General features: G+C 50.1%; 1 protein-coding gene across 2 annotated transcripts; it reads right to left on the bottom strand.

The window, feature by feature from the left end:
* Positions 1-30,611: 30,611 nt before the first annotated feature.
* On the bottom strand, positions 30,612-109,148 carry LOC136562586 (gamma-aminobutyric acid receptor subunit beta-4). 2 transcript variants are annotated; one of them, XM_066559510.1, is made up of 9 exons: positions 108,185-109,148; positions 103,493-103,581; positions 81,637-81,704; positions 56,154-56,374; positions 42,445-42,527; positions 38,163-38,300; positions 36,595-36,747; positions 33,748-33,992; positions 30,612-31,133 (listed from the first exon to the last, which is right to left on the bottom strand). In XM_066559510.1, exons 1-9 carry the CDS (start codon positions 108,262-108,264, stop codon positions 30,756-30,758), a joined length of 1,455 nt encoding a protein of 484 aa, XP_066415607.1. In that variant the 5' UTR covers positions 108,265-109,148; the 3' UTR covers positions 30,612-30,755. The 2 variants fall into 2 exon arrangements, with proteins under 2 accessions (XP_066415607.1, XP_066415606.1); XM_066559509.1 differs by having other exon boundaries at positions 33,736-33,992; positions 108,185-109,146.
* Positions 109,149-132,380: the final 23,232 nt, after the last annotated feature.

The raw sequence follows: 132,380 nt of genomic DNA on the forward strand, positions 1-132,380 counted from the left end.
AGCCCATGGAGCCAGCCCGGCCAGATCCCTCTGCAGAGCCTTCCTGCCCTGCAGCCAACAGAGCCTTATCAGAAAGGGGCTCCTTGGGGCATCCCACTGTGAGCTCAGGCCTTGGTGGGAGCAGCAGCTGCATTTTGGAGGGCTGGGAATGCAGAAATGAGCTGCTGGCAGTTCCAAAGGGACTGAGCAAAGAGCTGGGGGGTGGCTGGCAGCCTGGGAAAGGAGCCATTCAGAAGCACAGGGAAATATTTCTCCAGTTCAGGTGTGGTTTCCATCTTTCATATGCGTTTCTTTCTAGCCCAAAAGAGGAAGAAAATGTCAACTGGGAAAATAAGTCCTGAAATGGACCAAAGAAGAACATTTGAGCTGCTGAAAACTTGCCTTGCTAAATTTTGTGTTTCATCTCACTGCTGATTATTTAAATACCACCTATTTTGAACTACAAGTTGACATAAATTTATGGAAAGAAGATTGATCAAGATTGACTGACTGCTGCCAGTGTCTCCCTTGTCCCCTCCTCCCCTTCCTTCCCCATCCCTGAGGGACAGGACTGGGCAGAATGGGGAGGAAACTCCTTGAAAGGCAGCCAGCCCATGGCTCTGCTGCAGGCAGGCAGGCAGCACACCCAGCTGGGCCATCTCCCTCCAACCTTGCTGCACTTTTCATTTCTGGCTGGGAATGGGGGCTGGGGGGGAGCCTAATTTTGCTGCTTTGAACACATGCAGGCTGTGCTGCTCTGGGAACATTGCTGTGGTCATTAAAAGCAAGCACAGCACTGGCTCCCAGCTTTTTGATATTGTGATATTGTCCTCCTCAAGTGGGGACAATTGGCCTGTTTGGATCCAGGTGAATACTCCAGACCAGATCCAGGTAAGGAGTGCAGCATACTGTGGACACAAGGGAAAGATCAAAACATCAGTCCCTGAAAGAGAAATAATCAGTGCAAGACCCTCAGCTGGAGGAAAAGCACATTCTTGCTCTCTAGAACTCCCTGGAGGAGGTTGCAGTGAGGGGGTGTCAGTCTCTTCTCGCAGGTAGTAAATGACAGGACAAGAGAAAACGGCCTCAGGTTGTGCCAGGGCAGGTTTAGATTGGATTTTAGGGAAAATTCTTGAACTGAAAGGGTTATAAAGCCCTGGAACAGGCTGCCCAGGGCAATGGTGGAGTCACCACCCTTGGAAGCCTTTAAAAATTACGTGGATGTGGCACCTGAGGACATGGTGAATATGGTGGTGGTGCTGGGTTGACAGCTGACAGCAAGAAAGGTCAAATCTGTTACATCTACTTCTATTTTGGCTGAAAAAGTATTTGCTTTCAGCATTGAAAAAAAAAAGGAGCTTCTCCTGGGGTTACTATTTTTGTGGCATTTATGGTTCAAGCAGACCCCTGCTGTCTTGCTTTTCAGGAATATTTTTGGATTTGTTGGTGCTCCTGCGGTGTCCAAGGCTAAAAATATTATTTGAGTTTTTGTTGCTCCTGCTTCCAGAAATAAACCAAACCCAAAGCCCCAAACAGAATCTCCTTAGGGGTTATTTAAAGGTCAGTTTAAAGAGGTTTTTTTACAAGGTGGATTGTTGTGTTAAGGACACCTGGCCTGGAGCTTGGCATGGGTTTGGAGAGGCACAAGTGCCCAGCAGAAACAAAGGGAAACAAAGCTGGTGAAGGATCTGGAGCACAGGTGCTGTGAGGAACAGCTGAGGGAGCTGGGGTTGCTCAGCCTGCAGAAGAGGAGGTTCAGGGGGCACCTTCTCATTCTCTGCAACTCCCTGACAGGAGAGGGGAGCCAGCTGGGGCCTGGCCTCTTCTCCCAGGCAGCCAGGGACAGGACAAGGGGAAATTGCCTCAAGCTGCACCAGGATAGCTGAGGTTGGACATTTGGAGGAATTTCTTCACAGAAAGGGTGATTAAATATGGGAGTGGGCTGCCCAGGGAGGTGGTGCAGTCACTGTCCCTGGAGGTGTTGAAGGAAAGACTGGCACTTGGTGCCATGGTCTATGGGACACGGTGCTGTTTGGTCATAGGTTGGACTCGATGATCTCAGAGGTCTTTTCCAACCGAATTGATTCTGTGATTCAGAGCAGAGAGCAGCAGCAAGAGAAAAAAATAGAAACATTTAAAACCCTCCGTGCCCCCAGAGCTGCTGGTGTCCCTCTGGGGTGCTGTCAGCCCTGGCATTTGGGATCAGGATGAGCACAGGGAGAGGCAGCTGGGGGCAGGGAGGGAGGGGAGGAAAAGCTGCAGCAGGAGCCCTGGTGGGGCATGGAGAGCTCCCCCAACAATCTGTGCACAGAAACTCCCTGGGATGAATTCCCAGCTCCAGATTCACAGCCTTGAAACCAGTAAGGGAAAAGGTTGGGCTATTTTTTGTTTGTTTGTTCATTTTCTGAAGTGGCAGCTCGGATTAGAGCTGACACCAGGAGGATAAGCACTGAATCCTGGGCTAAATATTTCATTTCCACAGATGCTGACATCAATTTGGTTACAAAGACACTCTTTTGCTTTTTTTGCTTTTGTTTTGTTTTGTGTTGCTTGCAGGCTTTCCTTAAGGGCTATTTGTTTATTCTTTTATACAACCTCCTGCTAAATTTTGGGGTGTAAAAGAGAAAATATAATTGAGCTCAAAAAAATCAACTTGGAAGCAGAAGAAGAGGTACATTACAAGGAAAAAAAAGCTGAAGAAGAAAAACCCCATTACCTCCTCTTTCTTACAATTTTCATGGGCCTCATGCAAAGATCAAGGAGAGCTTTGCCCTAATTCATGGCAAAGAAGAGATTTTGCTCCAGTTGATGCAGAGATGGGGTTCAGATTTGGGCAGAAGGGAATGGGTCAGCGTAGGTCTCTCAGCTTGCTGTTCGCTGCTCCATGACAGGAATTCCTGCTGTCTGAGAGCTCACTTGGGACATGCTGGGCTCCAGCAATGTGTGCTCCTGTGCCCCTCAGACACACAGGTGATGCTGCTGCTGGGCCAACAAGCAAAGGGCAGCTGAAGAATGCAGTGATGCTGAGCAGCCACAGCTCCCTTTTGCTATATTCCAGAGGATGGCTGGAAAACTTCACAAGGGAAATTATGTCTATGCTTCAATGCAGCGAGCAAAAAGCATCTCATTTCCCTGCTCTGCCATTCAGGCTAAATCCGGCTCTCCCTGACACGGGTCCATTTGGAATTCATCCACTGAACTTATTCTGGATTTCCACAGCAGCATCTGGGAGCGGAGCATGGAACCCTCTTGATTTATTTATCAAAGCTTCTGTGGGTTTGGGATTTGTTCCTGCAGGAGGAGCCTTCCTGCCCGTGGTTTCTGCTGGGCTGGGGAGGCCTCGATGCCTATCCAGGGGGACAGAGAGGTGACAGGGCTGTTCTGTCCCATGGCACTGCCATCCTCCTGTGGCACTGCCATCTGAGGAGCGTTGGAAGGAGCTGGGGCTGTTTAGCCTGGAGAAGAGGAGGCTTAGAGGTGACTTTATTGCTGTCTACACCTTCCTGAAGGGAGGCTGCAGACAGCTGGGGTTGGTCTCTGACAGAACCAGAGGACGCAGTCTCAAGCTACAGCAGGGAAGGTACAGGTTGGATATCTTGAAGAAATTTTTCACCAAACGAATAATAAAGTACTGGAATGCTCTTCCCAGGGAGGTGGTAGAATCACCATCTCTGGATGGGTTTTAAAAAATGTAGGAGCATTGGGGGGTAGGACGGTCAGGATGGGTGGAGATGAGAGATCTCTGCAGCCAGGTCTGGAACTTGGAGTTCATTGCAAAGGGCCTGGGTGCAGGGCCCTGCTGGGAGCTGCCAGGCACAGCTCAGAGCAGGCCTGAGGGGAGAGAGGGGGAGAGAGGATGAGAGGGTGAGAGAGTAAGGGAGTAAAAAAGGAGTAAGAGAGTAAAAAGGGTAAGAGAGAAAAAGGGTAAGAGCGTGAGGTTCCTGTTACAATAAATCTTCTGTGCTGAATATTCTAATTATCACTAACCAATCTAGTACAAGATACAAATCCTATAGCATTTACATACAGCCTATAAGAATCATTACATTACCATCCTGTGTTACATTTTAAACCCTACAAACTCCTCTTTGGGCCCCTTCTGCCAAGCTGGCAGGGTCTGCTCTGACCCTTGGGCCTGTCTGCAAGCAGAGGGTGTTGTTCCATCAAAAGGGGATCACCTTCAGCTGGCCACACCATTGTTTTCCAGTTGTTCAGTAACTGAGGGATCTCAAAGCTTGCTTCATTTCAATCTCACTTCTAGTTTCCATATTCTCAAAATCTTTTGCCAGACAATCACATTTATAAGGCTTTCCTGTTTCATCTTCCCCAACAAAAAAAGACTGGACATGGCACTTGGTGATAAAGTCTAGATGAGGTGTTAGGGAATAGGTTGGATTCGGTGATCTTAGAGGTCTCTTCCACCTTCATTATTCTGTGATTCTGTGATTCCTCCCATGGCACTGCCATCCTCCCATGGCATTGCCATCCTCCCGTGGCACTGCCATCCTCCCGTGGCACTGCCACTTCCAGAGCCCTTCCCAGGGTCTTTCCTGCCTCTGACGCTGGCGCTGCTGCGAGGCGAGGGAGACACGGAGGGATGAAAATAGCTCAGCTGTTATCAGCTCTGCTCTGAGTTCTGCTGCCATTTAAACGCCTTTGTCAGGAGAACAAGAGCCAAACCTTTGCTCTGAGCAGCTCTTTTACCTCCTGGCTGCAGAGACATCCAGTGCCAGCAACAACAGAGGCCAAGACTCACAACAGAGGCACTTTGTGGCTCCTGGGGATGCTCCCAAGTTCTTTCCAAGCACAACAACCCAGTGCTGCTGGCTCAGTTTGAAGGTTTCACTGGACAGCAGTGAGATCAAAGAGGCCCACCCCACCCTTCTGCCCCAATTATTTTGGGGTAAGGACCAGCCTACACAAGGCTGTGTTCAGAAAACACTCTCTGCATCTGAGTTTCTGAGTTCCAGTTTCAGCTTCTTTTCTGGGACCAGTGGCTCCCTCTCTTTTCTCCTTCCCTCACTCCTCTTTTCTCCTTCCCTCACTTAGGAAAACAGCCATAAATGGTCCTTCCTACTTGGCAAAAAGTGTCATCTCTGAATGCAACTTTCTCTGCTTTTGTGCAAGCTGGGATCTTTGTTAGACTGGCACAGCAGGTTTTCCCTCACGAGCACATTTAGGTGCTTGGTGCTGCAGAGCTTGGGCACATTCAGGCACATTCTGTACATTGCTCTAGAGCATGAGAGTGCCCCCAGTGTCTCCTCCTCATCCCAGCTCTATCCTCCTGCCTTCCCACATTAAACACACAGAACTCCCACAGAACCTGGGGTGATCCTATACTGGGTTTGGTCCCTACTCTCCCTGTGATTTCTGAAAAGTCCCTTTGCCACCCTGTTTTCAAGCAGGTGAGCTGATAATGCTCTGTGCTTGCATTTGGGGGCTTGAAGTGGGGAAAAATAAAAAGCCAGGGCTTTTAGGCAAGCACAGTTTGCTTCCCCCTGCCTCTGAGTTTTCCTTCAGGAAGACAGGTTGGAAAACCTCACGCCCTTTAGTCTGGAGCTTGCCTCAGCAACACCTCGTTTTACAGCACTTTGAATTGAGGTGCTGCCAAAAATTCCTTTCCTGACAGTCCAAGCACATTTCCATTAAATATCTCCCCCCTGCCCTGGAGAATATAGGAAAGTGAGAGCTGTGTGTACCTCAATCTCTCCCCCACACCACACTGAATGTGGTTTCTTGCTTGCTCCAGTTCTTCCCACAGCTTTTTTGGCAGCAACATCTTGAACACATCTGCACCCCCAAAGAGAGCCAGGCCGGGGAAGCTCCAGCTGAGTCACCCACCCCAGTGGAAATTGCTGCTCACAATTTGGGCTCACACGCCTGTGGGATGGAGCAGCTGTCCTCAGAGCACCTGGGGACCAAGCCTGCAGCTCAGGGCACACCTGCACAGCACAGGAGGGGCTTTTGGGCCTCTCAGGGAGGGAAATGTGCTTCAAGGACTCACATATCAAACTCTGACTCTTGTTTCAAGCCAAATTCCAGCTGTTTGGGAAGCTTGTGTAGCAACAGAACCATCAGGCCTGGCCCAGCCTGTCCCCAGGCCTGCATTGGGGTCTGCTGAGGCTCACTATGAGTACATGAATGGTGCCTTTATGGGGCTACCTAAAAACAGAGGCCAGACAAAATTAGGAGAATAAAGAGCAGTTCTATTTATTGAAGGGCTTTCAGGTACATTCAGGACAGACAAAGCCCCCAGGAGCTGCACACAGGAAATGGATGACAGGTCACAGGTTTTCACACTTTTATAAGTTGGGTCCATTGGCATATTGGAGGGAAATCCTAATTACATATTCCAATTACAGCCATTACTTCATTTCAATTACATATTCCAATTACTTCCATTACTTCAGGTAATGAAGTCGTTTACCCCAAGTTTGCTCCCCACAATTCACTTTTGTTTCCATCTCTGGGGCCTGTGACAGTGAGGTGTCCTTGATTGCCAGGCCTGGAGAGGAATTGTTGTGTCTGCCCAAAAGGGGAAAGCAGCAGCTCACACTGTGTGTGGAGTTTGGAGTTATCCACTAAAGAACTGCAGGTTACAAATATATGAAAATACAAAAGCCAAAATCCTGAGGTGTCATGGACAGCCATGGGGACTCCTGTGCCCATCTCACATGGGCTGTACTGACAGACAGAGCCCAGCCAAGGAGGGGGAATGGGGAGAGACACACCTGGACCTGCCTCTGGAAATGGTCCTGGTGCTCTCCCAGGGCAGCCTCACCCACAGAGCCACCCCCTGCCACATCTCCCTCTGAGCTCAGGATTTGGGGGATGTATGGCCCTGATTTTTTAAGATTTTCTAAGCCTTCTGATGTTTACATTCTTGTAATGAACCTCCTCACACACTTTCTGTAAATAACTCATTGTTTTGCATTCTTTTCTGGAGGAGGAGAAATGTGATGGACTGTTGGTTTGTCCAGTGTCATTGGAGAGGTGGCACTGTCACCCTCCAATCCACTGTCACTTTTGGAAATCTATAAATGTTGGAGTCAGAAAATAAACTTCCCTTTTTTCACCTTGAGAGCAGCAGTGTGTGAGCTCATGTGGTTTCATGTCCTATAGCGACAGGGATGAGCTCCTGTGTCCCACTGTGAGGGAAGCTCTGCCTGTGGGGCAGCTGGAGAAGCACAGGCAATGGGAGGATAAACCATGCCAACAACAGGCTGGGCATTCCCAGTACCTCTGCTGCAACACCTGCAGGCTCCCTCACTGCCCCCTGTCCCCTCTCCCCCCTCAACTCCCCACTAGGATCAGAAGCTATTTTCCTGTCTCCTTCCCCTCTTCCTGGTGGTAAATCTCACTGAATTCATGAAAAAACCCACAAAAGTTGAGCACATTTCACACCCAGCTGCCCATCTCTGGAGAGCACTGGAGCGAGAGCAGGAGCTGCATCACGAGGTCTCTGTGGCAGAGCCCCTGGGACCCCTCCTGCCCTTCCCTGGGGATGGGGCTGCTCTGCTGACGTGCTTGGCTGGGCATGGAAGGTTCATTAGAGGCCTCCTGCAGGCCTGGCCATGGTGGAGGCAGCTCACCCTTCACTCCCTCCCCTCTGTGTGTCTGGGCAGGGCTTCACCTCCTCTCAACCCTTCCAGAGCCATCCCTGCTCCCCAGGTGGAGGTGGACACCTCCCTGTCACCCACCCCAGCCTGGCAGTCTGTCCTGGAAGGGGCATTCAGGATGGGTTTTTGTGGAATTGAGGTGAGGAGCTGTGCAATGCCTGCCCTCCTCTGGCTCCTGCCGTGGAGTTTGCAGGAATTGCTGCTCCCCTTCCCTCTGAGGGGCTGCCCAGGTCCTCCTGTGGCTCTCTGCACCCCTGGCTCCCACTCCTCCTGTGCTCTGCAAGCCCCTCTGACAGGATTATCCAGGTTTCTGCCAGCTCTGCTCCCTGCTGGCAGCAGCTGGATGGATTTCAGCTCTGGGCCTGAGCTCTCCATCAGAAAGGAAGGGGTAACACATCACCTTGTCAACAGCCTGGGCTGGGCACCAGCACAAGGAGCATTCAGCTGCTTAAAAGATGATTTCAGCAGATGGAAGTGATTGTGCCCAGCTGCCCATCACTGCTGACCACAGCTCTCTGGGAAGCAGAGCCGACAGTGTAAATTTGGGGTGGGAACAGCAACATTTGCTCATCGTGGCAGTCGATGCTTCTCTTTTTGTGGTGCTGTTGCCTCGTTGCCCCTGAATCCTGACCCCACCACTGAGCTGCTCCCTGCTGGGTGCTGACAAAGTAGAGCTGGCACCAGGAGCAGGAATCCTCAGGCTGGAACTGCAGCCTGGCCCCACCACCATGTTCAAGACTCTTCTCCAAACATTATTTGTGCCTGAACCAATCTCCATTCTGATGTTTTGCATGTTGGAGGCCTCAGATTGTTCCCTTTCAGTGTTCACTCAAGAAATCCAAGTGGGATTTTCCCTTTCCAGGCACAAGAAGCAGCCTGCTGATGGGGGCAGCCTCGTGGGTGTGATAATTGCTGCCCACATCTGCCTCAGGACTGCAAACCATGCAGTGGCTGGGATGGGGGTGTGGAGGAGGCTGCTGTGATATTCCTTCAGCTGCCCTCTCCAAAAACCTGGCCTCTCCCTGGAAAAGCACCCATGGTGAAGAAAAGGGCTGCTCTGAGTCACAATTCTTTCACCACACAAAAACAAGCTGCAAAAACAAGCAAACTCCTGAGCAACCACCTCATTCAATTAATCCCCACAGCTCTTGGACCAAAAGTAACCAGGGGAGAGGAAGGCAGGATGATCACATCCCTTTGCAAAGGTTTGCTCCCCATGCAGGAAAGACCCCTGCTCCCCTCCCTCTCCAGCTTTGGAGAAATTGCCCACACAGGTTTTATTTGGTGTTTTCCACCTCTCTCCTTCATTTCAAATCCCTGGGATTGCCACACCTTCTGTGCTGGAAACAAAGCCATAAAAGAAATTGGAAGAGAAAAGGAAAAGACAGCCCACTGATCCCCCAATTAGCACAGAGTGCTTAAACAGTCAGAACTTTGCATTTTAATTGTAATCAGTCCAAACACAAAAAGCTGAAGTGACAAACCCCACAGCTAATTCCAGCTGATTAAATAACTCCCCATCCCAATGCTTGTGTGTGTTTCTGGTTTAATTCCTGGCCTCTGGACACAGCCCCACTGATAAAGGCAGTGCTTTATTTTTACTCTCCTCCACCCAAATCAGTTTGCTTCACTGAATCCTTTAACAGAGCCACATCTGAGCTCTTTCCTCTGCTCTGGACCACGGCCTTGGGTGCCAGGGGCATCCCCAGCACTGAAGCTCTGACCATCTTTGAAGTTAACTTGGGTCTTCAGGTCCATTTTGTCAAATAATGAGTAACTCCAATTAGAGAGATCCCACTACTGACCTGGGCCTGTGATTTGCTGGCTGACTGCCTTTGCTATGGAAATTTTTCCTTTTCTCTAATAAAACTTTTTCTGTTGCAATTCTGCCTCCCATCCCCTTACTGTGACAATTAATTAGGAACAAATTAAATGAGAAAGAAACTCCATGGACCCAAGAAGAGCTCTCAGTCCTTTGTGAGAAGCAGGACACACTGCAGAGCTTCAGCTTGGAGCACAACAGACCCAAACCAAGCCAAAAAACCAAACTTCCTGGGAACTGAGCTGCAGGTCCAGATGTGGGGAGAGAGAACACCAAGAGAGAAGATTCTCAAGGAGCAGCTGGCCCCAAAAGAGCAGAAAGCTTCTCTTTCCAGTGTTCAGTGTGGATACTTCAGTGTTGGATTTCCTGAGATGCTCAGTCCACTCTTCCCATCCCCTGCACAATATAATGCCTTTAAACCTTCTGTAAAAAACCCTTTAAACCCCTGTGAAAACAGGGACTCTTTCACCAGATCAGGTTGCTCAGAGCCTCATCCAACCTGGCTGTGAGCAATTCCAGGCATCCACAACTTCCCTGGCCAACAGGCTGCCAGGGGACATCACATCTAAGAGCAGGATCAAGGTGTGAACCTCTGATTGTGAGGCTGGCACTTCCTTTTGGAGGCCCTGAAGGAGAAAGCTGGGACAGGCACTGGGAGGAAAAAGAGCTGTGAAAACTGTGTGAGGCCAGCAGAGAGCCCTGGAACATATTTATTAAATGAAACAGCAGAGAAGCAGGCAGGAGGTGTCAGTCTGATGTGACATTACACAGGAAACTCCTCTTGAAGTGGGATCTGAGGGGCACAATGCCTGGGACCCCAAAATGGTGCTTTGGCATAATCATGAGCCTGCAGAGGAGGAGCTGGCTGCTGAAGGAAGCAGAGACTGAGGGTTTGATGACCTCTCTGGTGCCCATTGTCCCTGCTGCTTCCTCACAGGAGCTGGAATGAAATGTCAAGTTGGTCTTTAGAGCTTAGAAGCAGCAAGGTGCTGTGGCTGCTGTAGAGAGTTCACACAAGGGTTTTCTTTGCTTATTGTTGCTTTGTAAATTAGGTCCTTTAATCAAAGTGCTCCTTACCAAAGAACAATTCTTGGAAGCAAAAGTACAAGTGGGTGTGAGGGCTGTGCTATCCCCTAGCACACATCCCTGTCTGGTGCTGCAGCTGAGGGAGGAGCAGATTCCTGCTCTGTGCTCCTCAGGAGGACAAGAGATGCCCAATGTCACCTCAAGGCTGCCACTTCCCATCCTGCAGGTGCTCAACACCCTCAGCAATAGGCCTGGCACACACTTCAAACACGTCCCATTTCTGGATGTGGGATACCTGGAACTCTTTTGGTTTAGGACAATGTGTTTGAGGATATCAAAGCCCCAAACTGTGGGCAGTGCTGAACTTTCATTTCCTCCTGTAAGTAGGGCTGTGCTCACGCAAACACTCTATTTTTTGTTAGTCAAAGTGAAGAAGCAATTCTCACAGAAGGGTGGGAGATGAGGAGTGTATGGATTTACACTGAATCAGATATTTCATACAGAAGGCTTAATTCTTTTTTTAGCCCCACAGGAAGAAAAGAAATTAAGAAACTAAGTAGTCTCAGAGAACTGGGGTGGAAGGAAAAATCCTGATCCCACCACAGGCTCTGCAGTTAGGCACACTCAGCTCCTCCTCTGCCCCAAGGGGTTGGGAGCAGCAGGTCCCACATCTCTGGGGTGGGCAGGGGCTCCATCCCTCCCATTTCCATGGCTCTCCAGTTTCCATGAGTCACAGGATGCAGGGCTGCATCCCCAGAGCAAGTTCTCCAGCAGCTGGTGGGGAGTGGCTTTGACCCTGTGCCTAGGAAGGGACTGGGAAATGGTGGGAGGCAGACAGGCTCCATGCCCCCTCTGCTGTCCCACTGGCTGCCTTTAGGGCCTTTTTGGCCATGCTCAGGGCAATTCCTGACCTGTGGGAACATCATGAGGCAACACCAGGCACCTCATGGAAAAGGTGCTGGCCAAGGGATCCCGCTGATCGAGGGGGAAAGGAGAGCACCTGCACAGCTCTCCTCTCACAGGCTGCTCAGGAAAGGCCCCAGTCTGCTCAGATTTCTCCCTCCCCAGAGCAGCACAGCTCCTGCAGTCATGCACACTTTCACTGGGTGCACTACAAGGTCACAACACCCGGGACAGCTCCTCAAGCCTCTCTGCCAGGGTCCCCACAAGGAACCGTTATCTACAAAGAGCTGGCACCCAGACTGGGCAGTATTGCTCTGCAGCTGCTGATCAGGCAGGAGGACAGGAGTGCCCTGGGCACAGCTGGGGTGAGGAAATCAGGCATCCTCTGGCCACTGAAGGGAACCCACTGCGCTTGTTTCCCTCCCCTTCCTTGTCTCTTGCTCTGTATTGACAGCAATAAATCATTTCATTAATCAGCCTGAAAAGGGAAATAGAAACCCCAGTGCAGGCAATGGATTTCTAGGGACAGAAACCCAAATCCATTCATTCATCTCCATTAGCAAATGCCTTTGCCTGCCATTCCAGGCCCTGCCCCCAGCTGCAGTGCCTGCAGGAGTTCTTTGGGGCTTTTAACAAAGTCCCATTTTCCACCAGCTCCTGAGCAAGAAGGCAGCAGAGCTCTCCCATTTCCCCATTCCCCTCTGCAAACCTGAGCCCTGAAGTCCTGGGTACCACAGGGCATGTGTAGCTCACCTGAGCAGCCCTGCAACGAGCTCATGGCTCAGGCCCTGCAGCTCAAATGGGCAGAGCTGAGGCTGAGCTCACAAGAAGTTTCACACCTCAGGGACACAAAAGAGCAAAGACAAATCTCCATGGGCAAGTCTGGGGGTGAGCAGAACTTGATATTGAAAAAATTGACAGAACAAAACAAAGGTGTTCAACCCAGCAAGGACTCAGGCTCCTGTGACCTGGCTGGCTGCCACTGGTACCAAGTCCTTCTAGCTCCAGTCTTACTCCTATTTATTTATTTTCTAACTACTCTGCATGTCCTTCATTCCACCCACACTCTCAGGAGCCTTTTTCCCTTTTCATTTTTATTTCTGCTCTGTACTTTGCCTTTGTACTATGCATCCATCCTGTCTTCTCTGTTTGCCTTCTGGCTGAAACACTTATCCAGCTGAGGTTTCCCCCTCCTAAGACTTTCCCATCCTCCTGGAAATCTTACAGAAGTGCTGAGGCTGCAAGCTCTGTGCCTCTCAGGAAGATGCATGAAGCAGGTGGGGTTGCTGTCCTGGGACTGTGGGCTGCTCTCAGGTTAATTTGTGAAATTACCTTCAGACTCAGCAGCTGCTGGGGCTGTTAGTACTTCAAGAGAGAAGAAAAATGCTGATGGGAACAGCTGCCTCTATGATTTATAAACAGTACAAGAACATCTAAGCTCTGGAGGGAGCTGCATATGGAAGGGGATTTTCTTGTGAATGACCTTCTTTAAGAAAAGGTACCAGGCACAGGTTTGAGGGGAAATTGGAAAATACTCCCTCAGGGGTGGGAATTTCATCTTCCTTTTGCCTGTCTACACATCAGTCCCCTCCCTGACATGAGGAATGATGATGAAATGCTGATCTCATTTCCTAATCCTCTTCTTTGAGACACACTCCACTCACCTCTAAGCTCTGCCAAGAAGCTTTTCACTATCCCAGCACCTCAACATGAACTGGGAACTTTGTGTAGTGGCAGGTAGAACAATGTGTGTGCAAATGTAGGGAGGTGAGGTGATGGTGAAACACCCTCTTCTGTTTGATCATCAAATCCCAGGATGGTTTATGTTGGAAGGGACCATCTTGTTCCACTATCCCAGGGTGCTCCAAGCCCTGTCCAGCCTGGCCTTGGACACTTCCAGGGATCCAGGGGCAGCCCCAGCTTTTGTGGGCACCCTGTGCCAGGGCCTTCCCACCACCACAGAGAAGAATTTCCTGAAGTTTAAGCTTTAAATCCATTATCCTTCTTGACACCCTCCTGTGCACATCCTTTTCATACAATTAGGGTGACCTAAGGTGCACAACAGCTTCTGCCAGTGCAGCACTCACGTTGTCACTATGGGTTATGGGAGTTCCTCCCTAACATGCCCAGCAGAGACCTTCTCCTGCCTCCAAGGAATCCAAGGAGCTCCATGTGGACAGTAAATAATGTTGTCCCATTGGGATGACAATCCTATCTCCTCTTTTTGCACCATTACCAGAGCAGAAACAAACTCTTCCTTCCAGCAGGAATCTGGGTGCCTTCCCCACCAAGACCACAACGCTCTGACTCTGCCATGCTCCAGTGGAATGGGATCTGCACCAGGGGCTCTGCAGGCCTGAGCTCTACAATTCTTTTTTCTGTTTATACCATCCTTGTGTGGTCACTCTTGCTCTGTCCTGAGGCAGCCACGTGCTCCAGGAATGTGAATCATCTTCGCTGTTTCGTAAGGTGAAGCCAGGTGGAAATTCCATCCAACAAAAATGTAAACATGAGCAGCCCTGTGCTCCTGTGCCACCCTGGCTTGTACTGCATTAATTACACTTCTTCCTTTGTCCAGCAAATCTGGTCACAAATGCTGTGCTGGGAGAGTCCAGGAGGAGACAGTCATATTCTCCTGGGGGGATTTGGGGGTGGACACTTTCATTTATGTTGCAGAGAAACCTCCTCCAAACCAGAAGGTTTTGGACTGGGTACAGAAAGCTGTTAGACACAAATATTCAGTAATCATGAGTTATTTGCCTTTCTGCTTCTCCAAAATCTTGTTTTTGACTTGAAACCTATTACCTCAGTAATAATCTTTTAATGACAGATTCTTTTAATTTATCTTCTGGTAGAAGGCTCCAGCAGTCACATTTATGAGAGTTTGTCTCCATGACAGAAACTTATTTTTTGTTTTTAAATGCAAACACAGCTCTGGATTTATTCCCATGAATCTAAGAACATGTTGTTGTGATTTTTTTTTTAAGAAGGACTTAGAACTAGGCTCATGATTAATTCACCAAATTAAATTAAACCAGTTGGCAACTCTGATTTAAAGTTGGCTCATTTTCACCCATCTGACTTCAAAATGGCAGAATGGATTTTGCTCAAAGTTTAGAAAAAAAAAGAAGACAAGAATTTGCCTTGGGAAAAGGAATAAAAATATGAACTAATAATAGTGTGTGTCCTCCAGTGTTAAGCAGAAGCAGCACCTTGCCAGCAGGTGCACAGCACGTGAGGGATGTCTTTGCCAGCCCACGGTGGTGTCCAGGTGCAGAGCTGAGATGCCCCAGCAGCTCCTGCCCCAGCAGGAGTGTGGTCAGTGCTGCTGAGCACAGTGCTGACCTCCTGCCCTGCCCTGCTGTGCAAACCCAGGGCTCTGGGAATATTTCTGTGTCTGCTCTGGGGTGCCCTGACCCCCAGGGCAGCACTGACTCTGACCCTCATTCATGGAGAAAGTTTCCCAGACTTCAAGATAGACTGGAATCCACAAAAGTGTGCAATAGATTATAGAGAGCAGTGCAGGTGTATCACTTGGTGAGAAATTGAGGTTTTGGGATTTTTAGTGTGTTGTGGATGGAAGCAAGATGGAGGACACAGGGTGCTGTCCTGGGTTTCTTCTTCATGCTTCTTCCTCCTTCTTCTCCATGGGTTTGGGTGGCATTTTGTAATTGGGCAGAAAAGTCTGCACTGAGGGCTCTTTGGGATCATTTATTGAGTTAAAAGGAAAATAATCCAGGTGTCAGTTCTTAATTGGAGAGTTTAGTCTTAAAAAACCTTGTAACAAGAGATTGTTGGCCATTTTGTGCCTTGCTGCAGAACTCACAGTAGTGAGACTGTTTTACTGATAAGAAAAATAAACACCTGAGTCTCAACATGAACTACCTGTCCTAGGGTGATGTTATGATGCTTGTAGCCCCAGTCATTGTTCTGTTTATGCTGGATATTATGTTCTGTGCCTTCAAGACTGGCTCTGAAAAGCGTTTTGTTTTGTTTTGTTATCAGCCTGCTCACTCCCCCACAGTTGGAGGGACACAGACAGGGCAGTACATAGCATTGCTTTTGGGTTTTGCTTTGCTTTTTGCTTTTGCTTGTTAGTTAGTTTAGCTAAGCAGTCTGAATTTTCCCTGGACTGTTTTTTTTATCCTTTTAAACCACTCTAGCTTGCTCTGGACAGGACCTGGGAAACACCAAGAGGTTGCACTTTGTGGCCTACTGGGGCCTGCTCTGGGCCAGCAGCCATCCCCAGCACTGGAGGGACTGATAACAGACCGACCACCCCCAAGAGAGACTTTCTGAATTTGTCATCTTTGTCAGAGCAGTGACAGAGCAGTGTCACCCAGTATTGTTCATTTTGTGTGCTGGGGGTGCCATGCCTGTTAAATAAACAGGTTCTTTCCACTCCTCTCTGAGGAATCCTTCCCGAACCAGCTGGGGGGAACTGTGCGGATTTGCTTTCTGCAGGGGCCCCCTTTGGAGGTTTTCTCCCAAATGTGCCCTAAACCAGGACACTGCTGTCCCAAGTGCCTTCAATCCGGACCCAGAGGAACCGATACCCTGCAAACAAACTGCACCTGCAGCACAGCCTGCAGACCAGCACCTGGCCAAGGCCAGCGGCAGCAGCAGCTCTCTCTGTACCGCTGCAGCCCCAGGGAGGGTTCCTCTGTCTCCCCATGGCAACGGGGAGAGGATTCCAGCTGAAATCCTCTCACTGTGTGCTTATCCTTCCCCAGAAAGCACAGAGTGAGAGCGTGCACAGCGGGAGCCTGTGGGCGGGTGAGGATCTGCCCCGTGGCACCAGGGATGGGTGCCTGGGCCCTTTCCAAGCTCTGCATCTCAGCTCTGAAATGCTGGGCTTGCTGCACGCACTGAGCACTTCCCTCAGTGCTGGTGCTGCACAGGTTTTGGACATGGTGGATGAAGAATAACCTTGTGTTATCAAAAAACAGGGTGCTCCCGAGCAGGGAATATTGGTATCTGACTGAAAGGCTTTGGAATGCTGAACACTTGCTTTATTATTCTATATTATATTGCATTACAACTATGAGAGGAATAGTGGATTTGTCTTTAAACAAGCCGTGGGTCTGCTGGTGGATAAAACCAGCACTGGGAGATAAAAGAAACAATGGGAAGGATTCCACGGATTGATGAATGGAAAAAGATATTTGCTTTTACAAATAAACTTTAGGGTTGCTGATAAATGAAATGAGACATTGAAATATGAAAGAAACAATGGGGAAGAAAAACCCCTAAATTCTGTAAGAATTAAAAATGAAAAGGGAGGGTTGTACATTAGAGGGGAATCTCTGGTATCAGGCATTCTTGGAAGTCTGAACCTCTCAAGTACCTCAGAAATGGGGAAAGAGAGAGGGAAATTGGGATAAAAAGGAGGCTGCATCCTCCAAAAATTGGAGAGATCCCAGGGGAATGTCCCATGGCCTCTCCCTGTATTTGAATAAAGTAAAAGGACTCCTCTGTCTCCTTTTTGGACATAACCCTCTGGTGTTTGTGGATTAATTTTCCTAACAACTATATTAAAGAGAGATACTATGCTATGCTATGCTATGCTAGGCTATATCATACTTACTACTAACTGAAAAACTGGTGACTGACTGCAGACTGACAGTCCACACAGCTTGGACTTGATAGGTTAATTAACAGAAACAATCTCTTCTAGAATCCAATTACTAAATTCTTTCAGGTAAACAGTCTTCTTAACACATTCCACATGTGCAAAACACCAGAAGCAGCAAGTAGAGATAAAAATTGTTTTTCCTCTGTGCTTCTCCAGAAAAAAACCTGAGAGAGAGAATTATGTCTCTCTGTGTTCAGAGAATGTGAATGCCACATCGTGTCTGCCTTGTCTGCTGGTATTTATTGCAGTGGCTTGCACTTTCTAGTTGTTCTTGCATGTTTACCTGACACCTCTCACCCCAGAGACTGCTGCAGATGAGCTCTTCTGTTGTCCCACAAGTGCAAGGACAGGGGAGAGGGATGAGTGGATCTTTTTTCCACAGAGTATAGCATCCTGGCTGAAGTCAGACCCTTCCTTGACAAGGTATAATGAGCTTTAGGGAGTTCTTCTAAATCATGGTCTAGGACCTGCCCTGTAAATGCACAACACACAAATGAGGGTAATATTTCACATATAGGCCACAGAGGTGAAGTTTTGATCCTAGAGCTGAGATGACCATACAAAACCACTGACATGAATCACATTTTTAACCAGGAACTTCTCTGGAGACTCTTTCTCCAGCTACAGACTTTGCTTTTATAATTTGTGCCTTCATTGTAGCAAGGCCAGACTCCTTCACTGTGCTCACTGTGGTGTCAAGACTTAAGCAATCCCATTTTCCAGGGCTGGTGCAGACCCTGGCAGGATGCATGTCAGCAATGTCTGTTGCAGGGTTGTTTGTCCCTGAGCACATCAGCTTTGTTTGAAGCAGGGTTTTGGGAGGATTTTGGCCACATTTTGGAGGTATTAGTTCTTCAGTTTGATGGAGAAGGAGCCTTCCTCCCTTCAGCAGACACAGCCTGGGATGCTGAGCGTGTGTGGAGCCGCCTGCCCAAGTGCCCCTGGAGCTGTGCAAAAGCCCTGTCTTCCCACACAGCCTTTTGGTGTGAGAATTGGAATATCAGAGCTGGCTTTTGGACAGCAGTGTGAGCTCTGTTCAGGCTGTTTCTGACTGCACAGCTCTGTCTGGGGGGAAAAATCCACGAGTGGGATTGGAGTTGAAATCCTGTGGCTGGTCCTGCAATTCCCCCAGGTGGCAGGAGCACATGGAACTGTTGATATTTAAATTGTTGTGGTGCCTGGTGGAGGCAGCAGCTTCAGCACCACCATCCTTTGGAGAAACCTCTTGTCTGGGGCAAAGCTGCAGGATCCAAACCAAACTGTCAGCACAGAATGCCCAGGTTGCCCCAAAGCAGCCACTGGGGCTGCAGCTGGGTTGAGTTGGTGATTTCTGTTCTCCAAGCTGAGGGTGGCTTGCAAGGACTTTGCAGCACAGAATCTGTCAGATGACATTTTACAAGACAACTGGCTGGATAATGTTTGCTGTTGTTTTTTTTTTCCTTCAAAAATCTGCATTTTGTCAAAAAACTGTAAAAAAATGTCAAGTTGCAGTGATTCAAATGAAATGCTCTTCAGCTGCATTGAAATAACAGACTTTATTTCATTTAAGTTTCGGTATCAACTCTGCTCTCAATTTGTCTCTCTCTGAATTTCCACTCTTCTGCCTTTGCCTGCCTGAAATTAGACAATGAAAATGGTGCTGATACAGATAAAAAGATAATTTATTCTTGAAGACAAAATGCTCCAAAGACATACCAATAAAAAAATGAAATCTTCTTGACATCAAAGATTTCACATGCATTAAAGATATCACTTCTAAATTTCCAAATAAGTCTTCCTTTTTTTTTAGAATGTCTAGTCACTCCCATATTGGAGAGACTTTAAATTTGCTTTAATGCATGGTAGCTGGCAGAGCAATGCACTAAACTCTGCCTTGTTGCTCCCTTCCAAACCCCTGGAGGTTGATCTGCAGAGGCATTTCCTGCAAATGGAGTTAGGAGAGCTTGGACTGACGTTCTTCCATGCTGGTATACAAAGTGATCTTGAGGATTTCTTCTTTCCAGCCTCAAGAGAATTTCCAGGATAAACCAGTCTGAATATGCTTTAATGTCTTTACAAACTCTGCATGTTCCTTTGGATATTATTATTGTGCAACTTAAATGCCCAAACCAGAGTAACCTGGATTATTTAATCACTTCAGAACCTGTAAAAATCACTGTTTGGACAGTCAATAAGTTTCCTAGCACCATTAATGATCATTAATAATTGCCTTTTGTTGGGGAACACAGTCTCCTTAACTTCTGTCCATGCTTTTGGGGAGAATGAGACCCTCAAGGGTTTGGACACACAAGCCTGAGGAGCAGATGTCCAACTCCAATGTCAGGTTTCAAATAACTTCACCTTTCAGCAAGCATGGAGTCAGTGCTTCCTGCTGATCTCATATCTGCTTAAAGCTGAGGTTTTACAGGGAAGAAAGAGGCAAAGAAGAGAGGGCAGTGATGCTCGCAGGGCTTCCCCACTGCTGGGGCTGCAGCTGCAGCCTCTGAGCCCAGCAGGGCTTTGGGGCTTTTAGAGACAAGAACTGTCCTAATGGCTGATGAGGAGAGAGGAAAGTTGAATTGGCAGATTTGAAGAAGAGAAGAAAATGGTTTTGTGTTATATATAGACTTCAGTGAAAGAAAATAAAGTCCAAAGACAAAAAAAAAAAAAAAGAAAGAAACCTTCATCCCCATTAGCTGTGAAATATCAGAGTTTTTTGCTGAGCAGGTGGTGACTTCAGCCAGTGCTGGGGAGGGAAACCAGGGCTGGATTTCACATGCTGGGTGCTGAATGCAGTTCCTAGCATGACTTTTATCCCTGACTTTCCATCCAGCAGCCACACTGATCCCACTGGCAGTGGTCCAGGCTGGGAAGAGCTCTGGACATGGGGATGCCCATCTAGAGCATTTCAGGCACTACAAATATTCCTGTTTTCCTGCCTGAGCAGGGGGAGCAGCACTCTCTGCTTCAGGGGTGCAAGGATGGTCCTGTCAGGGGCTGCACACTCCCAGCAGCATCCCTGCCATTGCTGGTTTTGTAGTTCTGGCCTTACATTTCTGCTCACACCACAGAGGTGTGGAGCAGGCCAAGCTGGAGAGCAGAGCCTGGGTGGGGACTGGATTTTGGGCTGGCAACATCCCTTTGCAGCCCAGGGAAGTGGGGATTCAAGGCCAGCTCCCTCCTTTTCCTGCCACCATCACTCACCACAATCCCAGCCCTTTGTCCCCACAGTCCCTCCCTGGGTGACAACAGAGTCCCCCACCCCCCTGGCTGGACAGGCAGCCTGACTTGAACATCCAAACACCTCTGGATGGCCTTTTGAACTTTCAAATATACATTTGGGAGCTGAAGTCTGGTCATTAAATACCTCCATATCTTGCTGGAAGTGCATCAGTCATTTCTGGAAAAGGTCCTGACTGGTTCCCTTTTGTTCAGCGTGGTAAAGCCTGCAAGAGCTTGAATATTTCACTTGCTTTTGGAAATAGGAGTGAAGAGCCCTCAAAAATGAAGAATTCCTGAACTTTGTTCCTCTGAGTTAGGGTAAGTCACTCACCTTGTGGTGGAAAAACAAGAGTGGGAATTTATTCTGATTTTCCCCTCTGCTCCAGGCGGTTTCATGGAGTTTGAGCACATTCCAGCTCTTGGTTCAGGCCAGCAGAACACTTGGAAATGCAGAAAACTTTGCTTAGGTCTTAGCAAAGTCCTTGGGACACCTTTCAGGTGGCATTAACACAGCTGTGTTTAAAGCTCAGGACAAGCTGGAGTCCTCTCTATGGCAAGGCCTAAAGACAGTGCCTTGAAAATGGAAACAGGAGAACACTCAGACCAGCAGAGAGGAGTTGATTGTTTCACCTTCAAAGGCTGTATTTTATAGGTGTTACTTTTGTTCTGGGTAGGAAAAAAAAGCACAAACCCAAAAGGCCAAGAAAGTTTCCTAACCAGTTAATAACCAACAGTGTTCAAGTACATTTATGTTCACATACAGCATTTGTTAAAAAAGAAAATTTTTTTGTGTGTTTTAACACCTTTTTTCAAAAAAAAAAAAACGAAAAAAAGAGAGAGAGAATAAATTAATGTAATAAATTAATGTACACATTACATTATTTTGGCACTGGTATGGACCATTTTTAAAAACATTTGCTGTTAGTATTTATCATGTTTGTACAAAATTGTAAACTCTTTTCAAGTTTGTTGGGTTTTTTTCACTTTTGTTCATCGTCACCTTTCAAAAACTGTCACTACAGGAACGGAAACGCCCCAAACAAAACCCCAAAAGAAAATCAAGGCAGCTCTCCCTGCCCCTCCCCGCCCTGCCCTCCTGCCCACTGTCCCTGGGAAAAGCTGAAGGGACAGTTTTTGAAAGCACCTGGCAGCAATTGGTGACCACGTCCTTCCCAGAGCCCTCCTGCTGCCCTGGGCTCCCACAGACCCAGCAGAAAGTGCCACCCACCAGTCACACCTTCCCACCTCTAGAGTAGACAAAGATGGCTCTTTAGGTCATTTTATTTTATTTCTTTGTTGGTTTTTTCCCTTTTTTTTTTGTTGTTTTCTTTTTTTTTTTTACAAAAATTTCTACATCTAAATCACTTTGCTAGAAACATTATTTTTCTTTCCTTTTTTCCCCCCCCTTTTTTTTTTTTACATTAGTTAAAGCAGAATCTGCTTTTGTGAAAAAAGACAAGGATCAAGGTCTTATTTCATGCAGAAAATGCAAATTAAAGATCATAAAAATGGGTGGTTTGTTCTGGGTTGGTTTTTTTTTTTTTCTTTTTTTTTTTGGTATTTTTTTGGTTTTTTTTGTTTTTTAATAACGCTGTACAGGATGCAATGCAGCCACTCAGAGTATGTTAAGATGGTTCACAGCAGTCCCTTTGATAGCACACTGTGACACTGACATTGATCCTCCTGCCCTCTTGCTGTTCAGCTGTTTGGATTTCAGGCCCCAGCAATTGTCCCCAGCCAGAGAAGACACTGCAGCTTCTTCGTCTTTGGGAGGGAGATGGGTGGGTTCAGCTGGAGAGGATGAGCCAGAAATGGAACAGATTTTCCTGGGAAGATGCCCCAGCCTTGTTTTCGTGTCTTTTTTGGTGCACCATCCCTGTGGCAAGGGTGTTTGCCCTCCAGGAGCTGGGTTCTCTTTTGGCAGGGGATGTGATTTCACACAAAGACACAATATTATGATGTGCCAGGCAGTAGAAAAAGGAAATAAAAGTAAAACAACTCATCCCACAGACCCCACCACAGCCCTGCCACCAGGGTCATGTGTATATGCCAGAGGATGGGACATTTCTGGGTGACTCCTGAGGCTTTCCTTCATCCTCAGTTTTTCCATTTTCTCCTCCAGCACCTAGCTGCTCATCCTCCCAGGTGACAGAAACGCTTCTCTGTGACAAGTGCTGAGCCTTTCTAGGGGTTTGCTCCCTCAGAACCTTCCCTTTTGGCCTGCCAAGCACGCTGGCCCCAGCCCAGAGAAGCTGTCAGATCCAGGCAGGGTTTCAAGGAGATGTGCAGTTGTCAGGTCTGCTCCTGTGCTCACACTTGAGCAAGACTTGGGGCTTTGCTGGGCTGGGACTGTGTGGGTTTAATCTCTGCTTTGCCCATCCCTTTCTTGCTTCAGTGCAAGTGAAATGGGAGAGGGAAGGGTTGCCAGCTCCCTTGCTAACCTTGCTAGCCTTGGCAGGGGCTGAAACTCAGGGATTTGTGCCCAGTCTCTGCTTGTGGGAGGCTCTGGGACACATCTTCCTTCTGTCTGCCTCAAAACTCAAGGGCCACAAGGGTGACAAGATCTCTAACAAAGGCCTGAAAGCTGCACTGCCAGAAGAGCTATTCCTGTCCAAAGCAGCCCCTGTGGGTCCCCAGCTGTCCCTGAGGCAGGTAGCACAGTGGTCCCCAGGTTCTGTAGGACTCTGTTTCTGGGGAAAAGAGCTTAAAGCATCACCAGCTGTGGCAGCACCAGCTCTCTCACAAGGTGCACCTTGGGCTCCCACCTGACATGTTCCAATACTGTGCACCAGGAGTTCCTGCTTGCCCCAGCACTGAGACCCTCTGGCCTCACTGGGAGAGGCCATTGCAGGGCTCCAGCCCAGCCAGGGGATGGTGGTGAGGGAGAAAAGCCCAGCCAGAGGCACCATCCCCTACAGGAGAAATGAGAGGACTCCTTTAGGGACAGAGCCAAGACAAGCAAGTTCATCCCAGCGTGGAGCAGAGCATCTGTCAGGGCAGGGGCAGCGCCAGCTCCCTTCTCTGCAGGCAGGAGACCAGCCCCAGAGAGAAAAGCCTCTGCTAATCTGCACAGGCTGTTCCTGCTGCTGGAAACCCAGCCACTGGCCTGGCCTGAGGCCCCAAGGGCCATCAGCATCACAACAAAGGTAAGCACAGTTTCCTTCCTTGCTGGCCTGGCTTCTCCCAGCCCATGGATCCTCAAACCCTCTCTGCAGGCTCATCAGCACCAGGGCTGGGCACCATGAGCCATGTGATGGCACATCCAGCAAAGCACACACTGGGCAAGGCATGTCCAGAGGTCTGGGAGAGCCAAGGAAAAGATTTTTGGTCTTTGTGCCTGGACTCTGCCCATCAGACACCCAGCAAAGCTCCCAAACCATGGACCCAGCATCTAATTAAGTGAAACAATTACCTCTGGTGCTTCCCTACATCAGAGCACTGAGAGCTGGGAGGCATTAGGCTTCACAGAAGGCAAAGCAACACTGTTTAAAACACATACTGGAAGAGAAATTGTCATCCCTTCACAAAAATAACGTTACTCACCACTACACTGTTTCATCCTTGCTGGGGGAAAAGTCTGCCAGCATAAATGCCAAGCTCAGCCTGTGCAAATGATAAAATGTGCATCCCTGGATCATAAATGGGTCTATCACATCTCCTCTCCTCACTTTGTCACACACATTCTCAGTATTATTCACTGAGTGCTTTCTGCCCCTGGCACTGGTGAGTTGTGGCTATCTTAGTTGGGAGCAGACAGCCCATGGCATGGGGCTGGGAAGGGGAGCTTTGGGATGCTGTGGATCCTTTGGGGAGCTTTGGGATGCTGTGGGCCCATTGGGGAGCTTTGGGATGCTGTGGGTTCATTGTCTCTGTGGTGACACTCCCAGATTCTGGGAGCAAGGGGCTGCCCTTTGTGTCAGAGCACAGTGCAGTGCAGGAGCTCACACAAGTCCCCATTGTTTTGTCTCAGCAAAGCACCTGCCCTTAGCTCCCCACCAGTGCTGGTGGCCTGGTCAGCAGCAGAAAGAGCTGATGGGGGCTCTGGGGCTGTCCCATGCTGATGTACTCCAGCATTTCTGCTGAAGAATGGCCTTTCCTAAGAGGATTGAGACTCCTCTTAGGTCTGCCTTCCACATCAAGTGTTGGTTTGCTTTGTTTTTTTTTTTCCTTTTGGTCTTGCTGCAATAACACAAACAACAGGACATTTATTGGCCCCACTGCAGAGAAGCCACACTTTCTGCCCCATGGAGGCAAGACTGTCCTCTGCTTTTCCAAAGCACTAAACACAAGACAGGCAAGTCCAGTTCAGGCTCCCACTGCCTTTGCTCCATCTGCATTACCCCATTTATCCAAGGGACAGCTGACCCCATCCTCCCCTCCTCACTACATCTCCAACCACAGTAAGGCATGAGGCAGGCTGGCTCTGGGAAGAGACCCTGTGCACAAGGGACTGGCATTGAGCACACAGCCTCCTCCTGCTGGCCTCAGGGGTGGTGGGGTCAAACACTGAAAAGTTACTTACATACCATCACTTCCACCTCTACTGCCCACCTCTTCTGTGCTGCACTCACAGGTGGATCAGGGAGCCAGCCCCAAGGTCACCATCCCAGCACCTCTGTGCAGGCACAGGCACAGGCACAGGTCTGCCCTCCAATCCTGTGGGAAAAGTCTGGGGAAATGGTTATAGTAGCCTGAAGGTCAGTGCTTCTTTATTGTACTTGTCACCTTTCAGCTGTTCTTTACTTCTGAATGTACAGAACCATTTTTATTTGGTTTACATCAAGACATTAGAAATCAAACAAGTTTTTTCTTTTCTTTAAAAAAAAAAAAGGAACAAAAGGAAATGAAAAATAAAACCCAACACTATATACATCTTCTCTTCCCCAGTCTCTGCTCCCTTCCCTCCCACCTTTCCACCCTCCCTCCCTCCCTCCCAGCATCTGCGTTAGGTCCTGCTTCCAACACATTGGTTTCACATCTCTCACCCAAACCATGCCCCATCCCAACTTTCACATCTACTGTAAAGACATCCTGCCCTGCTTGGTAAGGCCAGTTTCCTCTCCCAAAAAGCATTTGGTAACCAGCAGGACGTTTCTTGCCTCGTTGTCTCTGGTGTGACCCCAGGGCAGGGCTCAGCCGTGCCCCAGCCTGGCACAGCGGTCACTCCCCTGCACATCTCAGCCCAGCTCCTGCAACTTTGTCTGGATGCATCTGATTGTCCCTGCCCTCAGGGACTGAGCTCTGCTGATGGCCACGCACCCTGAGTCTCCCTCTTTCCCTGTTCCTGCCCTCCCTGTCCCCCAGAGAGGCCAGGCTGTGCCCACCAGGGACTGCTGCCATGGCTGGGCTTCCTGGAGTGCTGCCTGCAGCTGGACCCAGCCTGTTTGACTCAGGGCTGTCCCCAGTGCTCCAGTCCCTGCAAACCTGTTGTATTGCACATATATTTTCAAAAGCTCTCTCCTATTTGCTCTGCTTCTGAAGTTACAGCTCTCTCCCACCAAGCACCTTTTCCTCAAGCCATCCTCTCCATCAGGATTCCAGTAACCATCTTCCCTAAAGCCACTGTCCTTTGGTCTGCAGCTCCAGAGGCTTCTCTTCTGTCTGAAAACAGCTCAGAGATTTAAACCTCTTCCTCCTCCCCACAACAAAGAGAACAAAACCAGCTCCCTTCCTCACCCCATATCTCCTCCTGCCAGACCCTCTGGAGCAGATCTGGTCAAACAGACTGACCAGATCAGTTCACTTCCTGGCTCTGCTTCTGGGAAGTGGATGTGCTGTCCATTGGACAGAGGAAGTGCCAAGCCTTGGCAGGTTCCCTACTTATTTGCAAGACATAAGCTGCTGGCATGGTGTCAGATGTGCATGCAAGAAAGTTGGATGCCATTTAAAACCTACAGTCCTGTTTGTTTCATGCACTGTCAACTTATCCTATATACACTAGTGGCTGGTTTATGCTCAAAGCCATGAATATAAAGGTTTACATCTTTCTTCTACCTCAATAACCAAAGCTTTTCTGTCACCCTGGAATAGCAGGGGTTTGCTAGCAGGGCTCGTTTCCCTCTTCTGCACTTCCTCTCATTGTCTTTTCATCTCTCAACACTCAAGGCAAAGGGGGGATAGGAAGGGGACAGGCAGAATTACAGTCCCAAGGTCCCAGTCACGAAAGGTCCCTGAGTGACAGCACTATACAGTATCAGAAAATGAAGCAATAGAGTTGTGTTGGCCATGTATGTCCTGAGAGAGATTTCATTTCTATTTCTGCTCCTCCTTCTCCTCTTCCACGTGCCTTCCCTAGGCTGTTACACATGGAAAAGGTGCAAAACATTCTCCCCCAGCCCGGCCCCCTCAGGCAGCCCAGAATGCCCCTCATGTTCAAATGCTAAAAAGCACAACCCAGCAAGCAGCAGTCCTGCAACAAACCAGGCCCTGAGCATTGCCTCCTGCACCACTGCAGCAAAAGCCAGAAGCAGCTCCACTCTGGAAAAGCACTCACAAACCCTTTTGTCCCCCTTCCCCCTCTGTGACGAAAAGGAGGGCAGCAATGGGCACACCAGATGCAGCAAGGAAATCCTCTCCACCTTTCTGGTAACACTCATGCTAGTGATGGCTTGAAACCTCTGAGCCTTGAGCATCAGTAAAATGCCTTGTTTTTCTTTCTCTATGTCCTTTCTGGGTTGCTGGACCTCAAAACAAGACAGGGGTTTGTTGCCTTCCTTAGGGGTGGAGCAGGCAGCTGTGGAGGGGGGACACAGAGGTGCCACCTCATTTTGTGAGCAGAGCATTCCTAAAGGCCTTCAGCATCCTTCCCTCCCAGTTCCTATTCCTCATCCCACTCCCAGGACTCTCTGTTGCTCTCCAGCACACTGCCCCATCACCAGCAAGTGTAAGGCAGCTCCTGAACTGTCACCAGTCCTGACCACACACTCTTTGGCAAAGATCATTGTGTTGGACCCCAAAGTCCAGGAGTCTGCATGTACTGACTCTGTGAGTAACACTGACCTGGTAATACCAAGTTAGAAACATTCAAAGAGAGAAACTAGGATGACTCCTGATAAGAGAGAGAGCCCAGCCAACAGAGAACAGAGGCCACAGCACAGGAGTCTGGCTCCCAGTCCCAGCAGGAGAAGAAATCTGCTAAGCAGAGCTTTTTTCCCTGGAAAGCTTTTGGATTGTCACTGGGCTCAACCCTGGATTGAAGCCTCAAATATTAAACACAGCCTCCCTGTGCCTGATCTCCAGTTTCTGGAGGCTGTATCTGCAGGGCACTGGTCCCTCAGGACCCCACCCCGTGTGGGGCTCAGCTCTGAGAAGCACAGAGCATCCCTGGGGTTTGCATCATCTGTGTGCTGCTGGCCCTGCCAGCCTTTGGGGCCAGCTCAGACAGCTCTCAGGTGCCTAACTCATACCACACATTTGTCAGGCTTTTACTACAACTGTCAGATTCCTGGAGTTCCTGAGTCATTTTCCTCAGCTTCAGAATTTCTTACCCCACAGTCATTTGTTTTCCATCCAATCTTAATAGGCTTTTTATAACTGCCTCTTTTTCTCTCCACTTTTATCCTTCTGACCACCCTTTACATTGCAATCACATGTAAAAAGGGTAAATTTTTAGATATTTTATTGAATCATCAATCACCTGGTTAGGCTCCCCTTGCAAACTGGACCTGCTGATAAGCAGTCTCCTGGTGGGAGCTGCAGCCATGCCATGCTGATATCCACTGACATTCTACTGCTGCTGTCATAAAGCACAACTTTATGACTTCCATTAAAGCATTTAAAAGATATTTCTGAATAGAATCAATAGGAAGTGTAACTTTCACTGGCCAAGCTTTAAATTCCTGCATATCAGGTAGACAGAACTACCTGATCCTCCAGACTCTTACTCCTGTACAGACCCATACAGACCATGAACTGCAGCAATTTGGGGAAAGCCCATCCCCAGCAGCACTGTTCATGGATGGGGAAACCAGCAGGAGACTGTTCTGCAGGGCAGAGGGGAATCTAAGTCTGATTTAACAATTGTGCTAAAACCTTGGTGAGTCCAGGCAGGCCTGGCCCAAACATGTGCATGCATGAACATGAGAGGGGGACAGACATGTGGGCAAGGGAGGATGCTCTACTCTTATGCTTCAGATTCTGCATAAGACACATTACTGATATAAAAATAACAATAATTACTCTGATGAGGCCTGATCCTGCTTCAGCCAAGTCCAGGCAAAACTTTCCCTGACTTCAGAGTTACTGGGTCAGGCCTGGAGAGATTCACATTTTCATAGCATTGTACAGACATAAATTAGTGAATGAAAGATGTGCATCAGAGTCATCTGAAAAACAGGAGTTTCCCTGGTCTCAGAGGATCACTCTGCTCTCCCAAGCAATGGGAATCAAGGAAAAGGGAGGAGAATGCTAGCAGGAAAATAAAAGGATGGTTGACTAAAGGGCAATGTGGGTGTCCATGGGTCTGACACGGAAAAACTCTATCAGATAAGAACAAGATTCTCATCATTACTCCAGGAATGGCAGAATGACCCTAGGGTTAAAGTTTTGCACTTGTGAATTTAACATTTTCATGGCTTTTATTAATATTATCAGGGAGATTATCAATCATCAGTGATTGCCAAAGTGGCCAATAATTCAGTGAATTTCCTGAAAGTCACTGGCTCCTTTGGGAAAGTCAGACCTTGCTGTCCAAGGCCAAGGTCTCCTCCTGTACCTTCCTCAGGAACGCCTGTGGATGGAAGCTCCTGGAGACTCAGGGGCTTCCACAAGCACCAAGCTCAGCATTTTCACTGCAACCTTCCCCCTGCCCAGCCTTTGGAGACCATCATCTCCCAGTAGGATGATGCTCCATGGAACTCCACCTCATCCTCAGCTTCATCCTCTGCAAGGAAGGGCACAGGGTGCTTTTTTCTATACTCTGTACATCTTAACAGACATAAAGGGAGGCCTGGTAGAAGCAGCACACATCAGAGGCTGCCAGCCCACCATTCACTCCTGAACTTCTTAGGAAAGGGGATCATTATCATTTCCCTATTTTTTTCATCATAACTTAACAAAGTTAAATGATATGCAGCCTTTCCTGTGCCTTGATGCAGGCTATGGTCACTCAGAGGGCTGGAGTGTGGATGCACTATCTGGCATAAGGAACAGGGAGAGGGGGAAAGGGTTGAATTTTTAGAATCCTGCAACTGCTTTTCTCTCCAGGCTCAGTAAGGAAGATGCAGGGTGGGGATAACTAGGAACAACCCCTCTTCTGAGGACTGAATCAGCTTAGTCTCCTAGAGATCAGATGCCAGCAGTGAACAGCAGCACTGTCCTATTGCTGATCCCCAAATCCCTCTCTTCCCTCAGCAAGTGCCAATTTGCACACTCTGCCTGCCCAGCTCTGCCTCTGGAGCTGGGACCCCCACCTCCAACCTGGTGAAGCTGCAATGAGCAAACAAACCCCTGCTATTCCCTCTCTCCCTCCCCCAAACACACTGCCAGTTAAATGTCATCTGTGTTCTCTTTCTACAAAAGATATTACAAAACCCCCCTCCCCAGCCCCCCTCCCCAGAAAACATGCTTGCACACACACATCCATGGACACACGTGCCCACACACACACACACACACACACACACACAGATGCTCCACACACGCACATTCACACAGGAAAAACAGCTTGCAAACTCCTGAAGGTGGAAAAAGGCATCTTGCAAATGTGCCTTGGTTTTGATAAGTTCCCTCCTCCCCCCCCTCCCATAAACCCCACATTGCCCCTTCCCTCCCAAATAATTGCCTCGTCTTCCCCTCCCTTCCCAGCTCTTCCAAAATAAATATTCTTTTTATTTGTTGGTTTAAAAGACTCTTTTAGGCTTGTAAGCAAGAGAGAGGGAGAGAGAGAAAAAGAAAAGAAAAATCTCATGGCGTGAGAATGAAACCCCATGATCTCATGAATCCATGAAAGAATTAACATGAAGGGGTTAAGAACAGTGATAGAAGAAAGATTAAAAAATATATAATAAGACTGAAAAGTGAAAGATGAAATTCAGTAGTGAAATGGAAGTGAGGATAGAGCATTAGTGAGCACAGCCAAAGATAACCTATCGCCCCCACCAGTTTTTGACTCAATTTCTTTAAATCTCCCCCCTCTTTTTTTTTTTTCATTTTCTTGGTTTTGGGGTTTTTTTGTGTGTTTTTTTTCTTTTTTTTTCTGTCTTTTTTTCTTTTTTTTCTTTCTTTCCTTTTTTTTTTTTTTTTGGTTTTTTGTTGTTTTTGTTGGTTTGGATTTTTTTTTTTTTTGTACAATGGTGTAAGTCCTTCAGCAGGAAACCAAAATCAAGACAAACACATCCCTCCCTGAAACCAAACCCCCTCCCGTACCTTTCTCTCCCTTTACCCCACCCCACACTCCGTGGTTCTACATGTGCTGAAAAGAGAAGAGTAAGCTTAGAATAAATCTAATGAACCATAGGAATAAATGACAATGATAGTAAAGAGTAAAACCCAAACCCAAAAGACCACAACACTCCTGTGTTGTCATTGTCTGAGTGTCTGTCCCTATTATCTCTCTCGGAGGCCGCAGGCATCAATTTACATAGTACAACCAGTAAACAAGGTTGAAGAATCCAAAAGTGATTGGAAAAATGATCCTTGACCACTTGTCAATGGTGCTGACATCTGTCAGGTCTGGGATTTTGAGCTTCAGCTTGGACGACCGCCGGCGCAGGCGGCAGTTGGCGCGGTTGCGGGCGGCGGCGTGGTGGCTCAGTGGGACGTGGCGGTCCAGGGTGGGGTGGTGGCCAAAGCCATCCCGAGAGGCCAGCGGCTTGCGGAACTGGATTCCTGAGCCTTCGAAGGACATGACAGAGTTTCGAGAGTCGCCCACGCTGCTCATCATGTCCGTGGCCAGCAGCTCGTTGTTCATCTCCAGCGTGCTGAGAAGGATGTTACCGTAAGGGTCAACCTGGGACGGGGAACAGAGATACAGAGGTACTGGGTTGTGGTGTTCACATTCCCTGAAAAAATCCCTTTGGCCAGGATTTTTCTGCTGGGAAGCTGAGAAGCCTCAGAGAAAAGGAAAACAGCTTTTATCTCATTTGCTTCTCCTGTGTTTTGCTCCTTTGGAATGTGTTTGGCGGTTGGTTACCCACAGGTGATTGTTTCATCGTGAGAGGAATAGTGGATTTGTCTTTCCAAACAAGCTGTGGGTCTGCTGGTAGATAAAACCAGCACTGGGAGGTAAAAGAAACAATGGGAAAGATTCCACTGATTGATGAATGGAAAAAGGTATTTGCTTTTACAAATAAACTTAAGGGTTGCTGATAAATGAAATGAGACATTGAAAGATGAAAGAAACAATGAGGAAGAAAAACCCCTAAATTCCATATCAATTAAAAATTAAAAGTTATATATTAGAGGGAAATCTTCGGTATCAGGTGTATCAGGAAGTCTGAACCTCTCAAGTGCCTCAGCCAATGGGGAAAGAGAGAAGGGAAACGCAGCCAGGAAATTGGGATAAAAAGGAGGCTGCATCCTCCAAAAATTGGAGAGATCCCAGGGGAATGCCCCATGGCCTCTTCCTTTATTCGAATAAAGCCAAAAAAAGACTCCTCTGTCTCCTTTTTGGACATAAAGCTCTGGTGTTTGTGGATTAATTTTCCTAACAATTGGATTCTGGTGTGAGTTGTTTTGACTCATTGGCCAGTCAAGACCAAGCTCTGGAAAGAGTCACGAGTTTTCATTATTATCTTTTTAGCATTCTGTAAGTATCCTTTCTGTATTCTTTAGTACAGTTTAGTATAGGATAGTATTCTTTAATGTTTAATGTAATATAGTATTATAAAGTAATAAATTGCCTTCTGAGTACATGGAATCAGATCCATCATTCCTGCCTTCATCAGGATATTTCCCAGCAAATACAATACTGGGTGCCCTGTGTGCCATTAGGGGTGATTCTGAACAGATTTCTGGGGAGCAATACTGTTGGAAATTATATAACTTATAAAAAATTAACTTTAGTCATGGGTTGGTTCACCTTTGCCAAAGGGGGGTGGAAATTGAGGTTTCTCTTCAAAAAATTCTGTTCACTGAGAGTTTGAGTCTCACCGGATGAGGCCTCAATCAACAAAAAGAAGATTCCTAGATTCTGAGAGCTTAATATCTACAGGGTGGAAGTAGCCAGAAGACACACAGGAGATAGAGAGACATTAACAGATATTAAACCCCTGGCAGGTTCCCAGTCTGGGAAAAGATTGATAAGAGAGCCAAAGAATGAGGACCAAAAATAGCATTGAAGGAATCAATAGCCAATAGGAGATCAAATACTAAGAATTGTGTAATGCAGAACCAAACAATGAGAATTTCTTTGGGGTATTTTTTTTAAGATATAAATAGGTGAAAATTCTGGTAAAGAATCACATGTGGTTGGAATGATTTCCACTGTACATCCTGGCCAGAATAAAGTAATGCCTTTAATACTTAAAAGATGGTGTTGGGGAGTTCCTTTTCTTCCCCAGAGTTTGGTGACTATACCCCTGATGGGGTCATTTGTGAGCTCTGAACATGCTGCATTTGAGGGTTGTCCTCTGCTGCTGGGGTAGAAGGAGCAGCCACCTGTGCTTGCAGCAAATTTTTTAGTGGGGAAGTATGATTCTGCCAATACAGGAGGACCAAAAGCCACAGAGGGACTTTTGGCTACGCCTGCCCCACGCAAGAGGAGGGCTCTGATGCGACTGGATGAGGATGATCAAGGCAGAAAAATTCCCAGTAATCACCAGAGAAGGGAAACTGGGGTTCACCTCTCATGATGAGCACAAAGACTGCTCTGCAGCTGTTCCAGATTGCAAGGCAAGATGTTTTCCATTACCATCTGTATGGCAGATTATCTTTGTCAAGTGGGCAGTTTGCCTTATCTCTCTCTCTGAGTGACCACAATCATTCCTCCCTCAGGGGGGACATCTGCTGATAACAGCTATGGAATGTCCCTGCATGGCTGATAAGAGCTACAGCATCCCATTGGGAGATGTGAGCCCAGGGGGAGGAGCCAAGCATTCCTACCTGGATATAATCTGGAGATTCTGGAACACCAGCACAGCTTCTGCACTGGATTCCCCAGAGGAACAGCAGCTGCCTCTCCTTCCCCTCGATCTTCAGAGGCAGAATCCATCCTTCTCTACAGGATCCCTGCTCCAGCAGAGCCACCCCTGACACTGCAGGAGGGCTGAGCCACAATTCCAATGGCACTGCTGCCAGCACCCTGACCCACAGGGTGTCAGGCTGGGTTCTGACTCTGACAGTGTTGTTCTAGTGTCCTGCATTGTTTATTTTATCCTTTTATTTTTTTCCTTCCCTATTAAAGAACTGTTATTTCCTGCCCCCATATTATTGCCTGAGAGCCCCTTAATTTAAAATTTACAGCAATTCAGAGGGGTGGGGAGGGTTTACATTCTCCATTTCAGGGGAGGCTCCTGCCTTCCTTAGCAGACTCCTGTCTTTCCAAACCAAGACAGCAGCTCACCCAGTGGAGAGCCTGAATTCTCCTGCCACAATGAAAGGAGAGGACAAACCTGCTCTCTCACCCTCTTCTCCTCGTAGCGGTGGCGCTCGTTGTTGGCCTTGTTGACGCGCTCGCTCTGCTTCTTCTGCTGCCGCGGCCCTCGCCCGAAGAAGATGTAATTGACAAAAGCATACTCCAGGAGGGCCAGGAACACGAAGACGAAGCAGCCCATGAGATAAACATCAATAGCCTTGACGTAGGGGATCTTGGGGAGAGTCTCCCGCAGGTGGGTGTTGATGGTTGTCATGGTAAGCACCGTGGTGACCCCTGTGAGGAGAGGGCAGGTGCTCTGTTAGCCACGTGGGATGGTTTCCTGGAATGCCATCCTCAGCTCCCACATCCCTCCTTCCAGCTGGACAGCCTCAGGAGGGATGGGAGCAGTGCAACTGTCGTTATTCTAAGCCCACCACAAATTGCTGCAGAAAACAATCCAGCAGCAAACAGTTGGAGAAAGTGTCAAATGTGAGCATCATCAGCCTGATGGGGATCAGCATCCCTGTTTCTTCCCTCTTTCTCTCAGTGTGGTAGGAAACATTCAGTTTTGCTCTTTTTTTACCCTCTTCTCCTCCTTTTTTTATCCTTCATGAACTCATCAGGCTTCACTGTGTGCTACTGCATGCCTCAGCATCCTTGACATCATGAGTTTATAAACTGCTGTGTCTTTCCAATGCCATGAATTGGAGAAAGAGTGAAGAGATTTCCTCTTCATGGCATTCTCTTTTTATTGCCTGCCTCGTAGGCTTCTGTCCTTGACCCCATCAGTTCCCACCTTCCTCTCACCAGCTTTACCATTCATTACATCAATTATCACTTGGACACATTCCTCCCATGGTTCTCACACTCTCCTTTTTAGGCCTCCTCACATTTCTTGCATCTTAAATAAGCATTTTGTGAACACTTTTGTCCCCATCCACTCAGTTCCAAAAGCCTGATTCACTATGATTACTCTCACAGCTTCAATCCTCTTCTTCAGCTTCTTCTCAGGCTCTTCCCTTCTCTGGACTGGCAGAGTGGCCTCAGACCTGCCTCTTTGACAGTCTTCTGCCAGCTCCAAAACCATGGCAATGAGCCTTCACACTTCTTTTGGGGGTGATAACTCTTCCCCTTCAACCTAGTCTTCTCTAGCTGTTCTTACTACCCTGCTGATCTTCTTTTCTCCTTTTTTCCTCCTCATCTCTCTGTTGGCAGCTCTAATAATCTCCATGACCTTAATTTGCTCCTGTGGTTTCAGCCCCACCTCTACAGTGATGGCTCTCTGTGCACCCTGGACCTCTGCTTGTCCTATTTCCCCTTCACCCTCACTCTGCTTTGGTGTCATTCCTGATAAAAGACTGAAAGAACTATTAGCCTTCAGTTGGGTAAACAGAAGGGAGATATATTTATATACACACACAATATGGTCTATATTTAGGCCATAGTCTAAATATACAGAAATCTGAGGCAAGAAAAGGGAGAATAGAATGTTCTCCATGTCTCCATAAAGAAGTGGACAAATTGCAATGGAGACTTAGGGCAAAGAGGAGCTCTTTGTGCAAGCAGGTAAATCTGGAGATAAAGTGACCAGAGGAGGCTGTGGAGTTTCTTTTTTTGGAGCTTTTTATGGATAAGTTAGGTCGAGAACTGTCAGGAATAGTTTAGGGAGAGCTGTTGCAGTTCTGATCTACAATGTTCTTTTTCTGTCTTCTCCTTTGAGTCCAGATGTCAGCAGAAACTCAACAGCTGTGCATCTCACCTCCACCCTCTTGCCTGTGCTTCCACAATATCTGCCATGGTCTCTTTTTCTTCTCTCTCTGATTACACTCCTGTCAATGCAACTTACCCTTTTAATTTACCAAGTTCTTCTTTTTCCCTCCCTGTCTCCCTGCTCCAGCCTCTCCAAGCAGGCAAAGCCAAATCACCTCCTTTATACCTTTGTACGACCCACCCCTCCTCTGAGTCTTCTCAAACTCATTCTCCTAGAGCTGCTTGAAGCCCCCAAGCTTTGCTGTAAGACCCAGCCTGTCCCTGAGCTGCCCCTCTGAGCCTTGTCCCACTCACAGATCCAGCCCTGCTCCTCCTTACCTCTCCTATTGCCCTGGAACTTCCCCTCGTGTTGCACAGCCCCATTCTCATATGCCAGCCATCCCCCCTTTCTTCTGTTCCTCCTTCCAAACCCTCATCTGCCATCCACCCCCACTTCCCTTCTGTTGCTTAAAAGACCTCATTTTTCCCCCCTCTTATAGGAAAACATTCCTATTTAGGGGAGCATGTGCCAAGGAAGAGCTTGGACTTTAACTGCTGTCCCACATTTGCCTTGGCCTTGAAGGTCTTTTTCTGCAGTGTCTGTATGGGGTCTGAGCTATCAGAAACATCTGTAATGCCATTTCCTTTATTTCTTTCATCTTTTAACCATTCCCATACAACTTTTTGGCCACCCAGCCTCAGCATTAATCATGCAACTGGCCACTCCTGGCACACCTGTTGACAAAGAGAGGCCCAATTTTCTCTTCTTAAGAAAACCAGTGCAAACCAGAGTGAAGGAACTCAGGGCATGTCAGGGTCCCACATTCCTGAGAATCAGTGACCATCTGCATTTTTGTTCAGGGAGTTTAAATTCACACCCAGGAAATTTTTGTTAGGACTTTTACTGATTCAAATAAAACAGACTCCAGTTGGGGAAGTACTAATAAACAAAAACAAAACAAAACAAAAAAGTAACTCTTCTGACTGAAAATTTGAAGTTTTTCTCAGAAAAAAAAAATTATGTCCATTTGGGATGACAACTTTGACAGACTTGCTTAATTGCTACCTCATAAAGAAAAGGAATTTTCTTTGTTACAGTTGATCTCCCTCAAGAAAACATCTCAAAATACAACAAAAAGCTCCATACCCAGTGCCACTCGTGCAGCAGAAGCATCATAGTTGATCCAGAAGGAGACCCAGGACAGGATGGTGATGAGGATGGAAGGCATGTAGGTCTGCAGGATGAAGTAACCAATGTTCCTCTTAATCCTGAAACTCAGGGATAAGCGCAGATACGAACCTGCCAGTGAGACATCAAAGGAGGATGTGGTGTGAGAGGAGGGCAAGGCTGGATTTGTGCTAAGAGCTTAGGTTAGGAATTGAAATTTTATTTGGAAAAAGTTCTCAAGAGGCAGGAATAATGAGAAATCTCCTGGTTTCTGCAGCTGGTTTTGCAGACTGGTCAGCTTTTGCAAGGGGTCCCTTCAGAATCTGCTCAGTTGCCCCAGAGTATTAAGAAGAAAGGAAATTCTACATAAGTGACATTATTATATTATATCAGCCATCATGGGAGAATGGCTGTTCAGAGCTGGAATTGCTGTTATGGTGCCAGCCAATATGATGGAGGCTTACACAGGAGACTTTAACCCTATATTTGGGTGCCACAAGATGATTTTCCAATGTTTCATGTGCCAGCTCTGCCTCCAAACAGCAATGAAGATCTGAATCATATTTTTCCCATGCTGTTCTAAAAATGGGTTATGGTCAGACTGGGCAAATTCATATGCAAATAGAGTACTGTTAGTTAATCTGAAGGTCTCTTTTTTATTATTTTCAAGTTGTTGCAACTTCCTCCTAATCTTTTAGCAAACCTAATGAGGATAGTGAGGACAATAAGCACTTTTTACAGTCCTTCCACTGGAGCAGGCTAATTCTGACAGGGACAAAGCAGTGCCTCTTTCATTGCTGTGAGACAAAGTCCAAGTAATTTCTCCTGCCCACCTCTGTCCCTCAGGCAACACAGGAGCCTGAAATATGGGTGTAATCCTGGTTGGCAGCTAAAGTAACAAGAAAACAGCAGTTTTAAACCATCAAGGATGTAGACTGGGAAAAAGGAGGTATTGTTCTCTCACCACCATGTGCCACTTGTATGGCTTGAACACAATATTTCACCAGTCTTTTCTTGACAGGTGTGTGCTGTGCTGTTTTGGCAGTGAACTCCACCTCAGACCAGCAACCAAAAATCCAACCCCCTCCAACTTTCCAGCTGGCAGCATCTGAATCGTCCCAGGTATTCTCTCCAAACCTTTTTATTGCCATGTACAGATGGGTTTGCATCATTTCATAGCCCACTTGCTCCTCAATGGATATATTTCCTCCTTACTTTGCACCTACATTAGCTTTGAGACCCAGATGTAAACCACATAAAAAATCAGATGAAGGCTGAGAACCTTCTGAAGAGGTTCTGAGCTCACTCGTTATTTTGACTAAGAAATGGGAAAAATTGCAGCAGGGAAAATGATCCTGAAAGTCTTTGAAGAGAAGCAGGCAAAAAAAAAAAAAGAGAAAAGGAAAGTTGGTGGGTGCAGAAGACAGTTTTTTTTTAGAGGAACCCCAAGGTGAAGATCCTAAGTTAGTGCCCCAGCAATCAGAGGGATTCAACCCAACTGATCAGGAGCAGCTTTGCCCATTCCATGCACTTCCCCAGACACTCACCAGTGGTGAAGACCACTTCCCTGCTGACCAGCCTCTGCTCAATGATGGTGAACTGGGGCAGCTCCAGCACCTCCATCCCTGTGACAGCAGAGTCATTCCCTTGCCAGAAGAAGACAATGTCATCCACGGTGTAACCATCTGCAGGGAGGAAGGAGCACACAGGGAGAGCTGAGCTGACAGGCTGGACCAGAGGACACCTCCATTTGCACTAAGGTGATCTGGAAAAGGATTCAAAAGAAAGCCCACACCAAGCCTAGCCTGTCCCTGCTGATGTACTTTCCTTCTTCAGCTGAGCTTGGCAATACAGTCCCCAGGGGAAGGGGAAAAATTGGCCAGGACTCCGACTTCTGGCTAGAATTCAGAGCAAAGGTGAGGCATGGTCCATCCAGCCTCGACTTGCACAATGTGATCTCCATGGCTGACATGACAGGGACTTGTGCACCAGGAACCTCTGTCAAATGCACCAAACACAGCATTTTGCTTTTTAAAAACTGCCTCCTTTTACCAGGAGGGGGAGACCACACAGTACAGACTGGTAGGACTGGGGAAACAGGGCAGCTCAGTATTAAAAATTCCCAGAGAGGACAAGATCTACAGCAGCAGTTGAAAAGAAGTTTGAAGATCAGAGCACTTCCCTTTTCTAAGTCCTCTCAGTCAAAATTCAGATCCAAGAAGTGAACAGAGTCTCTGAGGCTGGGGGCTGTTTTACCAAGTGCTGGCTGAGAAGAGCAGTAATGAGAGAAGAGAGGAAAGGGGAGCCAGCCTCAAATACTCATCAACATTTCAGGGCCATAGGTTTGCTAACTCAGCCAAGCTTCTTGCTTTAACCCCAAAATATACATGGCAGACAGGGCTGCATGGGCTGGAAATGTGACCCCCAGGGGCTCTGGACTCATGGGGAATGAGGCCCAGGGGATGAAACCATGAAACCCCTCACCCAGCAGTGCCATGTCCACAGCCCTGCCCTGTCCTTGGGGCAAGGATTCATCACACCTTGAAAATCCCTTGTGTGTTTTGAAGCCCTTTGGCTGTAGCTGCACAAGGGTGGCCTCAGATCCTCAGTAAAGCTTCCTGGGAGCAGTAGGAAATGGCCAGGCTTTGGTGCAGCTCAGGGCAAGGCTGCCTGCAGAGTGTGCCCCCCACCTGTGCCCACAGACAGCTCGTGTTCACAGCTGCACTGCAGCACAGCAGCCTGCCCTGGCCAGCCAGCCTGGCACACAGGCCATGCCAGGCTCACAGCCACTCAGCACAGTGCCACCACACCCAGCACTGGCACCAGGGCAATGGGGACGTGTCGGATGCAGCACCAAGGAGAAATTCTTCTTTGGGGCTAAGGGTTACCCCAGATCAGAGGTGATTCTTTGAGGACAGTGTCATCCTGAAGCTGCTGAGTGGACAAAGAGCTCAGCAGTCTGCTCTGATCTCACAGCTGACCCTGCTTGGAGCTGCAGGCTGGGCTAGAGACACCCCGAGGTGTCCTCCCAAATGGAATTATTTGATGACTGTGCAGTCTCCAAGCTCACATCCTGCCCTCTCACTCATTGCTGCACTTATTCACGGGTGCCAAAATACAAACCCAATCTTCCAAATGTCATGCCACATCTGCTTCTGATGGAAATCAGCTAAGCCAGGGCTCCTCCTCCTCCTCCCTCAGCTGGCATGTTCCTGCTCCCAGAGGGTTAAACCCTCACACCTCCGTGCCCACAGGCTTTCAGGACCCTGGGTTATCCTCCTCACACACCAGCTCTGTGCACAGCACCTGTGTTTGCATCACTCAGCCCCAGGCTGGAACCAGCAGGAAACACCCAGGTCCCCCCCAGTCCTGCTGATTCCAGCAGCTCCAAGCCCCTCCCAGCTCAGGAACACTGGGTGTGATTTCCCAGGGGAATTCATCTGCCTCAGACCCTCAGGCTCCTGTGCTTGTTCCCAGTTTCTCCAGGAGGTTCCCAGGCCCTTTCCCCCAGCATTCCCCCTCTGCAGAGGTGAGCCCAGCCTGGGAACAATTCACCTCTGCACCTCCTTGGCAGTAAACAAACCACACTGAGCTATTGAGGTTTCTCACTCACTGCACAACATCTGCTCCAGCCCTTGAACCCCTTCTCAGCATCTTCCCTCAACCTCTTTGGATTTCTCAGCTTCCTCCCTAAATTTTGGCACCCAAACACAGGCAGAGCCCGTTTGCCCATCTCAGTGACATGTTCAGAGGCCAATCAATGCCGAGCTCTGACTCACGGCTCCCCTGGTTTATATAACAGGGCTCGCTCCAGCCACAGAGCCTCCCTCAGCTCCCCATGTGGCTGCAGCCCCTGGGCATGGCCCTGCAGCCCTGCACACAGCCCAGGGCTCACAGAACTGGGCTCTGCTCAAAGCCCTTCCGGATGGATTCCCACTGGGGAGGATTCAAATGCGCAGCCAGCGAAGCCCTGCACGCTGCTATCTTCATCAGCCACAAATTTAACAGCAGTGACTTCAAATTTACTTCCTGATCAGCAATGAAAATGTCAAATTGCAGTAACTAATTTTAGGAGATCTCACAGTTAACTAGCTCTATTCCATTTATTCTATGACCTGCTGGTGTTGGGTACCAATTTTTGTATTTTAAATGTATTTTATTATGTCATTATGCAATATGAAATCGAGCTTGTTTTTCATGAAGCCATTTTTAAAAAGTGTTTCTAAAGGGAAAGGTTGCTTGGTCTAAAAATAAATGCTTCACTTTGATTTCTAGCTTTAAAGAGAAAACCAAATTTCCATTTTACTTCTAAAAAGTAAACGAACTTTCACAAAGACAAGTCATTTCCATCTGAAATATCGAAAAGTATTGATGTGACGTCTTAAAATGTCAGATTAGCAGTCTGTTTGCAGCCTGCTCATCAGGTTTTTGTTGGATCCTGGCACACAGATAGGCAGGGTATACGTGGTTAGGGTTATTTTTGGGGTGGAGGGATGGGATCAACAGGCAGTGCTGATCTCCTACAGGTAAGAGCCCCCAGCTGCTTCCCAAACCCAGCACCCCTGCATCAAAAAAGGGCTTTTTCTCTGGTTTTGTTTTTTAAAATACATTGGTTTTATAATCTAGCCCTGAAAGGATTGATGTTCCAGAGTCAACTGGAAGCAAAGAATATGGAGCCCTGCAGAGTGTGAATGTGCAAGTGTGTAAAACACAAAAGCTCTGAGGGAGGAAACAATTGGATCTCTTCATCTCGGCCTGGGTCTCAGGGATACTGTGAGGAAATGTAACTTTGATGAACAAATTGGCTTGCCATGACCCATTAAGAACAAAATCACAACACAGGGAACTGTGGGTAATTCCCTGCCTTCTGTTTGCTTGGTTCTACTGTAAACTGTTCCCAAAATGCTGAGGAGTGGCAGAAATGACATTCTGGCACTGGTGCATGGAGCAGGACCTCATTTCCATCCCCTGACCCTGCATGGGTGGGATGGGGAGGGCAGCTCCCAGCCAAGGTGCTCTGGGAGCTTCCTGATGGAAGGAGCAGCTCCCAGATCCTGTCCTGATGGAAGGAGCAGCTCCCAGATCCCTCCCTGATGGAAGGAGCAGCTCCCAGATCCCTCCCAGGTGGAAGGAGCAGCTCCCAGAACCTGCCCTGATGCAAGGAGCAGCTCCCAGATCATCCCTGATGGAAGGAGCAGCTCCCAGATCCCTCCCTGATGGAAGGAGCAGCTCCCAGATCCCTCCCAGGTGGAAGGAGCAGCTCCCAGATCCTGCCCTGATGCAAGGAGCAGCTCCCAGATCCTGCCCTGATGGAAGGAGCAGCTCCCAGATCCGTCCCTGAGGAAGGAGCAGCTCCCAGATCCCTCCCTGCTGGAAGGAGCAGCTCCCAGATCATTCCCTGCTGGAAGGAGCAGTTCCCAGATCAATCCCTCCGAGGCTGCACAGGGAGCTCTGCTGCCCTGGCCAGCCCTGGGGGGAGCCTGCTGTGCATTTTTATCAGGGAGAGCTGGAGCTGCTCTGCCAGCACAGCTGGAGGAGGATTTCCATGGTCATCCAGGGAACATCCAGGCAGGGATGACGGCTTGGGTGCCACCTCCCACACGGAATGGAGCCAGCCATGAGCAAGGACAGCGTCCTTAAGGCTAAGGGAGGCTTCCCCACCCTCCTGGGACTGGTTTTAATGCCCAGCCTGCTGCTAGAGCTCCATTTTCCTGGGAATTCTCCCCATGGTTGAGGAGCCCGGTGCTGTGGCAGCCCTGGGGGGCATCCCAGGAGCGGGTGGCATCAGGTGGCCCCGTGTGGCAGGGGATGTGCCCGAGGCATACGCACAGCTCTCGATCTCCAGCGTGCAGTTCTGCTGGTCCAGCGGGTACCTCCGCAGGTCCATCATGCAGGCGGCCGTGGTGGTGATCCTGAAAGGGAAAGAGGGAGAAAAAGAAAATAAAATTAAAAAAAAAAATCTGTTATGTCTGCTTTTTTTCTTAACAAAAAGAAAAAGGAATAAAAGGAGAAATGAAAGGCAGAAGTGAAAGTCAGGCAGCATTTGGGGCCGCTGTTTCCCTGGAAACCAGGGAGATCCAGGGTGGGAGGTGTGCAGGGCAGGGGGCTGGTGCTGCTCACCCCCAATGGCACGGCACAAACCCTCCGTGACTCACGTCAGCACGGCAGCATCTCTATTAACGGGGTGGGCAGGGACCCGCGTGCCCGCTCTGCCTCTCCCCGGAGAGAGACAAAGAACCCGGGAGGAGGCGCAGCTCGGGCTCGGGGGGAGAGGAGAGGCTGCCAGTGTGGAACAGGGAGACAGCAGGCACCCGTGTGTGGGGCTGCGGATGGACTGGCTCCATCACCCGGCAGTGACCTATTGCTGACCACATCATCACCCCCCTTCCCTCACGAGCTGCCCCAAACCCCCTAATCACAGCCCCCCATCCCCATCGTGCCACTTTGGCACTGCCAAACCCAAAACCCAAAACCCCCGAGGGCTCTGGCAGAGCCCTCCTGCTCCACAGCCCCCCTAAGGGAGGCACCTGTGCACAAATCATGGTGTGATCATCAAAGGGATGTGTGTGGGTTGGTGTGCATCCCCCCTAAAAATAAATATGGGGAGAGGATGAAGATGGGTGCTGCTTTGGGGTGTTGGAGCTCGGGGAGGACACAGGGCAGGGAGGTTCAGCTGAGGATGCCAGGAGGGTGTGTGTGTGTTGTACAGGAAGGAATATTGTACATCTCTGGGGTGGGGGCTTTTGGGCTGGCATAGATGAGGGCATGAGAGGCAGGGACAGAGTTAACTCCCCAGCATGGCAACAGCGCCCTGGAGTTTACAGGCTGCCCCTGTTTTTCAGATCTATTGCTCCCCTCACCCTTTGATGCAGTCTTCTTCCCGTGCAATGGATGTGTGCAGAGTGCTGGAGAGGGGGGAGAAATTGCTGCATTCTCCCCCTATTTTTTCAATTAACCATCTGGAAGGCATTAATCAAGCTACACATTTTTTACTATGTAGGCATAACCAGTGAACTGTTAACTAGAAAGCTTTATCTTCTGAGCCCTGTGGCCTGGGAGAGAGAAAAGAGAGGGAAAAAAAGAAAAAAAACAAGAAAGCAGGGAGGATGAGATGGCGAACCAGTGAAAGAGAAGGAAAAAAAAAAGAAAAAGCAAAAAACATCAATGGTAGAAAAAGAGACCAGAAAGGGGGAGAATATGGGAGAAGCTGGGCATAAAATTGGAAATGGGGAGGAGGGGGGAAGAATGTGGGAGGCCAGAAAGGGGAAGGGGGCTGCCCCAGTGGGGGTATCGGGGCAGGGGCTGTGGCAGGGCAGGCTGGCAGCCCTGCAGAGCTGCTGGCTCTTTAAGAAATCTCGTGTGCTAAATTTATCTTCTCTGCTGTCTGTGAAGTCTGTTTGTAGGAGATGAAGCCTTGAGGAGAGCCTTTGCCACTGCCTGCCGTGCTAAAAATAGATCCGAAGAGACGAAGGGAATTTATATATATCCTCACTGGGTCTAGATACAACACTGCAACTGCCCTCTCTCCGAGCAGGGGGCCCAGGCGAGCTCTTAACCCTTTCATCTGTAATGCATTTGGGGTGGAGGAGAAAGCTCTGAGGGGGGAGAAGGACAACAGGACAGGAACCACTTAAAAAATCACCACCGCAGCCTTGCCCTTGCGTGGTTTGCTTTCACAGCCTCCCAGCTGGGCAGCTCCAGGAGGGCAGCTGGGAACACAATGCCCGTCCCACCCTAATGCTGCTGCTGTGCTGGGGTAACTGGGCACTGGGGTGCAGGGGGGAAGCAAAAAGGGGAGCTGCAACCTTGGCAGGAAAGCCCAAGGTGGGAGGCGCAGAGTCCACGGTGGCCGGCGCAGGGACCAAGGAGTGGGATGAGTCATCCCCCTGTGCTGCACACAGCATCCCCTCCCTGGATTATGCTGCACCCCTGGGAAATCGTGGCCACAAACGCGCTTCCCTGTTTTCCCTAAAGTGTGAGATGCAAAAAATGCATTAAATGAAAATTTTCCACCCCATTTGTGGAGCCCCGCGGGCTAAAAAACCTTTGCACAGTGTCCATCCCAAAATCTCATCCTGGCTGGCTGGCTTGGCTGCAGAAAGGACATGCAGCCTGCTCTGCTCACACAGGGACCCTCTCGCCAGGATTTGCTTATCACCTGCAGTGCTGGTTGGAAATGCAGAGCGTGACACAGTGAGATATGGCTGCCACACTCCATGCACCAAGCCCTGCTCACGCTGGCAGCTGGCATAAATCCACAGCCACGCCAATGATTTCTGCAAGATCACACCAATTTGTATCAGCAGAGATTTACATCAGGGCAGAATTTAGCCCTGTTGATTCAAAAGGAAGGGACAGGTAGGACAGAAAGGAGAAAAACAAGATTAAGAGGACATTTGTCCTCAAAAAGCCAGGTAATTTCTTTCTTTGCAATTAAAGGGCAGGTATATCCACACTGTGTAGCTCAGCATCCTCCAGAGATACCCCAGTTAGATGCAGATCCCAAACTCCAGGTGATCTGCCCATGTAAAGCTGCTTGAGCAGGTAAAATTGGAACCATGTCAGGCTTTGCTGTGGGTTTTGAGCAGAGGTGGCACAGCCATCCCCAGCTGTGCCAGGCTGTAGCCACCTGCTTATCCAGAGGGTTTCACCTGCAGTGCCTGCCCAGCCTGGGGACACCAGCACTGCAGGACCACCAGGTGTGGGGGCTTGGGTGGAACAAGATCCAAGAGGCAGCTGGTCTGGGGCACCAGGTCCAGCTCAGGTCCTGCCTCTGGGCTTCCTAAACCCCGATAAACCAACCCAGCTTGGGGTAAAGCAAGTGGTGTATCCCAGAGAGGATGGAGGTGTTTGATTCCTTAGACTTCAGAGCTTATGAAGTATCCTGGACACCAACTTCCCTTTGATAGACCCTGCTTGAAGAGTCAGCTTTCACCTGCTCCTAGAGGGGCCAAGGAGAATTTCTCCAGCTCCCTTGGTGGCTGTGTACCAAGGGCAGGTGGGACTCATGGAGGGATGAGAGGCTTCATGCACATCTCACAGTCGAAGGGAAGCATGAGCAAATCTCAGTCACCCCAGTGACCTTTTGGGGTCACAGCACGTGCCACCTCTGGTCTAGAAGGCCACAGGACCAACCTTTGCCTCATTTTTTCATGGGTATAAATGTATAGACTCTGAGCTGTTGTGTGAAGAGATGGGTTTGCTTGGCACATGGGAGATTGCATGGGGAGGACAGGATAGGGGATGGATGGGGGGTGACACTCAGGACTCCTCTCTCAACAGGCTTAAGAGAGAATCAAGGTGGAAGGAAAGTAAGAGGTGGAAAAATGGGGAGAGATGATGGCATGAGCACAGCTAGGGAAGGCAGGAGTGGAGATGCCAGAGAGGAGAGCAGAGAGCACAGGACAGAGCAGCAGGGTAAGGGAAGAGAGGAGGAGGATCAGGGGATGCACGGGGTAAAGCAGCCTGGAGAGGAAGAGCCAGAGGAGAACGAGAGGTTAAAAGAGGGAAAGCAGAGGAGAGGATACTCATTCAGTGAACAGGGAGATGAGGAGACAGGGAACAAACCATCATCCTGTAAACAGCTCTAGACAGAGCACGCTGCCTCCAGAAGACGTGAGCACAGTGAAAGGGAGCAGGGAGCGCGGGGAGCAGAGGGAACGCCAGGGAAGGATGCCACCTTCCCCGTGGCGCTAGCATGAGGCGCTGGCACCCGGCCAGCCCGCATCTTCTCCCTCCCCCTCCTCCTCTCCTGCTTCTCTACCCACCTCCCTCCCCTTTTAAATTCAGAAATTTGTGTGGTGTGAAATTTCATCTGCTTTGACGGCGATTCACGGAGACACTGCCCGTGGAGGGAGCGGCTCTCCCGTGCCGCACGCTCAGCGAAGCGTCCAGCGCCTTCCACAGCGAGCCCAGCCACCACCACAGCACCCTGCAGCTGCTCTGGCCTGCCCCAGCCCCTGCCCACCCCACAGGCCTCGGGGTCAGCCCCTCACAACATTTACAGCTCCTTCCCCACAAAAAAAAAAAAAAATCCATGCCCTTGGTTCTAATTGTTTCTCCTGAGGTCTGTAGGCGGTTGTGCCATCCAAGTAGCCAAAGCCTGAGTGCCCTGCTACTCCAGGGCACAGCTGGCAGGCAAACACGGGTCATCTGGGGGAAGACTGCTGTGGAGAAAGCACCGTGCAGCTCACAGAAAAATAAAAAGAAGGAAAAGGAGAAAAGGGACATGGATGAGATGTTGAGCAGCTCGGGCAGGCTGATGGAGATCCCCTTCTCTGCCTGCACTGAGTGGATCGAGCAGAAGGCAAAGCAGCATGGATACCTCACTCTGGAGAGTGCCTTTGTCCCCAGGAGAGGTAGAGACCACCTCTAGAAAAACATCCATGGAGCTCTAAGTCACACAGTGCCAGTTCTGAGTGTCTGAGAGGAATGATGGAATGAGGAAAGCTCTGCCCTCATGAAGCTGGTATGGCCAGAGCAGATGCTGGCGTGGGGAGGGTGGTGCAGCCTCGCCTGCTGCTCTGCACCAAGCCTGGCAGCAGCAGAGCATGGCCCCAGCACAGCTGCAGCTCAAAAGGGAGCGCTCAGGTTGCTGCAAACCATCAGTTCTCCACAAATATTTCAGTTCTCTGACATGAACACCACCAGCCATTTCATTCCCCCTCTGATCCTCCTCATCACTGTTTACTTATTAATGGCTTCTTCTGTCTTATTTAGAATGATTATATAAGTGCACAGGCATAGAGCAGCATAGAGCTCCAAGCTGCCATTAAACCCTGCTGCAGCCCAGGGTGTCCTTTCCATCTCCTCCCTACCCTGGTGCTGGGCACCTTCAGGGCAGCTGCACATTCAGCTCCTGTCCCAGCCACATCTCCCTCTGCTGCAGGCCCTGAAAGCCCTTAGCCACCCATTCACCCTCTGCATCATCTCCAGTGTGTTGGGAGAACTGAGCTCACCAGCCACAAGTGTGAGGGGTAAAGGATTACTTCCCAAAAATGTGGCCTGATTGCAAAAGCAGCAAGTCCAGGCTTTCTAAGGAGGACTGAGTGGAAGACAGGAGAAGACCATCACCTGTGAGGCATTGCTAAAGTGAGTGGGGGGCTCTCCCCTTAAAGCTCATCCTCACAAAATAAACTTCTGCATCGTGACTGTGTCTATCCCAGCAAATTAAAAATGCCTGGCACTGGTTTCTGAGGGCAGTGTCAACTGGCATGGAACAGTCTTGGTCTGCACTTCAATTTCCACCCCACAGAAAAGGGTCTGGCTGCAGAAAGCCTATTGGGAATGGTCACCAGCCTCTGCTGGGCTCCAACTGAGGATGCCCAAGGGACTGTTTTGGACACGGAGCAAAGCCAGGAGACAAGCTGACTGTGGAGGACACTGATGTTCAGTGTCCAGGAATATTTCCTGACACCTTTGGCTTGGAAAGGGCACTGACTAAAACTCAGTATGGCTGAGAACAGGGAGGGAGCAGCACAAATCCCCCCACCACTGCCTTTCTAATTCCAGGGGAGACACAGCCAGCAAACACCTCACCCTATTTCCCTGTTACAGATGAAGTGCCACGATGCAGGGACTAACACAAACACTCTCACAGCCAAAGACAAACATTTAAGTTGCTGGTTACAACTTTCTGGATTCCAGATCTCCTGAGAAGCTAAAGATGCTCCCATCCCCTCGGGATGCAGACTCCCAAAGCTCCCAGCAGTTTGCAGCAATAGGAGAAGGGATGGAAGCTCAGGTTCTGCAGGACTTATTCAGGCTCGCCCCATGGGGCAAGTTAGACTCCTACGGGAATTCTGGTGACTAAGAGTAGAAAGAGAGGCAAAATTACTGTTTTGCTAAACATGGGAATAAAACCAAAACCGAGTTCTTATTCTGTACGTTCTCAAAGTCAGGCATAAAAAACATGCTGGCAAATGTCACCTTCTGCCTGGCAGTAAGCACAAACTTCCAAGGGCCTGGAGGGATTTATAAACCCGTGGTGAATTTTGCCATTCTTTTCACACAGCCTGATCTTTGCAAACTCCTGGAGGTCATGATTGAACCTAGAGCAAGGCAAGGAGATGGAATATTTTCCCCTCGTGTCTGTTTGCCTAAAACTGACTCCACAAGCCTTGGCACAATCCTGCTAAGGTCACTCTGTTTCCAAAAGCATCTGTGCTTGCATAGGCATCCTTTGATAAATAACAGTGTGCACTGCACTCAGATAGGAGAGGAAAAGGAAGCTTTTCTAAACCAGTGCTCAGGGTACCACTCCTCTTAACCAACCATTTTTCCACCCTGGCAGAGCGCAAAACTGCAAGGTTTTGTTTTTCTGCCCCTTTATTCCATCCCAAATGCACCATGCATTTGGCCAGCTGCCAGCTGAACTGGGGGACAAGAGACTGGTGGAACACCTTAGAAAAGGTTCTTTTCCTACATTTGACTCCCAGATATCAGTGACTTGCACTTAACAGAGGTATCTCCCTTCAAGAGCATCAGGCTGGCACAAGTTGCATTAATAAAACAGCAAAACTTAAACCTATGGGAGGTGGCAAAGAACAGGTAAAGCCCAGGGACAGGCTTAAGAGTGATGGCTGGGACAGGATATGCAGGAAGATGAAGAGGTGCTGCCAGGGTGAGCTGGGGGCTCAGGGCACACCTGCTGCCTCAGGAGACAGTGGAAGCTGCCTGACCTCTGTTTCTGCTAATAAACAACTCAGACTCATAGGAGATGTAGCACAGGCAGCAACTCCAGCCAGGATGGTGCTTGCCTTTGTTCTTGCAAAGATGCAAGGATGTCAAGGATGGAGGAGCAGCTTTGGCTTTGCTGCTTTGTCCTGTTTTAGAAAGCTCCAATTCCTTCCACAGCTTCTGAGATTATTGAGAAATTTCATATTATTAAACTTTCTTTAAGTGTTTCCTGTTAAATCCATCATCCCAACCCTAGGAGACAAAAATGCAGGAGAGAATCCATCCTTAACCTCAGCTGGGGAGCTGAGCTCTTAATTAAACCCTGATTTCCCCTCACCCACTAAGGATCTCCACTCCAACCTCCACATCTTTGTGCTAAGGAGCTGACCCAAGGCAGGGTTTGGGGGTGGGAGCAGGACAAGGCTCCAGGACCAGCACCAAGGGGATGGATGGATGGATGGATGGATGGATGGATGGATGGATGGATGGATGGATGGATGGATGGATGGATATGAGTCCAGCTTTTTGCACCCCAGCTGCCACGGGGGAGATTTCTGCTGCCTTTGCCCAACCTGCAGAGGGAGCAGGCAGAGCTCCCAGAGGCAGGCTGGAGCCTGAATCATCTCTCTCATATTTCCAGAGAAAACTCTCTCAGGGAGGGAAAGGGAAGCAAAGATAGTAGATTTTTTCCTGCTGGCCTGTGAGATGGGAGAAGAAAATTGCTCAGTGATCTCAGCACAGAAAAAACTCCTCTGTGTTAAAAACTCCTGTCTTAACCCATCAGGCCAGATTCTTGCAGAAAGTCAACAAATACCCATGGAGAAAACAAGGACATGGCTGCAGACAGCAGCTCCAAGTGAGACAGGAGCAGAATAAACCTTTCTACTGTCTGGAGAGCTAAATAACCCCAGGTTGGGCCCTGGGGAATGCAACACTGCCAGGGCTGGATCCTGATGAAGGGCAGGTTGGGGATGGGGGCTCTGGAGAAGCCCCCAGGAGGAGCCCCAGCCATGGGGAGCAGGCAGGGCAGGCTCTGGGGTGGCACAGGGGGGCTGTGACAGCGTGCCAGTGTCCCCAAGGCGGGATGGGCCAGCAGGGGGAGGTTTGACATCCCCCTGTGCTGCTCCACAATGCCAGGTGAGGCAGAGGGATGTCCTGGCTGCTGCCTGGCCCAGCAGGGAGGTCTGGTCCCCATCAAGGGTCAGCACTGGGAGGGCTGGTGGCCCCAGGAGCAGCTGGCTGGTGAGAAGGCACCACGGAGAGCAGGAATGAGGTGCTGCCAAAGCAGATACACCCAGCACCTCTCAGCTTCAAACATTTTGAGGTGTTTGAAGCATGGCAATTCTCTCCCTCTTGCTTTAGGGGATTTTCTACACCGATGAGAGGGTTCTGCCTCCCCAGGAGAGCATTCCTTGGGCTCGGAGCCCCACGGTGCTGCCTTGGCACCTCTGCGTGCTCCTGAGCTGACTCATTCCTCAAGCACACCTCGTTACATCACCAGGACCAGGAATAAAAACCCCCACCTCACACATGCACACGTTCCCCAGCACCACCCCCAGCTTCGCAGGAGGAGATCCCTCCTTTCCTCCACACAGGATTGAGCCTCCACCACCACCAAATCCCTCTGCACTTCTCCAGTTGCTCAGTTTACACTGCCTGGGCTCCTCGCCAGCCAGGCACGGTCCACGCTGCTCCCTGCCTGCTTCCCAGCATCCCAGATTCCAGGGAGGAATTCCTGCTTCCCAACATCCCAGATTCCAGGGAGGAATTCCTGCTTCCCAACATTCCAGATTCCAGGAGGAATTCCTGCTTCCCGACATCCCAGATTCCAGGGAGGAATTCCTGCTTCCCAACATCTCAGATTCCAGGGAGGAATTCCTGCTTCCCAGCATCCCAGATTCCAGGGAGGAATTCCTGCTTCCCAACATCTCAGATTCCAGGGAGGAATTCCTGCTTCCCGACATCCCAGATTCCAGGGAGGAATTCCTGCTTCCCAACATCTCAGATTCCAGGAGGAATTCCTGCTTCCCAGCATCCCAGATTCCAGGGAGGAATTCCTGCTTCCCGACATCCCAGATTCCCCACCAGCCCAGGGAGGCAGCCTGGCCTCCTCAAATCACCTGTTTAGCCAAAAATCCTCTAATTAGAACGACCAACCAAATGGCTTCAAGATTTCCCTGAAGGATGCTTTAAAGCTGGTTTCAAATATGATTCCCCAATTACCACACGAGAATTTCAGCATTGTTACAGTGGTTGCTATTTTTAGGTCTCTGAAAACAGACAGCAAAATGCTGGTGACATCAGCACTTGACTAGTGTCGACTTGTTTCACTACCAAATGGATGCTGCATGGTGTGGGCAAGGAAATAAAAATCCCAGACCAATGTAGAGCTTGAATGTGTAATAATGTAAAGCTTATTGAATATTGGGGCAGGGCTCCAGACAGTGTCTGAAGGTCCAGAGGAAGCCTTGGTAATTCTGTTACTCAAACATCAATGGTGGTTGTAAAGCAGCTTGTAAGAGTGAGGGAAATATTGACCTAAGTGAAACATCAACATGCACTGATGTGGTTTTTCTTAAATGAAAAAATTCTCCCTAATTTTTTGTTAAAAAAAAAAAGCCATTAGGTCATTAGGTAGAAAAGTATATGAAATTCAGCCAGTGCTATGCAGATTTTCCTCACTGTTTTATCCACCTCCCTCCACCACCCAGCAGCTTTGTCTTTGTGGGTAGCACCTTCAAGCCTCCCTTTCTGTTGCAGGATTTCCACATCATTTTAGCACTCCCTGTTTCACACCATGGGTGAACATCCCTCTGGTGCTCCACAGGCACTTCTCACTCCAGCAAGGTGTTCAGGGGCCAGGTGAGTGCCAGGTCACACCTCCTGCATCCTCCCATCCCCAGTGCCAGGTCACACCTCCTGCATCCCCCATCCCACCGTGCCTGTAGAGCTGGGACTGCCCTCTAGGCTCCCTCAGGGCTCTGTTTGGCTTTTTGGGGTTTGTGCCATCTGGTAACTGCTTGGGGAAGGGGGTAGGAAACAGCGGTCCTGCATCCCAGCATCACTGCTGCTGTTTATTCATTCCTTTTGTTGGAGACCTGGCAACCAGCTATTAATGTGAGCCTGGTGGGAATTAATTTTGGAGTAAGCTTTTGTACGGAGTGCTTCCCTGAGATGGAGCTGGATTGCACTTCCTTCAACCATTAATTTGCTAATTCCACCAAAACCAAGAAGAATATGCTTTTCTGACTCCCAGCTCTCACAATAGATTACAGGGCTTCATTTACTTGTGCAAACAAGTTATCTGGAGCCTGCTCTTGTTCTCACAGTGGTCAGGAGCTCCTCATGACTTGGGTGTGCCTTCACTTGGGCCCTGGGGTCTGATCCAGGGATTGAGCCTGGTCCTGCTGGTCCCTGGAACACTTGCTGAAGGCAAGGGCCTGCCAGGATGTCATCCTTCCCTGCTCTCTGACATCAGAGCCTGCTGGAAAAAAATGACTGTTGTGCCACAAATAGCATGATTGAGTCACTTTGCTACAGGATCAGCTCAGAGGAGGGGGAAGCGACTGGCGAGGAGGGAGAGGAGCAGGAGATGTGGGATCTGCTCAGGGGGAAACTGGCAAACAAAGGAAAAGAAACAGGTATTGCCTCCTTTGGCCCTCTGCCATCAGGGTGACTCCATTTCATAAATTCCTCCACAAAATGCAGGACAAGAGCAGGATTCAGAGCACAGGGTGCACCTGCACCTCTCTGCCTGTTGGCAGGGCAAGCCTGGCTGCACATTTACAGAGAGGAGGGGAGCTCAGGTGAATATTCAGGGACTGTTTGCTTGCTTGCTTACACCTGCTGTGTATTTTTGAGTAGGATCATTGTTATTTGCACCTGGAAAAAACTGGACCTAGTAGTCCTGTTTTCAGCAAGAATGCAGGTCCAGGAGTCAGTATAGAAAGCAGCCCTAAAGAAATCCATTTCCTACCACTGTGAGCAAAGCTAGAGGGACTTCAAGCATTCAGGGCACCTGGCTTGTACCCCCAGTGCTTCCAGCAAGCCACTCTGGCCTGAGGTACAGCTGGGGAGCAGGAGCTGCCATTGCTCAGAGCTTCACTTTAGTAATTGTCATTTTCTCCAGGGGCAAGGGAGCAGCTTCCAGGAAAACCAGCCAAAAGTTAAACCAACACAGGCAGCTCTTACTGAGGCCTGGAAATAGCGGGCAAACAGCTGTCATTTTCTTTCATTTGGCCTGGGTGCAATTTTCCTCTTCTTTCCCATTTGCACAGGTCATTCCAGGGAGCTGGAATGGGAGGGGAAGGGAAGGGAAGGGAAGGGAAGGGAAGGGAAGGGAAGGGAAGGGAAGGGAAGGGAGGGGAAGGGGTCAGTACATGAGGAGCTGAGTGTCCCAGCCCCAGCCAGCTTGAGTGCAAACCCTCCAAGGACTTGCACTGCCTATCACCCATGCTGCTGGGTTCACACTGTTCATTCTTCAAGCTAAATAGCAGCTGATAAAAATACACCAGCACTTGTACTTGTGCTGTGCAGGTGTGTGCAGAGATTGCCCACCAGCCTGTGGGAGGCAGCTCTGTGCTCAGGTGGGCTGATAGCAGCAAAGAGCAGCCTGAGCTCAGCAGCACTCTTTGCCCCCTCCTTCCTGGATTTATACTCCTACCTGCCTCCAAGTCAAAACATCTTCCTGCCTGCCCCTCACTCCTGTTGGGATACAGTGAGGAGATCTGGGGGAGTCAGCTGTGGGACTGCTGCAGTCTCTCTGGAGGGTCAGCAAAGCCAGCTCGGGGCTCTGTGACAGGTTCAGCCAAACAACACCACTGGCAATGGGGAGAGATGCTGTACCTGTCCTGGGGAGGGAGAGGCACAGCAGGGACAGGCTCACAGGGCTGGGCTCGTTGCACCTTTTGCTGTCTCTGGGTCTGGAGCAGAAAGCTTCCATGAATAAAAAGCAAAACCAGCCCAGACATGACCCCAGGGAGCCCAGGGTGTCCCTCAGCACCAGCAGTGCTGCTGCTCCCTTGGCTTCCCTGGCTCTGCTGCAGGGAGAGCATGGGGCACAGCCACCTCTGGCAGGATGATGTTCTGGGCAGCCTCTTGCTTTGCCATGCCCTACCCTTCCCAAAACAGCCCTGCCACTCAGAGAGGTGTAAAATAACCCTAAAGTCACACTTTGCCACAGAACACGACAGAGCACAAGAGCTGATATGTAAATGGGAAGGGTGGGTGCACCCTCTCTGAAGGGGAAAGGTCTTTCCTCCCCCCTTGCCTCCATCTCTGGGACAAAAGCCCAGAGATGCTATCACAAATATTTGTGGAGGCAGGTCAAAAGAGCCAGCGGTGAATTTTGGTAACTGAAAAGGAAAATAAAAAACATGACAAAAATAAAAAACCCTCACCAAACCCAACAACAACAACAAAAACCCGAACAAAAAAAAAAACCAAAACCCAAAACCTTGAGACTAAAGCAAACAAATACAGGGTTGGAAAAATCTTTTCCCAGATTTCAGCTACAGCATCCTGCAGCTGCAAATTTGCTTTTTTGCCCTCTGCTTCTCCATTCAACTTTATTACATACCCTGGCCCCTTCACATACCCAGATGAAAGAGTAAGACCAACCTTTTCTCCCTGCACTTCACACAAGCACAGCTATTTCAAAGGCCTTGGACTTGCCTATGTTCCAGACACGGCAAAGCATCTCCTCACTGAGGACCATTCTCCTACCAGATATCAATTTTCAAGCCTCCATCCTCAGAATTGTTCTAATAAACAGATGTTTTCCTTAACCTTACACAAACCTATCTTGAACACAAAAAATGACCGAAGTGGTTTGACTAAAAGGGTACAAACATTTAGTCTTGGATACCACAGTAACAAAGGCTCATCTCCATAGCCCAGACTTGCAGAAAATTATAAGCAACTGAAAATGAGTGTTTCAAATGGAAGTGTTATGCAACATGAATGACAGTGACCTGAAACGCCCAGAGCAGACTATTCCCCTCTCCAACATCCATCTATAGCAGCACAGGAAATGTTGGAGGCCTGAAAGAAACAGCCATTTCCAGCTTGGAGAAAGAACAGAGACACAAAACTGCGTAGCACTGGAGTATCTTTTGGGCTCTTGCCTTGCCAGAATATTTTTAGAGACAAGAGAAGTTCAAATGAGGTGTGATTTTTGACAGGAGTAAGAGCCTGAATGAGGGATGTGGGACTCCAGGGGCTCTCCAAAATGCAGTTTATTGTACCCAAGAGTTACAGCATCCAGGGTTGTGGGTGACAGAGCTGTGCCCACAGCTGTCAGCTCCAGCTGCAGGCAGCCCTGGACACCCTTTGGTTTAGGTTACAATGCATTTTATACTTTGCTGAGCATCTTAATACAGCAGAACCAATCTATACCTTAACTATTATCTATAGCCTATCATAACTATTATAATTACCATATTCATGTTACTATTCTCCAATCACTAAAAGTTAGTACATTACAGTTTAAGCTAGAAGTTGTTTTTCAGTTTTCTTGCAGTGGAAAATTCTGAGACCTTTTTTCTACTTGCCACATTTGCTGCCTTGTTTGCCTGTGCTCTCTTCCTGCTTGGTAAAAACATCTTCTTGTTTGGGGTGGGTTTATCCTTTGCTCTAAGCCATAAAAACCCCTCTAACTAACACACCCTTGGTTATCCAGTGAGACTGGCTCAGCAATTCTTTTCTTCAATATCAAAACTTGCTTCCATCTCTATTCCTTCTTCAGATTCCACATTCAAGAATCTTTCTGCTAAGCACACCTCTCTCTCTGTGAGACTTTCTTGTCCAACTTTTATCCTTCCCAACAGACAGGAACCATTAAAGCAAACCCTGGGACTCACCTGAGGCCGTAGAGGACGGTCCCGTCGGGGTGCAGCCGGATCATTCGGTTCTTCACCGTCACCCCGTGCAGAAAGGACTTCTTGTCGTTCAGGAAGTAGGTGTCAGGCAGCCACAGCTGGTCAGCCACCCTGTTGTCCAGGGTCAGGTTGAGAGGAAGGTCGTTGTAGGCCAGGCGTTTGTCCCGCCAGCTCTGCTGGAAGTACATGGTGATGGTGTAATCCTGGCAGAGAAACGGGCACACGTCAGCCTGGGCCACTGCAGCTCCAGCCCCTCACCAACCACTGCCAACACCTCCCCCGGTTCCTCAGCACCCAAATCGTGGGTCTACACCTCCAACACTTTTTTAAGGGTTTTTTTGGAGGTTTTTTTGTTTGTTTTTTTTTTTGTTTGTTTGTTTATTTTAGTTGGTTTGGGTTTTTTTGTGGTTTTTTTTGTTGTTTTTTGGTTTTTTGTCTTTGTTTGTTTTGGGGTTTTTTTAGTTTTGTTTTTTTGGGTTTTTTTTGTTTTAGTTTGGGTTTTTTCTCTTTCTTTTTCTCTTTTTTTTGGAGGGGTGTGCGCTGCGATTCATTCTGTGAAAATGGGAGCAAGCCCATGTTTTACAGGGGACAAAACACCATTACATTTTGTCCCCTGCTCCCCCTGTCCTTGCCATTTATGTTTCCAATCAAGCAAAACTGCATCCCAGCCCTGCTGTCCCAGCCTGCTGAGAGCTTGTCTGCACCACCAGCAGCAGTTCAGGTATGGGAGCACCAAAGGGTACTCAAATTTATGGGGAATAAATTTTAGCCAACAGTGGCTACCCAGCAAAGACTTCCAGGGCTGTTCCCCACTTCCCTCACACAAAGGTCACACAAATGAAATCCACCCATGTCCAGGCACTGCTCCTCTAGTTGGTAAAAGCTAATTTTGGTTTCAGCAGAAGCTGAGGTTGTTCCAAAGGGCACAGGGAGAGCCTCACCTCGAGGCCAAGGTTTGAAGATCAGGCCAGGCCAGCCAAGAGAAGCTCTGAGCACTTGCCTCACTATGGGAGCTGAGCTGGGAGCTCGTGGTGGTTCTCAGGAAGGGACATAAGGGGAGGAAATCTGTCATCAGTGGAGCACAAGCCACTGGCAAAGGGGCAGTTCCCTGAAAAATTCCCCTTAAATTTGGGCATCAGGAGAAAGTTCTTCATGGAAAGGGTTGTTAAACATCAGAATGGAGTGTCTAGGGAGGTGGTGGAGTCCCCATCCCTGGAGGGGTCCAAGGAACAACTGGATGTGGCACTCAGGGCCATGGTCTGGCTGACAAAGCTGGGGTCAGCCAGTCACAGGTGGAACTCAATCTTAGAGGACTTTTCCAGCCTAAATAATTCTGTGATTCCCAAACCATCCCCAGCTAGCACAATGCCATACAAACCTCCTGCTCCCCTCCTGTCCAGCAGAGAAAAGCCGACACTTCAAACTGTTGCTAACACAAGAATTTTACAGAAGGGAGCAGGAGCTGTTGGTGGCTGCTGCTCTGCAGAAGCCAAACCCATTGCTGGGCACATCCAGGGCACATCCAGAGGCCTTGGATCAGCCTGTTCAGAGGCACAGTGTGGTGCCACATAATAGAACAGCTTCTTCTTCTTCTCAGCTAAACAAGCAGTACAGGAAGGAGTCTTGTACACACCAACAACAGGAAACATTCTCAGGAAACATTATCATAGCAGGTCTTAAATATGCTGGGAGATAAGATTTTTGGAGTAAACCAGGTGGCATTAAAAGCTATGGATTGATTAGGAAGTGAGCACAAGTCCTGGTGACAGTGACCTTACAGAAGTCAGAGATTTTTCCCCAAGTCCTTAAATAAAAAGCTATAGGAATGTGCTTCTTGTTGACAGAGTGATAAATCTATCTTTTGTCCCCTTAAAAAGGAAATAAGACTTGAAGTTTCTCTTCTCAATTAGGTGAAAAGACATCTCTTAGGACTTAGGAGACTTCATCTCAAACTTAAGGATAGCCAATTGGACAGAAGTTAAAAAGTCTTGCCTAAGCAATTTAGTAGAAAAAGAAGAGAACAAAGAAACGAATGGCTTTTGTGAGATGTTTTACTAGGGGCAAAGACCTTTGGCACCTGGCTCAGTTTTTCTCTGTAAAGAGTTTTGTTATTTTGCCTTTTATTAAAACCTTTTTAACACTACCTCAGAAGCCATCCTGCTGATTTTAAGCCTTCTAAGGTAGCTGAGCTACCTTGGGTGTGAAATAGATCTCCAAGATCTTATGAGACTTAGCTCAAAGAGACCCATATTAAAAGCATTTTTGCAGATGATCTAGAAGAGGTAGGATCACAGACACATTGTCTCTTCTCAAGCAGTCCCTGCAGTGTTACAGGAATCTCCTTGACCACATGAATTTGCAGGATGAGCCTTTCTGCTCTGCAAATCCCAGGGAGGAGCTGGCGAGGAGCTTGCTCATGCACCAACATCTGGGCTGAGCACTGAGGCATCTGCCTGCCTGTCTTCTCCCACAGCCTTCATTCAAAGCCAGGTTTGATTAACACCTCTGAAAACAAGCTCCAATAATCCCACATCACAGATAATGCCAGCTTTTGGGTATCTAACTATGATTCAGAAACCCAGAGCCACATGCACATCTGAAAGGTCATGGTGTAAATCTGTGGAGCACACCAGATACAGAGCTATATCTGTCACTTGCTGGGCTGTCTTGAAAAGAACAAAGATGCACTGACAGCTTGCTGGCCAAGGAGCTGTTTTGCTCTGCTTTTTAAAGGACTCTAAACTCCAGCCTCAGAAGTCTCACAGTCCATCTCTCTGAGGCACAAACATTCTCATTTTGGTCAGGACCCTGCAAAGGAAGATATTGCCCCCAGCACCCCTCCCAGGGTGCTTGGGGCTGCACTGCAGTGAGAGCACAGAGGAGCAGAGCATCCAAATTCCTGAATCCTCTTACTCCTGTTGGTAACAGGCTCATCCCCTGCCTGTGGGACACTTGGCTACAGAGGCATCCTTTCCATTCCCCCCTTTGAGAACTCCACCCACACATCTTGGCAAGCTTCTTCACTGACCTGCATTTCCCTAACCCTTGACAGAGCCCTGCAACACCTCACCCCTAACCAGGCCACCCTGCTGTCACTGCAGGCTCCTGCCAGCCTTCAAGCAGCAGCAGGCAAGAGGTGGCACTGATCTCCAGAAGACAAAAAGGGCAAGCTGCTTACAAAGTGAACAATGCACCTGGTAAAACACATCCTCTGTGTTCCCAGGGCTGATGGAACAGGCTCAGAGGGGTGCTGACAGAGAAGCTACACCCTGCCATCAGCTAGAGGATGCTCTTCAGGTGCAGAGACCTTCCTGGGAAGAGCAGCCAGCCCAGCCCAGGGCTGAGCTCTGTTCTCCAGCCTTCCTGGGTTCCTTGGCACAACAGATTTCTCTGGGCAGCATCGTGGAGGTGAGAACTTGATAACCATGGTTCATGGCAGGGCCTCAGGTTTCCCTCAGCCTCTCTCTCTGCTGGTTCCTGTGCTCCACTTCTTGTTCTGCTGCTCTCATCTCATTGCTGAACAGCTGGCAGGATTTCTGGGCAGAAGGAAGAGCAGGGCAGGCGCCCACCCCACAGTGGTCAGCCCTCCCAGGAGGGACAAGGGGCACTGACATGGCACGGACAGAGCCCAGCCATGGGCAAGAGGGACAGGGCAGGCACAGCTGAGGCTGGAGGCAGCACTGGCAGGGCCCCTGCAGCAGGTGAGAGGGGCAGAATCCAGGAGAGAAGCAGTGAGCTTGCCTGCCCCTTCATGCCCCATTTCCAGGGGGCCAGGCAGTCATGGAGTACCCATGTGCCACCCTAACATCACACCCTGGCCAGGCTCCAGAGCTGCTGGGACCTTAATCCCAGCCTTCCTTGCAGAGGCACACAAGGGTGGCACTGCTCTGCAGCAGCAGAATGGCCAGATGGAGCCAAGGCATGCAGGGGTTCATGGGTTCAGGAATCAAGCACTGAGCCTGATTTCCCTCCAAGCCTCGGATGATGAGGCCTTTGTTGGGGGTTTTATCTGTCACTGGGCTAATATGAGGCTTTCCCAAACCTCCCACTGATCCATGACACTCACCAGCCTGCTGATGCCACACATATGACACCAGCTGGGGTTCCCAGAGGCACCAGCTGGCAGCAGTTGGCCAATTTACCAGGTTCAGTGAAGAACCTTGAGTTAAACACACCTGGAGCTCTCACACCCCTCCAGCTCTTCCTTCCACCTCACCCCTGAGGCACCTTGGTGGGACAGCACAGCTGGATGTCCCTGCTGCCTGTGCAGGGCTAAGTGAGGGGTTTTGCCTCTGCACACACACCCAGCAAGCAGAGCTCTCCTCTGATGCTGCTGGAGGAGCAAATCAGAGGTGCAGGAAAATCTGACTTGTCCCTTGTCTGTAAATGAGAGAGGTGCAGGAAAATCTGACTTTTCCCTTGTCTCTAAATGGGAGAGGTGCAGGAAAATCTGACTTGTCCCTTGTCTCTAAATGAAAGGTGCAGGAAAATCTGACTTTTCCCTTGTCTCTAAATGAGAGGTGCAGGAAAATCTGACTTTTCCCTTGTCTCTAAATGAGAGGTGCAGGAAAATCTGACTTTTCCCTTGTCTCTAAATGAAAGGTGCAGGAAAATCTGACTTTTCCCTTGCCTCTAAACTGGCAGCCTAGCCCCTCTCCACCCTGCATCAGGGCAGCTCCAGCAGCAACAAAAATGCTTCCAAATGATGGATCCCACTGGTCTTTGTGGAGGACCATAAAATGCTCAGGCAGGGCCAGAGTCTGGCAGAGCTTTGTGGGGAGCTCCCAGCTCGCCCTGCCAAGGTGATCTGCACTGGGATAGAAGGCAGGACCCACACTGGAAGGGGCATACATGTGCCAGGCCACCCTGTGCAAGCTCCTGCTTCATCTGGTGCCTGCTGGGGGAGGAGAGGTGAGGCTGGAAGTAGGGAGATAGATACCACTCCTCACCAGAAACTGCACTTTGGAAAGTGTTCACCGTGACCCTGGAATTCATTTTTTAAAAAACAAAGGCTGGAACAGGACAAAGGGAGCTTCTGAAGGGTGGATATGACCAGAAGTTGCATGTCTCCCCTTGTTCTCCCTTTTCCCATCCCAAGGAAAAGCAAGCTTTGCAAAGATACCTGCAAATTCTGCCCAGCTGGGCTTTGCTACCAGAGCTGAGCTGGCCATGTCAGGCTGCCCTGCCCTGCCCAGCATCCCACTGTGGGAGCTGAAATGCCAGAATCACCAGCTCTGGCCAGGGGGAAGCTCTCTCAGCCCTGCTGAGGCTCACTGACCTAAAAAGCAGGAGCCTCTTTGCTAAAATGCTTTGTGTGTTTCAAAAGAAGCCTCTCCTCCCTCTCTGCCAGCCCAGCAGGGGCCAGATCCCTTGGTTTGTCCCCAAGGTGTGGTACCCAGCAGCTCCCAGCTCCAGCAGCACTTCCAGGGCTTTCACAGAATTCACAGAATCACCAGGTTGGAAGAGATCTTTGAGATCAGTGAGTCCAGCCCAGCCCCAAACCCTCAACCAAACCCTGGCACCCAGTGCCACATCCAGGCTTTGTTAAACACACCCAGGATGGGGACTCCACCACCTCCCTGGGCAGCCATTCCAGAACTTTATCCCCTTTCTGTAAAAACTTCAACTCCCTGCAGCAGCAGCAGCAGCAGCAGCATCCCTGAGCTGCCCTCCCATGCCAGCTGTGTGTGGGATGGCTCTGGGCACCACAGCTCCCCTCCTGTGGCTCAGATGGCACCTGAGCTGCTGGAGAGCTGGGGAGCTGCTGAGCCTGGCTGTCCCTGAGGGATCCCTGCACATGCCTGGCTCTGCTGAGCAGCTCTGTGCCAGCTGCCAGTGCCAGCCCCTGATGCCCCCACTCCCAAGGGCTCCAAAGCCTTTCCAAAGGCTTTTTTCTCTCTCCTCCTTCCTGCTCTGTGAGGCACACAGGGCAGAGGTGAGAGCTGGCAGACACTCATGGTGCAGAGGTGCTCCCCTGTGAGCAGAGCTCACCTGGAGGGACACAAAACACCCTGCAGAAGGAAGAGGAGATTACCTGGGGGGCCCACGTGTTGGGATGATGGGGTGTCCTACCTGCTGCTGAGGACAGGAATGCTAAAATCCATCTCCAGCTGAGAGGATATTGATAATTACAGCCAGTCCTGAAGCTCAGCTGAGCCCCCACACCAAAGATGGTGTGCACTGTGAGAGGCTGGAGTGCTGACACGGCAGGGGCATGAATGGAGGAAGGTGTTTCCTGCAGAACCCCAGAGGCAACAAACTCAGCCAAGCATGCACAGGGATTCCCCAGACTCTCAGAGGACAGGGCAGAGAAGTCTGAGGGAACAGCAGCTGAGTCACAGCAAGAAGGGAAATAAGCTGGCACTATTGCTATGAATTCAAGAATGAATTTCCACTGGCTCATTTTTCAAACACCTTTATTAACATCTATCCTTTAAGCTGCTTCTCTCCCTCCACCTCACAGAGCCCCTTTTGGGAGTGAAATGCTCCTTGGGAAGCAAACCTGGCCTGGCCCTGGACCCCTCCCTGTGGTGCTGGCTCTGTTCAGCCCAGGAGCAGAAATGAACCCACTGTCACACGACACCAAAGCTGCCTCTTGGAGAAGTGTCCCAGGCTAAGATGCCAGGTCTGAGCACAGGAACAAACTTGCTTGTGCAGAGAAAGGCACAGTTTGGGGGGAACAAGGCAGTGAGAGGACTTGTGAACCAGGGAAGGGGACTAAAGCAGGAGAGGAGCCACTCCTGCCATGGGCAGCACAGGCTGGGGGCTGCTGGAGCAGTAACAGCCTGGGAGGCAGCAGGAAGCTGAGGATGGAGGTGGCAGATATCATCTGAAGCCACCATAACTCAGTGAGGACACAGAACAGCTGCTGGTGGGCCAGCCATAGTGTTAAATGGTGTGCAGGGATGTGCCCAAACCACCAAGGGCACAGCACTTCAGGGAGTCAGCTCAGACTGGGAGCCTGAACCTCCTTGCCCACGGATCAGGGAACAGCAAGGGCTGGGCAGGAGCAGTTCAGGCACCACAGGGCATCGTGTCCCTTTCTGTCACTGCAGTGACAGGAGGGATACAAAATCGAGGGGCCCCTCTTCTCCTGCAGTCCTGTGTCAGTTTGCAGGACACAAACATGCTCTGAACACATGTGTAGCTCTTACAAATGTGTTTGTGCTGGGTTTGCAGACACAGGTGTATGTGTCAGACCAAAAGTCTTTATACAGTCAGAGCCTGTCTTCAGTAACAGGAAGGAAATGGCAGGGGGGAATAGAAGTTAAAAAGGGTCTTTGTTGTGATACTTAATTCTGCAGCTATTTGGACTTAAGGATCTCAGTCAGAGCTGGTACCTCCTTAATTGAAGACACTCAGTTTCTCTTATGAGAGCTAATCTTATTTCTCAAAATATTCAACCTTTGGCATCTGCAGTCTTGTGGCTGTGAGTCCTTCACTGTTTGCACATCACTTTAAACAGGTACCAGTCAGGTTTTCTCTTTTCCAACTCCCTGTAGTGCATGTATTAAGCTGGTAAACAACCATAACCTTGTGCTCTCAGGCTCACAGTGTCCCACCTCCTTTTAGACACTTCAGGGTTACTCATCAGAGCACAAATAACCACAAACACTCTCAGAACTAGTTGAGAGGCTCTGATAGAGGCAGGAGACAGTAAGGCAGGGAGAACTGTTGCAGGGGTTAAGCACAGAGCAGAGCTCAGGCACAGTCTGACGTTCAGCAATGGGTTGTTGCACAAGAATAGACTGAAGGCAAGGTAATGGAAATAACTTTCCACAGAGCCTGTGCAATTAGATGTTACAAAAGCATGAAGTCAGGAGCATAAGAGTATTTTGGAAGGTCTAAGCATTAATATGGAAAATAAATTCAAGTTGTTATGGAAAGGAACTCACAGGAAAGAACAACTCAAGGATGCTGAGCCTGCTGCTGCAAAGCTCCATCTTCCAACTGCTTCCATGTTTGAACAGAACTCCCAGCAGCTGCTCCCCAAAGCCCCAGCACAGCTCCTGAGAGACACACCTCGTGGGCAGGCTGGGTCAGATCATTTTCCTTCGTGCTGTGACCTAGAGAACCCTCAGCACTGAGCTACTCCAGGGGCAGAAGTGTGCAGGCTCATTAGGGGCTCCACTAGACTCAGGCACCAGGACCAGAAATTGAAAGAATAATGTGTGTGGAAAGGTCAAATATTTGCTCAGAATACAGCAATTCTGGCAACACAGATATTGCCTTGTGCCTGGTCCATTTTTGTGGATGACAAAAGAGTTGGATACCTTTCAGTGGGGCTTTGGAAGTGAAGGTGACTGTTCCAGGCTGTTACTGGAGGCTCCTTCACCAAGCACTTGTGGGGTACTGGGAACAATAACTTCCTGCAGGGGAGGGTGGGCACTGCTCTTCTGCTGCTGCAGGGCTCTGGCCATGAGGGATAAAGGAGGTTTTGCAACTCACCTCTAGCTCTGGCTGTACCATTGACTTTTTCCCCCTTGACTTTGATAAAGAACCTCCTTTTGGAGAAGCAACCAAATAAAAGTCCTTCCCTATATAAGCAAATGACATATGGTCTCCTTGTCCAAGATCACAAAAAAACATTAGGAAAGCCAAGATGCTCCAGAAAGAGGGAGAAAAATGGAACATCTGACTTAGTAAAAACCAAGCTGCCACTGCCAGAGACTAATGAACAGTTTGCTGGCTTCAACTTCTTTGATGATTAAACACCAGCTCCTGTTCCCGTCATTCTTGGGAAAGAAATTAAAGGACAAAGTAGTCCTCAAGTATGTTTCATTTGAAGGAGGGGATAGGAGAAAGGAGGGGAATTGTTTTGAAGGGGAGAAGACAGGATCTGCCTGCAGTCAGCTGCAAGGAATTGGAATGGTGTAAAATGTACAGGAATGTACAGGAATATATAGGAAATATACAGGAATGTACAGGAATGTATGGGAATATACAGGAATATAAAGGAATGTACAGGATTGTAGAGGAATATACAGGAATGTACAGAAATGTGCAGACAATATATGGGAATGTACTGGAATGTGCAGACAATATATGGGAATGTACTGGAATGTACAGGAATGCACAGGAATATACAGGAATGTACAGACAATATATAGGAATGTACAGGAATGTACAGGAATGTCCAGGAATGTACAGACATACAGGAATGTAGAGAAATGTACAGGAATATACAGAAATATATAGGAATGTACAGGAAAATCCAGGAATATATAGGAATGCACAGGATTGTACAGGAATATATGGGAATGTACATGAATCTACAGGAATACATAGGAATCTACAGGAATACATAGGAATATATAGGAATATAGGAATAGATAGGAATCTACAGGAATATATAGGAATAGATAGGAATGTACAAGAATTTACAGGAATGTACGGGAAGGACTGAGCACAATGGCCACAGCCCTTCCCCAGCAAGCTGATCACAGAGGTGATTGTCCATCTCCAGGCAGACAAATGAAGGCACCGCAGACCTCAATGAGCAGCAGTTAACCTGCCATCAGTAAATACCTGCCAGCAGCCTCTCCAGCCTGAGACAGCGCAGAGGCTGCTCACACTCTCACCTTTGCTTGAGGCAGGAGGCAGCAGCTTTTGTACTTACTGTACTTTTCATGGGGGCAGTGTCCTGCCAAAATGCTGCTTTTAATTTCTGTTCTGGTGCAAGTGCCAGTGCCCAGCTTACGAGTCTGAAGTTCTGCGTGACAGTTGTTGTACATAAAGTGACAAATATTTCAGATACTGCCCTTCTCCCTACACTTCAGCCAAAAGACACAATCTTTTCCCACCTTCCTTCTCTTTGAATAGCCAGATGTCAGCACTGACTTGGGAATCAGGGAGAGCATTCTTCCAGCAGTGCAAGGAGGGGCTGGCTTCTAGGATATACTCTGTGCCCTTCTGTGCTGCAGGTCTGTGTGCTCTTGAACTCATTTTCAAGACCTGAGAAGTACTTTGCATAGATATGTTCCCCTCACTAATCTGATCTACTTTTGCAGTAATTTGCATGTGTTTAATTGCTGAATGCATGACCAGAAACTGGGACAGGTGTCTGCAATATCCTCAACATCCCAGGGTGTGCAGGGGAAGTGTGGCTTTGTTGCCCTATTTCTCTCCTGCCTGGCCCTGTCCCTGCAGCACCTGGGATGGTGCTGGCCCTGCAGGTGTCAGCTAGAGGACATAGCTGGATCCTGGCCTGAAGGGATCTGCTGTGACAAGGCCTCCAGAGTCCTGAGCCTGCACCTCAGAGCCCTGTCTGAGCAGGAGGCAGCACCTGCTGAGCTGCCCCAGTCCTGCTGGGAGCAGACATCAAGGGGAAAGAGGCAGAACTGATGGGCACAGGAATGAGCATCACCTGCTCTGTGAGCACAGCAACCCTGCTCAGAGTTACAGGCAGCAATCCCAAAATCACCACCTGCAGCACATCATCCTCAGGCTTTGGAAACAACACCAGGCACTTTCTACCCCGAGCTGTGAAATCTGGGAGCTGATGCACACCGTTCCTGAGGGCTGCTCTCCTCCCTCTGCCCCCCAAGGGCCAGCAGCCAGGCCAACCCAGAGCCCTTCCTGCTCCCAATTGTCCTGATTCTGCACCTCCAGCTGGATTGCTCTCAAACCCCACCACAGCCTGAGAAATTGCCTTTTCCAGAGAGCAGCCACTTAATGGGGACACATTTTGTTTCCTGCAGTTTGCCATGGCAAACCAGACCAGAAGGGCACACTCTGGCCAGACACCCACCTAAGGGCAGAGAAGCAAGGCCATACATAAATTTTGGGAAGGGCACTACATGAATTTGGCCATTTTGGGGGAAGACAGGGATGCTGTTACACAATCTTCTAATCCTAGATGGGCTGGGAACTGATAAGGAACTCACATTTATGTTTTGCTAGAGCATCAGATGTCTCCAAATGGCTGTTCCAAGCCTTCCCAAGTCCCTTCTCTCCATTACCATATTTACTTAAGGCAAAATCTTAATAAGCCCCTTTTGTTAACTCCCTTAACCTCTCCCCAGGCATGCACAAGGCCACCCATGCCCACAGTGTGGAACACATGAGCATTAATGCTCTGTTTCTGTGGAGTCCCAGAGAAGAATTATGACCAGGCGTTGCAGAGCTGGGAAAGGGAATCCAAGAACTTGCTTTTATTACAAGATGTTTTTTGGTGTGAAGTGCTTGGTGATTTAAAACAGATTATGTTGACCCACCACAGAACCCTGGTGCTTTCCAAGGCCATCTTCACCTTCCACTGCTGACCTGCACTAACCCAACCCTCCACCCCACTGCCTTCCACAGTGCTGGTGCCTGAATCTCACCTGTCTGCTCCCCTTTCCTCTCCTTCCTGCCTCACAGCCTGTGCTGCCAGCATCCTCCTGTACACACATATTGCCATATCTAATATACAGCCACGAAAGCTCAAAAATGCTTTTAATAATTACTTGGTATTTAATTAAACATGCAACAACCAGCCTATTAGAGTAAATTAAATCTGAGTGAGATGTTTGAACAGTGACTAGTGAAGATATCAGTTTCTAAAGCTCTCAGAAGGATGGAGGAAGAAAACTGGATTATGTCAAGGGAAAGTTGATGCTGGAAGATGAGTGATGCTTCCTAAACCTTTCCCCCACATCTCTGGGCAAGTGCTAAATGTGTAAACACAGAAATTATTTTTTCCTCCCTGAGGAAAAAAATTAGACAGAGCTTGTAATTCCCTGTGCTGTCAAGACCTCCAGTGCAGTTTGGGGCTGCAGAGGTAGGAATTCATGTTATAAATAAAGCAATGTTATTACTTTACATGGAAAATAAAATGTTATTACTTTACATGCAAAATAAAATGCAGTATATCCAGCTCTGAGCATTGAAACCACGAGACTCTGCAACAACATCAAGGCACACAGGGCTTTGAAGACATTGCTTTAACTCAGGGAAGGAAGGCTTCCTGTTTCAGGTTCTGAAAATTGCTAGAAAGATGTCATTTCCCAGGAGTTAGCCAGAGGCAAACAAATCCTTTAAATAATTTAAGACAACTAACACCTCCTGGATGAAACCATCACCTCAGCTAGGCTGGCACAGATTGGCTTGACCAAAAACTTAGACTGGTGTTTGTTTCATGTAGAAAGCAAAATTTGATCAGCCAGGAAGGATGAAATAGATGGTGAAGAGCAGAACATGAGGAAGTGAAGATGAAGATGAAGTAGATGATGAAGAGCAGAACATGAAGAAGTGAAGATGAAGTAGATGGTGAAGAACAGAACATACTTCTGACACGGGGGTTCAGTTAGGTGAGGCATGGTCTCAGCACAGAGGATGGCAGCTCTGGGGTTGGAAAAACAAGGAGCAAGCAAACTGATGCAAACCATCTCCCCTGCAAACCCTCAGCCTCCTGCTCCCAGAGACCTGGCTCTGTGTCTGGGGTGACTTTCTGCAGGTGAATATTCTGCACAGCTGCATCTGTGGCCCCTCAGGTGACAATGTCAGTGGGAGGGAATGGTGTTAGAGGAAAGGGCCAGCAATCAGCTTTGGCAGCTGTGGTGTGGACAGAGCACTGCCCAGACCTGCTGGGACAGCTGGAAAGGGCAGGGCATCAATGGATCTGTTCTAGGGAAGAATTTCTACTGTCATAGAAGAAGCCAGCATGATGGATGGATGGATGGATGGATGGATGGATGGATGGATGGATGGATGGATGGATGGATGATGGACAGATGGATGGATGGATGGATGGACGGATGGATGATGGATGGATGGATGGATGGACGGATGGATGGATGGATGGATGGATGGATGATGGATGGATGGATGGATGGATGGATGGATGGATGGATGGATGATGGATGGATGGATGGATGGATGGATGGACGGATGGATGATGGATGGATGGATGGATGGATGGATGGATGGAGGATGGATGGATGGATGATGGATGGATGGATGGATGGATGGATGATGGACGGATGGATGGATGGATGGATGGATGGATGGATGGATGGATGGATGGATGGATGATGGATGGATGGATGGATGGATGGATGGATGGATGGATGGATGATGGATGGATGATGGATGGATGATGGATGGATGGATGGACGGATGGATGATGGATGGATGGATGGATGGATGGATGGATGGATGGATGGATGGATGATGGATGGATGGATGGATGGATGGATGGATGGATGGATGGATGGATGATGGATGGATGGATGGATGATGGATGGATGGATGGATGATGGATGGACGGATGGATGGATGGATGGATGGATGGATGGATGATGGATGGATGGATGGATGATGGATGGATGGATGGATGATGGATGGATGGATGGATGATGGATACCTCCTCCTCCATCCATGGGTGAGTGTGCCCATGGTTATTCCAGGCTCAAGCCAAGGGAGCCAGCCCAGGCTGAGGCCAGCAGCAGTGCCCACCATATGGACCCTGCTGGTCCTCTCCCACTTCATCCACCCCAATGCTGCCTGTGGGATCCCAGAGCTGATGTGTGGGTGCTGGTAGCACTGCAAACAGCATTCACACTGCAGCTGTAGGGAACACTCCTGATTCTGCTGAACAAGTCAAGCCTATTGCAGGATGCATGAAGGGAAAAAAAAAAGGTTTCAGCAGGCTGTGGAGGTCCACAAGCAGAGCAGACTTTGACTTCACAGCCAAGTGAATGGGGAGAACAAGCTGCAGTCCCTGTCCACGCTGAGTGAGTGCTTGCTGCAGCACCAGGACCAACAGTCCTGGAGCCAAGGAGCTCTATTTGCAGAGCTGGCACAGAGCCCACGGGAGCTCAGTAAATAAAGTATCCAGATAATAAAAATACCCAAAAGCACTCTTTATTTATTTATTTTTTTCTTCTGAGGGATCTGATACAGAGAGAAGTGTAGGGCAAACCCATCCCTCCAGAAGAGTGGAACACACAGCACCTGAAGGGTCTGGTGGCTCACAGCTGGTACAGCTGAATACCTGACACTCCTTTTTGGCAATAACGAGGCTCAGACAGGAGCTTCTGTATTGTAAAACCTCACATCCCCTGCAAACCTAGCTACAAACGCTTGATGGATAAAAGGGTCAATGCTTTGTGTATCATTGACCTAGGAAAGCATCAAAGGAGGTGGTCAGGGACACAGCAGGCACAGGCTGCCCTCCCCTGCAATCACACTGGAGATTCAGGAGATGCTGGGGTAGCAGGGTGCTGCAGAGGGAAAAGGAGGTGAGATCCAACCTGTAAGCACTGAGCATGGTTTGGCTTTGCTTCCCTCCTCACCAGAGCCTCAGCTGGGAGGTCGGCACCCCCTGGGACACGCAGGCAGGGGTGTGTGAGATGGCATGCTCAGCCAGGTGACCCAGCACAGCCTGGAACCGGCAGCAGGACAGCAGCTGTGCACACCTGGCAAACAGTGACGTGGGGGGGGCCAGTCCATCTTGCCTTTTACTCCCTCCTCTGCCATTTTTTTCTGGCTGGGGCTGGCCTGAGATTCTGTTTGTGCCAGGGCAGCAGGGACTACCCACAGCTCATCCCACATGCATGCATGCCCTCCTTCCCCAAAATGATCCCTTCATCTGACTAGAGCACCTCTCTGGAGCTCCAAGCAGCTCAGCAGACCCTCTTCCTTCCACCATCCCTTTTCCTTGAATGTTCCTTTTCTTCTGTAGCCTAGCAACTCAGCACAGACTCAGAATATTAACAGCTCCTGTCCCCACACACGATCTTCTCCAGAGGCCTGAAAAATGTGATAGCAGAGAGGCTGAGAGGGGTAGGAGCAAACATGAGAGATGTGGGGAGCGTGCAGGAAGCCTCTCCCAGCATTCAGAAGCAGCAGAGCCATTCAGCTGTCGGATCTGCCACCTTCACTTAACATGTACATAACATATAGAGCTATTTATAGCCCCATTTATTTACATATTCAAATAGCAGCACGACACGCAAGCACTCGTATTTGGATTTAGGTTCTATATTGAGGTACTGGCATCCTTGCACAAAATACATTCTCTGTTGCTGGGTGCTTTAAATGTATATATGACAGGATGTCAGAAGGTCAGATTCTCAAGGTCTAATTTGGTTTTCAATCAAATCAGATGAAGCTTTCACTTGGGGGGAGAGCTACTTTAGCATTCTGCAGTAATCCTCTCCAATGCTGCAACATTGCTATTGAAACAGGTGGCAGTTTGGAACATTGCTCACAAATAGAGCCAGCTTTTTAATACATGTATATATATATAAATATATACAGGTGGGGGGAGTTTTGCCCATGTGAAAACATGAATAAAAATTTAAGCAAGGCAGGAAGGGGTGGGGGGGGTGAATTATCCTAGGCAGTTTTCTGCAGTAGGAATTCTAACTACTGCAGGAATGCTGGGGTGCAAGCTGAAGTGGTTCATACCAGCACCATACAACACTGACATGCTCAGAGCTAAAGATAACTCGGCTGCTAGAGGAACAGATGGAGCACTGCAATGCATAGCCCTGTTCAGCTGAAGGCACGCTGCAAAGCATCCAGCCACAGCCTCTCCTCCCCCCCAGCACGACTCCTCTCCTGGCGTGGGGTGCAGGCACCTCCCAGGAGCTCAGGGAGCTCTGAGTGCACCCAAATGGCCCCGTTTGGGAACCTGCCTGGAGAGCAGAGCATGGGAACTCTGCTCCTGAGCGCTGCAGCAGGCTCAGCTCAGCCCTCCAACGTGTCCTGGAGGACTCCCTGCTCCTCAGGGAGGGCAGCACCCTGGAAACACTTGTGGCATTCACATTCTCTGAACACAGAGAGACATAACTCCCTCTCTCACAGGATTTTTCCTGAAGAAGAGAAAACAGTTCTTATCTCTACTTGCTGCTCCTGTTGTTTTTGCACGTGTGGAATGTGTTAAGAAGATTGTTTACCTGAAGTGATTTGTCAATTAAATTCTACTAAAGATTGTTTTGATTCATTAGCCAATCACTCCCAAGCTGTGTCCTGGCTATCTCAGACAGTCACAGGTTTTTCTTTAGTATCTTTTCTATAGTATCCTTTTAGTATCTATTTAGTATAGTTTTAATACAGTATTAATGTAATATAGTATAGTTTTAATAAATCAACTGTTCAGCATTCTGAATCAATGGAGTCAGATGCCAATTACTCCCTATGTTGGGGCACCCTGAACTGGATAAAGACTCACACTGGGGGATCACTCTTGACAAGCATTGCCACCAGGTTTTGTTCATGTTTCAAACCTCAAGGTCTGAGCTGGGAATCGGCCAGTTCACCCCACAGCTTTGCCATAACCCAGAATTTCCCATTGTGCAGACAAAGAGATTCTGCAAACTCTCCCATTAAGATATCAGGTGAATGCTGAAAGGCCTCCAGGCAGAAACAAGCAGAGTAGAACAAAAAGCTTCAGAGGCAAGAGAGAGAATCATTCCCTTGTCCAGCAGTTCAGTCTTGCTCCAGCAAGGTTCCCACAGTTCACCTCCTACTTATGGCCAAATCGTGTCATTTGGCCAACAAAAATACTCATCCAAGGTCATCACTACTGTTGAAAAAGTCACAGCCCATCAGCACGAGCACAGAGGAGCCCTTTTGGGGAAGCAGTGGAGCTGTCCCCTCACAGGAGGAGCCTCAGGCAGTCTGGTGGCAGGACTGCTGCTCCACCAGGCTGCTCCCTGCTCCACAGGCACAGAGTCCTTGAGACCTCTGTCTCCAAAGGAATTCCTGGGGCTTTGTGCAGATCCAGCTTCCAGCTGGCCACGGCATTTGGAGAGGCTGCATGGTGATCTTTGGCTTGTTACTTAGCAACTGGGCTGAAGTAGTGGTGAATTCACCGGGCTGTCACTGCAGTCACAGCAGAACCAGGAGCAAGGGCACAGGGAGAGCTCTGCCATGGCAATGGGATAACTTGTGAAGCATTATGGAAGGCAGGCGAGATTTTTCCCTTCTACAAGTTGCCATAAATGCAGTAAATATTGACATATGAGTCACACTGACCTATTTTCTAGCTTTTAGGCCAGGACAATCTCTTTGCAACTGATTTCAGAAGCAGTGAATGGGGAGCACTTCAGGCTCCTTCACGAATTCACTTTATTCTTGACTATTTTATTCAACCCCTTTGGAAGAACCATCCCCATCTTTCAGGCAAACAGGGGACCACTCCTTGTTTAGATGTGAGTCCCCAGTCCCCCACCACCCTGCAGAGCACCCCTGAGGCCAGATGCTTTCCTTGTCCCCACACTCCATCTCAGTCCAAGGGATGTTTCAGCACAACCAGTGGGAATTCTGTTAAAGAAGGGCATTGTGTGATGTGAGCAGGTGTCCACATCTGATCTTGGCTTTTTAGGCAGTGTCAGTGCTGGTGAAAGTCACCCCAAGCCTCAGCACTCACAGGATATCACTGCTGCTAGGATAAAACAATCCTACCCACAAATCTAAGGATGGCAGGTGAGGTGTGTCCCTGGCATCAGCTTTGCAAAGGTGTTTCTGGAGATCAGTGCATTTCTACTCCTGCCCTCTCTCCAGAGAAGCCACAGAGCAGGCAGTTGTGCCTCCTGCATGCAAACACGACCATCTCAAAGCTGCCAAGTCCAGAGTGGTTGGGAGGTTGCTCTCCACCCTGCCACAGCCATCTTTTATTGCTCCCAACACCCCTCCAGCAGCAGCAAAAAGCCTCAATAGCACCAATATGCTGCTGCTTTCCCTCAGTGGGTCGTGTGTCTCCCACTTCCCACTGCTGGAGAAGCAAAGGGAGCAGGTCCTGTGTGACTGATGGCAGTGTGCACATGGGCCTTTGCCTCCCCTGGTAACTCTCCCCTCCAGGAGATGCAGTTTTAGCGTGCAGAAGCAGCACTGCTTGATTTCCCAGCCATGCCATGCACTGCGGCCCCCCACACCAGGAGCTGAAGGGACAGGAGCTGTGTGACTCCAGCAGAGGAGGGCACAGGCCCTTCCAGCCCTGAAGGAACCCTCCATCCCAGCTGCCTGCTGCAATACCCTGGTTTGGCTCACACAGAAGCCCCTTGTGAATCAGAAAAGCACAAATCCCCACCTGCCCATGCCTGTAGGGGTTGCCCACCCCAAGTCAGAGCTCTGCCATCCTCACCATGAGCAGATCAAGACTCAGAATCAATATGGTTGGGAAAGGCTTCCAAGGTCATCAGGTCCAACCTTTGACCAAACACCCGCATGGCCACTAAACCACACCACACACTGCCAGGTCTGCTCAATTTTTGAGCTCTGACAGGGATGGTGACTTTACCACTCCCCTGGGGAGCCTGTTCAGATTCTTAACCACTCATTCAGTGAAGAAATTTTTCATTATATCCAACATGAATGCCCTCTGAATCCTTCTCCACCACCAAGGCCCCACAGCCCCCTCTGCTACCTACAACTCTTCCATCCCAGGAGCCTCCAGCAATCCAGCAGGACTAAATCCCCTGCAGCACCATGACAGAGCACCAGCTGCAGCTCAGCACCAACCTCCTAGCTTTCCCATATTTTGGCAGTCCTAAATATTCAGCAGCCTTGAATACCAAGATGTGATGTATGCACACACACAGAGTTTAGATACCACAGAGTCACAGGGCTGGGGATACCCAAGGCTACAGAGAAACATTTGCAGCACTGGAGTGTCATGTCATACTTGTGTCTCACAGCACATAACTCCAGAAAACTCTGACTGCAGGATTTAAGTGCTTTAACCTTTGCTTTTAAAAAACATTTGGATACCCAAGGACATAGAGACTGAGGAGTATCTGCATGTCATTTCTCAATTGAAAAGAGACAGCAACAAAACAGAACGTTTTCAATCAAGACTAAGGAAAACACTGACACATTTGAAGAGAGTAGATGGTACTAAAAGGCACTGCATAATAGTAGAACGTTCTTCTTTAAAATCTTGGTTTTTAAAGCTCAAGGTATCTAGAGCAATGGAAAATCCTTTTCAAGGGCACATTGCAGGAAAGTTGGGTTGTCTAGTATTGCAGGTGTACATATATTCCATAAGAAACAGAACTGCAAAGCCTGCTCAGGACACATTCCACCACAAAGCCTATTTCAAGCATGCTCAAAAGATGGAAAATTTAATGTAGTGAGGAGAGTGATGCCCCACTGATGATGGCATAATAGATTGTAGGATGAGCTATCCTGGTCAAGAACACTCTTACACAAAACCTGGTCCACTTCATTTTGGGTTAGAAGCCAATTGAAAACCCTTGCAGTTCATGGTTGTCTGGAGACATGCTTTACATCTCTTGAGCAGGGAAATCTGCCAAACCAGACAGCTTGTTTTTGAAGCAAGCTTTGAGAAGTTGGGCAATAACAGCCACGATGCTTCCTGCTGTAACCTCCAAGAGATCCAGTGCCAGCACCAGAGCAGTCACTCCAACAAGGCACAGCCTGGCAGCAGGGGCACGGGGTTGGGAAGCAGTGAGCCATTGGAAGAGGCTGCCCAGAGAAGCTGTGGCACTCCCTGGATATGTCCAAGGCCAGGTTGGATGGGGCTTGGAACAACCTGGGGTGGTGGGAAGTGTCCTGGTTTGGAATGAGATGAGCTTTAAATTCCTCCCAACCCAGCCCATTCTGAAGCAAACCATCGAGGTCAGCTTTGCCAAGCCCCATGGCCTGGCCCCTAACCCCTCCCCACTGCAGGCTGTCCCCCAGCAAAAGGAATTGGCAATGCCACAGGCATCCTTCCTTTCACAGCCCTCTTCCTGCAAATGTTTTTATCTGGAAGCCTTGTTTCCTACACTAGCCCTCTGCAACAATCCTCTTGTAACTTTTCAACTTGTCACCAGGTTTATAAAACTTTAAAGCTGGTGCTATAACAAACTGAAATGATGTTATTGCAGATGTAGGAGAGCATCTTGGGATGAATAAATTATAGGAGGCACAAAGAAATCATGACTATAATGGCTGGATGCTCCGAGCTGTCTACGGTGTGCAGACGCAGGAGGGAGCAGGTTTAGGACTGCACAGATCATAGGGCAGGAAAATTGAAGCCTTATGAAGGGTAACCTCCTCTTATTTCAAATGCATACAAAACTTCTGGTAGTTTTCCTTATTGAAATAGTTCATTAATACTTCAAGAGAGTCTGAACTTTCTGCTGCTAGAAAAATACATCCCCAGAGATTGCCTAGAGAGGGAAAAGGCTGCTTTGGAAGGATTAGTTCTGGTCTAGTCCCACCATGCAGGAATATACAGCAGATCCTGAGCAGGCCAGTCCTCAGCTGGATGGAAGGAAGACCTGAGGCTCTTTCTGAAGCCATTGGTGCTGGACACCATCAGAATTGCACCCCCAGAAGCAGACCCTTGAGGTGAGTGACTCTGGGCAGCATTCAGGCCACAGAGCACAAGGACAGACACCCCCAGCCTGCTCCAACTGGGTGTGACACGAGCTCCACACTGCCAGAGCTCTTCATTCCCCAGCTCAGAAATGCTGCTGGACTCCTCAGGAACCTGGCACCACACCAAGAGACCTGAGAGTGTCACTGCCCCCGTGCCACTGCACACCCACAAGAGTCCATAAACACCTGCAGGCTGTTCCCTTAATGCCCTAAGCTTTAGCTTCTCTATTTTTCAGATCCTGCACTGCATCAGTGTGAAGCTCTGAACTCCATACAGAGTGTTGGGAAGCTCTCTTCAGTTTGGTCAGACAGAATAATCCTTCCAGGCCTGAGAGCCAAGGACACCATCACAGCCCCAAAAAGCATAAACAAAAGTGAACTAGGGGGGAAGCAAACTGGGGGAATGTGACTTCATTACCTAAAGCTGTAATTGGGGAATGAACCTCTGATATGCAAATAGAGCAAACTTGTATCTGCCCAAAGAGCTCATGACCATTGTCCATCTTGGGTGTAGCCTCTGCCAGGCTCCTGCACTGCCCAGGGTGTGCCTGTTAAAGGCCTTTAATAAATACCCACTTTTTTATTTTAACTCTGGCTGGCCTCTGCTCTATGTTGTCACTACAGGACACGAAATAACACAATGTGCATGCAGCTCTTCCAAGGTAAAAAGAGAATTTTTAATTTCTGACTCCAGCATTTACAGATTTCCAAAAGTGACAGTGGATTGGAGGGTGACAGTGCCACCTCTCCAATGACACTGGACAAACCAACAGTCCATCAAATTTTCCTCCTCCATGAAAGAATGCAAAACAATGAGTTATTTACAGAAAGAAGTTCGTTACAAGAATGTAAACATCAGAAGGCTTAGAAAATCTTAAAAAATCAGGGTGACACTAGGCAGCCATTCCAGGCATCACCCTGCTCACTGCAACTCAATCCCAGCTCACCTCAAAGGAGAAGAGCTGTCCCTCTGTCCTTCATGGCTCACCTGAGCTACTCAGCAGCAGCAGGAAGACATTCCTCCTCTCAGCCTGCCTTCAAATCCCCACCTTGCAAATGTGTACAGGAGATGAAAAGACTCCAGTGAGGCCTTTCATCTTCATGGATCAGCACTTCCCAGAGGGTCTGCCACTCAAATGTGCCCTCCCCAATACCTGTTTGTCCTGGCCCCTGGCATCCTTCCCCAGACATTTCAATTGATGTCACTGATCTTGGCTCAGCAAATAATCCTTCTAATCACTGACAAGTACAGAGGCTGCAGCCCAGCATTGCTTGGCCATGCTGAGGGGGATACACAGCAAGAAAGAAGCACTCCAGAAAGTGAGCTTGAAACTATGGCTGACCACACACAGGCAGCAGCTGCCATGGACCAGGAGGGGACACTTTTTACAATAAAGGCTGCAGTTTTGGTCTCTCATGACAGGGAGAAGGTTGCCACTGTACCTTTGAACACCCTGCAGCTGGTATGGCACAGGATCTGGGAATGGCCCTCAGGGAGCTGGAGGTGTGTCGCAGACATCTTTTATGAAAAATCCTTTCCTTAAGGTTTTTCCTCCTGAGAAGCTGAGAGGCCTCAGGAACAAAATGTAACCAATGGTTATCTGCTGCTGTGGAATGCAACAGGTGCATCTTTGATTAGCCCATGTTAGATGTTTTTAATTAACGGCCAATCACAGCCCAGCTGGCTCGGACAGAGAGCCGAGCCACAAACCTTTGTTATCATTCTTTGCTATTCTATTCTTAGCCAGCCTTCTGATGAAATCCTTTCTTCTATTCTTTTAGTATAGTTTTAATGTAATATATATGATAAAATAATAAATCAGCCTTCTGAACCATGGAGTCAGATCCTCGTCTCTTCCCTCATCCTCAGACCCTTGTGAACACGGTCACAGGGGTGCATCAGCTTTGGGTGTCAGAACACGCATGGCATCTACAGACAGGGCAAAGTGTTCTGTGTGTCAGAGTGTCTGGGAACACCCAGCAGAAGGACATCACTGTGCTGCCTCCTCAGAGAGCCCTGTGTCCTCCAGGACAGGGATGTCACCACAACTTCACTTTGGGAACACAGCTCCCGAGGGAGTGAGGGCAAGGAGCGCTCGTGGATGGAGCTGGGTTGCTCCACAGCTCCACAGCCAGCTGGACTCCTGTGGCCAGCAGCTTTTGGAAGCATGCAATGCCTGGTCACTGACAGCACTTGTTCCCCACCAGCAGGCAGCCAGCAGGCGCCAGGAGTCTCAGGGAAAGGCCTGGGAGAGCCAGGGGCTCTCCTCAGCCTGCCCAGCCCCAGCACCAGGGCCATTGTTCCCAAAGGATGTCTGAGGATTAATTAATTATCCTACAAGGGGTAGTAAGTAATAACACTCCTTGTGGAACAATAGAAGCTATTTGGTCGCCATGACAACCCAGCTTCACTTGTGTGCCTTTAATTTATTCATTGCACAGTTCCTTTCCCAAGCACACATGATGCCAAAAAAATGCCTTGTTTTTCTTGCCAGTATCCATGTCCAGAGCAGGGGTAAAACACAGCCCTTTCCCCGGGGCATCTGTCTCACAGAAGAATGATGCACATAAAATCCCTTCAGCCTGGAAACTTACATGACATGAGAACTCTTCTGCTCCCTAAATGTTTGTTCTTTAAGATGATTCTGATTCTTAACCCCTTTTTGAAGCTGCCTCACCACGGTGCTCAGAGATCTTGATCCTGAATAAGTTCTCACCTACAGCCACCTCATCTCCCATCCCCAAACCTTTCCACACCCTCTCCCCCTGCCCAATCTATGTAGGAAAGATGGGCAGGACATTTTTCTTATCAGACAGAGAGCCAGGAGGGATAATCAAAAGTCTAGAAGTGACATTCCTTCACATCTACAGGAGCATGGCATGGACAGTGGTGCCCAGCCTGACCACAGTCATGCCACCACCATCAAAGCACTCAGTGTCCACCACTGTTCTGCTCAAACTCTGCAGGATCCCCAGCAGCACGTGGAGGAAGGTCTGTGCCAGGAAACCTCTGCATCACAGAGACATTATTACTGTTATTGTTATAACTGTTTCTCCCCCAGTTGTGTGGCAGAGGGGAGCAGGGGCTCACAGCACAGGGGAGAGCACCACATTTACATGGCAAGGGTTGGAGAGTGCTGCTGGGGCAGTGGGTGCTGTGTGCCTGGCCACAGCTGCTCTCAGCTGCTGGACAAAGCACTCGATCAGCCCCTGTAGCCCATGGACCCCTCTCCAGCAGGAGGCTCATCCTGCACCAGCCTCTGCAGGGCTCAGCTGCCTTCCCAGAATGGTCTGGGTTGCAAAGGACCTTAAAGATCACCTTGTTCCAGCCCTCTGCCATGGGCTTCCACTGTCCCAGGCTGCTCAGAGCCCCATCTAGCCTGGCCTTGGGCACTGCCAGGGATCTGGGGCAGCCACAGCTGCTCTGGGCACCTGAGCCAAGGCCTGCCCACCCTCACAGGGGAGAACCTTTTCCTAAGATCCAATGTGAACCTACTCTCTTGGTCTGAATCCACTCCCCCTTGTCCTGTCACTCCAGCCCTTGTAAGAAGTTTCTCTCCACCTTTTTTCTGGACTCCCTTCAGGTACTGGAAGGCCACTCCTAAGCTGGTTTTTTTCCAGGTGAGCAATCCCAGCTGTGCCAGCCTTTCCAGGTGAGCAATCCCAGCCTTTCCTCCCAGCAGAGCTGCTCCATCCCTCTGATCCCTGGTGCCTCCTCTGGACTGGTTCCAGCAGGTCCCTGTCCTTCTGTGCTGGGCCAGAGCTGCTCAGGCTCACAGGGGCAGTGGCTACAGCTGAGAACAAACCCCTCACCCCCTCCCAGTTATGTTTGTGCAAGTCTTGGTCTCAAGGCACAGGTGCAGAGCCCAAACTGTCCATCCTGGCTCTGGCAGGAGGGTGACATTTGCTCCAGCACCCCAGAACACCCAGGTCCAAGCTGAGCCTGCGGGAGGAGATGGCTCAAAGTTGAGCTGTGGCCTGACAGGCAAGGTAGATGGAGCTAGGTTAAACCATCTGGCCCTGCTAAGCTGAGCCTAAACTCAAGCACAGCTACCCAGTGCCTCTGGACCCAAATCTAGGGCCACACCCACTGCCCAGTGTCACTGTCACTGGAGTGAGGTGCCTCAGGTCATGCAGAGAATTCAGGTGAGGGTGGCAGAGTCAGCAAAAGGAACTTACACTCAGGAACATAAAGGTTCATGGCCAGCTCTTCCCCCTGGGTCATTCCAACACAAATTCAGGCTTTTCAGGCAGCTTGGGAACAAAACCAACTGGTCAGGTTGTGTCACCCCCCCCTCCTCAGAAGAGCTGGTGGGCCAGGGAAACAGGGCAGGAGAGGCCAGAGACAGAGAAATAGGGCAGGAGCAGGGGCAGAGCAGGATTTTAATTGACCTGAACTGCAAGAGCTCTAAAGCAGCCCAGGACCCTCCTGCATGGGCCAGGAAGGGAGGAACTGGACAGGAGCTCCCACCAGCCTCCCCTCCCCTCAGCCCCTGGGGAAGGAGCAGAGTCTGGAGAAAAAGCCTCTGGACAGGAGGGAGAAAGGCAAGTTTAGGCAATTACAACACAATCTATGTCCTCTGCTGGGTGCTGAGGGCTTCTGAGGGACAGTCCTGGATGTGAACCTAAACCATGACCAAAGTATTCATCAAATTGCACAGATTTCACCCCAAACCATGGCTACCTGAGCAGATAATTTCATTTTTTTTCTTGTTCACAGTGGTATGAAGAGCTCCAATCTATCAATGCCACCCAAACCCAGATTTCCATTAGAAGCCTTTCTTTCCAGCACAGATCTCCAAGGAAATGTTGAATTACCACCAGCAAATGAAAACTCACTGTTTTTAATTTGGCAGGGACAGACTGACCATAAAGCCACCTTTGTATCAACCAAAAAATACAATTCACATCTACTTTTTTAAGGCATAACTTGGAGAGATGTCTCTGCCACCAGCAGAGAAGGTGAAAAGTATCTACTCTGGATGAGATGAGATGGCACAAGCTCCAGAGGTGCCAGCAGAGATCCAGATGCCTCCAAGAAACCACTGCTTTGGAAGTAAATCTCAGCCAGAAAATGAAAGAACATTTCATAGTTGGTTTTTTGCCCCTTTCTTTCTCTTTTTATTTTTCTCTTTCTTTCCAAACTTACCATGTTGACTTCAGAGATCTGGTCAATGCTGGAGATGTGGATGCTCATTCCCACTGTGACAGGGTTACCTGGAACACAAATAGGCTGGGTTACAACTACATTCAAGTCCCCCTCTCTTATCTGCAATGTTAGAATTGCCTAGGAAAGCATGGATTTGATTTTAAGCAGCCCCACATTCCATGAGTATCATGGAGTTGAATGTGCTCAAGTGATTTGATTTCTCTCACTCCCAGACTTACAGACTCACCCCAAGGAGCAGTGCAGCCTAAGCTTGATGCTTTTTTTTTTAATTCTGGAAGTTAATTACCCCCTAGTAACACAATTATCTCTGGTTATTCCAAATAATCCCTTCAGAGACCATCAGCAGGCTCCTAGTGGGCTTGCACAAGGTGGTCCTGATTGACCACACAAAGAACTCAGCACCCAGGGCCATGCAAGCCACGGGCAGGAAACTTGCTCCAGCTCACTCCTCCACCACTCTGCTGGCTCTGAGTACTCAGTCTGAAAGTCCCAAGTGAGTTTTAACACCCAAGGCACCATTCAAGTACAGGAAACAGATCTATGAAGTGAAAAAGCAGCATTTGTAAGGTGGCTTTTCAGAGCAGAGCTCAGATTAGAGAAGAGGGCAGTCCTTGCTGTGGGGTTTATGCCATGTGAAACAATTTAAAATGAGATTCACACCCACTACCAAACCCAGCAAAACTCCTCCTGTAGCTGGAAATGGGGGTTTTGCATGTTACCCCTCCCCTGCTCAGGCCCACAACCCCAAAGGCAGAGCACAAACCCAATCCCACCCCAAGAAAATCCCCTTTCCCATACATGCAAGGTAGAAAATGAACCCTTGCAATGCATCTCTAGAAAAGGAAAGGCAAGCAGTTGTGCCACTCAAGGTATTAACTCTTCCATGCACTCATTAGTAGATCTAAGTGCTGAAATATTTACAGATAATCATGAAATGGCTCAGAAAGTAATTAGGAGATTGGGGGAGAGGGGAGAACCACACAACTGGAAATGGAGTGATTTTTTAATTATGTGTTACCAGAAGTAGGGAAGCAGTGTCATTAGGGGTGCCTTGTGATTGGGTGTGCTGTTCACCGAGACCCTCTGCTGCAAATTAAGCAGCATTATCCTTTAATGGAATATGAACAACACTGAAAACATCAGAATCAACCACTGTAATTAGGCCCTGCTATGCAAATCTCCTTAAAGAGGCAGTGCAGGCTCCAGCACCCCGGGCTGGCTGACAGGGTGCCCGAGGCAGGGGAGCTCAGGAGACCTCGTGGAGCCTCTGAAGATGCCATCACAGCCACAATCCAGACACAGCTTAGCTGTGCTTGTGCCTTCATCCTTCACAAGGGAGCCAGGTGGGAAAATAACCAACAGTCACGCCAGGGAGACACGATCCTCCCGCAGCCTCTTTGTGCCAGAGGCTGACACAGGCACAGCAAAGCTTTTAAGGAAGTCTCACTTTGATAGTTTGTCTTTTTTTTTTTTTTTTTTTGCCCTGAAATCAGGGCCTTGTGATAGAAGCCATAGCAGGAGGAGGAAGTCAGAGCTGCCCTGAGGATCTTGCAGGCTAATTAGTTACAGGAGGAGAGTCAGGGCCATGCACAGGGCTGCAGCAGAGCCTGGCAGAAGCCACATTCCCATTCCAGAGCCTTTCTGCCATGCAGTGCTGCTCCCTCCAAGAGTGCCCCACTGCCTGCTGGGCTTCCAGCCCGTCCCCACCAGTGCTTGTGTCACTGTGGCTGTGCATCCCCACCATCCCCACCATCCCCACCAGTGCTTGTGTCACTGTGGCTGTGCATCCCCTCCATCCCCTCCATCCCCACCAGTGTTTGTGTCACTGTGGCTGTGCATGCCCTCCATCCCCACCAGTGCTTGTGTCACTGTGGCTGTGCATGCCCTCCTTCCCCAGCACCAACCAGGGCTCTTCCCCCACTGAGAGCAGGCTGGGTGGGTAGAGCAGGGGAGCTCTGGCACTGGGGATACACAGATATCTGTCAAAGCCAGAGCCTGTGCAGTGCACTCTATGCATGCAGACAGTTGTGCTGTGTTCATCACCGTGGCATTCGAGTGCCCGGGGTCATGCAGTGACTCAGAGCCAGGGATGAGCTCCAGAGCTCCCCTCTCCCAGCTCCAGGAGCAGCTCTGGGCTGGAGGGATCAGCTCCCTGCAGAGTCAGCAGGGCTCCTCTTGGCACATCCCATCTATCAGAGAATTTGGGAGGCTCCACTGCCCACCTGCGAGCCCTGGGGTGTGCAGCCCATGGGCTCCTGTGTGTGACTGTCCTACAAAAAATGAAATACAAGCCTTGCCTTTACTGCACCTACTTCATCTTGATGCCAGGGAAGCCATTTCACCTTCTCCAGCACTGCTGGCTCCCAGACTGCTCAGAACAGGCATTCAGGAGCGTGGACACAGCCAACACTAAAATATGTCCTGACTCTCAATGCAGCCCAATGGGAAACCAGGCCAGCTGGTGCCCAACATTCAGACTTTAAGTAGCACAGAAAAATAAACAAAGGACATCAATTCTGCCAATGTTAATAGCTTCAGGCAAGAGGGATACAAAAGTAGGGTATTTCAAATATGGGATAACGTCATCTGTAGATTTGTCCAGAAGAGACAGAACTCTGCATTTGTGGATCCAAGACAGGGTAAAAGTAGTAAACCTGATATTAAAGGCCCATGCTTTTATCTGTGCCTTGCCAGTGGGTACAAAGAACAAGGCTTCCTCCCCTTAAAGAAAAAGCTTCTACCTGGGAAGGATTTATAGGCAAGATCACGAGTGAGGGAGTGTGAGAAATTCTGCCACTGTTACCAGTGAATGGCACCCTCACACATCCCTGTTTCTCACCACCACTGGAGAGTTCACCAACATTTTGTCCTGAAAGTAGTTTGATGCCTGAGAATAATGCACTCAGGAAGTTGGGAGGGAAGCAGACAAAAGAGTTATAATAAAACCTGTCCTTTTTCTGCAAGTGATACTTGTCAAATATAAACACAGTCAAGGTAGAGAACAAGTTGTGCTAATCTGCAATATTTTCCCAGCAACCAGTTATTACTTTCACATTTTATTTTATAATGCATCAAACCCCAGCACCTGGCATCACGTTGCTAACAGAAATAACTCAGCACAGGTGTAGAGGAAAGGTTGTGTTTCCAAGCCTGTGTGTGCCTGCACTCCAGCCAGAGGTGATGGCAGCCTAGCCTGGGACATCTCTCCCAGAACCCAGCCTGGTTCTGAGCTCACTGAAGACAAAAGCACAAAGTCCAGTGAAACAGGGGGGTGATCACTCAGGCAGCTCCTCGGAGCTGAGATCCAAGCTGTCCCCTCTTCACTCCTACCCAGGGAAGTCAACAACAGAGCAAGCTCGGGTTCCTCTGCATTCAGATCTCCAACTGCAACTCACACACAGCCAAAGAGACTCCAAACTAGTGGGCAGGAGAGCAGAGCTGCATTTATGGTCCACTGAAGCCACATCATTGTTATGAACGGCAGCCAGGGCTTCAAGGTTCCCGGTTCCTGCATTCCTGACCACGTGGACTTAGCCCTGCTGGCAGAGCCGAGGTTTGCAGTGCTGAGGGACAGGGATCAGCCTGAAAATTACCCTTTAGTCTGAGCTACAGGAACAAAGGCATTAACAGGGTGTCAGAAATTTCACAGCTTCCCTGAACAATACCTTCCCACATTTCACTGCACTGAAGGCTTTTCCTAGATATCCAAACCAAATCTTCTCTGCAGTTTAAATGTAGTTTGGTCTCATCATTCCCCCCCACCCCCCATGACAGTGGAAGAATAAATCAATCATCCTTCCTTAACAACAGCTTTTATGTTCTGAGAAACCATGCCATCCCCCTCCCTCCCCCACCCATACTGCCTTGTCTAGATTAAATGCACCTGATTTCTTCAACCTCTCCTCAGAGGTCATGTTTTCTAAAGCTCTGACAATTAGTGCTGCTCTCCTCTGGCCTTTTGCCAATTTGTCTACATCTCTATTTTAAAGCCTGGTATCCACAAACCAGCCACTGAAGCAATGACACACTCGTAGAGACAAAAAAAAAGGAACTTGTCCTGTACAGAACCCTCCTAAAACCACAGAAACATCTCCAAGCCCTCTGCAGCCATCCTGGGAGCTGCTCACTCTGTGGAGGAGGTTGGAGATGGCAAAGGGGCAGCTGAGCTCCTGCCATTGGGAGTGCAGCAGGAGCGAGCACAGCCCTGTCTCTTCTGGACAAGAGGAGAAATTATTCAAGACAGCTTTGTGCACGAGCCTCAGCATTCCCTGCTTGCAGCCTGCCCGTGGCATCACCAGTCTCTGAGATCCCTGCAGCAGCAGGAAAGCTGCTTTTAGGTCTTCTGCTGAGTAAACAAAGCCAACCAGAGAAAATTAGAGGCTTCAGTTACTAAACCTACATATAGAACAGGTCTGTGCCTTACCCTGCAATGGTAAACAGCCATAGGCATGAGATCCCGTCCATGCAAAGCCCTGCTCCTCACTCCAAACCCTCCAGAAGCTGAAGGGCAGCCCCAAACCAGCCAGTCCTAGACAAGGTTGCCCTGCACTGTCTGGTGGAAGTGTTTCTGCACAGAAGGCTGGTGCAGGCAGGCAGGAGGAGGGCCAGCTTTGCTGATGAAGGACCATGGCACCACAGTGCCTTTCTTGCATTTTCAGTGACGCCCCACCCAACAGGACCAGCACTTGGGGCAATCTCAGTCTCACCACAAACACAACCAGCACACAGCCTGTCATTGTCATTCCACTGCCAGGACTTTTCCCTCCAGTCCTCACTACGTGCTCCTCAACGAGGCAGGGGCATTCAGCATCCACTCGTGCTTTCTGCAGAAAATGGCTCACCCAGGCTGCTCCTCTGCTTTGTTCCCAGCACTGGACCTGGGGGCAACCTGGCTTTGTGTTTCCAGCTCAGAGCCAGGCCCACATCATGGGCTGGTTACACAAGGCCTGACAGACCTGGTTAGTTGGGAGCCAAGAGCTCCCAGGTAATTGGAGTGCAGGAGGCAGCACATCCAGCACCGGGCTTGTCGCTGGCTGAGGAGCTGCTGCCAGGATGAAAACATTCATCCTCTTCATAAATCTCCCTCTGGCCCTCCCAAAACAGATAGCCCTGAATCATTTTTGGCTGATGGACTAATTAGTCCTGTGCTGTAGTTTTTTGAAACCACCCAAAAGATAACTCAGAGGCCAGCCTGTTGTCAGGACACTCAAATTTACTACACTCCGGTGCAGGCAGAATGGAAATGCTCCTGGGTTTTTAGCACACAGGAAGATTGCAAGAGGAGCTCACAAATTGCTGTCTGCATAATAGCTGTGCTTACAGATCTCAGGACCAAGGCTCTGCTACAGCAGTGAGAGAACATCTAAAAGATGCCAGCCCAGCAGGCTACACAAGCCAAATCACAAAGAAGTTTCCCAACACTGATTTTCCTGTTCCTTTCCTTTTATTTTAGCTTATGTACAGCATCAAGCTCAAACTCAGTTTAGTGCTAACGTTGCTTGAGGAACAAGAAAAGCTGACCATGTATCATGAAAGCAGAAATGTTCTGGGAACCACTTTCATCCAGCACCTCTGATTTGCAGTGACATCTAGAAGCACTGAGTTCAGCAGGGTCCCTTAAGAACCTACTCAAACTTTTCCAATAAAATCCAGGTTTAAACATCCATTTAACACTTTCCAAGCCTTTTCTCACTTGGCTTTTTCCACTCTTATTTCCATGATCTCTCCCCCAGACACAGCCAACGCTGTGCATTTCTTTTGCCAGGTTTAGCACAAGAGCCAGAAACATCAAACACATTCAGAGGCTGATGTTGGAGCTCTCCCTCTACTCCCAGCAGGTCACCCCATGGAATCCCTTGGATTTAAAAGGGCAAAGCTCTCCATGGCCTTACACTGTTATACATTACCAGAAGGAGAGGTGGTCTCAAGGCAAGTTAGCAAGTCTGGCATTGGATTTTTGTTGAGGGGGACAGGTTTTATGAGGGTCTTGTCAATGCTGAGGAATCTCTCAGTGGGATTTTGGAGCTAAAAGACAGGGCCCTGGCCTCCAGGGTGGCTGGGGATGTCAATGCCTGCTCTTTCCCCATGGATTCATGGCTCTGCAGGGGCAGGGAGGATATCTACCACCACTAGTTCCCATGGAGATTGCAGCTGCTTTCCAAGTAGGTCTGGTAGAAAACAGTTTCTTGGGTATTTCTTAGGTTTCCTTGGTATTTCTTAGGTTTCCCACATTTTCCCATACTCCTTTAGGGAGTACTTGGCCCTTTTTACACCACTGAGCCGAGCCCAGGCACAGAATGAGATTTTGCCTGACCCTGGTGTGGTTTCCATCCATCTACACCGCACTGGGCACAGCACCACCCTGTGCAAGGAGGATAATGAGGATTTCCAGCCTGTCCCATTGTCCTCTCCTGGCATCCTGGCATTGTCACCTCATCCAGTCAGACAACTGAACTTGAAATATTTCTTTAAGAAAGGGGAGTAGTTGGGACTTCCCAAGGAAAATCCCAAGTTGGAGGAAGCTCTCGCCAGGATATCAAGGACAGCACAAAGGTAGGATGGAACATCTAAGGAAGGGTAAAACCACAGCACAGCTGTTGATCAGACTTTTGGAATATCCAAACACAACCATGGTGCAAGCAATGAGGCTCCTGTTCAGTGAGGAGCCAGGAGCCTCAGCCTTGCAGAGCAGGCAGAGCTGACCTCTGTTCCTGCCAGCACTGCTCCCTGAGATGCTCTTTGCAAACACACAGCTTAACCTGGATAACAGCAGCCACAGCCCCAGCCTGTTGTCACATGAAGCCTCCCTAAGGACCTGAACAGTCACAGAACATTTTCTCAAGCAAACTGTGCCTGCTCCTGAGCCAGTGCTGAGGGATCCTTCTGGAGGAACAGTGCTTTCCCAGGGCAGCTGCAGCACCCGCTCTGTGGCTGTTCCAGGGAAGCACAGAGTTAAGGAGCACAATCTGTGAGGCACAGTGGATTACCTAATCTATCTCATGGGTATTTTTAATGGATTAGTGGGTATTAGAGTGGGATATTGCAAATATCCCATGGAAATTTGGAAGTGAGAGAGAACAATCAGCTGGCTGCAAAAAACAGTGTAAAGGTTGTCCCAGAGGGATTGAAGGATTACAGAGGAAGCTAAATCAAGGTAGATTTTAAAAGATGTTGGTAGACAGCTACCCAAGCTGAATAAAAACAAAGTCTCAAATGTACAGGCTTAAAAATGGAACAAGAGAGTCAACACCAAGCCTGACAGCATCTGGACTGCCTGTGGACCCAGTCCAGCAGAGCACCTGTACACACACACAGGGCTCTCAGCATTAAAAAAAGTTACTGACTGCTCAGAACATCATCTGTTCTTGGAAGAGACCTAGGTCAATATTCAGGAGAGAGATTGTTAAAGCTGTTTCATCCTCAGTGATGAAAACAGTCTTCCAACAGCTCCTGCTTGTGAATATCTTGCCCAGGTGATGCACATTTGGTAAGGTTACAGCAAAGCAAGAGGAAAATAAGTTCTCAGGTTTGTCAAGCTCTAATTTAGAGACACACAAGTGCATCACCTCGCCAGCCATCTTCACCCTGGCATTGACCAGTGGGTCCAAGCAATCAACTCTTCAAGAGCAGCTTTACCAAGAGGACGGAGTGCCAGCTCCCATCCATGCCTTAAAGCTGGCAGTGCCCAGCTGAGACAATGGCCAGCTTGCTCTGCAGGGGTGCCACTGCCACTGGAGTCTTTGTTGGAGCAGGGACACGGCAGAAGGTGGGTCCAGACCTGACCCTTGGCAGATGAAGGCAGTGCTCCAGCCTCCTGGAGGATGGCTCACCTGCCCTCCCCCTGTCCCCAGGGCACCCACAGGGACCAGCTCTGAGGCTCTGCAGGCTGCAGGGCGCACACTTGGTGTTCCTCTGTTCTCTGCAGAGCTGGCACTATGCAATACCACATTTCCCTGTGTTTACACTGATCAAATCCCAGGAAAGCAGAGACACTGAGCATCCCAGGTCCCTCCAGCTCTCCTCCACCAAGAGTAGTAGCAGGAGGACAGCGGGGCTTGCCAAGCAAGTGCACGTTGTAGACTGACAGCAAAGCAACACAAGGCAGGCTTCTTTTCCCCAGCAGCAGTGTGAAGCATTGTGCCCACGCTCATCAGCCACCCCCACACCGCTCCACCTGAGAAGACTTCCCTCCTACCTCTGTCAGGATCCTGGCAGGCAACTGCATCTCTGCAGGGGCCCTGCCAGAGCAGCCCTGGGGCACAGCTCTGCCTGCCTGGGAAGCTCTGGTGGACTCAGGAACAGCCCAGTCCTTCTGCTTTTACTCAGAGCTTGTGTTTGCCCCATCTCCTAGAGCCAGCCAGGGCACTGCCAGACACTCTGCTCCTCCAGCTGGGGCAGGCTCAGAAGCCTTTGGCACCCTCCTGCTCCTCCTTTCCCAGCCCTGTTACTCTGCTTTTGAAGGGGGCAGCACTTGAGGAAGGATTGCACACAGACAGGAGATATTTTGAACCCCTGGGTGCAAAAGTAAGCAGGGTATTTAACCATGTACCAGAACACACTCACCACAGGCAGCTGCTCCATCTCAGTCTCTGAGCAGACCAACCCCCAGGACTCATCACAGCCTCAAAAACACTCTTTACAATGCCAAATGTTCCATCTCTGTACCAGTCCTACAAGGCCCACAGAGGCACACAGGCTTAAAAGCAGGTTTAGGGCTGAATCCCAAGCACTGGGATCCCTCCCCCAGCATCATAACACTCCTTGCAGAGCCAGGAGGTAGGAGTGCAGCTAAATACCTGGAAAACCACAGCACCACCCTCCTCCTCACAGCTAAACCACCCCCAATGACAGGGGTGGTGCTGCTATGTGTGGGACTCCTATCCTATCCTATCCTATCCTATCCTATCCTATCCTATCCTATCCTATCCTATCCTATCCTATCCTATCCTATCCTCTATCCTCTATCCTATCCTATCCTATCCTCTATCCTATCCTATCCTATCCTATCCCATCCCATCCCATCCCATCCTATTCTATTCTCTATCCTATCCCATCCCATCCCATCCCATCCTATTCTATTCTCTATCCTATCCTATCCTATCCTATCCCATCCCATCCCATCCTATTCTATTCTCTATCCTATCCTATCCCATCCCACAGGATCCAGGCACTCCCTCCCTCCCCAGGCCACTCCTCCCCTCAGGCCAGGTTGCCAGGATGGCTCACAGGTGAGGTCATTTAGCAGTTTTCCCTGCCTGGCAGTTGTGGAATTTTCTCCCGAGCTGCCCCTTGGAATGTCTCATTTCTCACCTGCCCACTCAGGGCACAAAGGTGCTGCCCCAGCTTTTCAGTGCTGGGGCTTTCCTGGCATGTGAGCAATAAATGTTTTCTCCATGGAGGAGCCTCCCTCTTGTGTACACTGGAAATATTCTCCCCCAAAGCATCTGCAGACCTGGCCTGGACTGTGGGATGTGACCTGTCTGGGAAAACACTCTCTCACATTACCAAATCCTGAGCCATCTAATCCCCTTAGCTGCAAATGAGCTGAGCCAAATTAATTTAAATGGGTTAACACAAGCTCCTCTGTTCACATCAAATCCCTTTCTCTGTCTTAGAAGTGTTTGTAACAACAACAAAATACCTGGACTTGTCATTTTTATCAAAGTGACAACAACAAGGTGTTTTCTCTTTTTTCCTCCCTGTTTTCAATTTTTTTTATGAGTTAGTCACACCTCCTCATCTCTGTTTACAGACTCTTGTCTTTAAAGGATGTAACTCCTGGATTAGATCCAGTTGGACATCCCCAGCATCTGGGGAAAAGCAAAAGGAACAAGATGGCCACGTTGGGACCTGGTGCTAAACTTGCACCATGCCCAGGGCTTATGTTTGGGACAATTTACAGGGCAAGTATTGATAAAATGGAGTGAGTCAGGTCTTAAAATATCATTGCATTCACATTAAATTCATATCTGAGTTAGGAATCACGAGAAACAAAGCACACACAAAAAAACAAGCCTCCCTCTTTCCAAATGTCATCCACAGGGTGACAAGTTTTCATCCCTCAGTTTCTGAGGCTTTTGGATGTGCTTTGTTCAGGGGGTCCTGCCCTTTCTCCACAGTCTGAAACAGGGAAGATCTTACAGAATTTGGTGTGACCAAGAATTGAAAGAGTTTAGTAGAAAAAAGATTCTAGGATGTTCACTTCTGACAGATTGCCCCCTGTGCTGGTGTTTCCATTATTTCAGTAAGGCTTGATTTGCAATAATGTCTGGAACAAAAGTTGCCTTTTAGCCCAGAACCTCTTTATTAAGACATAAAACTAAGTCCCATTTGCTCACCAAAATAATTGCTTTCACTCAGGATGCATGGATGAGTGAATCTTGCAGAGCTTTTACATATATATTCATCTCCAGCAATTCATCAACACAATAAGCACACATTATTAACTTGAGTACTCATCAATTTCTTTTTTCTGGAGCTTCAAATACTAGCAAGGAGCTAGTGTGCAATAGGGAAGAAAAACATGTAGGGAACTTGTGATAAATGTTCTATTTTTGATGTGAAAGGAGGATAAGAAGAGGAATTCAGCTCATAGCCTACCCTCTCCCTGACTTCCAAAAATTTCCTGCCAAGCTGAGATCCTTCTCCAGAGGCCAGGAGAGTGGGCTTTCCTGCAGACCTTCTCCAGGTGACATCTGGGACCTGGGTGGCCTCCTCTCCTGGCCTGACAGCTTCTGATCTTACACCCAGAGCTTTGCCAGTGCCATGGGCCCCCCATTTTTGTGCATCACTCATTGAGCTGCCCTTGGACGTGGCTCTTCCCCTGGCACAAGGTTCCCCTATCACCTGCTGTGGTATCACCTGCTCCTTAAAGGGAGCAGGGAATCATCTCACAGAGTGTAAGAGGAGAGTAAGAACTACTCCAGGTAGCTGAGGGGATGTGTTTGGAGAGATCTGCTGGCCAGAAAACCCATCCTGGCTCTGCAGGAAGAGGAAGGGGCACTTTGGTGGTCTCCCAGCTCAGCTGACTGTCCCAAATGTGAGCACAGGGTGACAAAGTGTCCCAGGAACCAAGGCTGTCACCCTATTTCTTCCCTGCTCCTGGACTGTGGCACAGATAAAAGCTCACCATGGCTGTCAGTGGCTGGAAAGGCTCTGCAGGCTCACAGTGGAACCTCACATGGGGCAGAGAAGGCTCTGGTGTCCCCTCCTTGCTGACAGCCCCTGGGGGATTCACTACAGAAGCACAGGAGTGAAAGCTGAAAGCAGTGCAGGACACCCTTCCCAGTTTCCCTACTCTATGACATGACCATACACAGTAAATATATTTTCTGCCACGTGCAGTGGCTTTTTAAACATTTTGTCAATGATCAAATTTACAAAATTTCCGTTTTTCTCTGAAGGGGTGTTGAGGAAAGTCCTTCTGCTCCACCCATCAGAAGGGGAACTATTTATGGACAAGATTAATGCCCATTAATGAAGAGCCTTTCCTATGGCTATACCATGACACTTCTCCACAGCAAGAAGTGGGCTCAGCTGCCTGTTCCCTGTGGGGATTCCACAGGACACCACAGCTGAAGGAGAGGGCACAGTTTGGTGACCAAGCAATGGCCCAGAGCTCAGGAGGTGCTAGGTCTGTTCTCACAAACAAAGAGAACAGCAGGAAGCAGAGCTTCCCAGTGCCATTCCTGGTGCTGCTGTGGGTTTTAACCATCACCCCCAAAAATCTTCCCCCTTTTGGTGTCCCCAGGGTGTAAAATGGCCCCAGAGGTGTCCCATCCTCCCCCAGGTGGTGGGGGAGATTTGTTAGTCAATATTTGCACAGCACAGGAGCCTTGCTGATATCTGTTACGCAGAGCCCCAATACCACCCAGGAACAAATTCTATTTGTGCACACTCAACATCACATCCAGCTCAGCCCTGATTTGAGAACCCTTTCTGGCGAGTGATGATGTCCAGGGCAGAGAGAGCACAGCTTGATTTCCAGAGCCCAGGCTGAGCTGGCAGAGCTGGCAGGTAGAAATATCTTGTTTTGACTGGTAAACTGAGCAAGTTTGACATGGAAACCACTGAGGGAGAATAAATATGGAACAACAAGATGTAATTTTACAGAGTCTTTCTTCCAACTAGAACTGCACTCAGAGTCATCCCAGACTTGAACTAAGAGGTCCTGAGGTCTAGGGAGGGGAATTCTGGACATGGTGGCTTGGGCTGAGGCTCACCCCTGTCACAAACACAATTATTTAACAGCACAATTCCTGCAGGACTGCAAAGAACAGGAGAAACAGGAAGGGGAGGGGGGAAAGATCAGAGGGGAAAAAAAAAAGAGGTTTTAGCTATGGCACAGAACCAGGGATAAATGCCACAACCAGAAAAACAGCCTATAGGAATGGTGTGATCAGTGCTGCCCAACCCAGCCTGCTCAAAGCAAACAGCAGAGCTCCCACGTCCCAGCAGGAAGGGAGAAGAGCTCTGCTTCCTTCCATTTCATGAGAACAGGATCAATCCCAACAGGGTCTCCAGAAAACCTGTTTTACTGACCATTCTGTTCATCCTATAGGGCTGCACCACCCAACTTTGCCCTTTCTCACCCATGAGATGTGAATTGCTCTGAAAGAGCTCGTGCCTCCATTAAACACATCTTTTGTCTTGTCCATGGTTCTGGTCACGCTTTAACAAGTGCATGATATTTCACATGAAATATCAAGATATAAAAACCTCCAGCAAGGGCTCTCAGCAAGAATGGATTTTACAGACCAGGCAGTGTCAGTACCACCAAAAACCCTCTTACATCCAGCCCCCCTGACACTGTGGCAGCCTCCAACTCTTTTTCTTTGAACCAGACATGGGTGAGAAAAGTGACGTGCACACACACAGTCTCTTTCACACAGCAGCACAACTGCAGCACATTCCTTGGCTTTTCTATTTCGTGTTCCATGGATTAAAAATACCTCTCTGCCTAACTGGGATACTGGGAGTCTTAGGAGATGAACAATGCAGGTATGTAAAGCTGCTCTGATGAACAGCTCCAGGGCGGTGAGAATATATTTTGAGTAATCAAAAGGACTTGTACTAATGGATTTTACACTCCTTTCACATTGTGCTTGCAGTGGCAGTCCCTCGAAGGCAAGTTTGCTGGCAGGAATAATCTCAGAAATGGTGACTGTTACGTAGATGTTTGTCAAGGAGGAACATGGGTCCAGGTGATGTGGCAAATCTGGCTATAAACAACAATCTGCTTTTAGTCAGTTAATTAATTAAGAAGTATTGGAATTATTCTGCTAATTAGTAATTCGAATGTATTGCATCTTGATGTAAAAAATCTATGACTAAGGGTGGAGGCAAAATTCCTGGAATAAAAGCTTAGTTAAAATGATGATGACATCTTTGTTTTAAGAGAGATCTCTGAGGGGTCCTTGCCAGCCCAGGGCACTCCTGCCATGGAGTGGAAAAGCAGATGTGCCAGAGCTGCAGGGAGAGGCTGCACCAGCCAAGGGGGGAAAGGAAGGAGAAGGGTGACCAAGTACATTTATCCCACACAGGCTTGGGCATAAGCATGACAACCAACATCTCCTCCAGTTGAAAATGTATGACAGTGAAACTTTATGGTCCTCACTGGATACCAAATCCTGAAAAAAGCAGGCACAGCTCTGTGGCAGGCACACTCCTTGCCCAGAAACCCAGGGCCAGCCTCAGGGGAAATCATCTCCATTGCTGTCTTCTCCCAAAACTGCCTCCACTGCTCTGTGCCAGAGATTCTGTCTCGAAAGGAGGATAATAAGTGTGGCCACACCTCAATGCACAAGGGTGTTCAGTGTGCAGCAAGAGGTTCACAAGCTCTGTCACACTGGAGGAAGGGACTGGTCTAATATCCTAAAACATTTTTGCCCTCAAGAACAAAATCGTGAGGAAAACAAAATGGATGAAGGTTAGGTGGAAGGATGCCCACTGCTGAATGGATGTTATGGAGCCAGTTCTTAATTAAACTGTCCACAGCATCCTTGCTCATTGCTTTTCCTTGATTGATAGAGGATGGATTTGCAGGAGGGCAGTGCTGACAGTGCCCTGCCCACCCTGCAGTGAGTGAGGGGAAGCCCACAGGAAAGGGAAGATGTTTCTGTGGCTGTGTCACAGGGTTCCTGTGTGCTCTGTCCTACCCCAGTCACCTGGAGCTCCTGGATTTCAGTGACCTCTGTGTGTCTCTCTCCCGGGGCACTGGGGTTGAGCACTCACAGCTGTGGCTGAAATGAAGAGGAGCTGTGCTCCAAAGAGGCACTGCCTGCCTCCAGCGCTGCTGAGCATCCTGGAGAATCACCCCCTCCCTGGGCACCCCCCAGCAGGGGATACCTTTGGCTCCTTGGGGGAGAGCTGTGAACACTCTCCTGCTGTACTGCTGTGCTTGGCAGCAGTCATAAACACAGCTGAGGCTCTGTGGAGAGCAGGTCTGAGCACAGAACAGCCAGGAAAGAACAAGTCCAAGATGGAATTTGGGTGCTCAGTCCCAGGCTTTGCACCTCAATCACCTCAACCCTCCCTAATCACCTGCTGTGGGCACCTCAGCTGTCCCCACTGCCATGCCCCCAGCCTGTCCCCCTCTGGAGGGAAGGGAAGGAGAAAAATCAGCTCCATGTGTAAATGGCACCTTGGTGTGCTCTGCAGGGCTGCTCAGGAGGAGGCAACTCTTGGACCTTGCCTCCTGATGCAGCCTCACAAGGGGACCAAACATAGATCCCTGGAAAAACCCAAATTCTGGCTTTTTCTGAAGTCTTGTGTGTCTGACTTTACAGCCTCCAAGTCCTTTTCGCAGCATGTATTTCGTATAAAATGAGCAAAGTGAAAAAAATAGAAATTCCATCATGTGGCAATGTGTTAACATCCACATATGTCCCAAGAAGGACGGGATCCTTTCATTTCCTGCCACTTCAGTTAATGAAGTAAGACACAACAGCAGGAGGTTGTCATCTTCCTTCTGGATTAGCCCTAGAGAGGATGTGACCCATGGTCTGGAGCCAGAAGTCACAAAAACTGGGGAGGAAGTGAGGGCTGCACAGCTGCAGCCAGTTTTACTGACCAAGAATGGCCTTTTCTTAATGCTCTTTATTCAGGAAGGAAAGTGGGACCACTGACAGCCCTAGTAGGTATTCACCTTTCCTCTGGCCTTGAGTGACACTGGGGTTTACAGACTTTCCAGACAGCTTCTGTCTCTCCTTCCTCAATTAATTCCTTTCCCCAGCCTGATCCATAATTACCCCTCTGCTTTCAAACCCAGAGCTCTTCTGCCCAGCCACAGTGTGGAACAGAGGGGTGACATTTCCAGGCTCTGTGAAGTGCAGAATTTCACATTCACCCCATACCCAGCTCCGGGCAAGTCCTCCTGCAAGCAGGGAAGGAGCTGTCCCTGGTGGGAGCACAGCCTTCCTGCCAAATCTCAGTGCCTTGCCCCAAAAGGACTGGCTCAAAGCATCTCAGAAGAAAAAGGAAAATTGAAGCTAGCTGCTCTGAGATTAAACAATTTTTGCCACAGAAGAGGAAGGGAAAGCTGAAAACTAAAGCCTAGAACAGCAGGTGAGCAGCTCCTGTGGTCCCCCAGACAGGCAGCCCAGGAGCAACGCCCACTGCCCTCTTCCAGCCCCATATCCTGGTCCTCCTGCAGCAGCATCACTGCTCTGAAGTGCTGCCCTGGCACCAGAGGCAGTGGGGACACAGCCCTTGTGCCAGCCAGGTCGCTGGTGGCCCTGGGGACCTGCCTGCTCCCCATGCACAGGGGCCAGCCCTGCAGGAGGTGCCACCAGTTTCATCCCCCAACATTTTAGGACAGGGAAAAAAACCCAGCACGTACATATTTTGGCTTGTTCTCAGAAATTTCTGAATCATTTTCCCTAAAATTCCCCCCCCCCCCCACCCTTCAAAAATCCAAAGCAATCTAGCTGCCTGGAAAAAACCACCACCTGACACGCAGTGGAAAACAGGGACATTTTGGAGAGGGCTTGAACGGCACCACCAGCCTTGACCATGGAAGAAACCAAAATTCCCATTCCTTCCAGCACAGGAGCACTGAGAGCAGCAGTTTCCCAGGCACACAGGGCTGGTGGGCCAGGGAAATAACCCAGGCACCCCATCCCCTGCTGCTGCAGCCATGCCAGCTGGTGCAGCCGCTCAGCCCCGCCAGTTTTGGAGCCCTGAACCACTGACGATGCTTCACTGCAACACTTTATGCATCAGCAATCATTTATTTTTACAATTCTGGCTTTCAAGTGATGCTGTTACACAGGGAAAGGCTGAGGATTTCACCCCCAGCTCCACTGAATCTGGAGTGGCCACTGCAAAAGGAATACTGGGGGATAAAGAGGATGTGGGAGCAGGGCTGGGTGCCCAGGAGGGTGGAGGTGTGATGGAGCTGAGAGCAGGAGGGGCAGGGCACAGGAGGAAGGAAGGCCAAGATATTGCAGCAAAGAGGGGTTTGGATATCCCAAATGAGGGTGGCAAGAGCTGGGAAGCCTCATCCATGACACAAAACAGATGAGGAGCAGGACACAGACTCATTTCAACCCAAGACCCCTTAAGTGCTAATTTTTCTTAGGGAAGTTTGAATTAAAAATGGAGCAGGGAAATTTGCTGGATCCACAGACATGAAAATCCAGGATTTACTGTACAATCCCAAGGGCTTCACGGTCATTCTGTTTTCACAGGCATTTCCAGACACTTGCATTCCTCCCAGGAGAAACACCAGGAACCCTGCACTCCAGGAGGGCTGGCAACGAGGAGCACAGAGTGCCCTCACCTTGCTTCTGGCTACCAAGACCTGCAAATGATGCTGGAAAACCATTAAGAGCCATCTGCTTGGAACTCTTGCAAAGTTTTGGGCTGGAAACATTGCACCAAGAGAGAGCAGCTGAGTCACTGAGCTCAAGTGGGATCTTCCTGCGATTCCTTCACTGCCTTCTCTACCCTGGGGCAATATCATCTTAGTTTGCTTTCTTTTCCCTTTTTTTTTTCTAACTAATGCTTCTGAAAGTGAGTGCCTAAGAGCACTTACAAGAGCCAGGGTGCTGCTCTGAGATGATTCCCAGACATTATCTGCAGCACCCCCTGCTCAGCCAGCCCTAAATCATGGACATCCTGCTCACCTGGTGGTGGAATTAGTGTGCTATATAAATCACCCCCAGGCTGTCCATCCCCCAGGGCCAGCCCATGGCACCCACCTGGGATTTGATGCCCAAAACCCTCTCTCTGTGTTGTTCTGGTCTTGCAGTACCTGGACAAAGATCTCTCTCTTGGAGGCCTGGCTGCATCTTGCTCCTCCCTGCACATCCCTCCTGAAAGCTGCTCCAGATCCCCACCACAACCCTGGCCAGACCCTTTGGACTTGTTTGCCATCACCCCTTCCTGTCCCCCCCAGTGCCAGGCCCTCTCCTGTACCAGCATGTCTGCATGTCCCACCCTGGCACTGTCCCACATCTCTCCAGCTTGGGGTGACACTCCAGGGCTTGGGGACAGCAATTGAAACACCAGAGGGGACTGTCCTGTCCTGTGTCCCCTGACACACCAGAGGGGACTGTCCTGTCCTGTGTCTCCTGAAACACCAGAGGGGACTGTCCTGTCCTGTGTCCCCTGAAACATGAGAGGGGACTGTCCTGTCCTGTGTCCCCTGAAACACCAGAGGGGACAGGGGCTGCCCCCACCTAACCAGGGTGGCTTTCCCGTGGAGTAGCTCCCAGATTTTCCCATCATCTCCACATGGCTCCAGCTGTCCCCTTTGGTGTCCCCTGCTCAGCCCAGCTCCCCAGGTGAGCACATGGCACTCATTGCCAGGGCTCAGCCCCTGAGAGCTGACCTGCTCCTCGGCCTAATGGGTTTCCAAGGGGGTGGGGGAGAGGGAGGAGAGTGAGAGGCTGATGCTTCTCAGCCACTCAGCTCGGCCCAGAGCTAACGAGGCATCTCAAAATTAAAAAGTGAACTGCAATCCCCAGCAGGCCTGTCCTCCTTTTGGCATTAGGCAGAGTTCTCTTTCTCTTTTTCAAAAAAAAAATTTAAAAAAAAGAGGACTGGGGAGCCACGAGTTGTGTTTGGAGCTGTGGAAGCACCACATCCTGGGCAGGGTGGGGATGCTGGGATGATCCTGGGGGCTCTCTTAGAAAAATTGTGAGGAGCAAGAGCTGCCTCACCATGGCAGGTGGTACATGGGAACAGGTCCTTCCATGTGCCTGCACACCCAGAGCATCCCAGCTGCTCCTGCTCTACAGGCAGGAGTGAATGGAGGAGGCACCCCAGGATGTGGAGGTGGGACATTGTCCCCAAGGCTGAGGGTGGGGACAGGGCAGGGTGACTGCCCCTGATGTGGAGACAGGATGGCAAGGAGGAAACAACTCTGCTGCAGGAGGAAAACATGGGGAAAACAGCGGGAAAGAGCAGGGAAGGGAGGAAGGGAAGCCAGACTGGTTCATCACGTTTGTGGGTTGCATTCCTCATGTGGGAATCTGTCTGGGAAGGACCTGGCTGTGCCCACACCTCCAGGGAGCCCAGCACTGGCTGCTGTGACCTTCCTGGTGCCTCACCCTCGCGCCACAGAGAGCTGAAGGCTCTGGCTTTAGAGGCACAGCTCAGCCTAGTTCATAGGCAGCTCAGTGACAGCTACTTTGCTGCACTCCTCTCCACTTGGGCAGGCAGCTGCCTGTCCTGCCAGACCCCCTGGTCACTCGTGGCCAGCCCTGAGGCAGCTCCATGACATCCCTTTGGGGCACAGGGCTCCCAGCAGGACCTGCCACCCCTCTGAGGTGCCACCTTGGCCATTCCCAGCTCACCCTCACTGGTATTCCCAGGATGGGAGCACGGGGGTGGTGGAATCACCTCCCCCCACAGAGAGGGCTGACAGCCCCCCTGCCCAGCTGGGAGCCTCAGGAGGGGTGGCAGACAGTCCAGGTGGAGCACAGGGCAGTCCTGGAGAACAGCCCAGTCCTCAGGATGCTGAAACTGGAGATGGCCCTGGGGGACAGCAGGGCTGCACATACACAGGACTTTGCCCAAACTGTGCCTTTTCCATGGAATCACAGCACATCAGAGCAGGAGGGCACCCACGAGGATCTCTCCAACTCCTGATCCTGTCCAGGACACCCCAACAACCCCTGCCTGTGCCTGAGAGCCTGTACAAACACTCCTGGAGCTCTGGCAGCCCTGGGGACATGACCGTTCCCTGGGGAGCCTGCTCCACGTTCCAATCACCCTCTGGGGAAAGAACCTTTTCCTGATACCCAGCCTGAACCTCCCCTGGCACAGCTTCATGCTTTTCCTGTGGGTTCTGTGGCTGTGCCAGCTGCACACAACTCATTGGGGAGAACTTCAGCCTCTCCACAAGAGGGATGGAAGCCATACAGGCTTAGACACCTCCTGGCATGATCCCAGTGGACTTCACCTAGAAATGGGTTTGATCCAAAAGCCCACCAGAGACCTGGTGAGCTCTGGGTACAGCAGTGGTACAAGGAAACTTCCACCCCTTTCCCTGGCCTTGCAACACCAACAATCTCCAGCTTCCAGACCCTTGTGTCAGCCCAGCTGGAAATGCTGCAGGAATTTTGCCTGGATGAGTTTGTCCTGGGGTGGGAGTCAGGCATGCTGATAGTTTAGGTACCATGAGCACCAAGGTGCTCCCCACCAGGACCTCGCTCTCATGAGCAAAGGGAAGGACAAGGAAGGGTGAAGGGCAACAGTGAGGCAATTACAGGGAAGGGGGTTATGGCCATAATTCTATTTCTTTGCTTGAGTGAGGAGAAATGCTGCTTGCACTTTGGGAATTCAGAGGAAAATCCAATGAAATGCCAGGGCTGCCCAGCCCCAGCACTGCACAGATCTGTAGGGTCAGCAGAGGAAGGGCTGGGCCCTGTCCTGGGTGCCCTGGGGGCTGCAATCAGGGAACAAAACCTGCTGGCCCCAGCCAGGGCTCCCTGTGCTCCGTGGCTCTGCAGAGCCAGCTCTGCTCCTGCTGCACTGGATCCCAGTCCCTGCCGTGCCTTTGCACCCTGCTCCTCTTCCAGTTTTATGTCATCTCCACGGCTCTCCCCCTCATAAAATGTGACTGCACCAATTTCTGTGGTCAGGCCTGGCCAGGTAATAGGGACATTTCGTGTTTGCAGGGCAGAGCCTTTAAATCAAAGCCAGCCTGCCCCATGCTCGAAGGAGAGAGGGGAGATTTGGAAGCCCTGTTTGCCTGCAGGATGCTGCACCCAGAGTGTCTCCCCACTGCCCTGAGTGACCTCCCCTGAGCACTATGGAGGGGTGGGCATCATCTCCCCCACCCAGAGCCCTCCCTGAGGCCAGGGCCCAGCAGTGCCTGGTGCTGCCTCCTGAAAGCCCCTGTTCCACCACGGGGTAGAACAAGGAGATGAGGGGGGTGGGGATGGTGTTTGAGGGGTGGAAGGGACTCTGCTGAATGGTATGGGGTGGTCAGAGCATGGGGCAGGTCTGGGTGAGGTGCAGGGAAACGAGAGGCTTCAATGCGAGATGGGTTTGGTCATGGGGAACAGCAAATTGGGGTGCCTTCAAACCCTGCTGAGAGCAGTGAGGGTATTCCTTCACTCCCAGCTTCTAGGAACTATGGGTCAGCCCTGTTGGGAGAAAACTGCTCCCTTGAGCCTCTAAATAATTGTCCCTGGCCTCTCTTCCCCCTGAGAGCACAGGCATGAGCCTGTTTCCCATCAGTCCCATGGAGAGGGACACCTGAGTGTAGCTGTCTTCCCATGGGCTGAGCATCCCCCAGCCCCTCACATCTCCTCATCAGGAGGAAATAGCATTGCCCAGAAAAGACTTAAACCAGCCAAGCTTGCCAGGCTGAGTCCAGAAGGCCCCAAATCCCCCTCCCTGTGTTTTTCCAGTGCCTGCTCCTCTCCAAGAAATGGACCTCAACTGGACCTGGGAACATGACAGTGCCCAAAGATTCTCCATATTTCATCTCCACCAGGCCCTTGCAGTTCTCCTGCTTGCTCACAGCACCCAAGGGAGGAATTGAAGATCTTTGACCCCAGGGAATATTTTATGCCTCACTGTTGCTGATGGAGCAGCTTTGCAGGCCAACCAAGAGCCCCACCAGCAATCACCTTGACCCTCGGCAGGGAAAAGAGCCAAAATATCTGTCATTGGGCACAGAAATGGAGGAGGGATGACTTGTTGTCCATGATGGAGGAAAGCTTGGAGCAGAGGAAGACCTGAGAGTCTCTGTTGTGTCAAAATATCCCCAGAAACGTCACACCATGGACAGCGCAGCTGCCTGCAGAGATGGGGGATGCTGGAAGGAGAGCAGCCAGCGAGAGGAGAAGGGAAAGCAGGAGGGGTGACAGAAATGTGAGGGAGAAGGCTGTAAGGACATGAGGCAGAAGGCCCTAAGGACATGAGGGAGAAGGCCATAAGGATGTGAGGGAGAAGGCCGTAAGGACATGAGGGAGAAGGCTGTAAGGATGTGAGGGAGATGGCTGTAAGGACATGAGGCAGAAGGCCCTAAGGACATGAGGGAGATGGCTGTAAGGACGTGAGGGAGATGTCTGTAAGGATGTGAGGGAGAAGGCCCTAAGGACATGAGGGAGATGTCTGTAAGGACGTGAGGGAGATGTCTGTAAGGATGTGAGGGAGAAGGCTGTAAGGACATGAGGGAGAAGGCTGTAAGGACGTGAGGGAGATGGCCATAAGGATGTGAGGGAGATGGCCATAAGGATGTGAGGGAGAAGGCCATAAGGATGTGAGCGCTGGGGCTGGAGATGTCTGAGGGGAGCACTGCCCGTGGTGTGTGTGGCTGAACAGACACAGCCCTTGTCCCCTGTCCCCTGTCCCCTGTCCCCTGCCCCTGCCTCACCTCCGAAGTCAGGCCTGAGGCGGACGTCATAGCCCTTGAGCAGTTTGTCCACAATCTCTTTCACCACAGAAATATTTCCAGTGGAGGGGCTGAAAGACAAAAGAAGAGAGTTCTCGTCATCCCGTGTGGCACCAGGGGTCCAGGCCAGCTCCCTCAGCATCCTTCACACCCCAGGGCACCAGAACACCTCAGCCACCAGCAGAGCCTTTCTGTGTTCCCTCTCACTCGTGTCTTCTGTCCTTGGCACAGCTCCCAGCCCCTGCCTGCCCACGAGTCCCACAGAGCCCCTGAGCCACCCTGGGAGGGGCTCAGAACTCTCAGGAGCGTTTTGGCTCCTCTTCTGCAGCTCACCCTGACTCCAGGGCACCTCAAGCTCTGTTCATGGTGTCCCTCTGGTGTAGGCACCCCAGGAGTTTGGCACCCCTCAATGAGCACCCTGGCCACCGACGCACACACCTGGGGAGCTTCCCTGTCCCTGCCCACAGAGGGGTGCACAGACACAGAGGCAGAAATTGTCCTTTCTGTGCCCCAGAAAGCTGCAGCCCTCCCTTGCAGGTCTCAGTCCCCTTCCTCAGCCCAGCTGGGCTCTTGCTCCAGGTCTTTCATCACCCAGCACGGACTTGGCACGTCCCAAGGTCCCCACCACATGGGTGGCCCCAGCAGGCACCCTGCCCTGTCGCACACCCCAGTGTGACTTCCCACTGCACCCAGGGCTTTCTTCGGGTTATTGAAGCAAGCAAGGAAGATATTGAAGAAAACAAGGCTCCTTTTTCTCCTACGGCCTCGATATACGGCTGATCTTTGCCATGTAAAAATTCAGTTTCTGTCACTCAGCATCACTGTGACTTCTTAGCAACGCAGATCAAGAGGCAGAGCCAGGGAAGGAGAGTCCATCTTCCCCTCTGTGTGCCACAGCAGCAATCCTTTCCCTCCCAGCCCTGTAACCTGCACACAGAGGGGGCAGATGTCCTCCATAACGCCCATCCAGCAAGCAAGGAGCTCCTTCTGAAATCAGCCCAAGGGCCAAACCTAAACTGAAGGTGGGAAACCAGAAAGCAGGGGATGCTAAAAATACCGGACCTATTGAGTGCTGCGGAGTGTATCAGGTTTTGTGCCTGAATCCCCAGCCTCTGTGCCACCCTCGTCCCCTGCTTTGCATGAGAATAGAGACCCTGCCGGTGACAACTGCTGCTCTTTGCAGTCACCCACCACAACAGCATGTCTCCCTGTCAACACCGCCTCCCACATCCATCCCAGTCAACCTGGAAAGCTGCACTGCCTCTGCCTGCCAGCCCCGTGCCAGGGGCTGCCGCTGGCATGTCCCTGTGTCTGCACACACAGACAGACAGACAGACAGACAGGCGTGCTCCCCTGGCTGCACGGAGCGGGCAGGGACTCCCTGCCTGTGCACACAGACACACAGACACAGGGCAGCACTGGGTGAGGCTGCAGAACAGGCTCAGAGGTGTGTGCATGTGTGTGACCACATTCCAGCCAGGGCCTGGGGTGCCTGGGGGTGAAGGGGGGGCAGACCCTGCTCTGCTGGGGTCTGATGAGACACTGGCCTGTGGACACGATTTATGGGGAGCACAGAAGCAGGCATTTGTGGGTCTGGTGATCCAGACTCTCCCTAGGGCTGTAGGTGGAGGCACATGGGACCACCTGGGAGCCTGGGCAGCTCTCAGGGCTCTCTGGATGTGCAGGAATTTCTCAGCAGGACAGGGATGTGCAAATGTGAGGCAGCCCCCGGCTCTGGTACATGCACAACCAGTGAGCCCTTGTGCTGGCAGGGGAAGGGGTCTGAGCTCCCCTCCTGAGTGTGCTCCTGAGACGGGTACAGCTCTTCCTTGCTGGGCTTTAATCACTGTAAAAAGGCCAGAGAGGTGTGCACAGGTGGGCACTTTCACAACACCGTGCCCAGGCTTGAAAGGTCCACTTGCACCTGTGGATTTCTCTGCAGGTGTGTGAGGTTTTGCAGCATGCAAAACACAGTCCTGTCACTGAGCACTGAGAGCGTGCAGCAGCACTTGTTCATCTCTAGACAGCCAGTCCTAGGTACACAGACTCCCATATCCATAATATGGACACTGTGCATTTCTCAAGGGATTTGGACACCTCTGTCTGGCTTCCTACAGTGCATAAACTCAGGAATCAGTGTTTTCCTCATTAATATAAGAAAGGAAATTGAGGTAGAGACAGGAAACAATGTGTCAGGGGCCCTGCAGAAAGGGGCAGAGTGGGAAGAGGGCTGTGGGGACTCTTTCCTCCTCACAGCTACAAGGTGGCCTAGTGAGGGGATAAACCATCATGATTAAGGACAAGGTCTTTTGCCTCCCAGTGCTCCCTGTGATCCAAAAAGCCACATCCCTCCCACTGAGGAGGCAAGTCGTGCATTTGCCCAGCTGTGGGCGAGCAGCTGCATGCCAGTGCTATTCCTGGCGAATGTGGGTCTGCATCCGCTCGGGGAGCACGCACAGCCAGCCTGTGATCTGAATTCCAGAGTGCTGTGCCCCTGATTCTGTGTCAGTGGCCATGTGCTCTGCACAGCCACATACCCTTGCAGCCCAGCCTCTCCATACCAGCACCCCGTGCTGCTGCCTGGGGTGTGTGGGAGTAGCTGGAGGCTCGTGCACATGGAGAGTGTTTTGTCTCTGAGCCGTGCACAGACACATATGCAGGCTATGGGTAAAAATCAGTGCTGGACAGACAAACACACATGCAGGGACACACATCTGAGCAAAGGGGCTTGCTGTGGGCTCTGAATGTCACACATTTACTTGGCCAGTGCCTCCCGAGCTGCCTGTGTGTGTGTGTGTCCCCACACAGCAGGACCACGCATGAATGGTGTGGGCAAGGTGGGCACGCGCCTGTGCCCGTGCGTGTTTATGGTCATGGGAGCACAGCCCTGCAAGGACCTGTGTGTGTGTGTTTATAGCCATGGGAGCACAGATGTGGGCACTGACAGCCCTGCAAGGACCTGCGTGTGTTTATAACCACAGGAGCACAAATCTGGGCACCCACAGCCCTGCAAGGACCCATGTGTGTTTATAATGATGGCAGCACAAATGTGGGCACCCACAGCCCTACAAGGACCTGTGTGTGTTTATACCTATGGGAACACTGCCCAGCAAGGACCTGTGCGTGTTTATAGTGATGGGAGCACAAATCTGGGCACCCAAAACCCTGCAAGGACCTGTGTGTGTGTGTGTGTGTGTGTGTGTCTGTGTGTGCATGTTTATAATGACAGGAACACAAATCTGGGCACCCATAGCCCCAAAAGGACCTGTGTATGTGTGTGTTTATAACCATGGGAACACAAATCTGGGCACCCACAGCCCTGCAAGGACCTGTGCATGTTTATAACCACAGGAACACAAATCTGGGCACCACAGCCCCACAAGAACCTGTGTGTGTTTATAATGATAGGATTTCAAATGTGGGCCCCCACAGCCCCACAAGGACCTGCGTGTGTTTATAGAGATGGGAGCACAAATCTGGGCACCCACAGCCCTGCAAAGACCTGTGCGTGTTTATAGCCATGAGAACACAAATGAGGGCCCCCACAGTTCTACAAGGACCTGTGTGTGTTTATAACCATGGGAGAACAAATCTGGGCACCCACAGCCCTGCAAGGACCTGTGTGTGTGTGTGCGTGTGCGTGTTTATAACCATGGGAACACAAATGTGGGCACCCACAGCTCTGCAAAGACTGTGTGCGTGTTTATAACCACGGGAACCCGAATGTGGGCACCCACAGCCCCCTAAGGGCTGCGTGTGTGCGCCGGGAGCATCTCCCGGCTGAGCAGGGAGATGCCAGAGCTCCCCCCGGCAGCGCGCAGGGACAAACGCACCTGCCCGCAGGTGTGCGGAGGGAGGGAGGGAGGCAGGGAAGGAGGGAGGGAAGGAGGGTGAGCAGCAGCAGCAGGCAGCGCTACCCCCGTGCGTGAAAGCAGCGGATGTGCGAGCAAACAGGTGCGCTCCGCACACCTCGGCCAGGCTGGATGGGCTCCCGCACCTCCGGAGCGCTGCGAGTGCTCCGGGCACAGCCCGGGAACAGCTGCAGCCGGAGCGGGCGGCGGAGCGGTGCCAGCTCTGCCCGGTGCCACGCAGGGCAGGTGAAGCCGTGCCGTAGGTGTGAGTGACACGCGGGCGGGCACGGCTGGCTGCGCACACGCAGGGCCGGATCCGGATGGATGGCACCCACAGAGGAGGTGTTGCATGCCATCAATCCCGCACGGCCGTGGGCATCGCCCCCGGAGCTCCGCAGAGCCGGGGCTGTGGCACGGCGCAGCTCGCACGGATGCGAGCGTGGCTGCGTGTGAGTGGCCAAGGCAGCCTCGCCGGGCGGCTGGCGCAGCTGCGGGGCTCCGGCGGCTCCTGCGGGCACCATGTTCCCCAGCAAACCCCCTCGTTTGGCCATTTTCCCCCGGGCTGGGCAGGGGGACGCGCACACACGCTCTGCGAGGTGGGCTCCGTCCGCAGGGTCTGCTCCGCATCTCCTGTACGAGCATCCCTCCTCCCCCAGGAACGGCACGGGCTGGGGAATAACAATAGCAGACGGCAGGGGAAGCGATTTGGGGAAAGAATCCCCTCCTCTTCCCCACATCCAGCTCGATGGAGAAAAGCCCGACCGAGACAAACAAGCCCTGTGCCAGCCCCCCTGTCCCCGCAGCCTGGGATCGCAATCCTTACCTTTGCGCACAGCAGGCGAGACAAAGAGCTGCTAAAGCAGAGACAATTCCACTCAATCTGTCTGCCTGAAATGTCCACATTTCCACAAAGACGAAGGATGAAAAAAAAAATCTTTGGAGGGGAGGGGAAAGAAAGATGGATCTTCTGAAATCCCCCTCCAAAAAAAGGGGGGGAGGGAAAAAAGAAACCAACCCCCCCCCCAGTTAATGATTTCCTAGAGAAAAAGAATAATGACAAAAAATTAAAAAATGAGGGGGAAAAATACCCCCCCGCTCCTTCAGTGCCAGTCAAAGAATTCGTTTCTTCTTCCTTTCAGCATCCTCTCAACAAGAGACATCCTCTGGCAATGGAGAAAATCCCAAGAGAAAGAAAAATAAAATGCCCCAAAATGGGCTCAGCAAAATGTGAAATCGAATCTCACAGGTACGCGGCAGAAGAAGAAGAAGGAAAAAAAAATTAAAAAAAAAAAAGGAAAAAGAAAAAAACCCAACTCAGTGTCCCCTGAGCACTCCACTTGGATTATTTTTCCTCCTGCTCTTTTGCCATCCGGTTCTGCAGATGTTGCATGGCTCCTGCTACCCACCTTCAGAGAGGAGGAGGAGGAGAAAGAGCGTGTGTGTGTGTGTGTGTGTGTGTGTGTGTGAGAGAGAGAGAGGGAGAGAGGGAGGACGTGTGAGTTTTCGAGCAATATGATTTTATTCTGGATTTTACCTATTTGCTCCCCCTTTCCTCTTTATTTTCTGAGGGGGGAAGGGGAAGCCACCCAGCCCCACTGTGCAGTTATTTTATTTTAGGGAAATCTCAGGCTCGTCACTTGGGAGGTTTGGGGCTTTTGTGAAAAGGCTAAAAAGAAAAAAAAAATAAAAAAGGAACAGCAAATGAAGCCCGGTGAATAAAAAAAATACATATATTCATGTGTAGAAAATAGATAAATCCCTGTCTGCAGGGAGGGCTGGATGTCTCCCTAGTGCTGTTGCCGCAGCTCCTGTGGAGTTTTGCTGCTCATTGCAAAGTCACAAGAGGAGGGGAGGAGAGAGGGAGTTTGTGGTTGGGGAGGGGGACTCTCTGGACAAATTGGGATCCTGACGTCATGGCTGACAGCATTAACCCCTGCTGGCTTGCAGAGGGGATGGATGAGCATTTTTGCTGAGGTGGATTTTTGGGTTTTTTGCCCGGGGAGGTGGGTGCAGAGAAGATGATGGGAAAGGTGATGGCATTTTGGCAAGAGGGGGGCTGTGCCTGGGCAAGAATGGCTCAGCTGTGAGCGCTGATGGGTGCTGTGGCTGCCTGAAACACTGTCACCAGCACAGGCTGAGCTTCCTCCTGCAGCCACAGAAATGGAAAATAAGGTGATTTACTCAGAATGTCTCCATGCCACAGAGCCCAGTGGCCTGGTGGCCTCCTCCAGGGGCACTGGGGGAGATCTGGAGGCTCTGTTGGGGCTGGAGACTCCCCCAGGCTGGGGAAGCCCAGCTCAGGAGGGATGCTCAGCTCTCCCTGAAGGATGCTGTTATGCATACAATGGAGTTTGTGGGAAAAGGGAGCCTGAACTTCCAGAAATGCTGCTGGGGATCAGCTTCTGGTGCTGGGGCTTTGTTGGAATGGTAACAGCCATTGAAATCACCACAGCCTCCTATGCACCAGCCTCTGATCTTTGTCTTAAAAAATAATATAATGAAGGAACTCTCCATCAGACATGCAGTAATGTACTAACATGAAGGATTTTTTTTTTTTCCCCTAGGAAAAAGAAGAGATCCAGCAGCACTTTGAATGCAGAGCAGAAGCCATGGCTCAAGGAGGAAACATCTGAGCTCTCACCAGCCTGGACAGGATCTCCTCTGCACCTGCCTGGCAGCTCAGAGCAGCCCTTCTGAACAGGTATGTCCTGGTTGGCACCTGTGTGTAGATGGTCTCCAAAGCCCTCTGGGACAAGGGGCAGAGCAGATGTGTCACTGCAGCTGGACAGGACCAGCTCCAAAATGCCTCAAAGGGCACAGGGCAATGTCCAGTGGCCACTGGGCAGCTGCTCTGCCCTGCCCTTCCCTGCAGGGAGATCTGGCCAGCAGGAGCAGGGAGCTCATCCTGCCCCTGTCCCTGGCACTGTGAGGGCACACCCTGAGTGCTGTGTCCAGCTCTGGCCCCTCAGCTTGGGAAGGACCTTGGGACACTGAGCACGTCCAGAGGGGACAACGAGGCTGGAGAGGGGCTGGGAACACAAACCCTGTGAGGAACCCCTGAGGGAGCTGGGGGTGCTCAGCCTGGAGCAAAGGAGACTCAGGGCTGCCCCCATCACTCTGCACAGCTCCTGAAAGGGGCCTGTGCTCAGCTGGGGCTGGGCTCTTTCTCCAGCAGCACTGACACAACCGGAGCACACAGCCTCGAGCTGCACCAGGGGAATACAGGTTGGATATTAGGAAAAGGCTTTTACAGAAAGGGTGATAAAGTTCTGGAATGGCTGCCTGGGGAGGTGGTGGAGTCCCCATCCCTGGGTGTGTTTAACAAAGCCTGGATGTGGCACTGGGTGCCAGGGTTTAGTTGAGGGGCTGGGGCTGGGGTGGATTTGATGATCTTTCATGCCTCTTCCAACCTGGTGATTCTGTGAATTCTGTGAATCTGGGAGCATCCTTTTCTCTAGGGTTCCTAAAGCTCCTTTCTCTCATGCTTGGCTTGGCTCTACGTGGTTTCCTCAGCAGAGGCATGCCACAGATCCTGTGCTCCCAATCTCCTTCTCCCAAAAAGCCTGGTGGGGTGTGACCTTTCTGAGGAGCTTCTCCCTGGCAGGCCAGCCTGGGCTGTGGCCATGCAGAGCCACCAAACCAGGGAACAGCTGAGTGCTGTGCTGAGCTGACCTGGTGTCAGTGGGGACACTGAACCTGTGGGGCTTGTGGGGAAAAGCAAGGCTGGGGGAAGGTTTAACATCTACAGTGAGGCTGGGCTAGAATGGGAGGGGAGAAGATCTTCTCCCTTACTGCTGAGGCTGGTGCAAAAGGTTCTCTGCTTGGTTCACTGCCCAGACCACCCCAGCTTGGCCAGACTTAGCAAATTAAGTTCAGAGCAGTGGTCTCCACTGCCTTCCCAAAGGCCAAAGCAAGTGGCACTTGTCACCTGCCAGTGAATGTGCCTGTCCCTGTGGAGTCAGGGCTGTGCTGCCCATGGCTTTCACTGCAGGCCATTCCCTGTGGCCTCCACAGTGAGTCCAGGGTGCAGGGACCCCCCAGGACACCCAGCTGGTGACATTTCACTGTGTGGCAGCCCAGAGCAAGCCTGTGTGCCTGGGCTCCCCGTGCTGGCCCTGCACTGTGCCCTCAGGGTGCCCCTGGGCTCCCACACTCCCGGTGTCACAAGCAACTCTTGCTTTGTCACCACCCCCAGGAGCTTGTGGCTCTCTAATTCCTGTGCCTGAGGGGTCCATGGCCAAAGCTATAGGGTTTCTCCACACCTCTGCTGAAGAAGAGGAGCCAGCCCAGCAGATCTGGCCCTGCAGGCTGTCCCCACGTGCCCAGGATGAGCTGCCTGGTGCCATCAGGTGCTGGCTGCTGTACAGGTACAGCATTTACCTGCTCTGCTGCTGCCAGCACACAGAGCTCCTGACAGCAGTGACTTTCTGAAGCATTTATTCTGATTTAAGCTGCTGGGCACCAGGGAGGAGCTCTTGGGGAGATGAGAAGCATTTGCCCCCAGGCACCAGAGGCCCCATTAAGCCCTTCCCGGTCCCTTCCTGCTCTGCCCCCTTTGCTCTGCTCCCTCCCACCAGCCGTGATTGCAAGTTACTGGCAGGAAAGGTACGTGAAAAGCAAATGTCAGAGGCACACATGAAGAGGAAAAATTCTGTTCACAAATGGTGACATTTGTGCTTGCAAGTTCTCCCAGTCGGGAGCAGAAACCGTGTCCCATGAATTATCTGACCACTCAGCCACAAGAGAAAACTTTGGAAAGCCCTGCTTGGCAGGGACTGCATCCAGAGGAGCTGCTGGGTGCTCCTGAACACCCTACCTGGAGCCATGTTCTGGGATAAAGGAGTGCTCTGGAGTTAGTGCCCATCTCTGCTGGCTTTCATGAAGGAGAGGAGATGATGCAGATGTGCCCATGCTCACTGAGGGGTTTGTTCCTTGCCCTCCAGAAGATGGGTCCCTCCAAGAGCCCCAAACTCTGTGTCTCCCTGCCCTGCTGGGGGCTGCCTGCTCTCCAGGGAGGGCCCAGTGATGGGTTTTTCTGAAGGTCACATCCTGACCCTGCCAATGTCTGTGAGAGGCTGCTGGGGATGCCAGCTGTGGCTGTAACCACCCTGCATCATATTTGTGGCCATTTCCTGTCCTCCACTATCAAATCACTCATTTTAATTCCTCTCCTCCAGTGGCCACTGCCAGCTCCAAGCCCCAAGCACTGCTTTTCCCAAGGGCTTGCCATCAAGGTGGAAAATCTCCCTCATCCCCTCTCCCAGCCAGCTGGAGAGCTGGCTCTTCTGTCCAGCCAACAACTCCCAGAAGAAGATGGTTGTTCTTCTAAAGCAGAATAAGGACAAGAGCTGAGAAAGCAAAAGAATTTTTATAAAACCAGAAATTGAATGGAAGTCCTGCAGAAAAGGAGAAAATACAGTCTTACAGTTGCATTTCTGTGCAGAAGGTAGAAAACAACCTGAAAGTAAGTGAAGTGTACCTCATGAGGTGGAAATAGAGACAAGCAGAGGCAAAAGGGAGTTTTCCCACCCTGTCCAGAACACAACCTCTGTCTCTGGAGCTGCATCCAGGACCAAGCCAAAGAGCCTTTGCAATTCCAGTTCCAGGTTCCTGCAGGAAATATTTCCCTCAAGCTATCCTACAGGACAAAGGCTCCATCATCTCCCCCAGTGCCATCTACACACCCTCAGGTGCTGGCAAGGAAAGCCCACAAGTCACAGCCCCCTTGGACTGGTGGGGCTGACTTGGTGACAGCTGCTTGGGCAGATGTGGCTCCTCTTTTAGTGACTCTGCACCCTCTGATTCACAAATTCCTCATGTCTAGCCCTGGCTGATTTCCTCTTTGCATTTCCATGAGGGTGCTCAGGAGGAGCACTGGAATTTCTGATCCTGTTGGGACTGGCAGTGAAGGGCACAAGGCAAGGAAAAGGCCCCTCAGCCCCTGCAGAGAGTTAGGAAGTGCCCAAAAATGCCTCCCTGGTCATTATTGTTAGTGATGGAATCTGTTCTGAGGGCTGGGCCCATGTCCCCATTGGGCCTTCCTATTTCAGAGGGTGTCCCCCTTCTCACTCCTAGGGATGCTCCTGCCCACCTGTGCCAGCAGAGGAGTCCCCTTCTGAGTCAAAGCTCCTGGTCTGAGTCATGGAGCCACTACAAAAACATCTGGAAGCAGCAGCAGAATGGATGACATGGATCTGAGCAGAAAATTCCTCTGCTGACCACCACATGGAGGTGTGGATGGTTTCATCTCCTTTTTCTCCCTCTGGCCCCGCAGCTCTCCTGTTCTAGGGCTCAGCACCCAGGAGGAAGGGGAGCAGAGGAGCCCAGCTGCTGGTCCCTGTCCCCCTTCAGGGACAAAGTGTTCCCAGAGCAGGTGCCACCTGCCTGGGCCTAAAGCCCTGCAGCATCCAGCACCTGCGCTGAGGGGACACAGCAGAGGTGACAGGAGAGGCTCCCTGGGGACACTGCTCTCCACTCAGCCTCAGGGGGTCAGGCCCAGCTCTCCTAGAGTCCTCCCCTGTGTTTATCCCGTGACAAAGCTCGTGCTGTGTCCTCCCCAGGCAATGCCCCTTCCTCCAGGCCATGGCTGGATTAATTTGAACAGGACTGGGCCCAGTAGTGTCCCCTGGGCAGCAGCACCAGTCACAGGCCTCCAGCTGGACCCTGGGCCACCATCAGAACCCCCTGAGCTCTGCCACCCAGCCAGTTCTCAACCCACTGTCCAACCTCAGCCTGTCAGCCTCCCACCCTCCCTGTGAGGAGGTTATGGGACAGTGCCAAGGGCTCTGCTGGAGCCAGGGCAGACAGGAACCACTGCTCTCCCCCACCTATCAGGCAGCCATCCCATCCCCAAAGCCTGTCAGACTGCTTGAGCATGAGTTCCCCTTGTTGAACCCATGCTGACTGCTCCTGGTAACCTCCTCCTCCCCATGTGTGGAGATGACATTCAGAGTGAGCTGTTCCTTAACCTTTCCAGGGATGGAGCTGGGGCTGGCTGGCCTGCAGCTCCCTGGGCCCTCCTTCGTGCCCTTTCTGAGCACTGGAGTGACTTGGCTCTCCTCCAGGCCTCAAGCAGCTCTCCTGTTCCCCATGACCTGTACTGTGATGAGATTATGGCTCTGTGACCACACAGAGATCTTTAAATCTTCTTGTTTATGCCCCATGCCGTGTGCATTGCTGCACAGGCATTTCAGAGAGCTAATGGAGCCTGAAAGTTCCCAACAAAAGGTGCAAGAGGATCCCCAGAGCTGTCAGTCTGCACCTTTCCAGAGTCACACCATGCCAGGGAGCTGCTCTGCTCAGCTCCTTCCCTGGAGCAGATCAGGACCCCTTAACCATGCTCTGGTCTCCACTGGTAGTGCCCCATTCCCAGCTGGGAAGTTTCTGACTTGCCAAATTTGGTCGCTCTCAGACACCTAAGCCAGCTAGCAGGCTTCTTCCTGTGATGGAAGAGCTGGACACTCTCTCTGTGATGGAAGAACTGGGCACTGTGATGGAAGAACTGGATACTCTGTGATGGAAGCTGGACACACTCTCTGTGATGGAAGAACTGGTTACTCTTTCTGTGATGGAAGCTGGACAATCTGTGATGGAAGCTGGACACTCTCTCTGTGATGGAAGAATTGGACACTCTGTGATGGAAGCTGGACACTCTTTCTGTGATGGAAGAACTGGACACTCTTTCTGTGATAGAAGAACTGGACACTCTCTGTGATGGAAGAACTGGACACTCTTTCTGTGATAGAAGAACTGGACACTCTCTGTGATGGAAGAACTGGACACTCTTTCTGTGATAGAAGAACTGGACACTCTCTGTGATGGAAGAACTGGACACTCTCTGTGATGGAAGCTGGACACTGTGATGGAAGAACTGGACACTCTCTGTGATGGAAGAACTGGACACTCTCTCTGTGATGGAAGATGGACACTCTGTGATGGAAGCTGGACAGTCTTCCTGTGATGCAAGAACTGGACACTCTCTGTGATGGCAACTGGACACTCCTGGGTGCAGCTGTTAGTGTGGAAATGGAGGAGGACACATGCAAAATGTGCTTTCTGAAGGCACATCCTGCTTTGGGAGAGGTGTGCTTCCTTCCTCCAGCACTCCTCCTGCCTGGGACAGGGCACTTGCAGCACATTTCCCCTGGGAACAGGATGTGTGCTCCTCTCTGGCTCGGCATTTCATGTGGGACTAACCCTTGTGTGTTTTTCCGTGGTGCTTCACCCCTGCAGTGCCTGCAGGAGGCTTTGGCTGACAGCTCTGATCAGGTGGCTGAGTGCTGAGTGACTTTTATGACCTGAAAAGGGTGATAATTGTGCCAAAAGTAGCTCTCAGGAGTGTTATATGGCTGTCACCAAACACGATTTGTACATTATGGGTTGGGAGACAGTGAGATGTGTGTCCTGCCCCCGAGGCAGGTCTGACAGTCCATCAGCCCACTGACAGCAAGCAACCTGGGGTGCTGCCTCAACTTCTGGAGCCATTTCAGCCTTTGGAGTTGTGAAAACAAAGCTCCTGAGTAATTCCACAGCCCTGGGCAGTCTGAGGGTGGGAGAGCTGTTCAACAATTCCCTGAGGGAGACAAGGATCATGGCAGGGTTTGCCACCACTCCAAGTGGGGCTGTGCCTGGAGGGACCCCCACAAACCAACAAACCTTCCAGCAGAACTCAGTGTGTGCCCTCCCAGGTGCCAAAGTGGCAGATGGGGAGGCAAAGTGAGGAAAAAGCAAAGCCAGCAGCCAGCAGTGACCGCTGGAGACCCCTCAGAGCTGCCAGGGAGACAGGTGAGGTCCCTCTCTGGACGAGCAGGAGAAAAATCCCCTGTACTGCAGTTTGTTTGGGAGCTTGGGAGTGAAATCCATGTGATGCTGGGTTGCCTGGCAACAGGCTGAGAGTGATGGAGCACAGGGCAGGTCTGCTCCAGGCTGGGGAGCAGCAGCTCCAGCCACGGGGAGCAGAGGGAAGGGGAGAGGCACTCAGAGTGAAAACACGGTCATAAAAACCTGCCAAGAACCAAGAGGGACATAGTCTAACTGAGGGTAGGGAGAAAGAGAGAAGTCAGGGGAAAGGGGAGCCCAGAGAAGATACCTGGGCATTCAAGGAGCTGCAAAGGCTCCTGGCTGTCACCTCCCAGGGACAGCTGCTGTCTGCTCAGGGCTGTCCCAGCTTTGGCAGAAGAGCTGCAGCAAAATGCTGTTTTCCTTTGAGCACCTGTAGTGATTCTTCACCTCTGAGGGACATCCAGAGTGCTGCTGCCCTCACAGCCTCAGACAAGTTTTGAAGCTGGTTACACTGGTTTGGGCTGAGGGAGCTGCTCTGAGCAGTGATCATCCACACCAGGTGACACTGGCAGTGGCACAGCCCTCAGAGAAATCCCCACCAGGGCTCCACTGCCATTTAAACTGTTCTGAGGGCGCTGAGGGCTCAGCATAGAGTTTAATTGTGAGTCTATCTTAATTTCCTCCACATGTAACTGTTTGGAGAGAGAGAGAAAGAGAGAAGGAAAGAGGGAGAGAGAAAAGAGAAAGGGAAAGGGAAAGGGAAAGGGAAAGGGAAAGGGAAAGGGAAAGGGAAAGGGAAAGGGAAAGGGAAAGGGAAAGGGAAAGGGAAAGGGAAAGGGAAAGGGAAAGGGAAAGGGAAAGGGAAAGGGAAAGGGAAAGGGAAAGGGAAAGGGAAAGGGAAAGGGAAAGGGAAAGGGAAAGGGAAAGGGAAAGGGAAAGGGAAAGGGAAAGGGAAAGGGAAAGGGAAAGGGAAAGGGAAAGGGAAAGGGAAAGGGAAAGGGAAAGGGAAAGGGAAAGGAAAAGGAAAGGAAAGGAAAGGAAAGGAAAGGAAAGGAAAGGAAAGGAAAGGAAAGGAAAGGAAAGGAAAGGAAAGGAAAGGAAAGGAAAGGAAAGGAAAGGAAAGGAAAGGAAAGGAAAGGAAAGGAAAGGAAAGGAAAGGAAAGGAAAGGAAAGGAATAACAAGAAAAGCAAGTGGTTTCCACCCATACCAAATGCTTTTGTTCTTCAAAATCCCTCTCAAAACCACAGCTCTCCCTGTACATCTGTCCTTGCATTTGCATCCAGAGCAGAGGGGACCCCTGTCAGACACTCCCAAGAAATTTATTGAAGTGCTGCTTTGTCCCACAGGTGAGGTTGGCCCAGTTCTCCCTGCTCATTTCAGCCCATTTTCATTCCTGGGTCAGGATGGAGGCTGAGCTCAGCCCCCCACACCACTCCCCTGACACCAACGGTGCCCCTGCACAGAGCACATTGCAAAAACTGACATCCCCATCCCTTTGGCCACCTTCTGGCTTCTCCTTTTGCTGTTTTAGCCTGCCCACACCATCACACAGTGTTCTCAGGAGGAGGAATTCATCCATGTTTCCTCTGGGACACATAAAACAAGGTCTTTTGCTCACACTCACATGGTGAGGGAGGGTTGTTGATGGGCTGTGATTTCCCTGTTCTCAGCTCTAGACTCTTAATAATTAAAACTTTTACCTCAGTACTTTCCATTTTGGTGGTTTTCTACCCAGTCTGAGTATAAACAGTGCTGTAACAGGACTTTGACCTGGCAGGAAATTCCAAACCCAGCAGTTAATTGATCCCAATTTCAAAAGACGAGCAAAAATATTTTATCTAAGTACAGCTGCTTCTGAAATGTCAGGATAAAGTTTTGTTTTTAGCTGTACCTTTCTTGTAATTTATAATAGGAGGCAATACTAAATTTACCCTGATAAGTACTGCAACACTCATCAGAACAAAGCCTATTACAATTTTCTATCATGAGTATGGAGGGGGAAAAAAAAATCATCCTCTCTCCGCAGAACATCTTCACTTTGTGCCGTGTTTCCGGAGAAAATTAATCCTCTTGCTCTCTCTTCAAAAATTCAGGCTCAGCAGAGCACCTGGGAGCAGCAGGGGAGGCAGCATTCCTGGGAGCTGCTTGCAGGGGGAGCAGCTGGAGCCCAGGATGAGCACTGGGCACACTGACTGTGCCAGCTGCACTGCTGACCACGGCTGTCCCTGCCTCAGCTTCACAAGGAAAAGCACCTTTTAATTTTTTTTTAGGAGTAATAGTACAAAATCTGTTGAGAAGAGGGTTACAGTGTGTTCCCTGTAGTAAGAGCCTGAATGAGGGATGTGGGACTCCAGGGGCTCTCCAAAATGCAGTTTATTGTATCTGAGATGTTACAGCATCCAGGGTTGTGGGTGACAGAGCTGTGCCCACAGCTGTCAGCTCCAGCTGCAGGCAGGCCTGGACACCCTTTGGTTTAGGTTACAATGCATTTTATACTTTTCTTTGGTGAGCATCTTCATACAGTAGAACCACTCTATACCTTAACTATTATCTACAGCCTATCATAACTACTGTAATTACCATATTCATGTTACTGTTCTCCAATCACTCAAAGTCAGTACATTACAGTTTAAGCTAAAAGTTGTTTTTCAGTTTTCTTGCAGTGGAAAATTCTGAGACCTTTTTCTACCTGCAGCTTTGCTGCCTTGTTTGCCTGTGCTCTCTTCCTGCTTGGTAAAAACATCTTCTTGTTTGGGGTGGGTTTATCCTTTGCTCTAAGCCATAAAAACCCCTTCTAACTAACACACCCTTGGTTATCCAGTGAGACTGGCTCAGCAATTCTTTTCTTCTATATCAAAACTTGCTTCCATCTCTATTCCTTCTTCAGATTCTACGTTCAAGAATCTTTCTGCTAAGCACACATATCTGTGAGACTTTCTTGTCAAACTTTCATCCTTCCCAGCACCCTGTGAATCCTCTCCCAGCCCTCCCCTCTCACTCCACTGCCTTTTCCCAGGCAGAGCTATCTATAACTGAAGCAATAGCTGTAACATCTGATTTTCCACCACCCAACACCTCCTGCTGCAGCTAGCACCAGCCTAAGGTGAGTGCACAAAGAGACACAACACTTCAGTAACGTGTTACATTTGCTTTTTGCTGGTGCCAGCTGCTGCAGAAGGTGGTAGGGAGTGAGTTGGAGCTGGAACAGGAGATTTTGGGAAGCTGTTCCCATAAATCCAGGCCACATCTAATGTTCATTTCCTTCACCTTTAGCTGTTTGGAGACAGAAAGAGAGGGAAACAAAGAGTGGAAGGAAAGGAAGGAAGGAAGGAAGGAAGGAAGGAAGGAAGGAAGGAAGGAAGGAAGGAAGGAAGGAAGGAAGGAAGGAAGGAAGGAAGGAAGGAAGGAAGGAAGGAAGGAAGGAAGGAAGGAAGGAAGGAAGGAAGGAAGGAAGGAAGGAAGGAAGGAAGGAAGGAAGGAAGGAAGGAAGGAAGGAAGGAAGGAAGGAAGGAAGGAAGGAAGGAAGGAAGGAAGGAAGGAAGGAAGGAAGGAAGGAAGGAAGGAAGGAAGGAAGGAAGGAAGGAAGGAAGGAAGGAAGGAAGGAAGGAAGGAAGGAAGGAAGGAAGGAAGGAAGGAAGGAAGGAGAAAATGTAAGAAATCACACACAGATTGACCCCAGGCATGGATATAGAGGTGCAAGATTTATTAGTTCATGCCCGTTTCTTCCTCACCAAAAGGTGCTTCTAATTATTTCCATTCCGACTGGAAATTGTTGTTTTCTGTGCTCACCAACTGCACTGAGGGGGAATGTTTCCATCTAAAGAAAGTCCATAGGGGAAATTAACTTTTCCAAGGAAACAGCAGGGAGGTGAGAGAACAAAGCAACTGGAAAGAGAAGTGTAAAGCATCCTGCAAAGCTGCTCCCTGCAAACCTCCTGCAGGAGGGAAAGGCAGGGGTGGAGAGCAGGAATGGCCACAGAGCTCAGCTTTGCTGTGGGATGTGCAGGTAGGGCTTGCAGGGGGGAGCTGGGACCTCTGGGCTGGCACCCAGCAAACCCTAAACTCCCAGTTCATGGAAGCACCACCTCTTCCTTTGCCTGCTTTGGTGTTTCTGGCCCTCACCTGCAACCCAAAAGGCTGGAGATGAGCAGGGGCTGGGTTAAACACAGGCAGGTTTTTTTAACCACAATCTCAGTTACACGTTTGGCTGGTCATGGTTTTCCACAGCCAGCAGCTGCTCACAGCGGGCTTGTTCCTTTAACTGGATAAAAGCAAATGCCCCTGCTGCCCTCCCCAGGGTCCCAAGGGAAGTGAACTGCCAAGGCTAAAAACCCCAAAGCACAAGCTCAATTCAGGGCTTCACATCTTCTTGGGTCCTCTAAAGGAGGACACAGCACAATCACTGAAGTGAGCTGACCTGTATTTCTGCTGCTCCCTTGCTCCAGTCTCTGTTCCCCAGAGCAGGGGAGGCTTTTCCTCCATGGCTGGAGAGGACAAAGCACTTTGTAGGTAAAACCATGAAGGCCAGGGGCAAAGACAGAGCTGGATGCCCCTGTCCCCAAGGAGCCTGCACCTAAGGTGCCTTAGCCACATGGTAAGCAACTGTTCACTTTTTGAAATTTTAAAGGTTTATTAAACTTTAACAAAAAAATACAACAAAATGACTAAATAAGGAAAAACTACAGCACTGGGAGCCCCATGGACTACCAGCCATGTGCTCATCTTCAAAATGGATGCTCTGCTTTTTATACTTTAGCTCCTCTTAAAGTCTTGTCAGTCGACTCCTTCCTTACCATCCAGGGGTGGAGATCACTTTCTGACACCTTGATTGGAGGTCAGGTATTGCCACAGTAACAAGCCAACCCTCCCCAAATGCCCCAATGACCAAGGCCGTCCCATGATAGCAATGCAAGGGGAGGACACATTGCAGTAACAAAATTACACATCTACAAAACTTCTCTTAATACACACCTAATGTTCAGCCCTTAATTGTGGGAGCCAACCATCTCATTACTCATCTGGAACAGCCAGCACCCCCCCAGCAGAAGGAAGAGCTTCTGAGCCTGCCTCCCAGGCCACCATTCCAGCTCCTGCAGGTGAAGCTGTCCTCAGACCACCAACATAATTCTTCCAGCAAGGACAGCCCAGCTCTGCAGGGAAAACTGAACCAACAGGTCAGTGATGCCCAGACATCCATCACAGAAACACTGGTGGCAAGAGAGCCCTGGAGATCAGCCCAAGCTCTCCTCACGCTCTGAGCCATCCACACAGCACAGGGCGCTGCTGATCCAAGGGAATTCCTGTTTCCCCAGGCTCAGGTAGGTGCTGCTTGATGTGTTCCTGCTTTCTGTGCCACATCCCCACCTTGTCACACCGGTGTGAGCTCAGGACCGGGCAGCAAATCCACTGCTCCGTGTCCTTGGAGTCAGCCAGCACCCAAACGGATCTGTTGTCTCCCGGTGGTGCCACTCACATTTACACCCACAGCTCTCCAGGCTGTGAGGGAGCTGGAAAAGCTCTTTGCTTTATTATGTTCCATTCCCAGCGGAAGTGCAGGGGTCAGGAGGAGGCTGCTTTTCGTGCCAGGATGTCCTGATTAAGTCAAGCACTGCTGATGGCATCTTAAAAGCGCTGAAGAGGGGCAAAGCATCTCGCAGCATCGGAAGTTCTGGGGGGCAATTACCGAAGAATGCTCTTGCTAGGAGTCAGAATGGGCCAGGCACATGCACATCCCTCTGCCAGGAGCCCGTGGCTCCCAGGAAAGCGGAGTGGTCCTCACGACACAGGGGCTGGCAGGCTCTGTTGGCATGGCAACGCGGGATGCTGGAGCAGGGGCCGCGGGCGGCAGTTTGCAATCGGCAACGCGGAGAAATGTTGGATAGATTTAAAAATGCCAACCTCGCACGCTCGGTATCGCCTTCCCTCCCTCCTCCCTCACTCACTCACTCCACCTTGTGCTGCCAAGCTGAATAACGACGGGATTGTGCTGGGAGAAAAACGGCATCATCTGCACCCCGGCTGGCAGGGACAGGGGCACAGGGGGCTGAAGCACTTTTTTCCTGCCAGTCCCCCATTTCCTGCCAGGATTCCTCCCGGTGGAGGCAAAGGCAGGTGTGCAGAGGGATTGGGGCTCCAGCAGGAGGCTCAGGCTCTCTCTGAGGCTGTGATATCCCACATTTCTCATCAACACTCTGGAGTACTTTACTTTCCCACTGGAGGATGGAGAGGGCAACTCTGACTTACCTTTTTTTATTTTTAAAATGGATTAAGATCCAGGGCTTTTCAAGCGTTAAGTAATTCTTGTTCACCATTACAACTCACACAGAGTAATCCTTAGGGAGCTAAGAGGAGTGAAGAGGCAGAGGGGTTAAAAAAGCAGATTTTTCTGCATAGCCAAAACCTTCACTGCTTCCACAGGGGATCTCTGCGATGCTGGAGATGAGATCAGGACTCCCTGCACCAATGGTAGCTGCAGAAGTCCCTGCTCCCACTCCAGGGGTGACCTCCCCACCCCCCTGAATCCCCCCAAACTCCCCCCCGAATCTCCCCAAAATCCCCCTCAAATTCCCCCAAATCCCTCCCAAACCCCTCCAAAATCAACCCCAAATCCCCCAGGCATATGTTACCCTCCTGCACGTGACTGGGGACAGAGTGACAGCCACACAGGTCTGGGTTACACCAGGATAAACCCCCTGGTGCTTTGTGTCTGGGTATGATGCCAGGGGGACATTTCAATGTGGTTCTGGCCTCTCCCTGGCCAGGGCTGCAGAGTGGCCCAGGTCTCCTGCAGGGGCTCACTGAGGTTCCTCTCCAGCAGCACCCAGCTCTGCAGTGGCTCTGGGAGCCTTGTGCCTCACAGCAGGGCTCTGTGTGCTGCTCCTCCCCAAACCACCAGCCTAGAGAGAGAGGTGATGGTGGGGAGAGTCACCTGTGACATCTGGGAATGCTCAAGCAGCAGGACACAAAGAGCTTTTCCCTAGGAGGTTCCAGCAGTGTACCAGCTCTGAGTGCATCACCAGCCCCACCTGGGGCATGGGGTGCCCACCTCTATCTTCCCCAGCACACACAGGGGAGCTTCTCTGTGGATCCCCCTGCAGCTCTCATCCAAGGAGGGAGGCAGACAGCCAAGGTGCTTCTGGGAAGAGGGTCCCAGTTGAGCCCCTGTGGTGCAATTTCTATTGTAACACCTCCCAGCTGGGCAGAGCATGAGCCAGCCCCTGCTCCTGATCCCTCCTCAAGCTCAGAGTGAAGGTGACCTTTCCCTTGGCAGGAGGGACAAGAAAAGAGCAATGTTCTGAGGTCACCATGGAGGTCTATGTCAGAGAGCAGCGTTTTATCACTAAAACACACCTTGAACTTCACACAGGCTTTAGGCTCTGTTATTTTGCACTTAGGTGTGGTTGTGATGATATGAATGGGAGAGGAGACACTTGTGTCCTTTCCTCATGAGGGTGAAAGTGCAGAAGGAGTTGGTCTGTAGGAATTGATGCCTCAGGTTTTAGCTTTTTATATATTTCAGATTCTGTGCTGCTGGGTCTGGGTTTCATATTAGGGGATGGTGAGCTCTGTGCACAGAGCAGGGAGACAAAACAATTCCTGCTCCAGCTGGGCACCAAGGGCAAATGATCCAAATCTCAGCCCCAAGAGCACAAACACCGTGGGCTGGAGAGAGAAAAACAAGCAGGGTGGGACTGCAGGGGCTGGAGCTGGAGTTGGACAATGAACTCCAATATGCAAATGGAGCAGAACTTATTAAAATATGAGATATTGTGACCAAGCCCTCTTCTGCTTCCATCTTGGAGCCATCCAGGCACAGCCACAGCTGTGGCTCTGCTACTGCCAGGGTGAGGCCTTTGAAGGCAACAAATAAATATCATCTTTATATCCAAAACCTTCAGTAAATCTCCTCTTTACTCCCCTAAACTCTATCTAGCCTCTGTTCCAGTCCCTTAAGGCACCAGAAGAAGCCAGGTCCCATCTCCTGGGCTGCCTTCCTGCAGGAAGGAGCACAACTGCTCTGCAGGACTGGCTGGTGTCTGGTGTCCATCTGTGGGGACAGACAGGTCCCTCCCATGGCTCAGGGGGCTCAGGCACAGCAGCTGATGTGTTGGCTCTGAGAGGAACAGTGGATTTGTCCTTACAAACCAGCTGTGGGTCTGCTGGTAGGTAAAACCAGCACTGGGAGGTAAAAGAAACAATGGGAAGGATTCCACTGATTGATGAATGGAAAAAGATCTTTGCTTTTACAAATAAACTGTAGGTTTGCTGATAAATGAAATGAGACATTGAAAGATGAAAGAAACAATGGGGAAGAAAAACCCCTGAATTCCATAAGAATTAAAAATGAAAAGGGAGGGTTGTACATTAGAGGGAAATCTCTGGTATCAGGGATATTGGGAAGTCTGAACCTCTCAGGTACCTCAGAAATGGGGAAAGAGAGAAGGGAAATGCATCCAGGAAATTGGGATAAAAAGGAGGCTGCATCCTCCAAAAATGTGAGAGATCCCAGGAGAATGCCCCGTGGCCTCTCCCTTTATTTGAATAAAGCCAAAAAGGACTCCTCTGTCTCCTTTTTGGACATAACCCTCTGGTGTTTGTGGATTATTTTTCCTAACAGCTCTCATTAGGAGCTGAATTTTTGAATGCCTTCCTCAGTGCTCTGCTGGTACAGCCCCTTCCCCCTGAACCCTGCAGAGGGGCACAAACCCCCCTGGATTTCCTTGTGTGCTTTTGTGTGAGTGCTCAGCCCTGGCAGAGGCAGGAATCCCCCATCTCTGGAGGGGAGCAGAGGGGGATGGGGCTGCTGTTTTCCTCCAGCTCTGCTTGATGTGCAGGGCAGAGGAATCCTCTCCAGCAGCTCGTCATTGTGCCAGCACCAATCGCAGGCAGCACAGGGAATCCCTTTGCAGGGAGCAGCTCTGCTGAGCCCAGCCAGCTCTGACAGGGATCCCCCACACACACACAGCCCCCCTGAGCAGCATCCCCCCTCCTCCCCCCCAGAGGAGTCCTCAGAGCTTCCTCTCTCCTCTGTTCTTTTGTGTCCCCCCCAGCAATACCACTTCTCTCTCTCTCCTGAATTTCTTCTGCCTCGCTCCACACTGCTCTGCAGCTTTCTGTGCTCAAAATAATCTCTGCTCAGGGAATTCCTCTCCCTCCCTGCTCTCCTGCAGTATTTCTCACTGGCCTTTGCCCTAGGAGATGTAGTTGAGCATTAGCCCAAACATCATCTCCCACTGGTGATCTGTAGCAGACTGGATGACTTTAAAACCCTCCTGCAAAAACATCTTGTTTTGAAACCAGAGCATGAGAGAGGAAGGCTTTGCTCTCCAGGTGGGGTGCTTGCTGAGGAATCATTCTAAGCAATGAATATCTTGGTGAAGAGCTGTGTTCACCTAGGGCCTGAGAAGGAACAAAATCTGGGCCTGGGAGCAGCAACCCTAGCACTGCTGCCAGCATCCATCTCCTCTGCAGCCTCCTGTGATACTGGAGGGAGCCCCTGTACCTACCCCAGACTGCAGTAAAATCACCTGCAATTAATCACCTGCAGATCCCAATCAGCATATTTACTGATTGAGAGGTCTCACAGGTTGGGCTGGGCTAATGCTGGTAGTAGAATTGTGGGGCAGAGGTCTCTGGGCTGTGATGAGGGACTGAGTATCAGCACTGCAACCTGATGCCCTCAGAGATGGGTCTAAGGCACTGCAGAGCCTGTTTTTTTTTAATTCTTTGCTGTAATTAGGGATTGTTTCTTGCTTCTGTCTCTTGTTTTAGTCTCCTTCCTCCTGCAGTGAGCTGCTGAGTTTTGTGATTCCCCTGCAAAGGGCTGAGGGGATGTGAGCAATTACTGCCCCATAGCAAATGGGCTGGGTTTTGCTTTTTGAGCTGACCCTAACCCTCGATGAGCCTTGAGAGCAGCCTGGTTGCCAGGGTGCAGTGCATGCTGTAATGCGTGTGTGTGCATGTGCTGCAGCTGCTGCTCAGAGATTCAGGGAGGGAAGAGGAGGAGGCTGTGTGTTATAACCTCCCTTTAAAATACTATAGCAGCCCAATGCCAGCTTGTGACGGGGGAAGAGCAGCTATTTTTAGCAAAAGGCTTCAGGTGAGTTGAAACTTCCCCCTTTGTTGCCTGCATCTTCAAAGCTCTCCCTGCAGCCTGGAGAAACAAAGCTGATCAGCCCCAGTGGCTCCCAGTTCTCCCAGCAGCGAGGCTGCAGGCTCTGGGGTGCTGCTGACAGGGGGTGCAGCCTGCCCTGCTCCCTGCCTCAGTGCTGGGCCATGAAATGAAGGGATATAAAAACACCATGGGCATAACAAGCTGGGAAATGCCCTGTGAGGCTTTGCCCTCCCCAGTGGGCTGGGATGGTTGGAAGCTGCTCCTTGGGGTTTCTCCAGACCATGACCTGGATTAGCTGTGGGGGCAGGTGATGCTGAGGATGGAGTGTGGGCTGTGGCACCCACCCAGAGACTCTGGAGAACCCAGAGAGAACAAATATCCCCATGGGACCAAGAGACACACGAAGGGTGTGTGAAGAATGGGTGGGCAGATGAGGCCAGGGCTTGCTTTGTTGGGGTCCCTCCCTGCCTTGAGCACCACAATTAAAATAAAAGATCCAGATATCTGAGACTCTGCCTTGGGAAACCTGAAGTGGGGCCAGTAAAAATAGATTGTCTGGCAGTGAGAGTGTGGGGTATAGGGAGCCAAAGAGGGAACCTGTGAAGGGACCTTGGTCCCAGCAGTGACAGTGGTGCTGCAGATGTGCCCCCAGGAGTGGCATCTGCATGGGTGAGGAGACACTTGTGTCCTTTCCTCATGAGGGTGAAAAGGCAGAAGGGGTTGGTCAGTGGGAACTGGTGCCTCAGGTTTTGGCTTTTCTATTTTTCACATTCTGTGCTGCTTTAGTGTGTGGGTCTGGGCTTCATATGAGGGGATGGTGAGCTCTGTGCACAGAGCAGGGACCCAAAACAATTCCTGCTCCAGCTGGGCACCAAGGGCAAATGATCCAAATCTCAGGCCCAAGAGCACAAACAACATGAAGGATCAGATGGGAAAGCTTGTCCTGTGTTGTGGAATGTCCTCACTCTGCTGTGCCAATGGACACAGGGGGCTGAGGGTGCCACCCACCCACCCAGTGCTCCCTGCTGAGGAGGAGAACTGGGCTGGCAAAGGCCACCATCCTAAATTCACTGGGTAGTGCTGAGGATTGTTTGGCTTGTCTCTCAAAGATCCTTCTCCCCAGGTGACTGGCAGAGGCAGCCCCCAGGGACAGCACTCCTGTCTAACCCACTTTCCCACCGAGCACTTAATGCAATGAATCTCCTCACTTTTCTCCAAGATCTTCACTTACAACAAGATCCCCTGGCACACTCTTTAAAAAAAGAAGCCTTGCTGACATGCCTTTATTGGGCTGCTCTTAAAGCTGGCACAATTAAACAGCACAGATAAGAGCTGTTCTGTAGCCTGCACTCAGTCAGTAAATATTAATGCTGCCTTTTTTAAGGTGAGTGGTGTGCTCCTGTGCTGCTGGCAGCTAGCTTGGCTGCTACAAGAAATGGCTTCACTTTTGATGAGGGTTCAAAGAAGGTTTGAGCTCTTGGAGTTTGAGGCCAGAAGGGATAATTTGAATAAGTTTTTTTTTCTATCTAGGGTATCCTGAAGTTTCAGCTGGTTGACACTTCTCAGCTGATGAGCCTTCAGCTGGATGAAGGCAGAGGAGGTGTTTGGCAAGGCCAGCTCATTAGAAGGGTTGTATTTTGATTTACAGATCTCTTGTAAACAGAAGATCCTATGCTGACAGGCATGGAATGCAGTAGCAGACAATGCAGTGCTGCCATTAAAAGTGTGTGCTTTGTCACTTTTTCCCCTGGCTAACTTCAAGCTCTGGAGGTCACTTCTGGCAGAGAAGCGTTTCTGCATCCTCCAAGCAAGCCTGGTTTCTCACCTTCTACCCCTCTCCTCCCCCAGGCTCAGACTAACCCAGCTTTATGCTGAATTTGGAGGGCTTTGCATCTGCAGCTTCATTTTTGGTGGTGTGAGCACCTGCAGTGTCCTACCTGGGCACAAGGTGTGGAGCTGCTTCACTGGGAGAGCGGCTCTGTAGCTCCTGGGAGTGTTCATTTGGCATTTAACCCTCACTGGGAGCTGCTGGGGATGTCCAGAGCTGCCCCTCCAGTCCAGGGGATTACAAATATCCTGTGGAAGGCCTGGGGGACTGCCAGGCAGTCCATGCTGTCAAGGGGATGGTGTACTAAAAATTCAGCTTATTGTTGCTCCAAGACTGTGTCTGGGGCCCAAGAGGTCACAAAAGGGAGAGGAAATCTGGTTAAAATCTTACTGGAAGGCAGATGCTAATTCTCAAGGCTGCCACAGGCTCTAACCAGTAACAATCTTGTGTCTTGTTTGCTTTGTGCTGCCCTGAGGCTGCCAGGGAGGTGGTGAAGGTTTCTTGACCACTCATTGCATCTCCTTCATTCAATTCTGCACCTGCAGAAACCAGGGTGACTTTTGCCTCATCAAAAACCTAACTGGACAAAAAAAAACAACAGCAAGGCTTGGCTGGTGAGAGGCTGGGTTGGAACACTTTACAAGGAAAAAAAAAAAATATATATATGTGAAAAATGCCAATCACTTGTTTTTAAAATTTAAAAAAGTTTAATGATAATAAAATGGTTATAAAATAGTAATATAATTAGAGTAATAATAATTTGGACAATTTGGATTAGGACAATATGAGACAATAAAAACCAAGATTTATGGACAGTCCAGGTACCTCTTTCTGGGCAAAACAGGCCCGAAAAAGGACCCACATTAACAGAGGATTAACCCTTAAAAGCAACAGCCTGTTGTATATTCATACATCTCATACATGATGCATAAATTGCATTCAAACACAGGATTCTGTCTGGGCAGTGTCAACTTCTTCCTCTGAATCCTGACAAGGTCTTTAGGGATGAGTGAGGCAGGAAGTTCATTTCTTCTGATAAGGCAGCAATAAATTCTCTTTCTCTGAAAGATTCAGGTGGCCTGTGGCTGCTGTCTCCATGTGAGTACCTCATTCCTTTCTTTAAAAAAATATCCCACACACATAGTTTCTATTTTAACATTTTGTTATAACCTAAAATTATATTTAACACACTACTCAAGAAAATTAATACGGCACAACTTTCTAACATAACACATATAATATTCATTTTAATATTTGCAAAAAGCCAATCATAAAATAGGCATTTTTCACATACATATATATAAAGAAGGCAATTTATGCACCTCTCTGATACCTGGTAATGTAAATGCACATTTAGCACAGGGGGAATTGCTGGCTCCGTGGGGATTGAGGGCTGTTTGGCAAAGCAAGCACTCTGCCATCAAATGAAGAGATCAGCTACGCTTCCTGGAGCCAGCAGCCTGGGTTATATTTAACCCAGCAGTTTTCACACTGGGAGAGTAAGTACATACTTTATATCTCATTTCTGTCCTGGGTGCCATGGTGCATCACAATTGTGGCAGGGGTGATCCATTCCCTATTAACACCTTCACAGGCTGCTTAGCACATCTGAGGCTCCCGGAGGCTGGGGGAGACAGGAGAGGGAGGCAAAAGCACCTGCAGAGCCTGAAGCCTCTGGTCCTGGCTCTCCTCCCTTCCCTGGCTGATTCCTGACATCCTCCCACACCTGCAGGGAGTGGTCAGGCAGAGATGAATTCACTCTGGAATGTCAGGAGTGGACGAAGAGGTGAAGCAAATGGAGGAAGAGGTGCAACCTCCCCACTTGAGGAGTCTGGGACAGGCACACAGTTTGGGGTCACTGGGATGGGCTGTGCTGTGTGCACACAGTTTGGGGTCACTGGGATGGGGCTGTGCTGCAGGCACAGTTTGGGGTCACTGGGATGGGGCTGTGCTGTGTGCACACAGTTTGAGGTCACTGGGATGGGGCTGTGCTGTAGGCACAGTTTGGGGTCACTGGGATGGGGCTGTGCTGTAGGCACAGTTTGGGGTCACTGGGATGGGCTGGCCCAGCCTCATCCCCAGTGGGCACAGCTGTGAGCAGCAGGTGAGCAGCACTGGCAGCAATGAGCCATGGAGTGCCCAGGTGTGCTGAGCAACCACCAAAGGGAGCACAGGGCACACAGGGGCAGTGCATCAACATGAGGGGGGTAAAGGGTTGGGCTAAAGAACAAGAGGAGCAGATGCTTGCAGCCTTCTGAGGTGGTCTGGTGTCACTCTGTAGGGGTTGAAGCCTTCTGAAATTGTAGAGTGATACTCTGTGTGTCCTGGCTATCTCAACTCTGACAGCTCTGGAGGATGACCAAGTGCTGTCCTGCCCCTTACAGGGCTTGGCTTGGACCAGAATGGTCACTACTCCCTCTCAGGCCATCTAGTCCATGTGAGAAATGCTCCTCACTTTTAAAAAACCTAAAAGGTTTTAATAAACTTTATCAAAAATACAACAGAAGACTGAATAAAGAAAATATTATGGAGCCAGGAGCAGAGGATTTTTCCCACCATGTGCTCACACACACAGTGGAGGTTTTGCCTTTTAACCCTTTAGTCCCTCCCAAAGTTCTCTCCATTGACTCCTCCTCCCTGTCCCGTGGTGGAGATCACTGCCTGACACCTTGATTGGAGCTCAGGTGCTGCCATAGTGACAATGCCACCCTCCCAAATGTCCCAAACCCAGGGCACCCCCTGATAACAACACGAGGAGGGTAAAACATAACTATAAATCTATAAAACTTCTCTTAACATATATTATACATGATTTTTGCCTTTAATTGTGAGAGTAAATCATCACATTACTCATCTCTAGCATTCAGAATGGGAGTCACCTTAACTGGCCAAGGCTGAAGCCCCAGAGTAAGATGACAGGAAGGACCAGGATCTGTGACTGCTCTCTTGTCCTTCCTCTGGTAAATGCTGCTGCATGGAGCTGGTGCCCAGAGCTTGGCAGCCTTGGGGATGGCTCTGCTCAGGCTCTGCTTCCCCAGAGCACACAGACACGAGGGGTGTGATGCCTCAGCTGGAAAAGGGAATTTCTAGTGCTGGAGCAGGGAAGGAGAGCAGATGATGCCTGGGAATGTGGATTTCCTGCTCACTCCAGAGGTGAGCTGTCCCCTCAGGCAGGGCTGAGGCACAGTGCTGCAACAGCAGAGGCAAAGGAGACCTCAAATGTCACAGTGCTCATTATTTCTCTGTACCCCGGGGGAAGGTGTGGCATCCAAAGTCTTCAATTAACACTAATCAACACCCTTTCTCCTGAGCAGAGCCAGGAGTGGAGGCTGATGGGGGAGCAGGAGCAGAGCTGGAGGGTGCAGAGCTGCCCCTGGGGCACTGAGCAGTGTCACCTCCTGCCCTGCAGGTCAGGGTTCTCCTGCCCCTCCTCTCTGTCCCATGGAATCAACAGCTCCGTTTATAGGCACACATGGAGAACTAAAAGTGCTTTACAGGAGGAGGCTTATAGACCAGGTTGTCTCTAAAACATAGTGGGAAATGGGACATGTTATTGTAGCAACATGCTCAGTGTGGCAGCAATCTGACAGCCAAGAGCACAGACCTTGCAGGACCTTAGAACCCCTCCTGAGCAGGTCTGGGACACTGTGAGGGGGCTGAACCCATTTCCTGCAGGGCAAAGGCAGTGTGGGAGCCTGCTGAGGCCTGGGATGGGCTGGAGATGGGGAAAAGAGGCAAGATAACAGGTCTGGAAATGGCTGGCCAGATGTGTGCTGTGAAGGACAGAGCATGTCCTCCTTGAGGAGAATTGCTCTCTGAGAAATGGCACTTGGGCCATGGGGTGAAAAGAGGGGCAATGCTGGCAGCTTCATTTCAGGTTAATGAAAATATGATTAACAGATGTAATTAACTGATGAGATGGTGACTAGTTCTCTGCCCCCTCCTGATGATTGATGAGCTGAGGAGGCTGCCTGTGTCCGTGGTTTCTGCTTATGGCAGCACTCTGCAGCAGCTCAAACTTTCTGCCTGGGTCTGGAGGCTTTCTGTGGCTCTTGCTGCTGAGATGGGAGTGTGGAGCTGCCCCTTTGCTGAGCCCTGCCTGCCTGGGGGGTTTCATGGCAGGAATGGCTGAGGATGTTGGTCTGTAATGGAGCCAAGCTGGGAAATGGAACCTCATGGAGGGCTGAGCTGTAGGATTGATGGAGGTAGCACGGTTGGGACAGACAGAGATGAGAGATCTCTGCAGCCAGGTCTGGAACTTGGGGTTCATTGCAAAGGGCCTGGGGGCAGGGCCC

The sequence above is a fragment of the Molothrus aeneus genome, chromosome 14, assembly GCF_037042795.1.
Source record: "Molothrus aeneus isolate 106 chromosome 14, BPBGC_Maene_1.0, whole genome shotgun sequence".
NCBI classification, from domain to species: Eukaryota; Metazoa; Chordata; class Aves; order Passeriformes; family Icteridae; genus Molothrus; species Molothrus aeneus.

Coding starts and splice junctions, on each gene's coding strand:
- LOC136562586 (XM_066559509.1), bottom strand. CDS start 108,264: ATGTGGACATTTCAGGCAGACAGATTGAGTGGAATTGTCTCTGCTTTA. Junction 42,528..56,153: donor ACCGTCCTCTACGGCCTCAG/GTGAGTCCCAGG, acceptor TTTCCCTTTCAG/GATCACCACCACGGCCGCCT. Junction 33,993..36,594: donor TGCTGCACGAGTGGCACTGG/GTATGGAGCTTT, acceptor CTCTCCTCACAG/GGGTCACCACGGTGCTTACC.